This window comes from Rhipicephalus microplus, unplaced genomic scaffold (assembly GCF_043290135.1).
Source record: "Rhipicephalus microplus isolate Deutch F79 unplaced genomic scaffold, USDA_Rmic scaffold_81, whole genome shotgun sequence".
NCBI lineage: Eukaryota > Metazoa > Arthropoda > Arachnida > Ixodida > Ixodidae > Rhipicephalus > Rhipicephalus microplus.
Window position 1 is genome coordinate 436,853 of NW_027464653.1, and position 144,179 is coordinate 581,031.

Genomic DNA, 144,179 nt, shown 5'->3' on the forward strand with positions numbered 1-144,179 from the left:
ACAACTAGATACTTCACAACTGGAAACTCCACAACTAGATACTCCACAACTGGAAACTCCACAACTAGAATTTCCACAACTAGAGACTCCACAACTCGAAACTCCACAACTAGAAACTCCACGACTAGAAACTCCACAACCAGAAACTCCGCAACTCCACAACTAGAAACTCCACAACTGGATACTCCACAACTGGAAACTCCACAACTAGATACTTCACAACTGGAAACTCCACAACTAGATACTCCACAACTGGAAACTCCACAACTAGAAACTCCACAACTAGAGACTCCACAACTCGAAACTCCACAACTAGAAACTCCACAACTAGAAACTCCACAACTGGAAACTCCACAACTAGATACTCCGCAACTAGAAACTCCACAACTAGAGACTCCACAACTTGAAACTCCACAACTAGAAACTCCACAACTAGAAACTCTGCAACTAGAGACTCCACAACTAGAAACTCCACAACTAGAAACTCTACAACTAGAAACTCCACAACTAGAAACTCCACAACTAGAAATTCCACAACTAGAAACTCCACAACTAGAGATTCCGCAACTAGAAACTCCACAACCAGAGACTCCGCAACTAGAAACTCCGCAGCTAGAAACTCCACAAATAGAAACTCCGCAACTAGAAACTCCGCAGCTAGAAACTACACAACTAGAGACTCCACAAATAGAAACTCCACAACTAGAAACTCCACAACTGGAAACTCTCCAACTAGAAACTCCGCAACTAGAAACTCCGCAACAGGAGACTCTACAACTAGAAACTCCACAACTAGAAACTCCAAAACTAGAAACTCCACAACTCGAAACTCCACAACTGGAAACTCCACAACTAGACACTCCACAACTAAAAACTCTTCAACTTGAAACTCCTCAACTAGAAACTCCACAACTAGAAACTCCACAAAAGAGACTCCGCGACTTCACAATTAGAAACTCCACAACTGGAAACTCCACAAATAGATACTCTGCAACTAGAAACTCCACAACTAGAGACTCCACAACTTGAAACTCCACAACTTTAAACTCCATAACTTGAGACTCCACACCTAGAAACTCCACAACTTGAAACTTCGCAACTAGAAACTCCACAACTAGAAACTCCACAACTGGAAACTCCACTACTAGATACTCCACAACTGGAAACTCGGCAACTAGAAACTCCACAACTAGAGACTCTGCAACTAGAAACTCCACAACTCGAAACTCCACAACTGGAAACTCCACAACTAGAAACTCCACAGCTTGAGACTCCGCAACTTGAAACTCCACAACTTGAAACTTCGCAACTAGAAACTCCGCAACTAGGGACTCCACAACTAGAAACTCCACAACTAGAAACTCCACAACTCGAAACTCCACTACTAGATACTCCATAACAGGAAACTCGACAACTAGAAACTCCACATCTAGAGACTCCACAATTTGAAACTCCACAACTAGAGACTCTGCAACTAGAAACTCAACAACTAGATACTCCGCAACGGAACAACTAGAAAATCCACAACTGGAAAATCCACAACTAGATACTCCACAACTAGAAAATCTACAACTAGAAACTCCACAACTATAGACTCCACAACTTGAAACTCCACAAGTTTAAACTCCACAACTTGAGACTCCACAAGTAGAAACTCCACAACTAGAAACTCCACAACTGGAAACTCCCCAACTAGAAACTCCGCAACTAGAAACTCCGCAACAGGAGACTCTACAACTAGAAACTCCACAACTAGAAACTTCAAAACTAGAAACTCCACAACTAGAAACTTCACAACTAGAAACTCCGCAACTAGAGACTCCACAACAAGAAACTCCACAACTTGAAACTCCACAACTAGAAACTCCGCAACTAGAAACTCCACAAATAGAGACTCGGCAACTAGAAATTTCATATCTAGAAACTCCACAACAAGAAACTGTAAAACTAGACTTCACAACTAGAAACTCAACAACTAGAAACTCCACAACTAAAAACTCCACACCTGGAAACTCCACAACTTGAGACTCCGCAACTTGAAACTCCACAACAATAAACACCGCTATTAAAAACTCCGCAACTAGAAACTCCGCAACTAGAAACTCCACAACTTGAAACTCCACAACTAGATACTCCACAACTGGAAACTTCACAACTAGATACTTCACAAATGGAAACTCCACAACTAGATACTCCACAACTGGAAACTCCACAACTAGAAACTCCACAACTAGAGACTCCACAACTCGAAACTCCACAACTAGAAACTCCACAACTAGAAACTCCACAACTGGAAACTCCACAACTAGATACTCCGCAACTAGAAACTCCACAACTAGATACTTCACAAATGGAAACTCCACAACTAGATACTCCACAACTGGAAACTCCACAACTAGAAACTCCACAACTAGAGACTCCACAACTAGAAACTCCACAACTAGAAACTCCACAACTAGAAACTCCACAACTAAAAACTCTTCAACTTGAAACTCCTCAACTAGAAACTCCACAACTAGAAACTCCACAACTGGAAACTCCACAACTAGATGCTCCGCAACTAGAAACTCCACAACTAGAGACTCCACAACTTGAAACTCCACAACTAGAAACTCCACAACTAGAAACTCTGCAACTAGAGACTCCACAACTAGAAACTCCACAACTAGAAACTCCACAACTAGAAACTCCACAACTAGAAACTCCACAACTAGAAACTCCACAACTAGAAACTCCACAACTAGAGATTCCGCAACTAGAAACTCCACAACCAGAGACTCCGCAACTAGAAACTCCGCAGCTAGAAACTCCACAAATAGAAACTCCGCAACTAGAAACTCCGCAGCTAGAAACTACACAACTAGACTCCACAAATAGAAACTCCACAACTAGAAACTCCACAACTGGAAACTCTCCAACTAGAAACTCCACAACTAGATACTCCGCAACTAGAAACTCCACAACTAAAGACTCCACAACTTGAAACTCCACAACTAGAAACTCCACAACTAGAAACTCTGCAACTAGAGACTCCACAACTAGAAACTCCACAACTACAAACTCCACAAATAGAGACTCGGCAACTAGAAATTCCATATCTAGAAACTCCACAACTACAAACTCCACAAATAGAGACTCGGCAACTAGAAATTCCACAACAAGAAACTCCACAACTCGAAACTCCACTACTAGATACTCCACAACTGGAAACTCGACAACTAGAAACTCCACATCTAGAGACTCCACAACTTTAAACTCCACAACTAGAGACTCTGCAACTAGAAACTCAACAACTAGAGACTCCGCAACTCAACAATTAGAAACTCCACAACTGGAAAATCCACAACTAGATACTCCACAACTAGAAAATCTACAACTAGAAACTCCACAACTATAGACTCCACAACTTGAAACTCCACAAGTTTAAACTCCACAACTTGAGACTCCACAACTAGAAACTCCACAACTAGAAACTCCACAACTGGGAACTCCCCAACTAGAAACACCGCAACTAGAAACTCCGCAACAGGAGACTCTACAACTAGAAACTCCACAACTAGAAACTCGAAAACTAGAAACTCCACAACTAGAAACTCCGCAACTAGAGACTCCACAACTGGAAACTCCACAACTAGATACTCCGCAACTAGAAACTCCACAACTAGAGACTCCACAACTTGAAACTCCACAACTAGAAACTCCACAACTAGAAACTCTGCAACTAGAGACTCCACAACTAGAAACTCCACAACTAGAAACTCCACAACTAGAAACTCCACAACTAGAAACTCCACAACTAGAAACTCCACAACTAGAAACTCCACAACTAGAGATTCCGCAACTAGAAACTCCACAACCAGAGACTCCGCAACTAGAAACTCCGCAGCTAGAAACTCCACAAATAGAAACTCCGCAACTAGAAACTCCGCAGCTAGAAACTACACAACTAGAGACTCCACAAATAGAAACTCCACAACTAGAAACTCCACAACTGGAAACTCTCCAACTAGAAACTCCTCAACTAGAAACTCCACAACTAGAAACTCCACAAAAGAGACTCCGCGACTTCACAATTAGAAACTCCACAACTGGAAACTCCACAAATAGATACTCTGCAACTAGAAACTCCACAACTAGAGACTCCACAACTTGAAACTCCACAACTTTAAACTCCATAACTTGAGACTCCACACCTAAAAACTCCACAACTTGAAACTCCACAGCTTGAGACTCCGCAACTAGAAACTCCACAACTAGGGACTCCACAACTGGAAACTCCACTACTAGATACTCCACAACTGAAAACTCGGCAACTAGAAACTCCACAACTAGAGACTCCACAACTTGAAACTCCACAACTAGAGACTCTGCAACTAGAAACTCCACAACTCGAAACTCCACAACTCGAAACTCCACAACGAGACACTCCACAACAAAAAACTCTTCAACTAGAAACTCCTAAACTTGAGACTCCACAACTAGAGAATCTACAACTAGAGACTTCAAACTAGAAACTCAACAACTAGAAACTCCACAACTAAAAACTCAACAACTAGAAACTCCCCAGCTTGAGACTCCGCAACTTGAAACTCCACAACTAGAAACTCCGCAACTAGAAACTCCACAACAAGGGACTCCACAACTAGAAACTCCACAACTAGAAACTTCACAACTCGAAACTCCACTACTAGATACTCCACAACTGGAAACTCGACAACTAGAAACTCCACATCTAGAGACTCCACAACTTGAAACTCCACAACTAGAGACTCTGCAACTAGAAACTCAACAACTAGAGACTCCGCAACTCAACAATTAGAAACTCCACAACTGGAAAATCCACAACTAGATACTCCACAACTAGAAAATCTACAACTAGAAACTCCACAACTATAGACTCCACAACTTGAAACTCCACAAGTTTAAACTCCACAACTTGAGACTCCACAACTAGAAACTCCACAACTGGGAACTCCCCAACTAGAAACTCCGCAACTAGAAACTCCGAAACAGGAGACTCTACAACTAGAAACTCCACAACTAGAAACTCGAAAACTAGAAACTCCACAACTAGAAACTTCACAACTAGAAACTCCGCAACTAGAGACTCCACAACTAGAAACTTCACAACTTGAAACTCCTCAAATAGAAACTCCACAACCAGAAACTCCACAACTAGAAACTCCGCAACTAGAAACTCCGCAACTAGACACTGCACAACTAGAAACTCCACAACTAGAAACTCCACAACTTCAAACTCCATTAAAACAGACTCGGCAACTAGAAATTCCATATCTAGAAACTCCACAACTAGAAACTGCAAAACTAGAGACTTCACAACTAGAAACTCAACAACTAGAAACTCCACAACTAAAATCTCCACAACTGGAAACTCCACAACTTGAGACTCCGCAACTTGAAACTTCACAACTAGAAACTTCGCAACTAGAAACTCCGCAACTAGAAACTCCGCAACTAAAAACTCCACAACTTAAAATTCCACAACTAGATACTCCACAACTGGAAACTCCACAACTAGATACTTCACAACTGGAAACTCCACAACTAGATACTCCACAACTGGAAACTCCACAACTAGAATTTCCACAACTAGAGACTCCACAACTCGAAACTCCACAACTAGAAACTCCACGACTAGAAACTCCACAACCAGAAACTCCGCAACTCCACAACTAGAAACTCCACAACTGGAAACTCCACAACTAGATACTCTGCAACTAGAAACTCCACAACTAGAGACTCCACAACTTGAAACTCCACAACTTTAAGCTCCACAACTTGAGACTCCACAACTAGAAACTGCGCAACTTGAAACTCCGCAGCTTGAGACTCCGCAACTGGAAATTCCACAACTATGGACTCCGCCACTAGAAACTCCACAGCTAGAAACTCCACAACTGGAAACTCCACTACTAGATACTCCACAACTGGAAACTCGGCAACTAGAAACTCCACAACTAGAGACTCCACAACTTGAAACTCCACAACTAGAGACTCTGCAACTAGAAACTCCACAACTCGAAACTCCACAACTGGAAACTCCACAACTAGAAACTCCACAGCTTGAGACTCCGCAACTTGAAACTCCACAACTTGAAACTTCGCAACTAGAAACTCCGCAACTAGGGACTCCACAACTAGAAACTCCACAACTAGAAACTCCACAACTCAAAACTCCACTACTAGATACTCCATAACAGGAAACTCGACAACTAGAAACTCCACATCTAGAGACTCCACAATTTGAAACTCCACAACTAGAGACTCTGCAACTAGAAACTCAACAACTAGATACTCCGCAACGGAACAACTAGAAACTCCACAACTGGAAAATCCACAACTAGATACTCCACAACTAGAAAATCTACAACTAGAAACTCCGCAACAGGAGACTCTACAACTAGAAACTCCACAACTAGAAACTTCAAAACTAGAAACTCCACAAATAGAGAATCGGCAACTAGAAATTCCACAACAAGAAACTCCACAACTCGAAACTCCACTACTAGATACTCCACAACTGGAAACTCGACAACTAGAAACTCCACATCTAGAGACTCCACAAATTCAAACTCCACAACTAGAGACTCTGCAACTAGAAACTCCACAACTGAAAACTCCACAACTGGAAACTCCACAACGAGACACTCCACAACAAAAAACTCTTCAACTAGAAACTCCTAAACTAGAGACTCCACAACTAGAGAATCTACAACTAGAGACTTCAAACTAGAAACTCAACAACTAGAAACTCCACAACTAAAAACTCAACAACTAGAAACTCCCCAGCTTGAGACTCCGCAACTTGAAACTCCACAACTAGAAACTCCGCAACTAGAAACTCCACAACAAGGGACTCCACAACTAGAACCTCCACAACTAGAAACTTCACAACTCGAAACTCCACTACTAGATACTCCACAACTGGAAACTCGACAACTAGAAACTCCACATCTAGAGACTCCACAACTTGAAACTCCACAACTAGAGACTCTGCAACTAGAAACTCAACAACTAGAGACTCCGCAACTCAACAATTAGAAACTCCACAACTGGAAAATCCACAACTAGATACTCCACAACTAGAAAATCTACAACTAGAAACTCCACAACTATAGACTCCACAACTTGAAACTCCACAAGTTTAAACTCCACAACTTGAGACTCCACAACTAGAAACTCCACAACTAGAAACTCCACAACTGGGAACTCCCCAACTAGAAACACCGCAACTAGAAACTCCGCAACAGGAGACTCTACAACTAGAAACTCCACAACTAGAAACTCGAAAACTAGAAACTCCACAACTAGAAACTCCGCAACTAGAGACTCCACAACTGGAAACTCCACAACTAGATACTCCGCAACTAGAAACTCCACAACTAGAGACTCCACAACTTGAAACTCCACAACTAGAAACTCCACAACTAGAAACTCTGCAACTAGAGACTCCACAACTAGAAACTCCACAACTAGAAACTCCACAACTAGAAACTCCACAACTAGAAACTCCACAACTAGAAACTCCACAACTAGAAACTCCACAACTAGAGATTCCGCAACTAGAAACTCCACAACCAGAGACTCCGCAACTAGAAACTCCGCAGCTAGAAACTCCACAAATAGAAACTCCGCAACTAGAAACTCCGCAGCTAGAAACTACACAACTAGAGACTCCACAAATAGAAACTCCACAACTAGAAACTCCACAACTGGAAACTCTCCAACTAGAAACTCCGCAACAAGAAACTCCGCAACAGGAGACTCTACAACTAGAAACTCCACAACTAGAAACTCCAAAACTAGAAACTCCACAACTCGAAACTCCACAACTGAAAACTCTACAACTAGACACTCCACAACTAAAAACTCTTCAACCTGAAACTCCTCAACTAGAAACTCCACAACTAGAAACTCCACAAAAGAGACTCCGCGACTTCACAATTAGAAACTCGACAACTGGAAACTCCACAAATAGATACTCTGCAACTAGAAACTCCACAACTAGAGACTCCACAACTTGAAACTCCACAACTTTAAACTCCATAACTTGAGACTCCACACCTAAAAACTCCACAACTTGAAACTCCACAGCTTGAGACTCCGCAACTAGAAACTCCACAACTAGGGACTCCACAACTGGAAACTCCACTACTAGATACTCCACAACTGAAAACTCGGCAACTAGAAACTCCACAACTAGAGACTCCACAACTTGAAACTCCACAACTAGAGACTCTGCAACTAGAAACTCCACAACTCGAAACTCCACAACTCGAAACTCCACAACGAGACACTCCACAACAAAAAACTCTTCAACTAGAAACTCCTAAACTTGAGACTCCACAACTAGAGAATCTACAACTAGAGACTTCAAACTAGAAACTCAACAACTAGAAACTCCACAACTAAAAACTCAACAACTAGAAACTCCCCAGCTTGAGACTCCGCAACTTGAAACTCCACAACTAGAAACTCCGCAACTAGAAACTCCACAACAAGGGACTCCACAACTAGAAACTCCACAACTAGAAACTTCACAACTCGAAACTCCACTACTAGATACTCCACAACTGGAAACTCGACAACTAGAAACTCCACATCTAGAGACTCCACAACTTGAAACTCCACAACTAGAGACTCTGCAACTAGAAACTCAACAACTTGAGACTCCGCAACTCAACAATTAGAAACTCCACAACTGGAAAATCCACAACTAGATACTCCACAACTAGAAAATCTACAACTAGAAACTCCACAACTATAGACTCCACAACTTGAAACTCCACAAGTTTAAACTCCACAACTTGAGACTCCACAACTAGAAACTCCACAACTGGGAACTCCCCAACTAGAAACTCCGCAACTAGAAACTCCGCAACAGGAGACTCTACAACTAGAAACTCCACAACTAGAAACTCGAAAACTAGAAACTCCACAACTAGAAACTTCACAACTAGAAACTCCGCAACTAGAGACTCCACAACTAGAAACTTCACAACTTGAAACTCCTCAAATAGAAACTCCACAACCAGAAACTCCACAACTAGAAACTCCGCAACTAGAAACTCCGCAACTAGACACTCCACAACTAGAAACTCCACAACTAGAAACTCCACAACTTAAAATTCCACAACTAGATACTCCACAACTGGAAACTCCACAACTAGATACTTCACAACTGGAAACTCCACAACTAGATACTCCACAACTGCAAACTCCACAACTAGAATTTCCACAACTAGAGACTCCACAACTCGAAACTCCACAACTAGAAACTCCACGACTAGAAACTCCACAACCAGAAACTCCGCAACTCCACAACTAGAAACTCCACAACTGGAAACTCCACAACTAGATACTCTGCAACTAGAAACTCCACAACTAGAGACTCCACAACTTGAAACTCCACAACTTTAAGCTCCACAACTTGAGACTCCACAACTAGAAACTGCGCAACTTGAAACTCCGCAGCTTGAGACTCCGCAACTGGAAATTCCACAACTATGGACTCCGCCACTAGAAACTCCACAGCTAGAAACTCCACAACTGGAAACTCCACTACTAGATACTCCACAACTGGAAACTCGGCAACTAGAAACTCTACGACTAGAGACTCCACAACTTGAAACTCCACAACTAGAAACTCCACAACTCGAAACTCCACTACTAGATACTCCATTACTGGAAACTCGACAACTAGAAACTCCACATCTAGAGACTCCACAACTTGAAACTCCACAACTAGAGACTCTGCAACTAGAAACTCAACAATAGAGACTGCGCAACTCAACAACTAGAAACTCCGCAACTGGAAAATCCACAACTAGATACTCCACAACTAGAAAATATACAACCATAAACTCCACAACTATAGACTCCCCAACTTGAAACTCCACAGGTGTAAACTTCACAACTTGAGACTCCACAACTAGAAACTCCACAACTGAAAACTCCCCAACTAGAAACTCCGCAACTAGAAACTCCGCAACAGGAGACTCTACAACTAGAAACTCCACAACTAGAAACTCCACAAGTTTAAAGTCCACAACTTGAGACTCCACCACTAGAAACTCCACAACTTGAAACTCCTCAACTAGAAACTCCACAACCAGAAACTCCACAACTAGAAACTCCGCAACTAGAAACTCCGCAACTAGAGACTCCACAACTAGAAACTCCACAACTACAAACTCCACAACTACAAACTCCACAAATACAGACTCGGCAACTAGAAATTCCATATCTAGAAACTCCACAACTAGTAACTGCAAAACTAGAGACTTCACAACTAGAAACTCAACAACTAGAAACTCCACAACTAAAAACTCCACAACTGGAAACTCCACAACTTGAGACTCCGCAACTGGAAACTCCACAAATAGATACTTCACAACTGGAAACTCCACAACTAGATACTCCACAACTGGAAACTCCACAACTAGAATTTCCACAACTAGAGACTCCACAACTAGAAACTCCACAACTAAAAACTCCACAACCAGAGACTCCACAGCTTCACAACTAGAAACTCCACAACTGGAAACTCCACAACTAGATACTCTGCAACTAGAAACTCCACAACTAGAGACTCCACAACTTGAAACTCCACAACTTGAAACTCCACAACTTGAGACTCCACAACTAGAAACTCCACAACTTGAAACTCCGCAGCTTGAGACTCCGCAACTAGAAACTCCACAACTAGGGACTCCGCAACTAGAAACTCCACAACTAGAAACTCCACAACTGGAAACTCCACTACTAGATACTCCACAACTGAAAACTCGGCAACTAGAAACTCCACAACTAGAGACTCCACAACTTGAAACTCCACAACTAGAGACTCTGCAACTAGAAACTCCACAACTCGAAACTCCACAACTGGAAACTCAACAACTAGAAACTCCACAGATGAGACTCCGCAACTTGAAACTCCACAACTTGAAACTTCGCAACTAGAAACTCCGCAACTAGGGACTCCAACTAGAAACTCCACAACTAAAAACTCCACAACTCGAAACTCCACTACTAGATACTCCACAACTGGAAACTCGACAACTAGAAACTCCACATCTAGAGACTCCACAATTTGAAACTCCACAACTAGAGACTCTGCAACTAGAAACTCAACAACTAGATACTCCAACACTGAACAACTAGAAACTCCACAACTGGAAAATCCACAACTAGATACTCCACAACTAGAAAATCTACAACTAGAAACTCCACAACTATAGACACCACAACTTGAAACTCCACAAGTTTAAACTCCACAACTTGAGACTCCACAAGTAGAAACTCCACAACTAGAAACTCCACAACTGGAAACTCCCCAACTAGAAACTCCGCAACTAGAAACTCCGCAACTAGAAACTTCACAACTAGAAACTCCGCAACTAGAGACTCCACAACTAGAAACTCCACAACTTGAAACTCCACAACTAGAAACTCCACAACCAGAAACTCCACAACTAGAAACTCCGCAACTAGAAACTCCACAAATAGAGACTCGGCAACTAGAAATTTCATATCTAGAAACTCCACAACGAGAAACTGTAAAACTAGACTTCACAACTAGAAACTCAACAACTAGAAACTCCACAACTAAAAACTCCACAACTGGAAACTCCACAACTTGAGACTCCGCAACTTGAAACTCCACAACAATAAACTCCGCTATTAAAAACTCCGCAACTAGAAACTCCGCAACTAGAAACTCCACAACTTGAAACTTCACAACTAGATACTCCACAACTGGAAACTCCACAACTTGAGACTCCACAACTAGAAACTCCACAACTTGAAACTCCGCAGCTTGAGACTCCGCAACTAGAAACTCCACAACTAGAAACTCCGCAACTAGAAACTCCACAACTAGAAACTCCACAACTAGAAACTCCACAACTAGAAACTCCACAACTAGAGATTCCGCAACTAGAAACTCCACAACCAGAGACTCCGCAACTAGAAACTCCGCAGCTAGAAACTCCACAAATAGAAACTCCGCAACTAGAAACTCCGCAGCTAGAAACTACACAACTAGAGACTCCACAAATAGAAACTCCACAACTAGAAACTCCACAACTGGAAACTCCCCAACTAGAAACTCCGCAACAGGAGACTCTACAACTAGAAATTCCACGACTAGAAACTCCAAAACTAGAAACTCCACAACTCGAAACTCCACAACTGGAAACTCCACAACTAGACACTCCACAACTAAAAACTCTTCAACTTGAAACTCCTCAACTAGAAACTCCACAACCAGAAACTTCACAACTAGAAACTCCGCAACTAGAAACTCCGCAACAGGAGACTCCACAACTAGAAACTCCACAACAAGAAACTCCACAACTCGAAACTCCACTACTAGATACTCCACTACTGGAAACTCCACAACTAGAAACTCCACATCTAGAGACTCCACAATTTGAAACTACACAACTAGAGACTCTGCAACTAGAAACTCCACAACTGAAAACTCCACAACTGGAAACTCCACAACGAGACACTCCACAACAAAAAACTCTTCAACTAGAAACTCCTAAACTAGAGACTCCACAACTAGAGAATCTAAACCTAGAGACTTCAAACTAGAAACTCAACAACTAGAAACTCCACAACTAAAAACTCAACAACTAGAAACTCCCCAGCTTGAGACTCCGCAACTTGAAACTCCACAACTAGAAACTCCGCAACTAGAAACTCCACAACAAGGGACTCCACAACTAGAACCTCCACAACTAGAAACTTCACAACTCGAAACTCCACTACTAGATACTCCACAACTGGAAACTCGACAACTAGAAACTCCACATCTAGAGACTCCACAACTTGAAACTCCACAACTAGAGACTCTGCAACTAGAAACTCAACAACTAGAGACTCCGCAACTCAACAATTAGAAACTCCACAACTGGAAAATCCACAACTAGATACTCCACAACTAGAAAATCTACAACTAGAAACTCCACAACTATAGACTCCACAACTTGAAACTCCACAAGTTTAAACTCCACAACTTGAGACTCCACAACTAGAAACTCCACAACTAGAAACTCCACAACTGGGAACTCCCCAACTAGAAACACCGCAACTAGAAACTCCGCAACAGGAGAATCTACAACTAGAAACTCCACAACTAGAAACTCGAAAACTAGAAACTCCACAACTAGAAACTCCGCAACTAGAGACTCCACAACTGGAAACTCCACAACTAGATACTCCGCAACTAGAAACTCCACAACTAGAGACTCCACAACTTGAAACTCCACAACTAGAAACTCCACAACTAGAAACTCTGCAACTAGAGACTCCACAACTAGAAACTTCACAACTAGAAACTCCACAACTAGAAACTCCACAACTAGAAACTCCACAACCAGAAACTCCACAACTAGAAACTCCACAACTAGAGATTCCGCAACTAGAAACTCCACAACCAGAGACTCCGCAACTAGAAACTCCGCAGCTAGAAACTCCACAAATAGAAACTCCGCAACTAGAAACTCCGCAGCTAGAAACTACACAACTAGAGACTCCACAAATAGAAACTCCACAACTGGAAACTCCACAACTGGAAACTCTCCAACTAGAAACTCCGCAACTAGAAACTCCGCAACAGGAGACTCTACAACTAGAAACTCAACAACTAGAAACTCCACAACTAAAAACTCCACAACTGGAAACTCCACAACTTGAGACTCCGCAACTTGAAACTCCACAACAATAAACTCCGCTATTAAAAACTCCGCAACTAGAAACTCCACAACTTGAAACTTCACAACTAGATACTCCACAACTGGAAACTCCACAACTTGAGACTCCACAACTAGAAACTCCACAACTTGAAACTCCGCAGCTTGAGACTCCGCAACTAGAAACTCCACAACTAGAAACTCCGCAACTAGAAACTCCACAACTAGAAACTCCACAACTAGAAACTCCACAACTAGAAACTCCACAACTAGAGATTCCGCAACTAGAAACTCCACAACCAGAGACTCCGCAACTAGAAACTCCGCAGCTAGAAACTCCACAAATAGAAACTCCGCAACTAGAAACTCCGCAGCTAGAAACTACACAACTACAGACTCCACAAATAGAAACTCCACAACTAGAAACTCCACAACTGGAAACTCCCCAACTAGAAACTCCGCAACAGGAGACTCTACAACTAGAAATTCCACGACTAGAAACTCCAAAACTAGAAACTCCACAACTCGAAACTCCACAACTGGAAACTCCACAACTAGACACTCCACAACTAAAAACTCTTCAACTTGAAACTCCTCAACTAGAAACTCCACAACCAGAAACTTCACAACTAGAAACTCCGCAACTAGAAACTCCGCAACAGGAGACTCCACAACGTGAAACTCCACAACTAGAAACTCTGCAACTAGAAACTCCACTACTAGATACTCCATTACTGGAAACTCGACAACTAGAAACTCCACATCTAGAGACTCCACAACTTGAAACTCCACAACTAGAGACTCTGCAACTAGAAACTCAACAACTAGAGACTGCGCAACTCAACAACTAGAAACTCCGCAACTGGAAAATCCACAACTAGATACTCCACAACTAGAAATTATACAACCAGAAACTCCACAACTATAGACTCCCCAACTTGAAACTCCACAGGTGTAAACTTCACAACTTGAGACTCCACAACTAGAAACTCCACAACTGAAAACTCCCCAACTAGAAACTCCGCAACTAGAAACTCCGCAACAGGAGACTCTACAACTAGAAACTCCACAACTAGAAACTCCAAAACGAGAAACTCCACAACTAGAAACTCCACAAGTTTAAAGTCCACAACTTGAGACTCCACAACTAGAAACTCCACAACTTGAAACTCCTCAACTAGAAACTCCACAACCAGAAACTCCACAACTAGAAACTCCGCAACTAGAAACTCCGCAACTAGAGACTCCACAACTAGAAACTCCACAACTACAAACTCCACAACTACAAACTCCACAAATACAGACTCGGCAACTAGAAATTCCATATCTAGAAACTCCACAACTAGTAACTGCAAAACTAGAGACTTCACAACTAGAAACTCAACAACTAGAAACTCCACAACTAAAAACTCCACAACTGGAAACTCCACAACTTGAGACTCCGCAACTGGAAACTCCACAAATAGATACTTCACAACTGGAAACTCCACAACTAGATACTCCACAACTGGAAACTCCACAACTAGAATTTCCACAACTAGAGACTCCACAACTAGAAACTCCACAACTAAAAACTCCACAACCAGAGACTCCACAGCTTCACAACTAGAAACTCCACAACTGGAAACTCCACAACTAGATACTCTGCAACTAGAAACTCCACAACTAGAGACTCCACAACTTGAAACTCCACAACTTGAAACTCCACAACTTGAGACTCCACAACTAGAAACTCCACAACTTGAAACTCCGCAGCTTGAGACTCCGCAACTAGAAACTCCACAACTAGGGACTCCGCAACTAGAAACTCCACAACTAGAAACTCCACAACTGGAAACTCCACTACTAGATACTCCACAACTGAAAACTCGGCAACTAGAAACTCCACAACTAGAGACTCCACAACTTGAAACTCCACAACTAGAGACTCTGCAACTAGAAACTCCACAACTCGAAACTCCACAACTGGAAACTCAACAACTAGAAACTCCACAGCTTGAGACTCCGCAACTTGAAACTCCACAACTTGAAACTTCGCAACTAGAAACTCCGCAACTAGGGACTCCACAACTAGAAACTCCACAACTAAAAACTCCACAACTCGAAACTCCACTACTAGATACTCCACAACTGGAAACTCGACAACTAGAAACTCCACATCTAGAGACTCCACAATTTGAAACTCCACAACTAGAGACTCTGCAACTAGAAACTCAACAACTAGATACTCCACAACTGAACAACTAGAAACTCCACAACTGGAAAATCCACAACTAGATACTCCACAACTAGAAAATCTACAACTAGAAACTCCACAACTATAGACACCACAACTTGAAACTCCACAAGTTTAAACTCCACAACTTGAGACTCCACAAGTAGAAACTCCACAACTAGAAACTCCACAACTGGAAACTCCCCAACTAGAAACTCCGCAACTAGAAACTCCGCAACTAGAAACTTCACAACTAGAAATTCCGCAACTAGAGACTCCACAACTAGAAACTCCACAACTTGAAACTCCACAACTAGAAACTCCACAACCAGAAACTCCACAACTAGAAACTCCGCAACTAGAAACTCCACAAATAGAGACTCGGCAACTAGAAATTTCATATCTAGAAACTCCACAACGAGAAACTGTAAAACTAGACTTCACAACTAGAAACTCAACAACTAGAAACTCCACAACTAAAAACTCCACAACTGGAAACTCCACAACTTGAGACTCCGCAACTTGAAACTCCACAACAATAAGCTCCGCTATTAAAAACTCCGCAACTAGAAACTCCGCAACTAGAAACTCCACAACTTGAAACTTCACAACTAGATACTCCACAACTGGAAACTCCACAACTTGAGACTCCACAACTAGAAACTCCACAACTTGAAACTCCGCAGCTTGAGACTCCGCAACTAGAAACTCCACAACTAGAAACTCCGCAACTAGAAACTCCACAACTAGAAACTCCACAACTAGAAACTCCACAACTAGAAACTCCACAACTAGAGATTCCGCAACTAGAAACTCCACAACCAGAGACTCCGCAACTAGAAACTCCGCAGCTAGAAACTCCACAAATAGAAACTCCGCAACTAGAAACTCCGCAGCTAGAAACTACACAACTAGAGACTCCACAAATAGAAACTCCACAACTAGAAACTCCACAACTGGAAACTCCCCAACTAGAAACTCCGCAACAGGAGACTCTACAACTAGAAATTCCACGACTAGAAACTCCAAAACTAGAAACTCCACAACTCGAAACTCCACAACTGGAAACTCCACAACTAGACACTCCACAACTAAAAACTCTTCAACTTGAAACTCCTCAACTAGAAACTCCACAACCAGAAACTTCACAACTAGAAACTCCGCAACTAGAAACTCCGCAACAGGAGACTCCACAACTTGAAACTCCACAACTAGAGACTCTGCAACTAGAAACTCCACAACTCGAAACTCCACAACTAGACACTCCACAACTAAAAACTCTTCAACTTGAAACTCCTCAACTAGAAACTCCACAACCAGAAACTTCACAACTAGAAACTCCGCAACTAGAAACTCCGCAACAGGAGACTCCACAACTTGAAACTCCTCAAATAGAAACTCCACAACCAGAAACTCCACAACTAGAAACTCCGCAACTAGAAACTCCACAACTAGAAACTTCACAACTTGAAACTCCACAACTAGAAACTCCACAACTTCAAACTCCATTAAAACAGACTCGGCAACTAGAAATTCCATATCTAGAAACTCCACAACTAGAAACTGCAAAACTAGAGACTTCACAACTAGAAACTCAACAACTAGAAACTCCACAACTGGAAACTCCACAACTTGAGACTCCGCAACTTGAAACTTGACAACTAGAAACTTCGCAACTAGAAACTCCGCAACTAGAAACTCAGCAACTAAAAACTCCACAACTTAAAATTCCACAACTAGATACTCCACAACTGGAAACTCCACAACTAGATACTTCACAACTGGAAACTCCACAACTAGATACTCCACAACTGGAAACTCCACAACTAGAATTTCCACAACTAGAGACTCCACAACTCGAAACTCCACAACTAGAAACTCCACGACTAGAAACTCCACAACCAGAAACTCCGCAACTCCACAACTAGAAACTCCACAACTGGATACTCCACAACTGGAAACTCCACAACTAGATACTTCACAACTGGAAACTCCACAACTAGATACTCCACAACTGGAAACTCCACAACTAGAAACTCCACAACTAGAGACTCCACAACTCGAAACTCCACAACTAGAAACTCCACAACTAGAAACTCCACAACTGGAAACTCCACAACTAGATACTCCGCAACTAGAAACTCCACAACTAGAGACTCCACAACTTGAAACTCCACAACTAGAAACTCCACAACTAGAAACTCTGCAACTAGAGACTCCACAACTAGAAACTCCACAACTAGAAACTCTACAACTAGAAACTCCACAACTAGAAACTCCACAACTAGAAATTCCACAACTAGAAACTCCACAACTAGAGATTCCGCAACTAGAAACTCCACAACCAGAGACTCCGCAACTAGAAACTCCGCAGCTAGAAACTCCACAAATAGAAACTCCGCAACTAGAAACTCCGCAGCTAGAAACTACACAACTAGAGACTCCACAAATAGAAACTCCACAACTAGAAACTCCACAACTGGAAACTCTCCAACTAGAAACTCCGCAACTAGAAACTCCGCAACAGGAGACTCTACAACTAGAAACTCCACAACTAGAAACTCCACAACTAGAAACTCCAAAACTAGAAACTCCACAACTCGAAACTCCACAACTGGAAACTCCACAACTAGACACTCCACAACTAAAAACTCTTCAACTTGAAACTCCTCAACTAGAAACTCCACAACTAGAAACTCCACAAAAGAGACTCCGCGACTTCACAATTAGAAACTCCACAACTGGAAACTCCACAAATAGATACTCTGCAACTAGAAACTCCACAACTAGAGACTCCACAACTTGAAACTCCACAACTTTAAACTCCATAACTTGAGACTCCACACCTAGAAACTCCACAACTTGAAACTTCGCAACTAGAAACTCCACAACTAGAAACTCCACAACTGGAAACTCCACTACTAGATACTCCACAACTGGAAACTCGGCAACTAGAAACTCCACAACTAGAGACTCCACAACTTGAAACTCCACAACTAGAGACTCTGCAACTAGAAACTCCACAACTCGAAACTCCACAACTGGAAACTCCACAACTAGAAACTCCACAGCTTGAGACTCCGCAACTTGAAACTCCACAACTTGAAACTTCGCAACTAGAAACTCCGCAACTAGGGACTCCACAACTAGAAACTCCACAACTAGAAACTCCACAACTCGAAACTCCACTACTAGATACTCCATAACAGGAAACTCGACAACTAGAAACTCCACATCTAGAGACTCCACAATTTGAAACTCCACAACTAGAGACTCTGCAACTAGAAACTCAACAACTAGATACTCCGCAACGGAACAACTAGAAACTCCACAACTGGAAAATCCACAACTAGATACTCCACAACTAGAAAATCTACAACTAGAAACTCCACAACTATAGACTCCACAACTTGAAACTCCACAAGTTTAAACTCCACAACTTGAGACTCCACAAGTAGAAACTCCACAACTAGAAACTCCACAACTGGAAACTCCCCAACTAGAAACTCCGCAACTAGAAACTCCGCAACAGGAGACTCTACAACTAGAAACTCCACAACTAGAAACTTCAAAACTAGAAACTCCACAACTAGAAACTTCACAACTAGAAACTCCGCAACTAGAGACTCCACAACAAGAAACTCCACAACTTGAAACTCCACAACTAGAAACTCCGCAACTAGAAACTCCACAAATAGAGACTCGGCAACTAGAAATTTCATATCTAGAAACTCCACAACAAGAAACTGTAAAACTAGACTTCACAACTAGAAACTCAACAACTAGAAACTCCACAACTAAAAACTCCACACCTGGAAACTCCACAACTTGAGACTCCGCAACTTGAAACTCCACAACAATAAACTCCGCTATTAAAAACTCCGCAACTAGAAACTCCGCAACTAGAAACTCCGCAACTAGAAACTCCACAACTAGATACTCCACAACTGGAAACTTCACAACTAGATACTTCACAAATGGAAACTCCACAACTAGATACTCCACAACTGGAAACTCCACAACTAGAAACTCCACAACTAGAGACTCCACAACTCGAAACTCCACAACTAGAAACTCCACAACTAGAAACTCCACAACTAGAGATTCCGCAACTAGAAACTCCACAACCAGAGACTCCGCAACTAGAAACTCCGCAGCTAGAAACTCCACAAATAGAAACTCCGCAACTAGAAACTCCGCAGCTAGAAACTACACAACTAGAGACTCCACAAATAGAAACTCCACAACTGGAAACTCCACAACTGGAAACTCTCCAACTAGAAACTCCGCAACTAGAAACTCCGCAACAGGAGACTCTACAACTAGAAACTCAACAACTAGAAACTCCACAACTAAAAACTCCACAACTGGAAACTCCACAACTTGAGACTCCGCAACTTGAAACTCCACAACAATAAACTCCGCTATTAAAAACTCCGCAACTAGAAACTCCACAACTTGAAACTTCACAACTAGATACTCCACAACTGGAAACTCCACAACTTGAGACTCCACAACTAGAAACTCCACAACTTGAAACTCCGCAGCTTGAGACTCCGCAACTAGAAACTCCACAACTAGAAACTCCGCAACTAGAAACTCCACAACTAGAAACTCCACAACTAGAAACTCCACAACTAGAAACTCCACAACTAGAGATTCCGCAACTAGAAACTCCACAACCAGAGACTCCGCAACTAGAAACTCCGCAGCTAGAAACTCCACAAATAGAAACTCCGCAACTAGAAACTCCGCAGCTAGAAACTACACAACTACAGACTCCACAAATAGAAACTCCACAACTAGAAACTCCACAACTGGAAACTCCCCAACTAGAAACTCCGCAACAGGAGACTCTACAACTAGAAATTCCACGACTAGAAACTCCAAAACTAGAAACTCCACAACTCGAAACTCCACAACTGGAAACTCCACAACTAGACACTCCACAACTAAAAACTCTTCAACTTGAAACTCCTCAACTAGAAACTCCACAACCAGAAACTTCACAACTAGAAACTCCGCAACTAGAAACTCCGCAACAGGAGACTCCACAACGTGAAACTCCACAACTAGAGACTCTGCAACTAGAAACTCCACTACTAGATACTCCATTACTGGAAACTCGACAACTAGAAACTCCACATCTAGAGACTCCACAACTTGAAACTCCACAACTAGAGACTCTGCAACTAGAAACTCAACAACTAGAGACTGCGCAACTCAACAACTAGAAACTCCGCAACTGGAAAATCCACAACTAGATACTCCACAACTAGAAATTATACAACCAGAAACTCCACAACTATAGACTCCCCAACTTGAAACTCCACAGGTGTAAACTTCACAACTTGAGACTCCACAACTAGAAACTCCACCACTGAAAACTCCCCAACTAGAAACTCCGCAACTAGAAACTCCGCAACAGGAGACCCTACAACTAGAAACTCCACAACTAGAAACTCCAAAACGAGAAACTCCACAACTAGAAACTCCACAAGTTTAAAGTCCACAACTTGAGACTCCACAACTAGAAACTCCACAACTTGAAACTCCTCAACTAGAAACTCCACAACCAGAAACTCCACAACTAGAAACTCCGCAACTAGAAACTCCGCAACTAGAGACTCCACAACTAGAAACTCCACAACTACAAACTCCACAACTACAAACTCCACAAATACAGACTCGGCAACTAGAAATTCCATATCTAGAAACTCCACAACTAGTAACTGCAAAACTAGAGACTTCACAACTAGAAACTCAACAACTAGAAACTCCACAACTAAAAACTCCACAACTGGAAACTCCACAACTTGAGACTCCGCAACTGGAAACTCCACAAATAGATACTTCACAACTGGAAACTCCACAACTAGATACTCCACAACTGGAAACTCCACAACTAGAATTTCCACAACTAGAGACTCCACAACTAGAAACTCCACAACTAAAAACTCCACAACCAGAGACTCCACAGCTTCACAACTAGAAACTCCACAACTGGAAACTCCACAACTAGATACTCTGCAACTAGAAACTCCACAACTAGAGACTCCACAACTTGAAACTCCACAACTTGAAACTCCACAACTTGAGACTCCACAACTAGAAACTCCACAACTTGAAACTCCGCAGCTTGAGACTCCGCAACTAGAAACTCCACAACTAGGGACTCCGCAACTAGAAACTCCACAACTAGAAACTCCACAACTGGAAACTCCACTACTAGATACTCCACAACTGAAAACTCGGCAACTAGAAACTCCACAACTAGAGACTCCACAACTTGAAACTCCACAACTAGAGACTCTGCAACTAGAAACTCCACAACTCGAAACTCCACAACTGGAAACTCAACAACTAGAAACTCCACAGCTTGAGACTCCGCAACTTGAAACTCCACAACTTGAAACTTCGCAACTAGAAACTCCGCAACTAGGGACTCCACAACTAGAAACTCCACAACTAAAAACTCCACAACTCGAAACTCCACTACTAGATACTCCACAACTGGAAACTCGACAACTAGAAACTCCACATCTAGAGACTCCACAATTTGAAACTCCACAACTAGAGACTCTGCAACTAGAAACTCAACAACTAGATACTCCACAACTGAACAACTAGAAACTCCACAACTGGAAAATCCACAACTAGATACTCCACAACTAGAAAATCTACAACTAGAAACTCCACAACTATAGACACCACAACTTGAAACTCCACAAGTTTAAACTCCACAACTTGAGACTCCACAAGTAGAAACTCCACAACTAGAAACTCCACAACTGGAAACTCCCCAACTAGAAACTCCGCAACTAGAAACTCCGCAACTAGAAACTTCACAACTAGAAATTCCGCAACTAGAGACTCCACAACTAGAAACTCCACAACTTGAAACTCCACAACTAGAAACTCCACAACCAGAAACTCCACAACTAGAAACTCCGCAACTAGAAACTCCACAAATAGAGACTCGGCAACTAGAAATTTCATATCTAGAAACTCCACAACGAGAAACTGTAAAACTAGACTTCACAACTAGAAACTCAACAACTAGAAACTCCACAACTAAAAACTCCACAACTGGAAACTCCACAACTTGAGACTCCGCAACTTGAAACTCCACAACAATAAGCTCCGCTATTAAAAACTCCGCAACTAGAAACTCCGCAACTAGAAACTCCACAACTTGAAACTTCACAACTAGATACTCCACAACTGGAAACTCCACAACTTGAGACTCCACAACTAGAAACTCCACAACTTGAAACTCCGCAGCTTGAGACTCCGCAACTAGAAACTCCACAACTAGAAACTCCGCAACTAGAAACTCCACAACTAGAAACTCCACAACTAGAAACTCCACAACTAGAAACTCCACAACTAGAGATTCCGCAACTAGAAACTCCACAACCAGAGACTCCGCAACTAGAAACTCCGCAGCTAGAAACTCCACAAATAGAAACTCCGCAACTAGAAACTCCGCAGCTAGAAACTACACAACTAGAGACTCCACAAATAGAAACTCCACAACTAGAAACTCCACAACTGGAAACTCCCCAACTAGAAACTCCGCAACAGGAGACTCTACAACTAGAAATTCCACGACTAGAAACTCCAAAACTAGAAACTCCACAACTCGAAACTCCACAACTGGAAACTCCACAACTAGACACTCCACAACTAAAAACTCTTCAACTTGAAACTCCTCAACTAGAAACTCCACAACCAGAAACTTCACAACTAGAAACTCCGCAACTAGAAACTCCGCAACAGGAGACTCCACAACTTGAAACTCCACAACTAGAGACTCTGCAACTAGAAACTCCACAACTCGAAACTCCACAACTAGACACTTCACAACTAAAAACTCTTCAACTTGAAACTCCTCAACTAGAAACTCCACAACCAGAAACTTCACAACTAGAAACTCCGCAACTAGAAACTCCGCAACAGGAGACTCCACAACTTGAAACTCCTCAAATAGAAACTCCACAACCAGAAACTCCACAACTAGAAACTCCACAACTAGAAACTGCAAAACTAGAGACTTCACAACTAGAAACTCAACAACTAGAAACTCCACAACTGGAAACTCCACAACTTGAGACTCCGCAACTTGAAACTTGACAGCTAGAAACTTCGCAACTAGAAACTCCGCAACTAGAAACTCAGCAACTAAAAACTCCACAACTTAAAATTCCACAACTAGATACTCCACAACTGGAAACTCCACAACTAGATACTTCACAACTGGAAACTCCACAACTAGATACTCCACAACTGGAAACTCCACAACTAGAATTTCCACAACTAGAGACTCCACAACTCGAAACTCCACAACTAGAAACTCCACGACTAGAAACTCCACAACCAGAAACTCCGCAACTCCACAACTAGAAACTCCACAACTGGATACTCCACAACTGGAAACTCCACAACTAGATACTTCACAACTGGAAACTCCACAACTAGATACTCCACAACTGGAAACTCCACAACTAGAAACTCCACAACTAGAGACTCCACAACTCGAAACTCCACAACTAGAAACTCCACAACTAGAAACTCCACAACTGGAAACTCCACAACTAGATACTCCGCAACTAGAAACTCCACAACTAGAGACTCCACAACTTGAAACTCCACAACTAGAAACTCCACAACTAGAAACTCTGCAACTAGAGACTCCACAACTAGAAACTCCACAACTAGAAACTCTACAACTAGAAACTCCACAACTAGAAACTCCACAACTAGAAATTCCACAACTAGAAACTCCACAACTAGAGATTCCGCAACTAGAAACTCCACAACCAGAGACTCCGCAACTAGAAACTCCGCAGCTAGAAACTCCACAAATAGAAACTCCGCAACTAGAAACTCCGCAGCTAGAAACTACACAACTAGAGACTCCACAAATAGAAACTCCACAACTAGAAACTCCACAACTGGAAACTCTCCAACTAGAAACTCCGCAACTAGAAACTCCGCAACAGGAGACTCTACAACTAGAAACTCCACAACTAGAAACTCCAAAACTAGAAACTCCACAACTCGAAACTCCACAACTGGAAACTCCACAACTAGACACTCCACAACTAAAAACTCTTCAACTTGAAACTCCTCAACTAGAAACTCCACAACTAGAAACTCCACAAAAGAGACTCCGCGACTTCACAATTAGAAACTCCACAACTGGAAACTCCACAAATAGATACTCTGCAACTAGAAACTCCACAACTAGAGACTCCACAACTTGAAACTCCACAACTTTAAACTCCATAACTTGAGACTCCACACCTAGAAACTCCACAACTTGAAACTTCGCAACTAGAAACTCCACAACTAGAAACTCCACCACTGGAAACTCCACTACTAGATACTCCACAACTGGAAACTCGGCAACTAGAAACTCCACAACTAGAGACTCCACAACTTGAAACTCCACAACTAGAGACTCTGCAACTAGAAACTCCACAACTCGAAACTCCACAACTGGAAACTCCACAACTAGAAACTCCACAGCTTGAGACTCCGCAACTTGAAACTCCACAACTTGAAACTTCGCAACTAGAAACTCCGCAACTAGGGACTCCACAACTAGAAACTCCACAACTAGAAACTCCACAACTCGAAACTCCACTACTAGATACTCCATAACAGGAAACTCGACAACTAGAAACTCCACATCTAGAGACTCCACAATTTGAAACTCCACAACTAGAGACTCTGCAACTAGAAACTCAACAACTAGATACTCCGCAACGGAACAACTAGAAACTCCACAACTGGAAAATCCACAACTAGATACTCCACAACTAGAAAATCTACAACTAGAAACTCCACAACTATAGACTCCACAACTTGAAACTCCATAAGTTTAAACTCCACAACTTGAGACTCCACAAGTAGAAACTCCACAACTAGAAACTCCACAACTGGAAACTCCCCAACTAGAAACTCCGCAACTAGAAACTCCGCAACAGGAGACTCTACAACTAGAAACTCCACAACTAGAAACTTCAAAACTAGAAACTCCACAACTAGAAACTTCACAACTAGAAACTCCGCAACTAGAGACTCCACAACAAGAAACTCCACAACTTGAAACTCCACAACTAGAAACTCCGCAACTAGAAACTCCACAAATAGAGACTCGGCAACTAGAAATTTCATATCTAGAAACTCCACAACAAGAAACTGTAAAACTAGACTTCACAACTAGAAACTCAACAACTAGAAACTCCACAACTAAAAACTCCACACCTGGAAACTCCACAACTTGAGACTCCGCAACTTGAAACTCCACAACAATAAACTCCGCTATTAAAAACTCCGCAACTAGAAACTCCGCAACTAGAAACTCCACAACTTGAAACTCCACAACTAGATACTCCACAACTGGAAACTTCACAACTAGATACTTCACAAATGGAAACTCCACAACTAGATACTCCACAACTGGAAACTCCACAACTAGAAACTCCACAACTAGAGACTCCACAACTCGAAACTCCACAACTAGAAACTCCACAACTAGAAACTCCACAACTGGAAACTCCACAACTAGATACTCCGCAACTAGAAACTCCACAACTAGATACTTCACAAATGGAAACTCCACAACTAGATACTCCACAACTGGAAACTCCACAACTAGAAACTCCACAACTAGAGACTCCACAACTAGAAACTCCACAACTAGAAACTCCACAACTAGAAACTCCACAACTAAAAACTCTTCAACTTGAAACTCCTCAACTAGAAACTCCACAACTAGAAACTCCACAACTGGAAACTCCACAACTAGATGCTCCGCAACTAGAAACTCCACAACTAGAGACTCCACAACTTGAAACTCCACAACTAGAAACTCCACAACTAGAAACTCTGCAACTAGAGACTCCACAACTAGAAACTCCACAACTAGAAACTCCACAACTAGAAACTCCACAACTAGAAACTCCACAACTAGAAACTCCACAACTAGAAACTCCACAACTAGAGATTCCGCAACTAGAAACTCCACAACCAGAGACTCCGCAACTAGAAACTCCGCAGCTAGAAACTCCACAAATAGAAACTCCGCAACTAGAAACTCCGCAGCTAGAAACTACACAACTAGACTCCACAAATAGAAACTCCACAACTAGAAACTCCACAACTGGAAACTCTCCAACTAGAAACTCCACAACTAGATACTCCGCAACTAGAAACTCCACAACTAAAGACTCCACAACTTGAAACTCCACAACTAGAAACTCCACAACTAGAAACTCTGCAACTAGAGACTCCACAACTAGAAACTCCACAACTACAAACTCCACAAATAGAGACTCGGCAACTAGAAATTCCATATCTAGAAACTCCACAACTACAAACTCCACAAATAGAGACTCGGCAACTAGAAATTCCACAACAAGAAACTCCACAACTCGAAACTCCACTACTAGATACTCCACAACTGGAAACTCGACAACTAGACACTCCACATCTAGAGACTCCACAACTTTAAACTCCACAACTAGAGACTCTGCAACTAGAAACTCAACAACTAGAGACTCCGCAACTCAACAATTAGAAACTCCACAACTGGAAAATCCACAACTAGATACTCCACAACTAGAAAATCTACAACTAGAAACTCCACAACTATAGACTCCACAACTTGAAACTCCACAAGTTTAAACTCCACAACTTGAGACTCCACAACTAGAAACTCCACAACTAGAAACTCCACAACTGGGAACTCCCGAACTAGAAACACCGCAACTAGAAACTCCGCAACAGGAGACTCTACAACTAGAAACTCCACAACTAGAAACTCGAAAACTAGAAACTCCACAACTAGAAACTCCGCAACTAGAGACTCCACAACTGGAAACTCCACAACTAGATACTCCGCAACTAGAAACTCCACAACTAGAGACTCCACAACTTGAAACTCCACAACTAGAAACTCCACAACTAGAAACTCTGCAACTAGAGACTCCACAACTAGAAACTCCACAACTAGAAACTCCACAACTAGAAACTCCACAACTAGAAACTCCACAACTAGAAACTCCACAACTAGAAACTCCACAACTAGAGATTCCGCAACTAGAAACTCCACAACCAGAGACTCCGCAACTAGAAACTCCGCAGCTAGAAACTCCACAAATAGAAACTCCGCAACTAGAAACTCCGCAGCTAGAAACTACACAACTAGAGACTCCACAAATAGAAACTCCACAACTAGAAACTCCACAACTGGAAACTCTCCAACTAGAAACTCCTCAACTAGAAACTCCACAACTAGAAACTCCACAAAAGAGACTCCGCGACTTCACAATTAGAAACTCCACAACTGGAAACTCCACAAATAGATACTCTGCAACTAGAAACTCCACAACTAGAGACTCCACAACTTGAAACTCCACAACTTTAAACTCCATAACTTGAGACTCCACACCTAAAAACTCCACAACTTGAAACTCCACAGCTTGAGACTCCGCAACTAGAAACTCCACAACTAGGGACTCCACAACTGGAAACTCCACTACTAGATACTCCACAACTGAAAACTCGGCAACTAGAAACTCCACAACTAGAGACTCCACAACTTGAAACTCCACAACTAGAGACTCTGCAACTAGAAACTCCACAACTCGAAACTCCACAACTCGAAACTCCACAACGAGACACTCCACAACAAAAAACTCTTCAACTAGAAACTCCTAAACTTGAGACTCCACAACTAGAGAATCTACAACTAGAGACTTCAAACTAGAAACTCAACAACTAGAAACTCCACAACTAAAAACTCAACAACTAGAAACTCCCCAGCTTGAGACTCCGCAACTTGATACTCCACAACTAGAAACTCCGCAACTAGAAACTCCACAACAAGGGACTCCACAACTAGAAACTCCACAACTAGAAACTTCACAACTCGAAACTCCACTACTAGATACTCCACAACTGGAAACTCGACAACTAGAAACTCCACATCTAGAGACTCCACAACTTGAAACTCCACAACTAGAGACTCTGCAACTAGAAACTCAACAACTAGAGACTCCGCAACTCAACAATTAGAAACTCCACAACTGGAAAATCCACAACTAGATACTCCACAACTAGAAAATCTACAACTAGAAACTCCACAACTATAGACTCCACAACTTGAAACTCCACAAGTTTAAACTCCACAACTTGAGACTCCACAACTAGAAACTCCACAACTGGGAACTCCCCAACTAGAAACTCCGCAACTAGAAACTCCGAAACAGGAGACTCTACAACTAGAAACTCCACAACTAGAAACTCGAAAACTAGAAACTCCACAACTAGAAACTTCACAACTAGAAACTCCGCAACTAGAGACTCCACAACTAGAAACTTCACAACTTGAAACTCCTCAAATCGAAACTCCACAACCAGAAACTCCACAACTAGAAACTCCGCAACTAGAAACTCCGCAACTAGACACTGCACAACTAGAAACTCCACAACTAGAAACTCCACAACTTCAAACTCCATTAAAACAGACTCGGCAACTAGAAATTCCATATCTAGAAACTCCACAACTAGAAACTGCAAAACTAGAGACTTCACAACTAGAAACTCAACAACTAGAAACTCCACAACTAAAATCTCCACAACTGGAAACTCCACAACTTGAGACTCCGCAACTTGAAACTTCACAACTAGAAACTTCGCAACTAGAAACTCCGCAACTAGAAACTCCGCAACTAAAAACTCCACAACTTAAAATTCCACAACTAGATACTCCACAACTGGAAACTCCACAACTAGATACTTCACAACTGGAAACTCCACAACTAGATACTCCACAACTGGAAACTCCACAACTAGAATTTCCACAACTAGAGACTCCACAACTCGAAACTCCACAACTAGAAACTCCACGACTAGAAACTCCTAAACCAGAAACTCCGCAACTCCACAACTAGAAACTCCACAACTGGAAACTCCACAACTAGATACTCTGCAACTAGAAACTCCACAACTAGAGACTCCACAACTTGAAACTCCACAACTTTAAGCTCCACAACTTGAGACTCCACAACTAGAAACTGCGCAACTTGAAACTCCGCAGCTTGAGACTCCGCAACTGGAAATTCCACAACTATGGACTCCGCCACTAGAAACTCCACAGCTAGAAACTCCACAACTGGAAACTCCACTACTAGATACTCCACAACTGGAAACTCGGCAACTAGAAACTCCACAACTAGAGACTCCACAACTTGAAACTCCACAACTAGAGACTCTGCAACTAGAAACTCCACAACTCGAAACTCCACAACTGGAAACTCCACAACTAGAAACTCCACAGCTTGAGACTCCGCAACTTGAAACTCCACAACTTGAAACTTCGCAACTAGAAACTCCGCAACTAGGGACTCCACAACTAGAAACTCCACAACTAGAAACTCCACAACTCAAAACTCCACTACTAGATACTCCATAACAGGAAACTCGACAACTAGAAACTCCACATCTAGAGACTCCACAATTTGAAACTCCACAACTAGAGACTCTGCAACTAGAAACTCAACAACTAGATACTCCGCAACGGAACAACTAGAAACTCCACAACTGGAAAATCCACAACTAGATACTCCACAACTAGAAAATCTACAACTAGAAACTCCGCAACAGGAGACTCTACAACTAGAAACTCCACAACTAGAAACTTCAAAACTAGAAACTCCACAAATAGAGAATCGGCAACTAGAAATTCCACAACAAGAAACTCCACAACTCGAAACTCCACTACTAGATACTCCACAACTGGAAACTCGACAACTAGAAACTCCACATCTAGAGACTCCACAAATTCAAACTCCACAACTAGAGACTCTGCAACTAGAAACTCCACAACTGAAAACTCCACAACTGGAAACTCCACAACGAGACACTCCACAACAAAAAACTCTTCAACTAGAAACTCCTAAACTAGAGACTCCACAACTAGAGAATCTACAACTAGAGACTTCAAACTAGAAACTCAACAACTAGAAACTCCACAACTAAAAACTCAACAACTAGAAACTCCCCAGCTTGAGACTCCGCAACTTGAAACTCCACAACTAGAAACTCCGCAACTAGAAACTCCACAACAAGGGACTCCACAACTAGAACCTCCACAACTAGAAACTTCACAACTCGAAACTCCACTACTAGATACTCCACAACTGGAAACTCGACAACTAGAAACTCCACATCTAGAGACTCCACAACTTGAAGCTCCACAACTAGAGACTCTGCAACTAGAAACTCAACAACTAGAGACTCCGCAACTCAACAATTAGAAACTCCACAACTGGAAAATCCACAACTAGATACTCCACAACTAGAAAATCTACAACTAGAAACTCCACAACTATAGACTCCACAACTTGAAACTCCACAAGTTTAAACTCCACAACTTGAGACTCCACAACTAGAAACTCCACAACTAGAAACTCCACAACTGGGAACTCCCCAACTAGAAACACCGCAACTAGAAACTCCGCAACAGGAGACTCTACAACTAGAAACTCCACAACTAGAAACTCGAAAACTAGAAACTCCACAACTAGAAACTCCGCAACTAGAGACTCCACAACTGGAAACTCCACAACTAGATACTCCGCAACTAGAAACTCCACAACTAGAGACTCCACAACTTGAAACTCCACAACTAGAAACTCCACAACTAGAAACTCTGCAACTAGAGACTCCACAACTAGAAACTCCACAACTAGAAACTCCACAACTAGAAACTCCACAACTAGAAACTCCACAACTAGAAACTCCACAACTAGAAACTCCACAACTAGAGATTCCGCAACTAGAAACTCCACAACCAGAGACTCCGCAACTAGAAACTCCGCAGCTAGAAACTCCACAAATAGAAACTCCGCAACTAGAAACTCCGCAGCTAGAAACTACACAACTAGAGACTCCACAAATAGAAACTCCACAACTAGAAACTCCACAACTGGAAACTCTCCAACTAGAAACTCCGCAACTAGAAACTCCGCAACAGGAGACTCTACAACTAGAAACTCCACAACTAGAAACTCCAAAACTAGAAACTCCACAACTCGAAACTCCACAACTGAAAACTCTACAACTAGACACTCCACAACTAAAAACTCTTCAACCTGAAACTCCTCAACTAGAAACTCCACAACTAGAAACTCCACAAAAGAGACTCCGCGACTTCACAATTAGAAACTCCACAACTGGAAACTCCACAAATAGATACTCTGCAACTAGAAACTCCACAACTAGAGACTCCACAACTTGAAACTCCACAACTTTAAACTCCATAACTTGAGACTCCACACCTAAAAACTCCACAACTTGAAACTCCACAGCTTGAGACTCCGCAACTAGAAACTCCACAACTAGGGACTCCACAACTGGAAACTCCACTACTAGATACTCCACAACTGAAAACTCGGCAACTAGAAACTCCACAACTAGAGACTCCACAACTTGAAACTCCACAACTAGAGACTCTGCAACTAGAAACTCCACAACTCGAAACTCCACAACTCGAAACTCCACAACGAGACACTCCACAACAAAAAACTCTTCAACTAGAAACTCCTAAACTTGAGACTCCACAACTAGAGAATCTACAACTAGAGACTTCAAACTAGAAACTCAACAACTAGAAACTCCACAACTAAAAACTCAACAACTAGAAACTCCCCAGCTTGAGACTCCGCAACTTGAAACTCCACAACTAGAAACTCCGCAACTAGAAACTCCACAACAAGGGACTCCACAACTAGAAACTCCACAACTAGAAACTTCACAACTCGAAACTCCACTACTAGATACTCCACAACTGGAAACTCGACAACTAGAAACTCCACATCTAGAGACTCCACAACTTGAAACTCCACAACTAGAGACTCTGCAACTAGAAACTCAACAACTTGAGACTCCGCAACTCAACAATTAGAAACTCCACAACTGGAAAATCCACAACTAGATACTCCACAACTAGAAAATCTACAACTAGAAACTCCACAACTATAGACTCCACAACTTGAAACTCCACAAGTTTAAACTCCACAACTTGAGACTCCACAACTAGAAACTCCACAACTGGGAACTCCCCAACTAGAAACTCCGCAACTAGAAACTCCGCAACAGGAGACTCTACAACTAGAAACTCCACAACTAGAAACTCGAAAACTAGAAACTCCACAACTAGAAACTTCACAACTAGAAACTCCGCAACTAGAGACTCCACAACTAGAAACTTCACAACTTGAAACTCCTCAAATAGAAACTCCACAACCAGAAACTCCACAACTAGAAACTCCGCAACTAGAAACTCCGCAACTAGACACTCCACAACTAGAAACTCCACAACTAGAAACTCCACAACTTCAAACTCCATTAAAACAGACTCGGCAACTAGAAATTCCATATCTAGAAACTCCACAACTAGAAACTGCAAAACTAGAGACTTCACAACTAGAAACTCAACAACTAGAAACTCCACAACTAAAATCTCCACAACTGGAAACTCCACAACTTGAGACTCCGCAACTTGAAACTTCACAACTAGAAACTTCGCAACTAGAAACTCCGCAACTAGAAACTCCGCAACTAAAAACTCCACAACTTAAAATTCCACAACTAGATACTCCACAACTGGAAACTCCACAACTAGATACTTCACAACTGGAAACTCCACAACTAGATACTCCACAACTGCAAACTCCACAACTAGAATTTCCACAACTAGAGACTCCACAACTCGAAACTCCACAACTAGAAACTCCACGACTAGAAACTCCACAACCAGAAACTCCGCAACTCCACAACTAGAAACTCCACAACTGGAAACTCCACAACTAGATACTCTGCAACTAGAAACTCCACAACTAGAGACTCCACAACTTGAAACTCCACAACTTTAAGCTCCACAACTTGAGACTCCACAACTAGAAACTGCGCAACTTGAAACTCCGCAGCTTGAGACTCCGCAACTGGAAATTCCACAACTATGGACTCCGCCACTAGAAACTCCACAGCTAGAAACTCCACAACTGGAAACTCCACTACTAGATACTCCACAACTGGAAACTCGGCAACTAGAAACTCTACGACTAGAGACTCCACAACTTGAAACTCCACAACTAGAAACTCCACAACTCGAAACTCCACTACTAGATACTCCATTACTGGAAACTCGACAACTAGAAACTCCACATCTAGAGACTCCACAACTTGAAACTCCACAACTAGAGACTCTGCAACTAGAAACTCAACAATAGAGACTGCGCAACTCAACAACTAGAAACTCCGCAACTGGAAAATCCACAACTAGATACTCCACAACTAGAAAATATACAACCATAAACTCCACAACTATAGACTCCCCAACTTGAAACTCCACAGGTGTAAACTTCACAACTTGAGACTCCACAACTAGAAACTCCACAACTGAAAACTCCCCAACTAGAAACTCCGCAACTAGAAACTCCGCAACAGGAGACTCTACAACTAGAAACTCCACAACTAGAAACTCCAAAACGAGAAACTCCACAACTAGAAACTCCACAAGTTTAAAGTCCACAACTTGAGACTCCACCACTAGAAACTCCACAACTTGAAACTCCTCAACTAGAAACTCCACAACCAGAAACTCCACAACTAGAAACTCCGCAACTAGAAACTCCGCAACTAGAGACTCCACAACTAGAAACTCCACAACTACAAACTCCACAACTACAAACTCCACAAATACAGACTCGGCAACTAGAAATTCCATATCTAGAAACTCCACAACTAGTAACTGCAAAACTAGAGACTTCACAACTAGAAACTCAACAACTAGAAACTCCACAACTAAAAACTCCACAACTGGAAACTCCACAACTTGAGACTCCGCAACTGGAAACTCCACAAATAGATACTTCACAACTGGAAACTCCACAACTAGATACTCCACAACTGGAAACTCCACAACTAGAATTTCCACAACTAGAGACTCCACAACTAGAAACTCCACAACTAAAAACTCCACAACCAGAGACTCCACAGCTTCACAACTAGAAACTCCACAACTGGAAACTCCACAACTAGATACTCTGCAACTAGAAACTCCACAACTAGAGACTCCACAACTTGAAACTCCACAACTTGAAACTCCACAACTTGAGACTCCACAACTAGAAACTCCACAACTTGAAACTCCGCAGCTTGAGACTCCGCAACTAGAAACTCCACAACTAGGGACTCCGCAACTAGAAACTCCACAACTAGAAACTCCACAACTGGAAACTCCACTACTAGATACTCCACAACTGAAAACTCGGCAACTAGAAACTCCACAACTAGAGACTCCACAACTTGAAACTCCACAACTAGAGACTCTGCAACTAGAAACTCCACAACTCGAAACTCCACAACTGGAAACTCAACAACTAGAAACTCCACAGCTTGAGACTCCGCAACTTGAAACTCCACAACTTGAAACTTCGCAACTAGAAACTCCGCAACTAGGGACTCCAACTAGAAACTCCACAACTAAAAACTCCACAACTCGAAACTCCACTACTAGATACTCCACAACTGGAAACTCGACAACTAGAAACTCCACATCTAGAGACTCCACAATTTGAAACTCCACAACTAGAGACTCTGCAACTAGAAACTCAACAACTAGATACTCCAACACTGAACAACTAGAAACTCCACAACTGGAAAATCCACAACTAGATACTCCACAACTAGAAAATCTACAACTAGAAACTCCACAACTATAGACACCACAACTTGAAACTCCACAAGTTTAAACTCCACAACTTGAGACTCCACAAGTAGAAACTCCACAACTAGAAACTCCACAACTGGAAACTCCCCAACTAGAAACTCCGCAACTAGAAACTCCGCAACTAGAAACTTCACAACTAGAAACTCCGCAACTAGAGACTCCACAACTAGAAACTCCACAACTTGAAACTCCACAACTAGAAACTCCACAACCAGAAACTCCACAACTAGAAACTCCGCAACTAGAAACTCCACAAATAGAGACTCGGCAACTAGAAATTTCATATCTAGAAACTCCACAACGAGAAACTGTAAAACTAGACTTCACAACTAGAAACTCAACAACTAGAAACTCCACAACTAAAAACTCCACAACTTGAGACTCCGCAACTTGAAACTCCACAACAATAAACTCCGCTATTAAAAACTCCGCAACTAGAAACTCCGCAACTAGAAACTCCACAACTTGAAACTTCACAACTAGATACTCCACAACTGGAAACTCCACAACTTGAGACTCCACAACTAGAAACTCCACAACTTGAAACTCCGCAGCTTGAGACTCCGCAACTAGAAACTCCACAACTAGAAACTCCGCAACTAGAAACTCCACAACTAGAAACTCCACAACTAGAAACTCCACAACTAGAAACTCCACAACTAGAGATTCCGCAACTAGAAACTCCACAACCAGAGACTCCGCAACTAGAAACTCCGCAGCTAGAAACTCCACAAATAGAAACTCCGCAACTAGAAACTCCGCAGCTAGAAACTACACAACTAGAGACTCCACAAATAGAAACTCCACAACTAGAAACTCCACAACTGGAAACTCCCCAACTAGAAACTCCGCAACAGGAGACTCTACAACTAGAAATTCCACGACTAGAAACTCCAAAACTAGAAACTCCACAACTCGAAACTCCACAACTGGAAACTCCACAACTAGACACTCCACAACTAAAAACTCTTCAACTTGAAACTCCTCAACTAGAAACTCCACAACCAGAAACTTCACAACTAGAAACTCCGCAACTAGAAACTCCGCAACAGGAGACTCCACAACTAGAAACTCCACAACAAGAAACTCCACAACTCGAAACTCCACTACTAGATACTCCACTACTGGAAACTCCACAACTAGAAACTCCACATCTAGAGACTCCACAATTTGAAACTACACAACTAGAGACTCTGCAACTAGAAACTCCACAACTGAAAACTCCACAACTGGAAACTCCACAACGAGACACTCCACAACAAAAAACTCTTCAACTAGAAACTCCTAAACTAGAGACTCCACAACTAGAGAATCTAAACCTAGAGACTTCAAACTAGAAACTCAACAACTAGAAACTCCACAACTAAAAACTCAACAACTAGAAACTCCCCAGCTTGAGACTCCGCAACTTGAAACTCCACAACTAGAAACTCCGCAACTAGAAACTCCACAACAAGGGACTCCACAACTAGAACCTCCACAACTAGAAACTTCACAACTCGAAACTCCACTACTAGATACTCCACAACTGGAAACTCGACAACTAGAAACTCCACATCTAGAGACTCCACAACTTGAAACTCCACAACTAGAGACTCTGCAACTAGAAACTCAACAACTAGAGACTCCGCAACTCAACAATTAGAAACTCCACAACTGGAAAATCCACAACTAGATACTCCACAACTAGAAAATCTACAACTAGAAACTCCACAACTATAGACTCCACAACTTGAAACTCCACAAGTTTAAACTCCACAACTTGAGACTCCACAACTAGAAACTCCACAACTAGAAACTCCACAACTGGGAACTCCCCAACTAGAAACACCGCAACTAGAAACTCCGCAACAGGAGACTCTACAACTAGAAACTCCACAACTAGAAACTCGAAAACTAGAAACTCCACAACTAGAAACTCCGCAACTAGAGACTCCACAACTGGAAACTCCACAACTAGATACTCCGCTACTAGAAACTCCACAACTAGAGACTCCACAACTTGAAACTCCACAACTAGAAACTCCACAACTAGAAACTCTGCAACTAGAGACTCCACAACTAGAAACTTCACAACTAGAAACTCCACAACTAGAAACTCCACAACTAGAAACTCCACAACCAGAAACTCCACAACTAGAAACTCCACAACTAGAGATTCCGCAACTAGAAACTCCACAACCAGAGACTCCGCAACTAGAAACTCCGCAGCTAGAAACTCCACAAATAGAAACTCCGCAACTAGAAACTCCGCAGCTAGAAACTACACAACTAGAGACTCCACAAATAGAAACTCCACAACTGGAAACTCCACAACTGGAAACTCTCCAACTAGAAACTCCGCAACTAGAAACTCCGCAACAGGAGACTCTACAACTAGAAACTCAACAACTAGAAACTCCACAACTAAAAACTCCACAACTGGAAACTCCACAACTTGAGACTCCGCAACTTGAAACTCCACAACAATAAACTCCGCTATTAAAAACTCCGCAACTAGAAACTCCACAACTTGAAACTTCACAACTAGATACTCCACAACTGGAAACTCCACAACTTGAGACTCCACAACTAGAAACTCCACAACTTGAAACTCCGCAGCTTGAGACTCCGCAACTAGAAACTCCACAACTAGAAACTCCGCAACTAGAAACTCCACAACTAGAAACTCCACAACTAGAAACTCCACAACTAGAAACTCCACAACTAGAGATTCCGCAACTAGAAACTCCACAACCAGAGACTCCGCAACTAGAAACTCCGCAGCTAGAAACTCCACAAATAGAAACTCCGCAACTAGAAACTCCGCAGCTAGAAACTACACAACTACAGACTCCACAAATAGAAACTCCACAACTAGAAACTCCACAACTGGAAACTCCCCAACTAGAAACTCCGCAACAGGAGACTCTACAACTAGAAATTCCACGACTAGAAACTCCAAAACTAGAAACTCCACAACTCGAAACTCCACAACTGGAAACTCCACAACTAGACACTCCACAACTAAAAACTCTTCAACTTGAAACTCCTCAACTAGAAACTCCACAACCAGAAACTTCACAACTAGAAACTCCGCAACTAGAAACTCCGCAACAGGAGACTCCACAACGTGAAACTCCACAACTAGAGACTCTGCAACTAGAAACTCCACTACTAGATACTCCATTACTGGAAACTCGACAACTAGAAACTCCACATCTAGAGACTCCACAACTTGAAACTCCACAACTAGAGACTCTGCAACTAGAAACTCAACAACTAGAGACTGCGCAACTCAACAACTAGAAACTCCGCAACTGGAAAATCCACAACTAGATACTCCACAACTAGAAATTATACAACCAGAAACTCCACAACTATAGACTCCCCAACTTGAAACTCCACAGGTGTAAACTTCACAACTTGAGACTCCACAACTAGAAACTCCACAACTGAAAACTCCCCAACTAGAAACTCCGCAACTAGAAACTCCGCAACAGGAGACTCTACAACTAGAAACTCCACAACTAGAAACTCCAAAACGAGAAACTCCACAACTAGAAACTCCACAAGTTTAAAGTCCACAACTTGAGACTCCACAACTAGAAACTCCACAACTTGAAACTCCTCAACTAGAAACTCCACAACCAGAAACTCCACAACTAGAAACTCCGCAACTAGAAACTCCGCAACTAGAGACTCCACAACTAGAAACTCCACAACTACAAACTCCACAACTACAAACTCCACAAATACAGACTCGGCAACTAGAAATTCCATATCTAGAAACTCCACAACTAGTAACTGCAAAACTAGAGACTTCACAACTAGAAACTCAACAACTAGAAACTCCACAACTAAAAACTCCACAACTGGAAACTCCACAACTTGAGACTCCGCAACTGGAAACTCCACAAATAGATACTTCACAACTGGAAACTCCACAACTAGATACTCCACAACTGGAAACTCCACAACTAGAATTTCCACAACTAGAGACTCCACAACTAGAAACTCCACAACTAAAAACTCCACAACCAGAGACTCCACAGCTTCACAACTAGAAACTCCACAACTGGAAACTCCACAACTAGATACTCTGCAACTAGAAACTCCACAACTAGAGACTCCACAACTTGAAACTCCACAACTTGAAACTCCACAACTTGAGACTCCACAACTAGAAACTCCACAACTTGAAACTCCGCAGCTTGAGACTCCGCAACTAGAAACTCCACAACTAGGGACTCCGCAACTAGAAACTCCACAACTAGAAACTCCACAACTGGAAACTCCACTACTAGATACTCCACAACTGAAAACTCGGCAACTAGAAACTCCACAACTAGAGACTCCACAACTTGAAACTCCACAACTAGAGACTCTGCAACTAGAAACTCCACAACTCGAAACTCCACAACTGGAAACTCAACAACTAGAAACTCCACAGCTTGAGACTCCGCAACTTGAAACTCCACAACTTGAAACTTCGCAACTAGAAACTCCGCAACTAGGGACTCCACAACTAGAAACTCCACAACTAAAAACTCCACAACTCGAAACTCCACTACTAGATACTCCACAACTGGAAACTCGACAACTAGAAACTCCACATCTAGAGACTCCACAATTTGAAACTCCACAACTAGAGACTCTGCAACTAGAAACTCAACAACTAGATACTCCACAACTGAACAACTAGAAACTCCACAACTGGAAAATCCACAACTAGATACTCCACAACTAGAAAATCTACAACTAGAAACTCCACAACTATAGACACCACAACTTGAAACTCCACAAGTTTAAACTCCACAACTTGAGACTCCACAAGTAGAAACTCCACAACTAGAAACTCCACAACTGGAAACTCCCCAACTAGAAACTCCGCAACTAGAAACTCCGCAACTAGAAACTTCACAACTAGAAATTCCGCAACTAGAGACTCCACAACTAGAAACTCCACAACTTGAAACTCCACAACTAGAAACTCCACAACCAGAAACTCCACAACTAGAAACTCCGCAACTAGAAACTCCACAAATAGAGACTCGGCAACTAGAAATTTCATATCTAGAAACTCCACAACGAGAAACTGTAAAACTAGACTTCACAACTAGAAACTCAACAACTAGAAACTCCACAACTAAAAACTCCACAACTGGAAACTCCACAACTTGAGACTCCGCAACTTGAAACTCCACAACAATAAGCTCCGCTATTAAAAACTCCGCAACTAGAAACTCCGCAACTAGAAACTCCACAACTTGAAACTTCACAACTAGATACTCCACAACTGGAAACTCCACAACTTGAGACTCCACAACTAGAAACTCCACAACTTGAAACTCCGCAGCTTGAGACTCCGCAACTAGAAACTCCACAACTAGAAACTCCGCAACTAGAAACTCCACAACTAGAAACTCCACAACTAGAAACTCCACAACTAGAAACTCCACAACTAGAGATTCCGCAACTAGAAACTCCACAACCAGAGACTCCGCAACTAGAAACTCCGCAGCTAGAAACTCCACAAATAGAAACTCCGCAACTAGAAACTCCGCAGCTAGAAACTACACAACTAGAGACTCCACAAATAGAAACTCCACAACTAGAAACTCCACAACTGGAAACTCCCCAACTAGAAACTCCGCAACAGGAGACTCTACAACTAGAAATTCCACGACTAGAAACTCCAAAACTAGAAACTCCACAACTCGAAACTCCACAACTGGAAACTCCACAACTAGACACTCCACAACTAAAAACTCTTCAACTTGAAACTCCTCAACTAGAAACTCCACAACCAGAAACTTCACAACTAGAAACTCCGCAACTAGAAACTCCGCAACAGGAGACTCCACAACTTGAAACTCCACAACTAGAGACTCTGCAACTAGAAACTCCACAACTCGAAACTCCACAACTGGAAACTCCACAACTAGAAACTCCACAGCTTGAGACTCCGCAACTTGAAACTCCACAACTTGAAACTTCGACACTAGAAACTCCGCAACTAGGGACTCCCCAACTAGAAACTCCACAACAAGAAACTCCACAACTCGAAACTCCACTACTAGATACTCTACAACTGGAAACTCGACAACTAGAAACTCCACATCTAGAGACTCCACAATTTGAAACTCCACAACTAGAGACTCTGCAACTAGAAACTCCACAACTGAAAACTCCACAACTGGAAACTCCACAACGAGACACTCCACAACAAAAAACTCTTCAACTAGAAACTCCTAAACTAGAGACTCCACAACTAGAGAATCTAAACCTAGAGACTTCAAACTAGAAACTCAACAACTAGAAACTCCACAACTAAAAACTCAACAACTAGAAACTCCCCAGCTTGAGACTCCGCAACTTGAAACTCCACAACTAGAAACTCCGCAACTAGAAACTCCACAACAAGGGACTCCACAACTAGAACCTCCACAACTAGAAACTTCACAACTCGAAACTCCACTACTAGATACTCCACAACTGGAAACTCGACAACTAGAAACTCCACATCTAGAGACTCCACAACTTGAAACTCCACAACTAGAGACTCTGCAACTAGAAACTCAACAACTAGAGACTCCGCAACTCAACAATTAGAAACTCCACAACTGGAAAATCCACAACTAGATACTCCACAACTAGAAAATCTACAACTAGAAACTCCACAACTATAGACTCCACAACTTGAAACTCCACAAGTTTAAACTCCACAACTTGAGACTCCACAACTAGAAACTCCACAACTAGAAACTCCACAACTGGGAACTCCCCAACTAGAAACACCGCAACTAGAAACTCCGCAACAGGAGACTCTACAACTAGAAACTCCACAACTAGAAACTCGAAAACTAGAAACTCCACAACTAGAAACTCCGCAACTAGAGACTCCACAACTGGAAACTCCACAACTAGATACTCCGCAACTAGAAACTCCACAACTAGAGACTCCACAACTTGAAACTCCACAACTAGAAACTCCACAACTAGAAACTCTGCAACTAGAGACTCCACAACTAGAAACTTCACAACTAGAAACTCCACAACTAGAAACTCCACAACTAGAAACTCCACAACCAGAAACTCCACAACTAGAAACTCCACAACTAGAGATTCCGCAACTAGAAACTCCACAACCAGAGACTCCGCAACTAGAAACTCCGCAGCTAGAAACTCCACAAATAGAAACTCCGCAACTAGAAACTCCGCAGCTAGAAACTACACAACTAGAGACTCCACAAATAGAAACTCCACAACTAGAAACTCCACAACTGGAAACTCTCCAACTAGAAACTCCGCAACTAGAAACTCCGCAACAGGAGACTCTACAACTAGAAACTCAACAACTAGAAACTCCACAACTAAAAACTCCACAACTGGAAACTCCACAACTTGAGACTCCGCCACTTGAAACTCCACAACAATAAACTCCGCTATTAAAAACTCCGCAACTAGAAACTCCGCAACTAGAAACTCCACAACTTGAAACTTCACAACTAGATACTCCACAACTGGAAACTCCACAACTTGAGACTCCACAACTAGAAACTCCACAACTTGAAACTCCGCAGCTTGAGACTCCGCAACTAGAAACTCCACAACTAGAAACTCCGCAACTAGAAACTCCACAACTAGAAACTCCACAACTAGAAACTCCACAACTAGAAACTCCACAACTAGAGATTCCGCAACTAGAAACTCCACAACCAGAGACTCCGCAACTAGAAACTCCGCAGCTAGAAACTCCACAAATAGAAACTCCGCAACTAGAAACTCCGCAGCTAGAAACTACACAACTAGAGACTCCACAAATAGAAACTCCACAACTAGAAACTCCACAACTGGAAACTCCCCAACTAGAAACTCCGCATAAGGAGACTCTACAACTAGAAATTCCACGACTAGAAACTCCAAAACTAGAAACTCCACAACTCGAAACTCCACAACTGGAAACTCCACAACTAGACACTCCACAACTAAAAACTCTTCAACTTGAAACTCCTTAACTAGAAACTCCACAACCAGAAACTTCACAACTAGAAACTCCGCAACTAGAAACTCCGCAACAGGAGACTCCACAACTTGAAACTCCACAACTAGAGACTCTGCAACTAGAAACTCCACAACTCGAAACTCCACAACTGGAAACTCCACAACTAGAAACTCCACAGCTTGAGACTCCGCAACTTGAAACTCCACAACTTGAAACTTCGACACTAGAAACTCCGCAACTAGGGACTCCCCAACTAGAAACTCCACAACAAGAAACTCCACAACTCGAAACTCCACTACTAGATACTCCACAACTGGAAACTCGACAACTAGAAACTCCACATCTAGAGACTCCACAATTTGAAACTCCACAACTAGAGACTCTGCAACTAGAAACTCCACAACTGAAAACTCCACAACTGGAAACTCCACAACGAGACACTCCACAACAAAAAACTCTTCAACTAGAAACTCCTAAACTAGAGACTCCACAACTAGAGAATCTAAACCCCTAGACTTCAAACTAGAAACTCAACAACTAGAAACTCCACAACTAAAAACTCAACAACTAGAAACTCCCCAGCTTGAGACTCCGCAACTTGAAACTCCACAACTAGAAACTCCGCAACTAGAAACTCCACAACAAGGGACTCCACAACTAGAACCTCCACAACTAGAAACTTCACAACTCGAAACTCCACTACTAGATACTCCACAACTGGAAACTCGACAACTAGAAACTCCACATCTAGAGACTCCACAACTTGAAACTCCACAACTAGAGACTCTGCAACTAGAAACTCAACAACTAGAGACTCCGCAACTCAACAATTAGAAACTCCACAACTGGAAAATCCACAACTAGATACTCCACAACTAGAAAATCTACAACTAGAAACTCCACAACTATAGACTCCACAACTTGAAACTCCACAAGTTTAAACTCCACAACTTGAGACTCCACAACTAGAAACTCCACAACTAGAAACTCCACAACTGGGAACTCCCCAACTAGAAACACCGCAACTAGAAACTCCGCAACAGGAGACTCTACAACTAGAAACTCCACAACTAGAAACTTGAAAACTAGAAACTCCACAACTAGAAACTCCGCAACTAGAGACTCCACAACTGGAAACTCCACAACTAGATACTCCGCAACTAGAAACTCCACAACTAGAGACTCCACAACTTGAAACTCCACAACTAGAAACTCCACAACTAGAAACTCTGCAACTAGAGACTCCACAACTAGAAACTCCACAACTAGAAACTCCAAAACTAGAAACTCCACAACTAGAAACTCCACAACCAGAAACTCCACAACTAGAAACTCCACAACTAGAGATTCCGCAACTAGAAACTCCACAACCAGAGACTCCGCAACTAGAAACTCCGCAGCTAGAAACTCCACAAATAGAAACTCCGCAACTAGAAACTCCGCAGCTAGAAACTACACAACTAGAGACTCCACAAATAGAAACTCCACAACTAGAAACTCCACAACTGGAAACTCTCCAACTAGAAACTCCGCAACTAGAAACTCCGCAACAGGAGACTCTACAACTAGAAACTCCACAACTAGAAACTCCAAAACTAGAAACTCCACAACTCGAAACTCCACAACTGAAAACTCTACAACTAGACACTCCACAACTAAAAACTCTTCAACCTGAAACTCCTCAACTAGAAACTCCACAACTAGAAACTCCACAAAAGAGACTCCGCGACTTCACAATTAGAAACTCCACAACTGGAAACTCCACAAATAGATACTCTGCAACTAGAAACTCCACAACTAGAGACTCCACAACTTGAAACTCCACAACTTTAAACTCCATAACTTGAGACTCCACACCTAAAAACTCCACAACTTGAAACTCCACAGCTTGAGACTCCGCAACTAGAAACTCCACAACTAGGGACTCCACAACTGGAAACTCCACTACTAGATACTCCACAACTGAAAACTCGGCAACTAGAAACTCCACAACTAGAGACTCCACAACTTGAAACTCTACAACTAGAGACTCTGCAACTAGAAACTCCACAACTCGAAACTCCACAACTCGAAACTCCACAACGAGACACTCCACAACAAAAAACTCTTCAACTAGAAACTCCTAAACTTGAGACTCCACAACTAGAGAATCTACAACTAGAGACTTCAAACTAGAAACTCAACAACTAGAAACTCCACAACTAAAAACTCAACAACTAGAAACTCCCCAGCTTGAGACTCCGCAACTTGGAACTCCACAACTAGAAACTCCGCAACTAGAAACTCCACAACAAGGGACTCCACAACTAGAAACTCCACAACTAGAAACTTCACAACTCGAAACTCCACTACTAGATACTCCACAACTGGAAACTCGACAACTAGAAACTCCACATCTAGAGACTCCACAACTTGAAACTCCACAACTAGAGAATCTGCAACTAGAAACTCAACAACTAGAGACTCCGCAACTCAACAATTAGAAACTCCACAACTGGAAAATCCACAACTAGATACTCCACAACTAGAAAATCTACAACTAGAAACTCCACAACTATAGACTCCACAACTTGAAACTCCACAAGTTTAAACTCCACAACTTGAGACTCCACAACTAGAAACTCCACAACTGGGAACTCCCCAACTAGAAACTCCGCAACTAGAAACTCCGCAACAGGAGACTCTACAACTAGAAACTCCACAACTAGAAACTCGAAAACTAGAAACTCCACAACTAGAAACTTCACAACTAGAAACTCCGCAACTAGAGACTCCACAACTAGAAACTTCAAAACTTGAAACTCCTCAAATAGAAACTCCACAACCAGAAACTCCACAACTAGAAACTCCGCAACTAGAAACTCCGCAACTAGACACTCCACAACTAGAAACTCCACAACTAGAAACTCCACAACTTCAAACTCCATTAAAACAGACTCGGCAACTAGAAATTCCATATCTAGAAACTCCACAACTAGAAACTGCAAAACTAGAGACTTCACAACTTGAAACTCAACAACTAGAAACTCCACAACTAAAATCTCCACAACTGGAAACTCCACAACTTGAGACTCCGCAACTTGAAACTTCACAACTAGAAACTTCGCAACTAGAAACTCCGCAACTAGAAACTCCGCAACTAAAAACTCCACAACTTAAAATTCCACAACTAGATACTCCACAACTGGAAACTCCACAACTAGATACTTCACAACTGGAAACTCCACAACTAGATACTCCACAACTGGAAACTCCACAACTAGAATTTCCACAACTAGAGACTCCACAACTCGAAACTCCACAACTAGAAACTCCACGACTAGAAACTCCACAACCAGAAACTCCGCAACTCCACAACTAGAAACTCCACAACTGGAAACTCCACAACTAGATACTCTGCAACTAGAAACTCCACAACTAGAGACTCCACAACTTGAAACTCCACAACTTTAAGCTCCACAACTTGAGACTCCACAACTAGAAACTGCGCAACTTGAAACTCCGCAGCTTGAGACTCCGCAACTGGAAATTCCACAACTATGGACTCCGCCACTAGAAACTCCACAGCTAGAAACTCCACAACTGGAAACTCCACTACTAGATACTCCACAACTGGAAACTCGGCAACTAGAAACTCTACGACTAGAGACTCCACAACTTGAAACTCCACAACTAGAAACTCCACAACTCGAAACTCCACTACTAGATACTCCATTACTGGAAACTCGACAACTAGAAACTCCACATCTAGAGACTCCACAACTTGAAACTCCACAACTAGAGACTCTGCAACTAGAAACTCAACAACTAGAGACTGCGCAACTCAACAACTAGAAACTCCACAACTGGAAAATCCACAACTAGATACTCCACAACTAGAAAATATACAACCAGAAACTCCACAACTATAGACTCCCCAACTTGAAACTCCACAGGTGTAAACTTCACAACTTGAGACTCCACAACTAGAAACTCCACAACTGAAAACTCCCCAACTAGAAACTCCGCAACTAGAAACTCCGCAACAGGAGACTCTACAACTAGAAACTCCACAACTAGAAACTCCAAAACGAGAAACTCCACAACTAGAAACTCCACAAGTTTAAAGTCCACAACTTGAGACTCCACAACTAGAAACTCCACAACTTGAAACTCCTCAACTAGAAACTCCACAACCAGAAACTCCACAACTAGAAACTCCGCAACTAGAAACTCCGCAACTAGAGACTCCACAACTAGAAACTCCACAACTACAAACTCCACGACTACAAACTCCACAAATACAGACTCGGCAACTAGAAATTCCATATCTAGAAACTCCACAACTAGTAACTGCAAAACTAGAGACTTCACAACTAGAAACTCAACAACTAGAAACTCCACAACTAAAAACTCCACAACTGGAAACTCCACAACTTGAGACTCCGCAACTTGAAACTTCACAACTAGAAACTCCGCTATTAAAAACTCCGCAACTAGAAACTCCGCAACTAGAAACTTCACAACTTAAAGCTCCACAACTAGATACTCCACAACTGGAAACTCCACAACTAGATACTTCACAACTGGAAACTCCACAACTAGATACTCCACAACTGGAAACTCCACAACTAGAGACTCCACAACTCGAAACTCCACAACTAGAAACTCCACAACTAAAAACTCCACAACCAGAGACTCCACAGCTTCACAACTAGAAACTCCACAACTGGAAACTCCACAACTAGATACTCTGCAACTAGAAACTCCACAACTAGAGACTCCACAACTTGAAACTCCACAACTTGAAACTCCACAACTTGAGACTCCACAACTAGAAACTCCACAACTTGAAACTCCGCAGCTTGAGACTCCACAACTAGAAACTCCACAACTAGGGACTCCGCAACTAGAAACTCCACAACTAGAAACTCCACAACTGGAAACTCCACTACTAGATACTCCACAACTGGAAACTCGGCAACTAGAAACTCCACAACTAGAGACTCCACAACTTGAAACTCCACAACTAGAGACTCTGCAACTAGAAACTCCGCAACTAGAAACTCCACAACTTGAAACTCCACAACTAGATACTCCACAACTGGAAACTCCACAACTTGAGACTCCACAACTAGAAACTCCACAACTTGAAACTCCGCAGCTTGAGACTCCGCAACTAGAAACTCCACAACTAGAAACTCCGCAACTAGAAACTCCACAACTAGAAACTCCACAACTAGAAACTCCACAACTAGAAACTCCACAACTAGAGATTCCGCAACTAGAAACTCCACAACCAGAGACTCCGCAACTAGAAACTCCGCCGCTAGAAACTCCACAAATAGAAACTCCGCAACTAGAAACTCCGCAGCTAGAAACTACACAACTAGAGACTCCACAAATAGAAACTCCACAACTAGAAACTCCACAACTGGAAACTCCCCAACTAGAAACTCCGCAACAGGAGACTCTACAACTAGAAATTCCACGACTAGAAACTCCAACACTAGAAACTCCACAACTCGAAACTCCACAACTGGAAACTCCACAACTAGACACTCCACAACTAAAAACTCTTCAACTTGAAACTCCTCAACTAGAAACTCCACAACCAGAAACTTCACAACTAGAAACTCCGCAACTAGAAACTCCGCAACAGGAGACTCCACAACTTGAAACTCCACAACTAGAGACTCTGCAACTAGAAACTCCACAACTCGAAACTCCACAACTGGAAACTCCACAACTAGAAACTCCACAGCTTGAGACTCCGCAACTTGAAACTCCACAACTTGAAACTTCGACACTAGAAACTCCGCAACTAGGGACTCCCCAACTAGAAACTCCACAACAAGAAACTCCACAACTCGAAACTCCACTACTAGATACTCCACAACTGGAAACTCGACAACTAGAAACTCCACATCTAGAGACTCCACAATTTGAAACTCCACAACTAGAGACTCTGCAACTAGAAACTCCACAACTGAAAACTCCACAACTGGAAACTCCACAACGAGACACTCCACAACAAAAAACTCTTCAACTAGAAACTCCTAAACTAGAGACTCCACAACTAGAGAATCTACAACTAGAGACTTCAAACTAGAAACTCAACAACTAGAAACTCCACAACTAAAAACTCAACAACTAGAAACTCCCCAGCTTGAGACTCCGCAACTTGAAACTCCACAACTAGAAACTCCGCAACTAGAAACTCCACAACAAGGGACTCCACAACTAGAACCTCCACAACTAGAAACTTCACAACTCGAAACTCCACTACTAGATACTCCACAACTGGAAACTCGACAACTAGAAACTCCACATCTAGAGACTCCACAACTTGAAACTCCACAACTAGAGACTCTGCAACTAGAAACTCAACAACTAGAGACTCCGCAACTCAACAATTAGAAACTCCACAACTGGAAAATCCACAACTAGATACTCCACAACTAGAAAATCTACAACTAGAAACTCCACAACTATAGACTCCACAACTTGAAACTCCACAAGTTTAAACTCCACAACTTGAGACTCCACAACTAGAAACTCCACAACTAGAAACTCCACAACTGGGAACTCCCAACTAGAAACACCGCAACTAGAAACTCCGCAACAGGAGACTCTACAACTAGAAACTCCACAACTAGAAACTCGAAAACTAGAAACTCCACAACTAGAAACTCCGCAACTAGAGACTCCACAACTGGAAACTCCACAACTAGATACTCCGCAACTAGAAACTCCACAACTAGAGACTCCACAACTTGAAACTCCACAACTAGAAACTCCACAACTAGAAACTCTGCAACTAGAGACTCCACAACTAGAAACTCCACAACTAGAAACTCCACAACTAGAAACTCCACAACTAGAAACTCCACAACTAGAAACTCCACAACTAGAGATTCCGCAACTAGAAACTCCACAACCAGAGACTCCGCAACTAGAAACTCCGCAGCTAGAAACTCCACAAATAGAAACTCCGCAACTAGAAACTCCGCAGCTAGAAACTACACAACTAGAGACTCCACAAATAGAAACTCCACAACTAGAAACTCCACAACTGGAAACTCCCCAACTAGAAACTCCGCAACAGGAGACTCTACAACTAGAAATTCCACGACTAGAAACTCCAAAACTAGAAACTCCACAACTAGACACTCCACAACTAAAAACTCTTCAACTTGAAACTCCTCAACTAGAAACTCCACAACCAGAAACTTCACAACTAGAAACTCCGCAACTAGAAACTCCGCAACAGGAGACTCTACAACTAGAAACTCCACAACTAGAAACTCGAAAACGAGAAACTCCACAACTAGAAACTCCACAAGTTTAAAGTCCACAACTTGAGACTCCACAACTAGAAACTCCACAACTTGAAACTCCTCAACTAGAAGCTCCACAACCAGAAACTCCACAACTAGAAACTCCGCAACTAGAAACACTGCAACTAGAGACTCCACAACTAGAAACTCCACAACTAGAAACTCCACAACTACAAACTCCACAAATACAGACTCGGCAACAAGAAATTCCATATCTAGAAACTCCACAACTAGTAACTGCAAAACTAGAGACTTCACAACTAGAAACTCAACAACTAGAAACTCCACAACTAAAAACTCCACAACTGGAAACTCCACAACTTGAGACTCCGCAACTTGAAACTTCACAACTAGAAACTCCGCTATTAAAAACTCCGCAACTAGAAACTCCGCAACTAGAAACTTCACAACTTAAAACTCCACAACTAGATACTCCAAAACTGAAAACTCCACAACTAGATACTTCACAACTGGAAACTCCACAACTAGATACTCCACAACTGGAAACTCCACAACTAGAGACTCCACAACTAGAAACTCCACAACTAAAAACTCCACAACCAGAGACTCCACAGCTTCACAACTAGAAACTCCACAACTGGAAACTCCACAACTAGATACTCTGCAACTAGAGACTCTGCAACTAGAAACTCCACAACTCGAAACTCCACAACGAGACACTCCACAACAAAAAACTCTTCAACTAGAAACTCCTAAACTAGAGACTCCACAACTAGAGAATCTACAACTAGAGACTTCAAACTAGAAACTCAACAACTAGAAACTCCACAACTAAAAACTCAACAACTATTAACTCCTCAGCTTGAGACTCCGCAACTTGAAACTCCACAACTAGAAACTCCGCAACTAGAAACTCCACAACTAGAGACTCTGCAACTAGAAACTCAACAACTAGAAACTTCACAACTCGAAACTCCACTACTAGATACTCCACAACTGGAAACTCGACAACTAGAAACTCCACATCTAGAGACTCCACAACTTGAAACTCCACAACTAGAGACTCTGCAACTAGAAACTCAACAAATAGAGACTCCGCAACTCAACAATTAGAAACTCCACAACTGGAAAATCTACAACTAGATACTCCACAACTAGAAAATCTACAACTAGAAACTCCACAACTATAGACTCCACAACTTGAAACTCCACAAGTTTAAACTCCACAACTTGAGACTCCACAACTAGAAACTCCACAACTAGAAACTCCACAACTGGGAACTCCCCAACTAGAAACTCCGCAACTAGAAACTCCGCAACAGGAGACTCTACAACTAGAAACTCCACAACTAGAAACTCGAAAAATAGAAACTCCACAACTAGAAACTTCACAACTAGAAACTCCGCAACTAGAGACTCCACAACTAGAAACTTCACAACTTGAAACTCCTCAAATAGAAACTCCACAACCAGAAACTCCACAACTAGAAACTCTGCAACTAGAAACTCCGCAACTAGAGACTCCACAACTAGAAACCCCACAACTAGAAACTCCACAACTTCAAACTCTATTAAAACAGACTCGGCAACTAGAAATTCCATATCTAGAAACTCCACAACTAGAAACTGCAAAACTAGAGACTTCACAACTAGAAACTCAACAACTAGAAACTCCACAACTAAAAACTCCACAACTGGAAACTCCACAAATTGAGACTCCGCAACTTGAAACTCCACAACAATAAACTCCGCTATTAAAAACTCCGCAACTAGAAACTCCGCAACTAGAAACTCCACAACTTGAAACTCCACAACTAGATACTCCACAACTGGAAACTCCACATTAGATACTTCACAAATTGAAACTCCACAATTAGATACTCCACAACTGGAAACTCCACAACTAGAAACTCCACAACTAGAGACTCCACAACTCGAAACTCCACAACTAGAAACTCCACAACTAGAAACTCCACAACTGGAAACTCCACAACTAGATACTCCGCAACTAGAAACTCCACAACTAGAGACTCCACAACTGGAAACTCCCCAACTAGAAACTCCGCAACTAGAAACTCCGCAACAGGAGACTCTACAACTAGAAACTCCACAACTAGAAACTCCAAAACTAGAAACTCCACAACTCGAAACTCCACAACTGGAAACTCCACAACTAGACACTCCACAACTAAAAACTCTTCAACTTGAAACTCCTCAACTAGAAACTCCACAACTAGAAACTCCACAAAAGAGACTCCGCGACTTCACAATTAGAAACTCCACAACTGGAAACTCCACAAATAGATACTCTGCAACTAGAAACTCCACAACTAGAGACTCCACAACTTGAAACTCCACAACTTTAAACTCCATAACTTGAGACTCCACACCTAGAAACTCCACAACTTGAAACTCCACAGCTTGAGACTCCGCAACTAGAAACTCCACAACTAGGGACTCCACAACTGGAAACTCCACTACTAGATACTCCACAACTGAAAACTCGGCAACTAGAAACTCCACAACTAGAGACTCCACAACTTGAAACTCCACAACTAGAGACTCTGCAACTAGAAACTCCACAACTCGAAACTCCACAACTGGAAACTCCACAACGAGACACTCCACAACAAAAAACTCTTCAACTAGAAACTCCTAAACTAGAGACTCCACAACAAGAGAATCTACAACTAGAGACTTCAAACTAGAAACTCAACAACTAGAAACTCCACAACTAAAAACTCAACAACTAGAAACTCCCCAGCTTGAGACTCCGCAACTTGAAACTCCACAACTAGAAACTCCACAACTAGAAACTCCACAACTAGAAACTCCACAACTAGAAACTCCACAACTAAAAACTCCACAACCAGAGACTCCACAGCTTCACAACTAGAAACTCCACAACTGGAAACTCCACAACTAGATACTCTGCAACTAGAAACTCCACAACTAGAGACTCCACAAGTTGAAACTCCACAACTTGAAACTCCACAACCTGAGACTCCACAACTAGAAACTCCACAACTTGAAACTCCGCAGCTTGAGACTCCGCAACTAGAAACTCCACAACTAGGGACTCCGCAACTAGAAACTCCACAACTAGAAACTCCACAACTGGAAACTCCACAACTAGAAACTCCACAGCTTGAGACTCCGCAACTTGAAACTCCACAACTTGAAACTTCGCAACTAGAAACTCCGCAACTAGGGACTCCACAACTAGAAACTCCACAACTAGAAACTCCACAACTCGAAACTCCACTACTAGATACTCCACAACTGGAAACTCGACAACTAGATACTCCACAACTAGAAAATCTACAACTAGAAACTCCACAACTATAGACTCCACAACTTGAAACTCCACAAGTTTAAACTCCACAACTTGAGACTCCACAAGTAGAAACTCCACAACTAGAAACTCCACAACTGGAAACTCCCCAACTAGAAACTCCGCAAGTAGAAACTCCGCAACAGGAGACTCTACAACTAGAAACTCCACAACTAGAAACTTCAAAACTAGAAACTCCACAACTAGAAACTTCACAACTAGAAACTCCACAACTAGAAACTCCACAACTGGAAACTCCCCAACTAGAAACTCCGCAACTAGAAACTCCGCAACAGGAGACTCTACAACTAGAAACTCCACAACTAGAAACTCCAAAACTAGAAACTCCACAACTCGAAACTCCACAACTGGAAACTCCACAACTAGACACTCCACAACTAAAAACTCTTCAACTTGAAACTCCTCAACTAGAAACTCCACAACTAGAAACTCCACAAAAGAGACTCCGCGACTTCACAATTAGAAACTCCACAACTGGAAACTCCACAAATAGATACTTTGCAACTAGAAACTCCACAACTCGAGAGTCCACAACTTGAAACTCCACAACTTTAAACTCCATAACTTGAGACTCCACACCTAGAAACTCCACAACTTGAAACTCCACAGCTTGAGACTCCGCAACTAGAAACTCCACAACTAGGGACTCCACAACTGGAAATTCCACTACTAGATACTCCACAACTGAAAACTCGGCAACTAGAAACTCCACAACTAGAGACTCCACAACTTGAAACTCCACAACTAGAGACTCTGCAACTAGAAACTCCACAACTCGAAACTCCACAACTGGAAACTCCACAACGAGACACTCCACAACAAAAAACTCTTCAACTAGAAACTCCTAAACTAGAGACTCCACAACTAGAGAATCTACTACTAGAGACTTCAAACTAGAAACTCAACAACTAGAAACTCCACAACTAAAAACTCAACAACTAGAAACTCCCCAGCTTGAGACTCCGCAACTTCAAACTCCACAACTAGAAACTCCGCAACTAGAAACTCCACAACAAGGGACTCCACAACTAGAAACTCCACAACTAGAAACTTCACAACTCGAAACTCCACTACTAGATACTCCACAACTGGAAACTCGACAACTAGAAACTCCACATCTAGAGACTCCACAACTTGAAACTCCACAACTAGAGACTCTGCAACTAGAAACTCAACAACTAGAGTCTCCGCAACTCAACAATTAGAAACTCCACAACTGGAAAATCCACAACTAGATACTCCACAACTAGAAAATCTACAACTAGAAACTCCACAACTATAGACTCCACAACTTGAAACTCCACAAGTTTAAACTCCACAACTTGAGACTCCACAACTAGAAACTCCACAACTAGAAACTCCACAACTGGGAACTCCCCAACTAGAAACTCCGCAACTAGAAACTCCGCAACAGGAGACTCTACAACTAGAAACTCCACAACTAGAAACTCGAAAACTAGAAACTCCACAACTAGAAACTTCACAACTTAAACTCCGCAACTAGAGACTCCACAACTAGAAACTTCACAACTTGAAACTCCTCAAATAGAAACTCCACAACCAGAAACTCCACAACTAGAAACTCCGCAACTAGAAACTCCGCAACTAGAGACTCCACAACTAGAAACCCCACAACTAGAAACTCCACAACTTCAAACTCTATTAAAACAGACTCGGCAACTAGAAATTCCATATCTAGAAACTCCACAACTAGAAACTGCAAAACTAGAGACTTCACAACTAGAAACTCAACAACTAGAAACTCCACAACTAGATACTCTGCAACTAGAAACTCCGCAACTAGAAACTCCACAACTTGAAACTCCACAACTAGATACTCCACAACTGGAAACTCCACAACTTGAGACTCCACAACTAGAAACTCCACAACTTGAAACTCCGCAGCTTGAGACTCCGCAACTAGAAACTCCACAACTAGAAACTCCGCAACTAGAAACTCCACAACTAGAAACTCCACAACTAGAAACTCCACAACTAGAAACTCCACAACTAGAGATTCCGCAACTAGAAACTCCACAACCAGAGACTCCGCAACTAGAAACTCCGCAGCTAGAAACTCCACAAATAGAAACTCCGCAACTAGAAACTCCGCAGCTAGAAACTACACAACTAGAGACTCCACAAATAGAAACTCCACAACTAGAAACTCCACAACTGGAAACTCCCCAACTAGAAACTCCGCAACAGGAGACTCTACAACTAGAAATTCCACGACTAGAAACTCCAACACTAGAAACTCCACAACTCGAAACTCCACAACTGGAAACTCCACAACTAGACACTCCACAACTAAAAACTCTTCAACTTGAAACTCCTCAACTAGAAACTCCACAACCAGAAACTTCACAACTAGAAACTCCGCAACTAGAAACTCCGCAACAGGAGACTCCACAACTTGAAACTCCACAACTAGAGACTCTGCAACTAGAAACTCCACAACTCGAAACTCCACAACTGGAAACTCCACAACTAGAAACTCCACAGCTTGAGACTCCGCAACTTGAAACTCCACAACTTGAAACTTCGACACTAGAAACTCCGCAACTAGGGACTCCCCAACTAGAAACTCCACAACAAGAAACTCCACAACTCGAAACTCCACTACTAGATACTCCACAACTGGAAACTCGACAACTAGAAACTCCACATCTAGAGACTCCACAATTTGAAACTCCACAACTAGAGACTCTGCAACTAGAAACTCCACAACTGAAAACTCCACAACTGGAAACTCCACAACGAGACACTCCACAACAAAAAACTCTTCAACTAGAAACTCCTAAACTAGAGACTCCACAACTAGAGAATCTACAACTAGAGACTTCAAACTAGAAACTCAACAACTAGAAACTCCACAACTAAAAACTCAACAACTAGAAACTCCCCAGCTTGAGACTCCGCAACTTGAAACTCCACAACTAGAAACTCCGCAACTAGAAACTCCACAACAAGGGACTCCACAACTAGAACCTCCACAACTAGAAACTTCACAACTCGAAACTCCACTACTAGATACTCCACAACTGGAAACTCGACAACTAGAAACTCCACATCTAGAGACTCCACAACTTGAAACTCCACAACTAGAGACTCTGCAACTAGAAACTCAACAACTAGAGACTCCGCAACTCAACAATTAGAAACTCCACAACTGGAAAATCCACAACTAGATACTCCACAACTAGAAAATCTACAACTAGAAACTCCACAACTATAGACTCCACAACTTGAAACTCCACAAGTTTAAACTCCACAACTTGAGACTCCACAACTAGAAACTCCACAACTAGAAACTCCACAACTGGGAACTCCCAACTAGAAACACCGCAACTAGAAACTCCGCAACAGGAGACTCTACAACTAGAAACTCCACAACTAGAAACTCGAAAACTAGAAACTCCACAACTAGAAACTCCGCAACTAGAGACTCCACAACTGGAAACTCCACAACTAGATACTCCGCAACTAGAAACTCCACAACTAGAGACTCCACAACTTGAAACTCCACAACTAGAAACTCCACAACTAGAAACTCTGCAACTAGAGACTCCACAACTAGAAACTCCACAACTAGAAACTCCACAACTAGAAACTCCACAACTAGAAACTCCACAACTAGAAACTCCACAACTAGAGATTCCGCAACTAGAAACTCCACAACCAGAGACTCCGCAACTAGAAACTCCGCAGCTAGAAACTCCACAAATAGAAACTCCGCAACTAGAAACTCCGCAGCTAGAAACTACACAACTAGAGACTCCACAAATAGAAACTCCACAACTAGAAACTCCACAACTGGAAACTCCCCAACTAGAAACTCCGCAACAGGAGACTCTACAACTAGAAATTCCACGACTAGAAACTCCAAAACTAGAAACTCCACAACTAGACACTCCACAACTAAAAACTCTTCAACTTGAAACTCCTCAACTAGAAACTCCACAACCAGAAACTTCACAACTAGAAACTCCGCAACTAGAAACTCCGCAACAGGAGACTCTACAACTAGAAACTCCACAACTAGAAACTCGAAAACGAGAAACTCCACAACTAGAAACTCCACAAGTTTAAAGTCCACAACTTGAGACTCCACAACTAGAAACTCCACAACTTGAAACTCCTCAACTAGAAGCTCCACAACCAGAAACTCCACAACTAGAAACTCCGCAACTAGAAACACTGCAACTAGAGACTCCACAACTAGAAACTCCACAACTAGAAACTCCACAACTACAAACTCCACAAATACAGACTCGGCAACAAGAAATTCCATATCTAGAAACTCCACAACTAGTAACTGCAAAACTAGAGACTTCACAACTAGAAACTCAACAACTAGAAACTCCACAACTAAAAACTCCACAACTGGAAACTCCACAACTTGAGACTCCGCAACTTGAAACTTCACAACTAGAAACTCCGCTATTAAAAACTCCGCAACTAGAAACTCCGCAACTAGAAACTTCACAACTTAAAACTCCACAACTAGATACTCCAAAACTGAAAACTCCACAACTAGATACTTCACAACTGGAAACTCCACAACTAGATACTCCACAACTGGAAACTCCACAACTAGAGACTCCACAACTCGAAACTCCACAACTAGAAACTCCACAACTAAAAACTCCACAACCAGAGACTCCACAGCTTCACAACTAGAAACTCCACAACTGGAAACTCCACAACTAGATACTCTGCAACTAGAGACTCTGCAACTAGAAACTCCACAACTCGAAACTCCACAACGAGACACTCCACAACAAAAAACTCTTCAACTAGAAACTCCTAAACTAGAGACTCCACAACTAGAGAATCTACAACTAGAGACTTCAAACTAGAAACTCAACAACTAGAAACTCCACAACTAAAAACTCAACAACTATAAACTCCCCAGCTTGAGACTCCGCAACTTGAAACTCCACAACTAGAAACTCCGCAACTAGAAACTCCACAACTAGAGACTCTGCAACTAGAAACTCAACAACTAGAAACTTCACAACTCGAAACTCCACTACTAGATACTCCACAACTGGAAACTCGACAACTAGAAACTCCACATCTAGAGACTCCACAACTTGAAACTCCACAACTAGAGACTCTGCAACTAGAAACTCAACAAATAGAGACTCCGCAACTCAACAATTAGAAACTCCACAACTGGAAAATCCACAACTAGATACTCCACAACTAGAAAATCTACAACTAGAAACTCCACAACTATAGACTCCACAACTTGAAACTCCACAAGTTTAAACTCCACAACTTGAGACTCCACAACTAGAAACTCCACAACTAGAAACTCCACAACTGGGAACTCCCCAACTAGAAACTCCGCAACTAGAAACTCCGCAACAGGAGACTCTACAACTAGAAACTCCACAACTAGAAACTCGAAAAATAGAAACTCCACAACTAGAAACTTCACAACTAGAAACTCCGCAACTAGAGACTCCACAACTAGAAACTTCACAACTTGAAACTCCTCAAATAGAAACTCCACAACCAGAAACTCCACAACTAGAAACTCTGCAACTAGAAACTCCGCAACTAGAGACTCCACAACTAGAAACCCCACAACTAGAAACTCCACAACTTCAAACTCTATTAAAACAGACTCGGCAACTAGAAATTCCATATCTAGAAACTCCACAACTAGAAACTGCAAAACTAGAGACTTCACAACTAGAAACTCAACAACTAGAAACTCCACAACTAAAAACTCCACAACTGGAAACTCCACAAATTGAGACTCCGCAACTTGAAACTCCACAACAATAAACTCCGCTATTAAAAACTCCGCAACTAGAAACTCCGCAACTAGAAACTCCACAACTTGAAACTCCACAACTAGATACTCCACAACTGGAAACTCCACATTAGATACTTCACAAATTGAAACTCCACAATTAGATACTCCACAACTGGAAACTCCACAACTAGAAACTCCACAACTAGAGACTCCACAACTCGAAACTCCACAACTAGAAACTCCACAACTAGAAACTCCACAACTGGAAACTCCACAACTAGATACTCCGCAACTAGAAACTCCACAACTAGAGACTCCACAACTGGAAACTCCCCAACTAGAAACTCCGCAACTAGAAACTCCGCAACAGGAGACTCTACAACTAGAAACTCCACAACTAGAAACTCCAAAACTAGAAACTCCACAACTCGAAACTCCACAACTGGAAACTCCACAACTAGACACTCCACAACTAAAAACTCTTCAACTTGAAACTCCTCAACTAGAAACTCCACAACTAGAAACTCCACAAAAGAGACTCCGCGACTTCACAATTAGAAACTCCACAACTGGAAACTCCACAAATAGATACTCTGCAACTAGAAACTCCACAACTAGAGACTCCACAACTTGAAACTCCACAACTTTAAACTCCATAACTTGAGACTCCACACCTAGAAACTCCACAACTTGAAACTCCACAGCTTGAGACTCCGCAACTAGAAACTCCACAACTAGGGACTCCACAACTGGAAACTCCACTACTAGATACTCCACAACTGAAAACTCGGCAACTAGAAACTCCACAACTAGAGACTCCACAACTTGAAACTCCACAACTAGAGACTCTGCAACTAGAAACTCCACAACTCGAAACTCCACAACTGGAAACTCCACAACGAGACACTCCACAACAAAAAACTCTTCAACTAGAAACTCCTAAACTAGAGACTCCACAACAAGAGAATCTACAACTAGAGACTTCAAACTAGAAACTCAACAACTAGAAACTCCACAACTAAAAACTCAACAACTAGAAACTCCCCAGCTTGAGACTCCGCAACTTGAAACTCCACAACTAGAAACTCCACAACTAGAAACTCCACAACTAGAAACTCCACAACTAGAAACTCCACAACTAAAAACTCCACAACCAGAGACTCCACAGCTTCACAACTAGAAACTCCACAACTGGAAACTCCACAACTAGATACTCTGCAACTAGAAACTCCACAACTAGAGACTCCACAACTTGAAACTCCACAACTTGAAACTCCACAACCTGAGACTCCACAACTAGAAACTCCACAACTTGAAACTCTGCAGCTTGAGACTCCGCAACTAGAAACTCCACAACTAGGGACTCCGCAACTAGAAACTCCACAACTAGAAACTCCACAACTGGAAACTCCACAACTAGAAACTCCACAGCTTGAGACTCCGCAACTTGAAACTCCACAACTTGAAACTTCGCAACTAGAAACTCCGCAACTAGGGACTCCACAACTAGAAACTCCACAACTAGAAACTCCACAACTCGAAACTCCACTACTAGATACTCCACAACTGGAAACTCGACAACTAGATACTCCACAACTAGAAAATCTACAACTAGAAACTCCACAACTATAGACTCCACAACTTGAAACTCCACAAGTTTAAACTCCACAACTTGAGACTCCACAAGTAGAAACTCCACAACTAGAAACTCCACAACTGGAAACTCCCCAACTAGAAACTCCGCAAGTAGAAACTCCGCAACAGGAGACTCTACAACTAGAAACTCCACAACTAGAAACTTCAAAACTAGAAACTCCACAACTAGAAACTTCACAACTAGAAACTCCACAACTAGAAACTCCACAACTGGAAACTCCCCAGCTAGAAACTCCGCAACTAGAAACTCCGCAACAGGAGACTCTACAACTAGAAACTCCACAACTAGAAACTCCAAAACTAGAAACTCCACAACTCGAAACTCCACAACTAGACACTCCACAACTAAAAACTCTTCAACTTGAAACTCCTCAACTAGAAACTCCACAACTAGAAACTCCACAAAAGAGACTCCGCGACTTCACAATTAGAAACTCCACAACTGGAAACTCCACAAATAGATACTTTGCAACTAGAAACTCCACAACTCGAGAGTCCACAACTTGAAACTCCACAACTTTAAACTCCATAACTTGAGACTCCACACCTAGAAACTCCACAACTTGAAACTCCACAGCTTGAGACTCCGCAACTAGAAACTCCACAACTAGGGACTCCACAACTGGAAACTCCACTACTAGATACTCCACAACTGAAAACTCGGCAACTAGAAACTCCACAACTAGAGACTCCACAACTTGAAACTCCACAACTAGAGACTCTGCAACTAGAAACTCCACAACTCGAAACTCCACAACTGGAAACTCCACAACGAGACACTCCACAACAAAAAACTCTTCAACTAGAAACTCCTAAACTAGAGACTCCACAACTAGAGAATCTACTACTAGAGACTTCAAACTAGAAACTCAACAACTAGAAACTCCACAACTAAAAACTCAACAACTAGAAACTCCCCAGCTTGAGACTCCGCAACTTCAAACTCCACAACTAGAAACTCCGCAACTAGAAACTCCACAACAAGGGACTCCACAACTAGAAACTCCACAACTAGAAACTTCACAACTCGAAACTCCACTACTAGATACTCCACAACTGGAAACTCGACAACTAGAAACTCCACATCTAGAGACTCCACAACTTGAAACTCCACAACTAGAGACTCTGCAACTAGAAACTCAACAACTAGAGTCTCCGCAACTCAACAATTAGAAACTCCACAACTGGAAAATCCACAACTAGATACTCCACAACTAGAAAATCTACAACTAGAAACTCCACAACTATAGACTCCACAACTTGAAACTCCACAAGTTTAAACTCCACAACTTGAGACTCCACAACTAGAAACTCCACAACTAGAAACTCCACAACTGGGAACTCCCCAACTAGAAACTCCGCAACTAGAAACTCCGCAACAGGAGACTCTACAACTAGAAACTCCACAACTAGAAAGCCGAAAACTAGAAACTCCACAACTAGAAACTTCACAACTTAAACTCCGCAACTAGAGACTCCACAACTAGAAACTTCACAACTTGAAACTCCTCAAATAGAAACTCCACAACCAGAAACTCCACAACTAGAAACTCCGCAACTAGAAACTCCGCAACTAGAGACTCCACAACTAGAAACCCCACAACTAGAAACTCCACAACTTCAAACTCTATTAAAACAGACTCGGCAACTAGAAATTCCATATCTAGAAACTCCACAACTAGAAACTGCAAAACTAGAGACTTCACAACTAGAAACTCAACAACTAGAAACTCCACAACTAAAAACTCCACAACTGGCAACTCCACAACTTGAGACTCCGCAACTTGAAAATTCACAACTAGAAACTTCGCTATTAAAAACTGCGCAACTAGAAACTCCGCAACTAAAAACTCCACAACTTAAAACTCCACAACTAGATACTCCACAACTGGAAACTCCACAACTAGATACTTCACAACGGGAAACTCAACAACTAGATACTCCACAATTGGAAACTCCACAACTAGAAACTCCACAACTAGCGACTCCACAACTCGAAACTCCTCAACTAGAAACTCCACGACTAGAAACTCCACAACCAGAAACTCCGCAACTCCACAACTAGAAACTCCACAACTGGAAACTCCACAACTAGATACTCTGCAACTAGAAACTCCACAACTAGAGACTCCACAACTTGAAACTCCACAACTTTAAGCTCCACAACTTGAGACTCCACAACTAGAAACTGCGCAACTTGAAACTCCGCAGCTTGACACTCCGCAACTGGAAATTCCACAACTATAGACTCCGCCACTAGAAACTCCACAGCTAGAAACTCCACAACTGGAAACTCCACTACAAGATACTCCACAACTGGAAACTCGGCAACTAGAAACTCTACGACTAGAGACTCCACAACTTGAAACTCCACAACTAGAAACTCCACAACCAGAGACTCCACAGCTTCACAACTAGAAACTCCACAACTGGAAACTCCACAACTAGATACTCTGCAACTAGAAACTCCACAACTAGAGACTCCACAACTTGAAACTCCACAACTTGAAACTCCACAACTTGAGACTCCACAACTAGAAACTCCACAACTTGAAACTCCGCAGCTTGAGACTCCGCAACTAGAAACTCCACAACTAGGGACTCCGCAACTAGAAACTCCACAACTAGAAACTCCACAACTGGAAACTCCACAACTAGAAACTCCACAGCTTGAGACTCCGCAACTTGAAACTCCACAACTTGAAACTTCGCAACTAGAAACTCCGCAACTAGGGACTCCACAACTAGAAACTCCACATCTAGAGACTCCACAATTTGAAACTCCACAACTAGAGACTCTGCAACTAGAAACTCAACAACTAGATACTCCGCAACTGAACAACTAGAAACTCCACAACTGGAAAATCCACAACTAGATACTCCACAACTAGAAAATCTACAACTAGAAACTCCACAACTATAGACTCCACAACTTGAAACTCCACAAGTTTAAACTCCACAACTTGAGACTCCACAAGTAGAAACTCCACAACTAGAAACTCCACAACTGGAAACTCCCCAACTAGAAACTCCGCAAGTAGAAACTCCGCAACAGGAGACTCTACAACTAGAAACTCCACAACTAGAAACTTCAAAACTAGAAACTCCACAACTAGAAACTTCACAACTAGAAACTCCGCAACTAGAGACTCCACAACTAGAAACTCCACAACTTGAAACTCCACAACTAGAAACTCCACAACCAGAAACTCCACAACTAGAAACTCCGCAACTAGAAACTCCACAAATAGAGACTCGGCAACTAGAAATTTCATATCTAGAAACTCCACAACAAGAAACTGTAAAACTAGACTTCACAACTAGGGACTCCGCAACTAGAAACTCCACAACTAGAAACTCCACAACTGGAAACTCCACAACTAGAAACTCCACAGCTTGAGACTCCGCAACTTGAAACTCCACAACTTGAAACTTCGCAACTAGAAACTCCGCAACTAGGGACTCCACAACTAGAAACTCCACAACTAGAAACTCCACAACTCGAAACTCCACTACTAGATACTCCACAACTGGAAACTCGACAACTAGATACTCCACAACTAGAAAATCTACAACTAGAAACTCCACAACTATAGACTCCACAACTTGAAACTCCACAAGTTTAAACTCCACAACTTGAGACTCCACAAGTAGAAACTCCACAACTAGAAACTCCACAACTGGAAACTCCCCAACTAGAAACTCCGCAAGTAGAAACTCCGCAACAGGAGACTCTACAACTAGAAACTCCACAACTAGAAACTTCAAAACTAGAAACTCCACAACTAGAAACTTCACAACTAGAAACTCCACAACTAGAAACTCCACAACTGGAAACTCCCCAACTAGAAACTCCGCAACTAGAAACTCCGCAACAGGAGACTCTACAACTAGAAACTCCACAACTAGAAACTCCAAAACTAGAAACTCCACAACTCGAAACTCCACAACTAGACACTCCACAACTAAAAACTCTTCAACTTGAAACTCCTCAACTAGAAACTCCACAACTAGAAACTCCACAAAAGAGACTCCGCGACTTCACAATTAGAAACTCCACAACTGGAAACTCCACAAATAGATACTTTGCAACTAGAAACTCCACAACTCGAGAGTCCACAACTTGAAACTCCACAACTTTAAACTCCATAACTTGAGACTCCACACCTAGAAACTCCACAACTTGAAACTCCACAGCTTGAGACTCCGCAACTAGAAACTCCACAACTAGGGACTCCACAACTGGAAACTCCACTACTAGATACTCCACAACTGAAAACTCGGCAACTAGAAACTCCACAACTAGAGACTCCACAACTTGAAACTCCACAACTAGAGACTCTGCAACTAGAAACTCCACAACTCGAAACTCCACAACTGGAAACTCCACAACGAGACACTCCACAACAAAAAACTCTTCAACTAGAAACTCCTAAACTAGAGACTCCACAACTAGAGAATCTACTACTAGAGACTTCAAACTAGAAACTCAACAACTAGAAACTCCACAACTAAAAACTCAACAACTAGAAACTCCCCAGCTTGAGACTCCGCAACTTCAAACTCCACAACTAGAAACTCCGCAACTAGAAACTCCACAACAAGGGACTCCACAACTAGAAACTCCACAACTAGAAACTTCACAACTCGAAACTCCACTACTAGATACTCCACAACTGGAAACTCGACAACTAGAAACTCCACATCTAGAGACTCCACAACTTGAAACTCCACAACTAGAGACTCTGCAACTAGAAACTCAACAACTAGAGTCTCCGCAACTCAACAATTAGAAACTCCACAACTGGAAAATCCACAACTAGATACTCCACAACTAGAAAATCTACAACTAGAAACTCCACAACTATAGACTCCACAACTTGAAACTCCACAAGTTTAAACTCCACAACTTGAGACTCCACAACTAGAAACTCCACAACTAGAAACTCCACAACTGGGAACTCCCCAACTAGAAACTCCGCAACTAGAAACTCCGCAACAGGAGACTCTACAACTAGAAACTCCACAACTAGAAAGCCGAAAACTAGAAACTCCACAACTAGAAACTTCACAACTTAAACTCCGCAACTAGAGACTCCACAACTAGAAACTTCACAACTTGAAACTCCTCAAATAGAAACTCCACAACCAGAAACTCCACAACTAGAAACTCCGCAACTAGAAACTCCGCAACTAGAGACTCCACAACTAGAAACCCCACAACTAGAAACTCCACAACTTCAAACTCTATTAAAACAGACTCGGCAACTAGAAATTCCATATCTAGAAACTCCACAACTAGAAACTGCAAAACTAGAGACTTCACAACTAGAAACTCAACAACTAGAAACTCCACAACTAAAAACTCCACAACTGGCAACTCCACAACTTGAGACTCCGCAACTTGAAAATTCACAACTAGAAACTTCGCTATTAAAAACTCCGCAACTAGAAACTCCGCAACTAAAAACTCCACAACTTAAAACTCCACAACTAGATACTCCACAACTGGAAACTCCACAACTAGATACTTCACAACGGGAAACTCAACAACTAGATACTCCACAATTGGAAACTCCACAACTAGAAACTCCACAACTAGCGACTCCACAACTCGAAACTCCTCAACTAGAAACTCCACGACTAGAAACTCCACAACCAGAAACTCCGCAACTCCACAACTAGAAACTCCACAACTGGAAACTCCACAACTAGATACTCTGCAACTAGAAACTCCACAACTAGAGACTCCACAACTTGAAACTCCACAACTTTAAGCTCCACAACTTGAGACTCCACAACTAGAAACTGCGCAACTTGAAACTCCGCAGCTTGACACTCCGCAACTGGAAATTCCACAACTATAGACTCCGCCACTAGAAACTCCACAGCTAGAAACTCCACAACTGGAAACTCCACTACAAGATACTCCACAACTGGAAACTCGGCAACTAGAAACTCTACGACTAGAGACTCCACAACTTGAAACTCCACAACTAGAAACTCCACAACCAGAGACTCCACAGCTTCACAACTAGAAACTCCACAACTGGAAACTCCACAACTAGATACTCTGCAACTAGAAACTCCACAACTAGAGACTCCACAACTTGAAACTCCACAACTTGAAACTCCACAACTTGAGACTCCACAACTAGAAACTCCACAACTTGAAACTCCGCAGCTTGAGACTCCGCAACTAGAAACTCCACAACTAGGGACTCCGCAACTAGAAACTCCACAACTAGAAACTCCACAACTGGAAACTCCACAACTAGAAACTCCACAGCTTGAGACTCCGCAACTTGAAACTCCACAACTTGAAACTTCGCAACTAGAAACTCCGCAACTAGGGACTCCACAACTAGAAACTCCACATCTAGAGACTCCACAATTTGAAACTCCACAACTAGAGACTCTGCAACTAGAAACTCAACAACTAGATACTCCGCAACTGAACAACTAGAAACTCCACAACTGGAAAATCCACAACTAGATACTCCACAACTAGAAAATCTACAACTAGAAACTCCACAACTATAGACTCCACAACTTGAAACTCCACAAGTTTAAACTCCACAACTTGAGACTCCACAAGTAGAAACTCCACAACTAGAAACTCCACAACTGGAAACTCCCCAACTAGAAACTCCGCAAGTAGAAACTCCGCAACAGGAGACTCTACAACTAGAAACTCCACAACTAGAAACTTCAAAACTAGAAACTCCACAACTAGAAACTTCACAACTAGAAACTCCGCAACTAGAGACTCCACAACTAGAAACTCCACAACTTGAAACTCCACAACTAGAAACTCCACAACCAGAAACTCCACAACTAGAAACTCCGCAACTAGAAACTCCCCAAATAGAGACTCGGCAACTAGAAATTTCATATCTAGAAACTCCACAACAAGAAACTGTAAAACTAGACTTCACAACTAGAAACTCAACAACTAGAAACTCCACAACTAAAAACTCCACAACTGGAAACTCCACAACTTGAGACTCCGCAACTTGAAACTCCACAACAATAAACTCCGCTATTAAAAACTCCGCAACTAGAAACTCCGCAACTAGAAACTCCACAATTGAAACTCCACAACTAGATACTCCACAACTGGAAACTCCACAACTAGATACTTCACAAATGGAAACTCCACAACTAGATACTCCACAACTGGAAACTCCACAACTAGAAACTCCACAACTAGAGACTCCACAACTCAAAACTCCACAACTAGAAACTCCACAACTAGAAACTGCGCAACTTGAAACTCCGCAGCTTGACACTCCGCAACTGGAAATTCCACAACTATGGACTCCGCCACTAGAAACTCCACAGCTAGAAACTCCACAACTGGAAACTCCACTACAAGATACTCCACAACTGGAAACTCGGCAACTAGAAACTCTACGACTAGAGACTCCACAACTTGAAACTCCACAACTAGAAACTCCACAACCAGAGACTCCACAGCTTCACAACTAGAAACTCCACAACTGGAAACTCCACAACTAGATACTCTGCAACTAGAAACTCCACAACTAGAGACTCCACAACTTGAAACTCCACAACTTGAAACTCCACAACTTGAGACTCCACAACTAGAAACTCCACAACTTGAAACTCCGCAGCTTGAGACTCCGCAACTAGAAACTCCACAACTAGGGACTCCGCAACTAGAAACTCCACAACTAGAAACTCCACAACTGGAAACTCCACAACTAGAAACTCCACAGCTTGAGACTCCGCAACTTGAAACTCCACAACTTGAAACTTCGCAACTAGAAACTCCGCAACTAGGGACTCCACAACTAGAAACTCCACAACTAGAAACTCCACAACTCGAAACTCCACTACTAAATACTCCACAACTGGAAACTCGACAACTAGAAACTCCACATCTAGAGACTCCACAATTTGAAACTCCACAACTAGAGACTCTGCAACTAGAAACTCAACAACTAGATACTCCGCAACTGAACAACTAGAAACTCCACAACTGGAAAATCCACAACTAGATACTCCACAACTAGAAAATCTACAACTAGAAACTCCACAACTATAGACTCCACAACTTGAAACTCCACAAGTTTAAACTCCACAACTTGAGACTCCACAAGTAGAAACTCCACAACTAGAAACTCCACAACTGGAAACTCCCCAACTAGAAACTCCGCAAGTAGAAACTCCGCAACAGGAGACTCCACAAATAGAGACTCGGCAACTAGAAATTTCATATCTAGAAACTCCACAACAAGAAACTGTAAAACTAGACTTCACAACTAGAAACTCAACAACTAGAAACTCCACAACTAAAAACTCCACAACTGGAAACTCCACAACTTGAGACTCCGCAACTTGAAACTCCACAACAGTAAACTCCGCTATTAAAAACTCCGCAACTAGAAACTCCGCAACTAGAAACTCCACAATTGAAACTCCACAACTAAATACTCCACAACTGGAAACTCCACAACTAGATACTTCACAAATGGAAACTCCACAACTAGATACTCCACAACTGGAAACTCCACAACTAGAAACTCCACAACTAGAGACTCCACAACTCGAAACTCCACAACTAGAAACTCCACAACTAGAAACTCCACAACTGGAAACTCCACAACTAGATACTCCGCAACTAGAAACTCCACAACTAGAGACTCCACAACTTGAAACTCCACAACTAGAAACTCCACAACTAGAAACTCTGCAACTAGAGACTCCACAACTAGAAACTCCACAACTAGAAACTCCACAACTAGAAACTCCACAACTAGAAACTCCACAACTAGAAACTCCACAACTAGAGATTCCGCAACTAGAAACTCCACAACCAGAGACTCCGCAACTAGAAACTCCGCAGCTAGAAACTCCACAAATAGAAACTCCGCAACTAGAAACTCCGCTGCTAGAAACTACACAACTGGAAACTCCCCAACTAGAAACTCCGCAACTACAAACTCCGCAACAGGAGACTCTACAACTAGAAACTCCACAACTAGAAACTCCAAAACTCGAAACTCCACAACTCGAAACTCCACAACTAGACACTCCACAACTAAAAACTCTTCAACTTGAAACTCCTCAACTAGAAACTCCACAACTAGAAACTCCACAAAAGAGACTCCGCGACTTCACAATTAGAAACTCCACAACTGGAAACTCCACAAATAGATACTCTGCAACTAGAAACTCCACAACTAGAGGCTCCACAACTTGAAACTCCACAACTTTAAACTCCATAACTTGAGACTCCACACCTAGAAACTCCACAACTTGAAACTCCACAGCTTGAGACTCCGCAACTAGAAACTCCACAACTAGGGACTCCACAACTGGAAACTCCACTACTAGATACTCCACAACTGAAAACTCGGCAACTAGAAACTCCACAACTAGAGACTCCACAACTTGAAACTCCACAACTAGAGACTCTGCAACTAGAAACTCCACAACTCGAAACTCCACAACTGGAAACTCCACAACGAGACACTCCACAACAAAAAACTCTTCAACTAGAAACTCCTAAACTAGAGACTCCACAACTAGAGAATCTACAACTAGAGACTTCAAACTAGAAACTCAACAACTAGAAACTCCACAACTAAAAACTCAACAACTAGAAACTCCCCAGCTTGAGACTCCGCAACTTGAAACTCCACAACTAGAAACTCCGCAACTAGAAACTCCACAACAACGGACTCCACAACTAGAAACTCCACAACTAGAAACTTCACAACTCGAAACTCCACTACTAGATACTCCACAACTGGAAACTCGACAACTAGAAACTCCACATCTAGAGACTCCACAACTTGAAACTCCACAACTAGAGACTCTGCAACTAGAAACTCAACAACTAGAGTCTCCGCAACTCAACAATTAGAAACTCCACAACTGGAAAATCCACAACTAGATACTCCACAACTAGAAAATCTAAAACTAGAAACTCCACAACTATAGACTCCACAACTTGAAACTCCACAAGTTTAAACTCCACAACTTGAGCCTCCACAACTAGAAACTCCACAACTAGAAACTCCACAACTGGGAACTCCCCAACTAGAAACTCCGCAACTAGAAACTCCGCAACAGGAGACTCTACAACTAGAAACTCCACAACTAGAAACTCGAAAACTAGAAACTCCACAACTAGAAACTTCACAACTAGAAACTCCGCAACTAGGGACTCCACAACTAGAAACTTCACAACTTGAAACTCCTCAAATAGAAACTCCACAACCAGAAACTCCACAACTAGAAACTCCGCAACTAGAAACTCCGCAACTAGAGACTCCACAACTACAAACCCCACAACTAGAAACTCCACAACTTCAAACTCTATTAAAACAGACTCGGCAACTAGAAATTCCATATCTAGAAACTCCACAACTAGAAACTGCAAAACTAGAGACTTCACAACTAGAAACTCAACAACTAGAAACTCCACAACTAAAAACTCCACAACTGGAAACTCCACAACTTGAGACTCCGCAACTTGAAAATTCACAACTAGAAACTCCGCTATTAAAAACTCCGCAACTAGAAACTCCGCAACTAAAAACTCCACAACTTAAAACTCCACAACTAGATACTCCACAACTGGAAACTCCACAAGTAGATACTTCACAACGGGAAACTCAACAACTAGATACTCCACAATTGGAAACTCCACAACTAGAAACTCCACAACTAGCGACTCCACAACTCGAAACTCCTCAACTAGAAACTCCACGACTAGAAACTCCACAACCAGAAACTCCGCAACTCCACAACTAGAAACTCCACAACTGGAAACTCCACAACTAGATACTCTGCAACTAGAAACTCCACAACTAGAGACTCCACAACTTGAAACTCCACAACTTTAAGCTCCACAACTTGAGACTCCACAACTAGAAACTGCGCAACTTGAAACTCCGCAGCTTGACACTCCGCAACTGGAAATTCCACAACTATGGACTCCGCCACTAGAAACTCCACAGCTAGAAACTCCACAACTGGAAACTCCACTACAAGATACTCCACAACTGGAAACTCGGCAACTAGAAACTCTACGACTAGAGACTCCACAACTTGAAACTCCACAACTAGAAACTCCACAACCAGAGACTCCACAGCTTCACAACTAGAAACTCCACAACTGGAAACTCCACAACTAGATACTCTGCAACTAGAAACTCCACAACTAGAGACTCCACAACTTGAAACTCCACAACTTGAAACTCCACAACTTGAGACTCCACAACTAGAAACTCCACAACTTGAAACTCCGCAGCTTGAGACTCCGCAACTAGAAACTCCACAACTAGGGACTCCGCAACTAGAAACTCCACAACTAGAAACTCCACAACTGGAAACTCCACAACTAGAAACTCCACAGCTTGAGACTCCGCAACTTGAAACTCCACAACTTGAAACTTCGCAACTAGAAACTCCGCAACTAGGGACTCCACAACTAGAAACTCCACATCTAGAGACTCCACAATTTGAAACTCCACAACTAGAGACTCTGCAACTAGAAACTCAACAACTAGATACTCCGCAACTGAACAACTAGAAACTCCACAACTGGAAAATCCACAACTAGATACTCCACAACTAGAAAATCTACAACTAGAAACTCCACAACTATAGACTCCACAACTTGAAACTCCACAAGTTTAAACTCCACAACTTGAGACTCCACAAGTAGAAACTCCACAACTAGAAACTCCACAACTGGAAACTCCCCAACTAGAAACTCCGCAAGTAGAAACTCCGCAACAGGAGACTCTACAACTAGAAACTCCACAACTAGAAACTTCAAAACTAGAAACTCCACAACTAGAAACTTCACAACTAGAAACTCCGCAACTAGAGACTCCACAACTAGAAACTCCACAACTTGAAACTCCACAACTAGAAACTCCACAACCAGAAACTCCACAACTAGAAACTCCGCAACTAGAAACTCCACAAATAGAGACTCGGCAACTAGAAATTTCATATCTAGAAACTCCACAACAAGAAACTGTAAAACTAGACTTCACAACTAGAAACTCAACAACTAGAAACTCCACAACTAAAAACTCCACAACTGGAAACTCCACAACTTGAGACTCCGCAACTTGAAACTCCACAACAATAAACTCCGCTATTAAAAACTCCGCAACTAGAAACTCCGCAACTAGAAACTCCACAATTGAAACTCCACAACTAGATACTCCACAACTGGAAACTCCACAACTAGATACTTCACAAATGGAAACTCCACAACTAGATACTCCACAACTGGAAACTCCACAACTAGAAACTCCACAACTAGAGACTCCACAACTCAAAACTCCACAACTAGAAACTCCACAACTAGAAACTGCGCAACTTGAAACTCCGCAGCTTGACACTCCGCAACTGGAAATTCCACAACTATGGACTCCGCCACTAGAAACTCCACAGCTAGAAACTCCACAACTGGAAACTCCACTACAAGATACTCCACAACTGGAAACTCGGCAACTAGAAACTCTACGACTAGAGACTCCACAACTTGAAACTCCACAACTAGAAACTCCACAACCAGAGACTCCACAGCTCCACAACCAGAGACTCCACAACTGGAAACTCCACAACTAGATACTCTGCAACTAGAAACTCCACAACTAGAGATCCACAACTTGAAACTCCACAACTTGAAACTCCACAACTTGAGACTCCACAACTAGAAACTCCACAACTTGAAACTCCGCAGCTTGAGACTCCGCAACTAGAAACTCCACAACTAGGGACTCCGCAACTAGAAACTCCACAACTAGAAACTCCACAACTGGAAACTCCACAACTAGAAACTCCACAGCTTGAGACTCCGCAACTTGAAACTCCACAACTTGAAACTTCGCAACTAGAAACTCCGCAACTAGGGACTCCACAACTAGAAACTCCACAACTAGAAACTCCACAACTCGAAACTCCACTACTAGATACTCCACAACTGGAAACTCGACAACTAGAAACTCCACATCTAGAGACTCCACAATTTGAAACTCCACAACTAGAGACTCTGCAACTAGAAACTCAACAACTAGATACTCCGCAACTGAACAACTAGAAACTCCACAACTGGAAAATCCACAACTAGATACTCCACAACTAGAAAATCTACAACTAGAAACTCCACAACTATAGACTCCACAACTTGAAACTCCACAAGTTTAAACTCCACAACTTGAGACTCCACAAGTAGAAACTCCACAACTAGAAACTCCACAACTGGAAACTCCCCAACTAGAAACTCCGCAAGTAGAAACTCCGCAACAGGAGACTCTACAACTAGAAACTCCACAACTAGAAACTTCAAAACTAGAAACTCCACAACTAGAAACTTCACAACTAGAAACTCCGCAACTAGAGACTCCACAACTAGAAACTCCACAACTTGAAACTCCACAACTAGAAACTCCACAACCAGAAACTCCACAACTAGAAACTCCGCAACTAGAAACTCCACAAATAGAGACTCGGCAACTAGAAATTTCATATCTAGAAACTCCACAACAAGAAACTGTAAAACTAGACTTCACAACTAGAAACTCAACAACTAGAAACTCCACAAATAGAAACTCCGCAACTAGAAACTCCGCAGCTAGAAACTACACAACTGGAAACTCCCCAACTAGAAACTCCGCAACTAGAAACTCCGCAACAGGAGACTCTACAACTAGAAACTCCACAACTAGAAACTCCAAAACTAGAAACTCCACAACTCGAAACTCCACAACTAGACACTCCACAACTAAAAACTCTTCAACTTGAAACTCCTCAACTAGAAACTCCACAACTAGAAACTCCACAAAAGAGACTCCGCGACTTCACAATTAGAAACTCCACAACTGGAAACTCCACAAATAGATACTCTGCAACTAGAAACTCCACAACTAGAGACTCCACAACTTGAAACTCCACAACTTTAAACTCCATAACTTGAGACTCCACACCTAGAAACTCCACAACTTGAAACTCCACAGCTTGAGACTCCGCAACTAGAAACTCCACAACTAGGGACTCCACAACTGGAAACTCCACTACTAGATACTCCACAACTGAAAACTCGGCAACTAGAAACTCCACAACTAGAGACTCCACAACTTGAAACTCCACAACTAGAGACTCTGCAACTAGAAACTCCACAACTCGAAACTCCACAACTGGAAACTCCACAACGAGACACTCCACAACAAAAAACTCTTCAACTAGAAACTCCTAAACTAGAGACTCCACAACTAGAGAATCTACAACTAGAGACTTCAAACTAGAAACTCAACAACTAGAAACTCCACAACTAAAAACTCAACAACTAGAAACTCCCCAGCTTGAGACTCCGCAACTTGAAACTCCACAACTAGAAACTCCGCAACTAGAAACTCCACAACAAGGGACTCCACAACTAGAAACTCCACAACTAGAAACTTCACAACTCGAAACTCCACTACTAGATACTCCACAACTGGAAACTCGACAACTAGAAACTCCACATCTAGAGACTCCACAACTTGAAACTCCACAACTAGAGACTCTGCAACTAGAAACTCAACAAATAGAGACTCCGCAACTCAACAATTAGAAACTCCACAACTGGAAAATCCACAACTAGATACTCCACAACTAGAAAATCTACAACTAGAAACTCCACAACTATAGACTCCACAACTTGAAACTCCACAAGTTTAAACTCCACAACTTGAGACTCCACAACTAGAAACTCCACAACTAGAAACTCCACAACTGGGAACTCCCCAACTAGAAACTCCGCAACTAGAAACTCCGCAACAGGAGACTCTACAACTAGAAACTCCACAACTAGAAACTCGAAAACTAGAAACTCCACAACTAGAAACTTCACAACTAGAAACTCCGCAACTAGAGACTCCACAACTAGAAACTTCACAACTTGAAACTCCTCAAATAGAAACTCCACAACCAGAAACTCCACAACTAGAAATTCTGCAACTAGAAACTCCGCAACTAGAGACTCCACAACTAGAAACCCCACAACTAGAAACTCCACAACTTCAAACTCTATTAAAACAGACTCGGCAACTAGAAATTCCATATCTAGAAACTCCACAACTAGAAACTGCAAAACTAGAGACTTCACAACTAGAAACTCAACAACTAGAAACTCCACAACTAAAAACTCCACAACTGGAAACTCCACAAATTGAGACTCCGCAACTTGAAACTCCACAACAATAAACTCCGCTATTAAAAACTCCGCAACTAGAAACTCCACAACTTGAAACTCCACAACTAGATACTCCACAACTGGAAACTCCACATTAGATACTTCACAAATTGAAACTCCACAATTAGATACTCCACAACTGGAAACTCCACAACTAGAAACTCCACAACTAGAGACTCCACAACTCGAAACTCCACAACTAGAAACTCCACAACTAGAAACTCCACAACTGGAAACTCCACAACTAGATACTCCGCAACTAGAAACTCCACAACTAGAGACTCCACAACTGGAAACTCCCCAACTAGAAACTCCGCAACTAGAAACTCCGCAACAGGAGACTCTACAACTAGAAACTCCACAACTAGAAACTCCAAAACTAGAAACTCCACAACTCGAAACTCCACAACTGGAAACTCCACAACTAGACACTCCACAACTAAAAACTCTTCAACTTGAAACTCCTCAACTAGAAACTCCACAACTAGAAACTCCACAAAAGAGACTCCGCGACTTCACAATTAGAAACTCCACAACTGGAAACTCCACAAATAGATACTCTGCAACTAGAAACTCCACAACTAGAGACTCCACAACTTGAAACTCCACAACTTTAAACTCCATAACTTGAGACTCCACACCTAGAAACTCCACAACTTGAAACTCCACAGCTTGAGACTCCGCAACTAGAAACTCCACAACTAGGGACTCCACAACTGGAAACTCCACTACTAGATACTCCCCAACTGAAAACTCGGCAACTAGAAACTCCACAACTAGAGACTCCACAACTTGAAACTCCACAACTAGAGACTCTGCAACTAGAAACTCCACAACTCGAAACTCCACAACTGGAAACTCCACAACGAGACACTCCACAACAAAAAACTCTTCAACTAGAAACTCCTAAACTAGAGACTCCACAACTAGAGAATCTACAACTAGAGACTTCAAACTAGAAACTCAACAACTAGAAACTCCACAACTAAAAACTCAACAACTAGAAACTCCCCAGCTTGAGACTCCGCAACTTGAAACTCCACAACTAGAAACTCCACAACTAGAAACTCCACAACTAGAAACTCCACAACTAGAAACTCCACAACTAAAAACTCCACAACCAGAGACTCCACAGCTTCACAACTAGAAACTCCACAACTGGAAACTCCACAACTAGATACTCTGCAACTAGAAACTCCACAACTAGAGACTCCACAACTTGAAACTCCACAACTTGAAACTCCACAACCTGAGACTCCACAACTAGAAACTCCACAACTTGAAACTCCGCAGCTTGAGACTCCGCAACTAGAAACTCCACAACTAGGGACTCCGCAACTAGAAACTCCACAACTAGAAACTCCACAACTGGAAACTCCACAACTAGAAACTCCACAGCTTGAGACTCCGCAACTTGAAACTCCACAACTTGAAACTTCGCAACTAGAAACTCCGCAACTAGGGACTCCACAACTAGAAACTCCACAACTAGAAACTCCACAACTCGAAACTCCACTACTAGATACTCCACAACTGGAAACTCGACAACTAGATACTCCACAACTAGAAAATCTACAACTAGAAACTCCACAACTATAGACTCCACAACTTGAAACTCCACAAGTTTAAACTCCACAACTTGAGACTCCACAAGTAGAAACTCCACAACTAGAAACTCCACAACTGGAAACTCCCCAACTAGAAACTCCGCAAGTAGAAACTCCGCAACAGGAGACTCTACAACTAGAAACTCCACAACTAGAAACTTCAAAACTAGAAACTCCACAACTAGAAACTTCACAACTAGAAACTCCACAACTAGAAACTCCACAACTGGAAACTCCCCAACTAGAAACTCCGCAACTAGAAACTCCGCAACAGGAGACTCTACAACTAGAAACTCCACAACTAGAAACTCCAAAACTAGAAACTCCACAACTCGAAACTCCACAACTGGAAACTCCACAACTAGACACTCCACAACTAAAAACTCTTCAACTTGAAACTCCTCAACTAGAAACTCCACAACTAGAAACTCCACAAAAGAGACTCCGCGACTTCACAATTAGAAACTCCACAACTGGAAACTCCACAAATAGATACTTTGCAACTAGAAACTCCACAACTCGAGAGTCCACAACTTGAAACTCCACAACTTTAAACTCCATAACTTGAGACTCCACACCTAGAAACTCCACAACTTGAAACTCCACAGCTTGAGACTCCGCAACTAGAAACTCCACAACTAGGGACTCCACAACTGGAAACTCCACTACTAGATACTCCACAACTGAAAACTCGGCAACTAGAAACTCCACAACTAGAGACTCCACAACTTGAAACTCCACAACTAGAGACTCCACAAGTAGAAACTCCACAACTAGAAACTCCACAACTGGAAACTCCCCAACTAGAAACTCCGCAAGTAGAAACTCCGCAACAGGAGACTCTACAACTAGAAACTCCACAACTAGAAACTTCAAAACTAGAAACTCCACAACAAGAAACTTCACAACTAGAAACTCCGCAACTAGAGACTCCACAACTAGAAACTCCACAACTTGAAACTCCACAACTAGAAACTCCACAACCAGAAACTCCACAACTAGAAACTCCGCAACTAGAAACTCCACAAATAGAGACTCGGCAACTAGAAATTTCATATCTAGAAACTCCACAACAAGAAACTGTAAAACTAGACTTCACAACTAGAAACTCAACAACTAGAAACTCCACAACTAAAAACTCCACAACTGGAAACTCCACAACTTGAGACTCCGCAACTTGAAACTCCACAACAGTAAACTCCGCTATTAAAAACTCCGCAACTAGAAACTCCGCAACTAGAAACTCCACAATTGAAACTCCACAACTAGATACTCCACAACTGGAAACTCCACAACTAGATACTTCACAAATGGAAACTCCACAACTAGATACTCCACAACTGGAAACTCCACAACTAGAAACTCCACAACTAGAGACTCCACAACTCGAAACTCCACAACTAGAAACTCCACAACTAGAAACTCCACAACTGGAAACTCCACAACTAGATACTCCGCAACTAGAAACTCCACAACTAGAGACTCCACAACTTAAAACTCCACAACTAGAAACTCCACAACTAGAAACTCTGCAACTAGAGACTCCACAACTAGAAACTCCACAACTAGAAACTCCACAACTAGAAACTCCACAACTAGAAACTCCACAACTAGAAACTCCACAACTAGAGATTCCGCAACTAGAAACTCCACAACCAGAGACTCCGCAACTAGAAACTCCGCAGCTAGAAACTCCACAAATAGAAACTCCGCAACTAGAAACTCTGCAGCTAGAAACTACACAACTGGAAACTCCCCAACTAGAAACTCCGCAACTACAAACTCCGCAACAGGAGACTCTACAACTAGAAACTCCACAACTAGAAACTCCAAAACTCGAAACTCCACAACTCGAAACTCCACAACTAGACACTCCACAACTAAAAACTCTTCAACTTGAAACTCCTCAACTAGAAACTCCACAACTAGAAACTCCACAAAAGAGACTCCGCGACTTCACAATTAGAAACTCCACAACTGGAAACTCCACAAATAGATACTCTGCAACTAGAAACTCCACAACTAGAGACTCCACAACTTGAAACTCCACAACTTTAAACTCCATAACTTGAGACTCCACACCTAGAAACTCCACAACTTGAAACTCCACAGCTTGAGACTCCGCAACTAGAAACTCCACAACTAGGGACTCCACAACTGGAAACTCCACTACTAGATACTCCACAACTGAAAACTCGGCAACTAGAAACTCCACAACTAGAGACTCCACAACTTGAAACTCCACAACTAGAGACTCTGCAACTAGAAACTCCACAACTCGAAACTCCACAACTGGAAACTCCACAACGAGACACTCCACAACAAAAAACTCTTCAACTAGAAACTCCTAAACTAGAGACTCCACAACTAGAGAATCTACAACTAGAGACTTCAAACTAGAAACTCAACAACTAGAAACTCCACAACTAAAAACTCAACAACTAGAAACTCCCCAGCTTGAGACTCCGCAACTTGAAACTCCACAACTAGAAACTCCGCAACTAGAAACTCCACAACAAGGGACTCCACAACTAGAAACTCCACAACTAGAAACTTCACAACTCGAAACTCCACTACTAGATACTCCACAACTGGAAACTCGACAACTAGAAACTCCACATCTAGAGACTCCACAACTTGAAACTCCACAACTAGAGACTCTGCAACTAGAAACTCAACAACTAGAGTCTCCGCAACTCAACAATTAGAAACTCCACAACTGGAAAATCCACAACTAGATACTCCACAACTAGAAAATCTAAAACTAGAAACTCCACAACTATAGACTCCACAACTTGAAACTCCACAAGTTTAAACTCCACAACTTGAGCCTCCACAACTAGAAACTCCACAACTAGAAACTCCACAACTGGGAACTCCCCAACTAGAAACTCCGCAACTAGAAACTCCGCAACAGGAGACTCTACAACTAGAAACTCCACAACTAGAAACTCGAAAACTAGAAACTCCACAACTAGAAACTTCACAACTAGAAACTCCGCAACTAGGGACTCCACAACTAGAAACTTCACAACTTGAAACTCCTCAAATAGAAACTCCACAACCAGAAACTCCACAACTAGAAACTCCGCAACTAGAAACTCCGCAACTAGAGACTCCACAACTACAAACCCCACAACTAGAAACTCCACAACTTCAAACTCTATTAAAACAGACTCGGCAACTAGAAATTCCATATCTAGAAACTCCACAACTAGAAACTGCAAAACTAGAGACTTCACAACTAGAAACTCAACAACTAGAAACTCCACAACTAAAAACTCCACAACTGGAAACTCCACAACTTGAGACTCCGCAACTTGAAAATTCACAACTAGAAACTCCGCTATTAAAAACTCCGCAACTAGAAACTCCGCAACTAAAAACTCCACAACTTAAAACTCCACAACTAGATACTCCACAACTGGAAACTCCACAAGTAGATACTTCACAACGGGAAACTCAACAACTAGATACTCCACAATTGGAAACTCCACAACTAGAAACTCCACAACTAGCGACTCCACAACTCGAAACTCCTCAACTAGAAACTCCACGACTAGAAACTCCACAACCAGAAACTCCGCAACTCCACAACTAGAAACTCCACAACTGGAAACTCCACAACTAGATACTCTGCAACTAGAAACTCCACAACTAGAGACTCCACAACTTGAAACTCCACAACTTTAAGCTCCACAACTTGAGACTCCACAACTAGAAACTGCGCAACTTGAAACTCCGCAGCTTGACACTCCGCAACTGGAAATTCTACAACTATGGACTCCGCCACTAGAAACTCCACAGCTAGAAACTCCACAACTGGAAACTCCACTACAAGATACTCCACAACTGGAAACTCGGCAACTAGAAACTCTACGACTAGAGACTCCACAACTTGAAACTCCACAACTAGAAACTCCACAACCAGAGACTCCACAGCTTCACAACTAGAAACTCCACAACTGGAAACTCCACAACTAGATACTCTGCAACTAGAAACTCCACAACTAGAGACTCCACAACTTGAAACTCCACAACTTGAAACTCCACAACTTGAGACTCCACAACTAGAAACTCCACAACTTGAAACTCCGCAGCTTGAGACTCCGCAACTAGAAACTCCACAACTAGGGACTCCGCAACTAGAAACTCCACAACTAGAAACTCCACAACTGGAAACTCCACAACTAGAAACTCCACAGCTTGAGACTCCGCAACTTGAAACTCCACAACTTGAAACTTCGCAACTAGAAACTCCGCAACTAGGGACTCCACAACTAGAAACTCCACATCTAGAGACTCCACAATTTGAAACTCCACAACTAGAGACTCTGCAACTAGAAACTCAACAACTAGATACTCCGCAACTGAACAACTAGAAACTCCACAACTGGAAAATCCACAACTAGATACTCCACAACTAGAAAATCTACAACTAGAAACTCCACAACTATAGACTCCACAACTTGAAACTCCACAAGTTTAAACTCCACAACTTGAGACTCCACAAGTAGAAACTCCACAACTAGAAACTCCACAACTGGAAACTCCCCAACTAGAAACTCCGCAAGTAGAAACTCCGCAACAGGAGACTCTACAACTAGAAACTCCACAACTAGAAACTTCAAAACTAGAAACTCCACAACTAGAAACTTCACAACTAGAAACTCCGCAACTAGAGACTCCACAACTAGAAACTCCACAACTTGAAACTCCACAACTAGAAACTCCACAACCAGAAACTCCACAACTAGAAACTCCGCAACTAGAAACTCCACAAATAGAGACTCGGCAACTAGAAATTTCATATCTAGAAACTCCACAACAAGAAACTGTAAAACTAGACTTCACAACTAGAAACTCAACAACTAGAAACTCCACAACTAAAAACTCCACAACTGGAAACTCCACAACTTGAGACTCCGCAACTTGAAACTCCACAACAATAAACTCCGCTATTAAAAACTCCGCAACTAGAAACTCCGCAACTAGAAACTCCACAATTGAAACTCCACAACTAGATACTCCACAACTGGAAACTCCACAACTAGATACTTCACAAATGGAAACTCCACAACTAGATACTCCACAACTGGAAACTCCACAACTAGAAACTCCACAACTAGAGACTCCACAACTCAAAACTCCACAACTAGAAACTCCACAACTAGAAACTGCGCAACTTGAAACTCCGCAGCTTGACACTCCGCAACTGGAAATTCCACAACTATGGACTCCGCCACTAGAAACTCCACAGCTAGAAACTCCACAACTGGAAACTCCACTACAAGATACTCCACAACTGGAAACTCGGCAACTAGAAACTCTACGACTAGAGACTCCACAACTTGAAACTCCACAACTAGAAACTCCACAACCAGAGACTCCACAGCTTCACAACTAGAAACTCCACAACTGGAAACTCCACAACTAGATACTCTGCAACTAGAAACTCCACAACTAGAGATCCACAACTTGAAACTCCACAACTTGAAACTCCACAACTTGAGACTCCACAACTAGAAACTCCACAACTTGAAACTCCGCAGCTTGAGACTCCGCAACTAGAAACTCCACAACTAGGGACTCCGCAACTAGAAACTCCACAACTAGAAACTCCACAACTGGAAACTCCACAACTAGAAACTCCACAGCTTGAGACTCCGCAACTTGAAACTCCACAACTTGAAACTTCGCAACTAGAAACTCCGCAACTAGGGACTCCACAACTAGAAACTCCACAACTAGAAACTCCACAACTCGAAACTCCACTACTAGATACTCCACAACTGGAAACTCGACAACTAGAAACTCCACATCTAGAGACTCCACAATTTGAAACTCCACAACTAGAGACTCTGCAACTAGAAACTCAACAACTAGATACTCCGCAACTGAACAACTAGAAACTCCACAACTGGAAAATCCACAACTAGATACTCCACAACTAGAAAATCTACAACTAGAAACTCCACAACTATAGACTCCACAACTTGAAACTCCACAAGTTTAAACTCCACAACTTGAGACTCCACAAGTAGAAACTCCACAACTAGAAACTCCACAACTGGAAACTCCCCAACTAGAAACTCCGCAAGTAGAAACTCCGCAACAGGAGACTCTACAACTAGAAACTCCACAACTAGAAACTTCAAAACTAGAAACTCCACAACTAGAAACTTCACAACTAGAAACTCCGCAACTAGAGACTCCACAACTAGAAACTCCACAACTTGAAACTCCACAACTAGAAACTCCACAACCAGAAACTCCACAACTAGAAACTCCGCAACTAGAAACTCCACAAATAGAGACTCGGCAACTAGAAATTTCATATCTAGAAACTCCACAACAAGAAACTGTAAAACTAGACTTCACAACTAGAAACTCAACAACTAGAAACTCCACAAATAGAAACTCCGCAACTAGAAACTCCGCAGCTAGAAACTACACAACTGGAAACTCCCCAACTAGAAACTCCGCAACTAGAAACTCCGCAACAGGAGACTCTACAACTAGAAACTCCACAACTAGAAACTCCAAAACTAGAAACTCCACAACTCGAAACTCCACAACTAGACACTCCACAACTAAAAACTCTTCAACTTGAAACTCCTCAACTAGAAACTCCACAACTAGAAACTCCACAAAAGAGACTCCGCGACTTCACAATTAGAAACTCCACAACTGGAAACTCCACAAATAGATACTCTGCAACTAGAAACTCCACAACTAGAGACTCCACAACTTGAAACTCCACAACTTTAAACTCCATAACTTGAGACTCCACACCTAGAAACTCCACAACTTGAAACTCCACAGCTTGAGACTCCGCAACTAGAAACTCCACAACTAGGGACTCCACAACTGGAAACTCCACTACTAGATACTCCACAACTGAAAACTCGGCAACTAGAAACTCCACAACTAGAGACTCCACAACTTGAAACTCCACAACTAGAGACTCTGCAACTAGAAACTCCACAACTCGAAACTCCACAACTGGAAACTCCACAACGAGACACTCCACAACAAAAAACTCTTCAACTAGAAACTCCTAAACTAGAGACTCCACAACTAGAGAATCTACAACTAGAGACTTCAAACTAGAAACTCAACAACTAGAAACTCCACAACTAAAAACTCAACAACTAGAAACTCCCCAGCTTGAGACTCCGCAACTTGAAACTCCACAACTAGAAACTCCGCAACTAGAAACTCCACAACAAGGGACTCCACAACTAGAAACTCCACAACTAGAAACTTCACAACTCGAAACTCCACTACTAGATACTCCACAACTGGAAACTCGACAACTAGAAACTCCACATCTAGAGACTCCACAACTTGAAACTCCACAACTAGAGACTCTGCAACTAGAAACTCAACAAATAGAGACTCCGCAACTCAACAATTAGAAACTCCACAACTGGAAAATCCACAACTAGATACTCCACAACTAGAAAATCTACAACTAGAAACTCCACAACTATAGACTCCACAACTTGAAACTCCACAAGTTTAAACTCCACAACTTGAGACTCCACAACTAGAAACTCCACAACTAGAAACTCCACAACTGGGAACTCCCCAACTAGAAACTCCGCAACTAGAAACTCCGCAACAGGAGACTCTACAACTAGAAACTCCACAACTAGAAACTCGAAAACTAGAAACTCCACAACTAGAAACTTCACAACTAGAAACTCCGCAACTAGAGACTCCACAACTAGAAACTTCACAACTTGAAACTCCTCAAATAGAAACTCCACAACCAGAAACTCCACAACTAGAAACTCTGCAACTAGAAACTCCGCAACTAGAGACTCCACAACTAGAAACCCCACAACTAGAAACTCCACAACTTCAAACTCTATTAAAACAGACTCGGCAACTAGAAATTCCATATCTAGAAACTCCACAACTAGAAACTGCAAAACTAGAGACTTCACAACTAGAAACTCAACAACTAGAAACTCCACAACTAAAAACTCCACAACTGGAAACTCCACAAATTGAGACTCCGCAACTTGAAACTCCACAACAATAAACTCCGCTATTAAAAACTCCGCAACTAGAAACTCCACAACTTGAAACTCCACAACTAGATACTCCACAACTGGAAACTCCACATTAGATACTTCACAAATTGAAACTCCACAATTAGATACTCCACAACTGGAAACTCCACAACTAGAAACTCCACAACTAGAGACTCCACAACTCGAAACTCCACAACTAGAAACTCCACAACTAGAAACTCCACAACTGGAAACTCCACAACTAGATACTCCGCAACTAGAAACTCCACAACTAGAGACTCCACAACTGGAAACTCCCCAACTAGAAACTCCGCAACTAGAAACTCCGCAACAGGAGACTCTACAACTAGAAACTCCACAACTAGAAACTCCAAAACTAGAAACTCCACAACTCGAAACTCCACAACTGGAAACTCCACAACTAGACACTCCACAACTAAAAACTCTTCAACTTGAAACTCCTCAACTAGAAACTCCACAACTAGAAACTCCACAAAAGAGACTCCGCGACTTCACAATTAGAAACTCCACAACTGGAAACTCCACAAATAGATACTCTGCAACTAGAAACTCCACAACTAGAGACTCCACAACTTGAAACTCCACAACTTTAAACTCCATAACTTGAGACTCCACACCTAGAAACTCCACAACTTGAAACTCCACAGCTTGAGACTCCGCAACTAGAAACTCCACAACTAGGGACTCCACAACTGGAAACTCCACTACTAGATACTCCACAACTGAAAACTCGGCAACTAGAAACTCCACAACTAGAGACTCCACAACTTGAAACTCCACAACTAGAGACTCTGCAACTAGAAACTCCACAACTCGAAACTCCACAACTGGAAACTCCACAACGAGACACTCCACAACAAAAAACTCTTCAACTAGAAACTCCTAAACTAGAGACTCCACAACTAGAGAATCTACAACTAGAGACTTCAAACTAGAAACTCAACAACTAGAAACTCCACAACTAAAAACTCAACAACTAGAAACTCCCCAGCTTGAGACTCCGCAACTTGAAACTCCACAACTAGAAACTCCACAACTAGAAACTCCACAACTAGAAACTCCACAACTAGAAACTCCACAACTAAAAACTCCACAACCAGAGACTCCACAGCTTCACAACTAGAAACTCCACAACTGGAAACTCCACAACTAGATACTCTGCAACTAGAAACTCCACAACTAGAGACTCCACAACTTGAAACTCCACAACTTGAAACTCCACAACCTGAGACTCCACAACTAGAAACTCCACAACTTGAAACTCCGCAGCTTGAGACTCCGCAACTAGAAACTCCACAACTAGGGACTCCGCAACTAGAAACTCCACAACTAGAAACTCCACAACTGGAAACTCCACAACTAGAAACTCCACAGCTTGAGACTCCGCAACTTGAAACTCCACAACTTGAAACTTCGCAACTAGAAACTCCGCAACTAGGGACTCCACAACTAGAAACTCCACAACTAGAAACTCCACAACTCGAAACTCCACTACTAGATACTCCACAACTGGAAACTCGACAACTAGATACTCCACAACTAGAAAATCTACAACTAGAAACTCCACAACTATAGACTCCACAACTTGAAACTCCACAAGTTTAAACTCCACAACTTGAGACTCCACAAGTAGAAACTCCACAACTAGAAACTCCACAACTGGAAACTCCCCAACTAGAAACTCCGCAAGTAGAAACTCCGCAACAGGAGACTCTACAACTAGAAACTCCACAACTAGAAACTTCAAAACTAGAAACTCCACAACTAGAAACTTCACAACTAGAAACTCCACAACTAGAAACTCCACAACTGGAAACTCCCCAACTAGAAACTCCGCAACTAGAAACTCCGCAACAGGAGACTCTACAACTAGAAACTCCACAACTAGAAACTCCAAAACTAGAAACTCCACAACTCGAAACTCCACAACTGGAAACTCCACAACTAGACACTCCACAACTAAAAACTCTTCAACTTGAAACTCCTCAACTAGAAACTCCACAACTAGAAACTCCACAAAAGAGACTCCGCGACTTCACAATTAGAAACTCCACAACTGGAAACTCCACAAATAGATACTTTGCAACTAGAAACTCCACAACTCGAGAGTCCACAACTTGAAACTCCACAACTGTAAACTCCATAACTTGAGACTCCACACCTAGAAACTCCACAACTTGAAACTCCACAGCTTGAGACTCCGCAACTAGAAACTCCACAACTAGGGACTCCACAACTGGAAACTCCACTACTAGATACTCCACAACTGAAAACTCGGCAACTAGAAACTCCACAACTAGAGACTCCACAACTTGAAACTCCACAACTAGAGACTCTGCAACTAGAAACTCCACAACTCGAAACTCCACAACTGGAAACTCCACAACGAGACACTCCACAACAAAAACTCTTCAACTAGAAACTCCTAAACTAGAGACTCCACAACTAGAGAATCTACTACTAGAGACTTCAAACTAGAAACTCAACAACTAGAAACTCCACAACTAAAAACTCAACAACTAGAAACTCCCCAGCTTGAGACTCCGCAACTTCAAACTCCACAACTAGAAACTCCGCAACTAGAAACTCCACAACAAGGGACTCCACAACTAGAAACTCCACAACTAGAAACTTCACAACTCGAAACTCCACTACTAGATACTCCACAACTGGAAACTCGACAACTAGAAACTCCACATCTAGAGACTCCACAACTTGAAACTCCACAACTAGAGACTCTGCAACTAGAAACTCAACAACTAGAGTCTCCGCAACTCAACAATTAGAAACTCCACAACTGGAAAATCCACAACTAGATACTCCACAACTAGAAAATCTACAACTAGAAACTCCACAACTATAGACTCCACAACTTGAAACTCCACAAGTTTAAACTCCACAACTTGAGACTCCACAACTAGAAACTCCACAACTAGAAACTCCACAACTGGGAACTCCCCAACTAGAAACTCCGCAACTAGAAACTCCGCAACAGGAGACTCTACAACTAGAAACTCCACAACTAGAAACTCGAAAACTAGAAACTCCACAACTAGAAACTTCACAACTTAAACTCCGCAACTAGAGACTCCACAACTAGAAACTTCACAACTTGAAACTCCTCAAATAGAAACTCCACAACCAGAAACTCCACAACTAGAAACTCCGCAACTAGAAACTCCGCAACTAGAGACTCCACAACTAGAAACCCCACAACTAGAAACTCCACAACTTCAAACTCTATTAAAACAGACTCGGCAACTAGAAATTCCATATCTAGAAACTCCACAACTAGAAACTGCAAAACTAGAGACTTCACAACTAGAAACTCAACAACTAGAAACTCCACAACTAAAAACTCCACAACTGGCAACTCCACAACTTGAGACTCCGCAACTTGAAAATTCACAACTAGAAACTCCGCTATTAAAAACTCCGCAACTAGAAACTCCGCAACTAAAAACTCCACAACTTAAAACTCCACAACTAGATACTCCACAACTGGAAACTCCACAACTAGATACTTCACAACGGGAAACTCAACAACTAGATACTCCACAATTGGAAACTCCACAACTAGAAACTCCACAACTAGCGACTCCACAACTCGAAACTCCTCAACTAGAAACTCCACGACTAGAAACTCCACAACCAGAAACTCCGCAACTCCACAACTAGAAACTCCACAACTGGAAACTCCACAACTAGATACTCTGCAACTAGAAACTCCACAACTAGAGACTCCACAACTTGAAACTCCACAACTTTAAGCTCCACAACTTGAGACTCCACAACTAGAAACTGCGCAACTTGAAACTCCGCAGCTTGACACTCCGCAACTGGAAATTCCACAACTATGGACTCCGCCACTAGAAACTCCACAGCTAGAAACTCCACAACTGGAAACTCCACTACAAGATACTCCACAACTGGAAACTCGGCAACTAGAAACTCTACGACTAGAGACTCCACAACTTGAAACTCCACAACTAGAAACTCCACAACCAGAGACTCCACAGCTTCACAACTAGAAACTCCACAACTGGAAACTCCACAACTAGATACTCTGCAACTAGAAACTCCACAACTAGAGACTCCACAACTTGAAACTCCACAACTTGAAACTCCACAACTTGAGACTCCACAACTAGAAACTCCACAACTTGAAACTCCGCAGCTTGAGACTCCGCGACTAGAAACTCCACAAATAGGGACTCCGCAACTAGAAACTCCACAACTAGAAACTCCACAACTGGAAACTCCACAACTAGAAACTCCACAGCTTGAGACTCCGCAACTTGAAACTCCACAACTTGAAACTTCGCAACTAGAAACTCCGCAACTAGGGACTCCACAACTAGAAACTCCACAACTAGAAACTCCACAACTCGAAACTCCACTACTAGATACTCCACAACTGGAAACTCGACAACTAGAAACTCCACATCTAGAGACTCCACAATTTGAAACTCCACAACTAGAGACTCTGCAACTAGAAACTCAACAACTAGATACTCCGCAACTGAACAACTAGAAACTCCACAACTGGAAAATCCACAACTAGATACTCCACAACTAGAAAATCTACAACTAGAAACTCCACAACTATAGACTCCACAACTTGAAACTCCACAAGTTTAAACTCCACAACTTGAGACTCCACAAGTAGAAACTCCACAACTAGAAACTCCACAACTGGAAACTCCCCAACTAGAGACTCCGCAAGTAGAAACTCCGCAACAGGAGACTCTACAACTAGAAACTCCACAACTAGAAACTTCAAAACTAGAAACTCCACAACTAGAAACTTCACAACTAGAAACTCCGCAACTAGAGACTCCACAACTAGAAACTCCACAACTTGAAACTCCACAACTATAAACTCCACAACCAGAAACTCCACAACTAGAAACTCCGCAACTAGAAACCCCACAAATAGAGACTCGGCAACTAGAAATTTCATATCTAGAAACTCCACAACAAGAAACTGTAAAACTAGACTTCACAACTAGAAACTCAACAACTAGAAACTCCACAACTAAAAACTCCACAACTGGAAACTCCACAACTTGAGACTCCGCAACTTGAAACTCCACAACAATAAACTCCGCTATTAAAAACTCCGCAACTAGAAACTCCGCAACTAGAAACTCCACAATTGAAACTCCACAACTAGATACTCCACAACTGGAAACTCCACAACTAGATACTTCACAAATGGAAACTCCACAACTAGATACTCCACAACTGGAAACTCCACAACTAGAAACTCCACAACTAGAGACTCCACAACTCAAAACTCCACAACTAGAAACTCCACAACTAGAAACTGCGCAACTTGAAACTCCGCAGCTTGACACTCCGCAACTGGAAATTCCACAACTATGGACTCCGCCACTAGAAACTCCACAGCTAGAAACTCCACAACTGGAAACTCCACTACAAGATACTCCACAACTGGAAACTCGGCAACTAGAAACTCTACGACTAGAGACTCCACAACTTGAAACTCCACAACTAGAAACTCCACAACCAGAGACTCCACAGCTTCACAACTAGAAACTCCACAACTGGAAACTCCACAACTAGATACTCTGCAACTAGAAACTCCACAACTAGAGACTCCACAACTAGAAACTCCACAACTTGAAACTCCGCAGCTTGAGACTCCGCAACTAGAAACTCCACAACTAGGGACTCCGCAACTAGAAACTCCACAACTAGAAACTCCACAACTGGAAACTCCACAACTAGAAACTCCACAGCTTGAGACTCCGCAACTTGAAACTCCACAACTTGAAACTCCACAAGTTTAAACTCCACAACTTGAGACTCCACAAGTAGAAACTCCACAACTAGAAACTCCACAACTGGAAACTCCCCAACTAGAAACTCCGCAAGTAGAAACTCCGCAACAGGAGACTCTACAACTAGAAACTCCACAACTAGAAACTTCAAAACTAGAAACTCCACAACTAGAAACTTCACAACTAGAAACTCCGCAACTAGAGACTCCACAACTAGAAACTCCACAACTTGAAACTCCACAACTAGAAACTCCACAACCAGAAACTCCACAACTAGAAACTCCGCAACTAGAAACTCCACAAATAGAGACTCGGCAACTAGAAATTTCATATCTAGAAACTCCACAACAAGAAACTGTAAAACTAGACTTCACAACTAGAAACTCAACAACTAGAAACTCCACAACTAAAAACTCCACAACTGGAAACTCCACAAGTTTAAACTCCACAACTTGAGACTCCACAATTGAAACTCCACAACTAGATACTCCACAACTGGAAACTCCACAACTAGATACTTCACAAATGGAAACTCCACAACTAGATACTCCACAACTGGAAACTCCACAACTAGAAACTCCACAACTAGAGACTCCACAACTAGAAACTCCACAACTAGAAACTCCACAACTAGAAACTCCACAACTAGAAACTCCACAACTAGAAACTCCACAACTAGAGATTCCGCAACTAGAAACTCCACAACCAGAGACTCCGCAACTAGAAACTCCGCAGCTAGAAACTCCACAAATAGAAACTCCGCAACTAGAAACTCCGCAGCTAGAAACTACACAACTGGAAACTCCCCAACTAGAAACTCCGCAACTAGAAACTCCGCAACAGGAGACTCTACAACTAGAAACTCCACAACTAGAAACTCCAAAACTAGAAACTCCACAACTCGAAACTCCCCAACTAGACACTCCACAACTAAAAACTCTTCAACTTGAAACTCCTCAACTAGAAACTCCACAACTAGAAACTCCACAAAAGAGACTCCGCGACTTCACAATTAGAAACTCCACAACTGGAAACTCCACAAATAGATACTCTGCAACTAGAAACTCCACAACTAGAGACTCCACAACTTGAAACTCCACAACTTTAAACTCCATAACTTGAGACTCCACACCTAGAAACTCCACAACTTGAAACTCCACAGCTTGAGACTCCGCAACTAGAAACTCCACAACTAGGGACTCCACAACTGGAAACTCCACTACTAGATACTCCACAACTGAAAACTCGGCAACTAGAAACTCCACAACTAGAGACTCCACAACTTGAAACTCCACAACTAGAGACTCTGCAACTAGAAACTCCACAACTCGAAACTCCACAACTGGAAACTCCACAACGAGACACTCCACAACAAAAAACTCTTCAACTAGAAACTCCTAAACTAGAGACTCCACAACTAGAGAATCTACAACTAGAGACTTCAAACTAGAAACTCAACAACTAGAAACTCCACAACTAAAAACTCAACAACTAGAAACTCCCCAGCTTGAGACTCCGCAACTTCAAACTCCACAACTAGAAACTCCGCAACTAGAAACTCCACAACAAGGGACTCCACAACTAGAAACTCCACAACTAGAAACTTCACAACTCGAAACTCCACTACTAGATACTCCACAACTGGAAACTCGACAACTAGAAACTCCACATCTAGAGACTCCACAACTTGAAACTCCACAACTAGAGACTCTGCAACTAGAAACTCAACAACTAGAGTCTCCGCAACTCAACAATTAGAAACTCCACAACTGGAAAATCCACAACTAGATACTCCACAACTAGAAAATCTACAACTAGAAACTCCACAACTATAGACTCCACAACTTGAAACTCCACAAGTTTAAACTCCACAAATTGAGACTCCACAACTAGAAACTCCACAACTAGAAACTCCACAACTGGGAACTCCCCAACTAGAAACTCCGCAACTAGAAACTCCGCAACAGGAGACTCTACAACTAGAAACTCCACAACTAGAAACTCAAAAACTAGAAACTCCACAACTAGAAACTTCACAACTAGAAACTCCGCAACTAGGGACTCCACAACTAGAAACTTCACAACTTGAAACTCCTCAAATAGAAACTCCACAACCAGAAACTCCACAACTAGAAACTCCGCAACTAGAAACTCCGCAACTAGAGACTCCACAACTAGAAACCCCACAACTAGAAACTCCACAACTTCAAACTCTATTAAAACAGACTCGGCAACTAGAAATTCCATATCTAGAAACTCCACAACTAGAAACTGCAAAACTAGAGACTTCACAACTAGAAACTCAACAACTAGAAACTCCACAACTAAAAACTCCACAACTGGAAACTCCACAACTTGAGACTCCGCAACTTGAAAATTCACAACTAGAAACTCCGCTATTAAAAACTCCGCAACTAGAAACTCCGCAACTAAAAACTCCACAACTTAAAACTCCACAACTAGATACTCCACAACTGGAAACTCCACAAGTAGATACTTCACAACGGGAAACTCAACAACTAGATACTCCACAATTGGAAACTCCACAACTAGAAACTCCACAACTAGCGACTCCACAACTCGAAACTCCTCAACTAGAAACTCCACGACTAGAAACTCCACAACCAGAAACTCCGCAACTCCACAACTAGAAACTCCACAACTGGAAACTCCACAACTAGATACTCTGCAACTAGAAACTCCACAACTAGAGACTCCACAACTTGAAACTCCACAACTTTAAGCTCCACAACTTGAGACTCCACAACTAGAAACTGCGCAACTTGAAACTCCGCAGCTTGACACTCCGCAACTGGAAATTCCACAACTATGGACTCCGCCACTAGAAACTCCACAGCTAGAAACTCCACAACTGGAAACTCCACTACAAGATACTCCACAACTGGAAACTCGGCAACTAGAAACTCTACGACTAGAGACTCCACAACTTGAAACTCCACAACTAGAAACTCCACAACCAGAGACTCCACAGCTTCACAACTAGAAACTCCACAACTGGAAACTCCACAACTAGATACTCTGCAACTAGAAACTCCACAACTAGAGACTCCACAACTTGAAACTCCACAACTTGAAACTCCACAACTTGAGACTCCACAACTAGAAACTCCACAACTTGAAACTCCGCAGCTTGAGACTCCGCAACTAGAAACTCCACAACTAGGGACTCCGCAACTAGAAACTCCACAACTAGAAACTCCACAACTGGAAACTCCACAACTAGAAACTCCACAGCTTGAGACTCCGCAACTTGAAACTCCACAACTTGAAACTTCGCAACTAGAAACTCCGCAACTAGGGACTCCACAACTAGAAACTCCACAACTAGAAACTCCACAACTCGAAACTCCACTACTAGATACTCCACAACTGGAAACTCGACAACTAGAAACTCCACATCTAGAGACTCCACAATTTGAAACTCCACAACTAGAGACTCTGCAACTAGAAACTCAACAACTAGATACTCCGCAACTGAACAACTAGAAACTCCACAACTGGAAAATCCACAACTAGATACTCCACAACTAGAAAATCTACAACTAGAAACTCCACAACTATAGACTCCACAACTTGAAACTGCACAAGTTTAAACTCCACAACTCGAGACTCCACAAGTAGAAACTCCACAACTAGAAACTCCACAACTGGAAACTCCCCAACTAGAAACTCCACAAGTAGAAACTCCGCAACAGGAGACTCTACAACTAGAAACTCCACAACTAGAAACTTCAAAACTAGAAACTCCACAACTAGAAACTTCACAACTAGAAACTCCGCAACTAGAGACTCCACAACTAGAAACTCCACAACTTGAAACTCCACAACTAGAAACTCCACAACCAGAAACTCCACAACTAGAAACTCCGCAACTAGAAACTCCACAAATAGAGACTCGGCAAACTAGAAATTTCATATCTAGAAACTCCACAACAAGAAACTGTAAAACTAGACTTCACAACTAGAAACTCAACAACTAGAAACTCCACAACTAAAAACTCCACAACTGGAAACTCCACAACTTGAGACTCCGCAACTTGAAACTCCACAACAGTAAACTCCGCTATTAAAAACTCCGCAACTAGAAACTCCGCAACTAGAAACTCCACAATTGAAACTCCACAACTAGATACTCCACAACTGGAAACTCCACAACTAGATACTTCACAAATGGAAACTCCACAACTAGATACTCCACAACTGGAAACTCCACAACTAGAAACTCCACAACTAGAGACTCCACAACTCGAAACTCCACAACTAGAAACTCCACAACTAGAAACTCCACAACTGGAAACTCCACAACTAGATACTCCGCAACTAGAAACTCCACAACTAGAGACTCCACAACTTGAAACTCCACAACTAGAAACTCCACAACTAGAAACTCTGCAACTAGAGACTCCACAACTAGAAACTCCACAACTAGAAACTCCACAACTAGAAACTCCACAACTAGAAACTCCACAACTAGAGATTCCGCAACTAGAAACTCCACAACCAGAGACTCCGCAACTAGAAACTCCGCAGCTAGAAACTCCACAAATAGAAACTCCGCAGCTAGAAACTACACAACTGGAAACTCCCCAACTAGAAACTCCGCAACTAGAAACTCCGCAACAGGAGACTCTACAACTAGAAACTCCACAACTAGAAACTCCAAAACTAGAAACTCCACAACTCGAAACTCCACAACTAGACACTCCACAACTAAAAACTCTTCAACTTGAAACTCCTCAACTAGAAACTCCACAACTAGAAACTCCACAAAAGAGACTCCGCGACTTCACAATTAGAAACTCCACAACTGGAAACTCCACAAATAGATACTGTGCAACTAGAAACTCCACAACTAGAGACTCCACAACTTGAAACTCCACAACTTTAAACTCCATAACTTGAGACTCCACACCTAGAAACTCCACAACTTGAAACTCCACAGCTTGAGACTCCGCAACTAGAAACTCCACAACTAGGGACTCCACAACTGGAAACTCCACTACTAGATACTCCACAACTGAAAACTCGGCAACTAGAAACTCCACAACTAGAGACTCCACAACTTGAAACTCCACAACTAGAGACTCTGCAACTAGAAACTCCACAACTCGAAACTCCACAACTGGAAACTCCACAACGAGACACTCCACAACAAAAAACTCTTCAACTAGAAACTCCTAAACTAGAGACTCCACAACTAGAGAATCTACAACTAGAGACTTCAAACTAGAAACTCAACAACTAGAAACTCCACAACTAAAAACTCAACAACTAGAAACTCCCCAGCTTGAGACTCCGCAACTTGAAACTCCACAACTAGAAACTCCGCAACTAGAAACTCCACAACAAGGGACTCCACAACTAGAAACTCCACAACTAGAAACTTCACAACTCGAAACTCCACAACTAGAGACTCTGCAACTAGAAACTCAACAACTAGAGTCTCCGCAACTCAACAATTAGAAACTCCACAACTGGAAAATCCACAACTAGATACTCCACAACTAGAAAATCTAAAACTAGAAACTCCACAACTATAGACTCCACAACTTGAAACTCCACAAGTTTAAACTCCACAACTTGAGCCTCCACAACTAGAAACTCCACAACTAGAAACTCCACAACTGGGAACTCCCCAACTAGAAACTCCGCAACTAGAAACTCCGCAACAGGAGACTCTACAACTAGAAACTCCACAACTAGAAACTCGAAAACTAGAAACTCCACAACTAGAAACTTCACAACTAGAAACTCCGCAACTAGGGACTCCACAACTAGAAACTTCACAACTTGAAACTCCTCAAATAGAAACTCCACAACCAGAAACTCCACAACTAGAAACTCCGCAACTAGAAACTCCGCAACTAGAGACTCCACAACTAGAAACCCCACAACTAGAAACTCCACAACTTCAAACTCTATTAAAACAGACTCGGCAACTAGAAATTCCATATCTAGAAACTCCACAACTAGAAACTGCAAAACTAGAGACTTCACAACTAGAAACTCAACAACTAGAAACTCCACAACTAAAAACTCCACAACTGGAAACTCCACAACTTGAGACTCCGCAACTTGAAAATTCACAACTAGAAACTCCGCTATTAAAAACTCCGCAACTAGAAACTCCGCAACTAAAAACTCCACAACTTAAAACTCCACAACTAGATACTCCACAACTGGAAACTCCACAAGTAGATACTTCACAACGGAAAACTCAACAACTAGATACTCCACAATTGGAAACTCCACAACTAGAAACTCCACAACTAGCGACTCCACAACTCGAAACTCCTCAACTAGAAACTCCACGACTAGAAACTCCACAACCAGAAACTCCGCAACTCCACAACCAGAAACTCCACAACTGGAAACTCCACAACTAGATACTCTGCAACTAGAAACTCCACAACTAGAGACTCCACAACTTGAAACTCCACAACTTTAAGCTCCACAACTTGAGACTCCACAACTAGAAACTGCGCAACTTGAAACTCCGCAGCTTGACACTCCGCAACTGGAAATTCCACAACTATGGACTCCGCCACTAGAAACTCCACAGCTAGAAACTCCACAACTGGAAACTCCACTACAAGATACTCCACAACTGGAAACTCGGCAACTAGAAACTCTACGACTAGAGACTCCACAACTTGAAACTCCACAACTAGAAACTCCACAACCAGAGACTCCACAGCTTCACAACTAGAAACTCCACAACTGGAAACTCCACAACTAGATACTCTGCAACTAGAAACTCCACAACTAGAGACTCCACAACTTGAAACTCCACAACTTGAAACTCCACAACTTGAGACTCCACAACTAGAAACTCCACAACTTGAAACTCCGCAGCTTGAGACTCCGCAACTAGAAACTCCACAACTAGGGACTCCGCAACTAGAAACTCCACAACTAGAAACTCCACAACTGGAAACTCCACAACTAGAAACTCCACAGCTTGAGACTCCGCAACTTGAAACTCCACAACTTGAAACTTCGCAACTAGAAACTCCGCAACTAGGGACTCCACAACTAGAAACTCCACATCTAGAGACTCCACAATTTGAAACTCCACAACTAGAGACTCTGCAACTAGAAACTCAACAACTAGATACTCCGCAACTGAACAACTAGAAACTCCACAACTGGAAAATCCACAACTAGATACTCCACAACTAGAAAATCTACAACTAGAAACTCCACAACTATAGACTCCACAACTTGAAACTCCACAAGTTTAAACTCCACAACTTGAGACTCCACAAGTAGAAACTCCACAACTAGAAACTCCACAACTGGAAACTCCCCAACTAGAAACTCCGCAAGTAGAAACTCCGCAACAGGAGACTCTACAACTAGAAACTCCACAACTAGAAACTTCAAAACTAGAAACTCCACAACTAGAAACTTCACAACTAGAAACTCCGCAACTAGAGACTCCACAACTAGAAACTCCACAACTTGAAACTCCACAACTAGAAACTCCACAACCAGAAACTCCACAACTAGAAACTCCGCAACTAGAAACTCCACAAATAGAGACTCGGCAACTAGAAATTTCATATCTAGAAACTCCACAACAAGAAACTGTAAAACTAGACTTCACAACTAGAAACTCAACAACTAGAAACTCCACAACTAAAAACTCCACAACTGGAAACTCCACAACTTGAGACTCCGCAACTTGAAACTCCACAACAATAAACTCCGCTATTAAAAACTCCGCAACTAGAAACTCCGCAACTAGAAACTCCACAATTGAAACTCCACAACTAGATACTCCACAACTGGAAACTCCACAACTAGATACTTCACAAATGGAAACTCCACAACTAGATACTCCACAACTGGAAACTCCACAACTAGAAACTCCACAACTAGAGACTCCACAACTCAAAACTCCACAACTAGAAACTCCACAACTAGAAACTGCGCAACTTGAAACTCCGCAGCTTGACACTCCGCAACTGGAAATTCCACAACTATGGACTCCGCCACTAGAAACTCCACAGCTAGAAACTCCACAACTGGAAACTCCACTACAAGATACTCCACAACTGGAAACTCGGCAACTAGAAACTCTACGACTAGAGACTCCACAACTTGAAACTCCACAACTAGAAACTCCACAACCAGAGACTCCACAGCTTCACAACTAGAAACTCCACAACTGGAAACTCCACAACTAGATACTCTGCAACTAGAAACTCCACAACTAGAGACTCCACAACTTGAAACTCCACAACTTGAAACTCCACAACTTGAGACTCCACAACTAGAAACTCCACAACTTGAAACTCCGCAGCTTGAGACTCCGCAACTAGAAACTCCACAACTAGGGACTCCGCAACTAGAAACTCCACAACTAGAAACTCCACAACTGGAAACTCCACAACTAGAAACTCCACAGCTTGAGACTCCGCAACTTGAAACTCCACAACTTGAAACTTCGCAACTAGAAACTCCGCAACTAGGGACTCCACAACTAGAAACTCCACAACTAGAAACTCCACAACTCGAAACTCCACTACTAGATACTCCACAACTGGAAACTCGACAACTAGAAACTCCACATCTAGAGACTCCACAATTTGAAACTCCACAACTAGAGACTCTGCAACTAGAAACTCAACAACTAGATACTCCGCAACTGAACAACTAGAAACTCCACAACTGGAAAATCCACAACGAGAAACTCCACAACTAGAAACTCCACAACTAGAAACTCCGCAACTAGAGACTCCACAACTAGAAACTCCACAACTTGAAACTCCACAACTAGAAACTCCACAACCAGGAACTCCACAACTAGAAACTCCGCAACTAGAAACTCCACAAATAGAGACTTGGCAACTAGAAACTCTGCAGCTAGAAACTTCACAACTCGAAACTCCACTACTAGATACTCCACAACTGGAAACTCGACAACTAGAAACTCCACATCTGGAGACTCCACAACTTGAAACTCCACAACTAGAGACTCTGCAACTAGAAACTCAACAACTAGAGACTCTGCAACTCAACAATTAGAATTTCCACAACTGGAAAATCCGCAACTAGAAACTCCACAACTAGGGACTCCACAACTGGAAACTCCACTACTAGATACTCCACAACTGAATACTCGGCAACTAGAAACTCCACAACTAGAGACTCCACAACTCGGAACTCCACAACTAGAAACTCCACAACTAGAAACTCCACAACTATAGACTCCACAACTTGAAACTCCACAAGTTTAAACTCCACAACTTGAGACACCACAAGTAGAAACTCCACAACTAGAAACTCCACAACTGGAAACTCCCCAACTAGAAACTCCGCAACTAGAAACTCCGCAACAGGAGACTCTAACACTAGAAACTCCACAACTAGAAACTTCAAAACTAGAAACTCCACAACTAGAAACTTCACAACTAGAAACTCCGCAACTAGAGACTCCACAACTAGAAACTCCACAACTTGAAACTCCACAACTAGAAACTCCACAACCAGGAACTCCACAACTAGAAACTCCGCAACTAGAAACTCCACAAATAGAGACTTGGCAACTAGAAATTTCATATCTAGAAACTCCACAACGAGAAACTGTAAAACTAGACTTCACAACTAGAAACTCAACAACTAGAAACTCCACAACTAAAAACTCCACAACTGGAAACTCCACAACTTGAGACTTCGCAACTTGAAACTCCACAACAATAAACTCCGCTATTAAAAACTCCGCAACTAGAAACTCCGCAACTAGAAACTCCACAACTTGAAACTCCACAACTAGATACTCCACAACTGGAAACTCCACAACTAGATACTTCACAAATGGAAACTCCACAACTAGATACTCCACAACTGGAAACTCCACAACTAGAAACTCCACAACTAGAAACTCTGCAACTAGAGACTCCACAACTAGAAACTCCACAACTAGAAACTCCGCAACTAGAAACTCCACAACTAGAAACTCCACAACTAGAAACTCCACAACTAGAGATTCCGCCACTAGAAACTCCACAACCAGAGACTCCGCAACTAGAAACTCCGCAGCTAGAAACTTCACAACTCGAAACTCCACTACTAGATACTCCACAACTGGAAACTCGACAACTAGAAACTCCACATCTAGAGACTCCACAACTTGAAACTCTACAACTAGAGACTCTGCAACTAGAAACTCAACAACTAGAGACTCTGCAACTCAACAATTAGAATTTCCACAACTGGAAAATCCGCAACTAGAAACTCCACAACTAGGGACTCCACAACTGGAAACTCCACTACTAGATACTCCACAACTGAAAACTCGGCAACTAGAAACTCCACAACTAGAGACTCCACAACTCGGAACTCCACAACTAGAAACTCCACAACTAGAAACTCCACAACTGGAAACTCCACAACTAGATACTCCGCAACTCGAAACTCCACAACTAGAGACTCCACAACTTGAAACTCCACAACTAGAAACTCCACAACTAGAAACTCCCCAGCTTGAGACTCCGCAACTTGAAACTCCACAACTAGAAACTCCGCAACTAGAAACTCCACAACAAGGGACTCCACAACTAGAAACTCCACAACTAGAAACTTCACAACTCGAAACTCCACTACTAGATACTCCACAACTGGAAACTCGACAACTAGAAACTCCACATCTAGAGACTCCACAACTTGAAACTCCACAACTAGAGACTCTGCAACTAGAAACTCAACAACTAGAGACTCTGCAACTCAACAATTAGAAACTCCACAACTGGAAAATCCACAACTAGATACTCCACAACTAGAAAATCTACAACTAGAAACTCCACAACTAAAGACTCCACAACTTGAAACTCCACAAGTTTAAACTCCACAACTTGAGACTCCACAACTAGAAACTCCACAACTAGAAACTCCACAACTGGGAACTCCCCAACTAGAAACTCCGCAACTAGAAACTCCGCAACAGGAGACTCTACAACTAGAAACTCCACAACTAGAAACTCGAAAACTAGAAACTCCACAACTAGAAACTTCACAACTAGAAACTCCGCAACTAGAGACTCCACAACTAGAAACTTCACAACTTGAAACTCCTCAAATAGAAACTCCACAACCAGAAACTCCACAACTAGAAACTCCGCAACTAGAAACTCCGCAACTAGAGACTCCACAACTAGAAACCCCACAACTAGAAACTCCACAACTTCAAACTCTATTAAAACAGACTCGGCAACTAGAAATTCCATATCTAGAAACTCCACAACTAGAAACTGCAAAACTAGAGACTTCACAACTAGAAACTCAACAACTAGAAACTCCACAACTAAAAACTCCACAACTGGATACTCCACAACTTGAGACTCCGCAACTTGAAAATTCACAACTAGAAACTCCGCTATTAAAAACTCCGCAACTAGAAACTCCGCAACTAAAAACTCCACAACTTAAAACTCCACAACTAGATACTCCACAACTGGAAACTCCACAACTAGATACTTCACAACGGGAAACTCAACAACTAGATACTCCACAACTGGAAACTCCACAACTAGAAACTCCACAACTAGAGACTCCACAACTCGAAACTCCACAACTAGAAACTCCACGACTAGAAACTGCACAACCAGAAACTCCGCAACTCCACAACTAGAAACTCCACAACTGGAAACTCCACAACTAGATACTCTGCAACTAGAAACTCCACAACTAGAGACTCCACAACTTGAAACTCCACAACTTTAAGCTCCACAACTTGAGACTCCACAACTAGAAACTGCGCAACTTGAAACTCCGCAGCTTGAGACTCCGCAACTGGAAATTCCACAACTATGGACTTCGCCACTAGAAACTCCACAGCTAGAAACTCCACAACTGGAAACTCCACTACAAGATACTCCACAACTGGAAACTCGGCAACTAGAAACTCTACGACTAGTGACTCCACAACTTGAAACTCCACAACTAGAAACTCCACAACTCGAAACTCCACTACTAGATACTCCACAACTGGAAACTCGACAACTAGAAACTCCACATCTAGAGACTCCACAACTTGAAACTCCACAACTAGAGACTCTGCAACTAGAAACTCAACAACTAGAGACTGCGCAACTCAACAACTATAAACTCCACAACTGGAAAATCCACAACTAGATACTCCACAACTAGAAAATATACAACTAGAAACTCCACAACTATAGACTCCCCAACTTGAAACTCCACAAGTGTAAACTTCACAACTTGAGACTCCACAACTAGAAACTCCACAACTGAAAACTCCCCAACTAGAAACTCCGCAACTAGAAACTCCGCAACAGGAGACTCTACAACTAGAAACTCCACAACTAGAAACTCCAAAACGAGAAACTCCACAACTAGAAACTCCACAAGTTTAAAGTCCACAACTTGAGACTCCGCAACTTGAAACTTCACAACTAGAAACTCCGCTATTAAAAACTCCGCAACTAGAAACTCCGCAACTAGAAACTTCACAACTTAAAACTCCACAACTAGATACTCCACAACTGGAAACTCCACAACTAGATACTTCACAACTGGAAACTCCACAACTAGATACTCCACAACTGGAAACTCCACAACTAGAGACTCCACAACTCGAAACTCCACAACTAGAAACTCCACAACTAAAAACTTCACAACCAGAGACTCCACAGCTTCACAACTAGAAACTCCACAACTGGAAACTCCACAACTAGATACTCTTCAACTAGAAACTCCAAAACTAGAGACTCCACAACTTGAAACTCCACAACTTGAAACTCCACAACTTGAGACTCCACAACTAGAAACTCCACAACTTGAAACTCCGCAGCTTGAGACTCCGCAACTAGAAACTCCACAACTAGGGACTCCGCAACTAGAAACTCCTCAACTAGAAACTCCACAACTGGAAACTCCACTAGTAGATACTCCACAACTGGAAACTCGGCAACTAGAAACTCCACAACTAGAAACTCCACAGCTTGAGACTCCGCAACTTGAAACTCCACAACTTGAAACTTCGCAACTAGAAACTCCGCAACTAGGGACTCCACAACTTGAAACTCCACAACTAGAAACTCCACAACTAGAAACCCTGCAACTAGAGACTCCACAACTAGAAACTCCACAACTAGAAACTCCGCAACTAGAAACTCCACAACTAGAAACTCCACAACTAGAAACTCCACAACTAGAGATTCCGCAACTAGAAACTCCACAACCAGAGACTCCGCAACTAGAAACTCCGCAGCTAGAAACTTCACAACTCGAAACTCCACTACTAGATACTCCACAACTGGAAACTCGACAACTAGAAACTCCACATCTAGAGACTCCACAACTTGAAACTCCACAACTAGAGACTCTGCAACTAGAAACTCAACAACTAGAGACTCTGCAACTCAACAATTAGAATTTCCACAACTGGAAAATCCGCAACTAGAAACTCCACAACTAGGGACTCCACAACTGGAAACTCCACTACTAGATACTCCACAACTGAAAACTCGGCAACTAGAAACTCCACAACTAGAGACTCCACAACTCGGAACTCCACAACTAGAAACTCCACAACTAGAAACTCCACAACTGGAAACTCCACAACTAGATACTCCGCAACTAGAAACTCCACAACTAGAGACTCCACAACTTGAAACTCCACAACTAGAAACTCCACAACTAGAAACTCCCCAGCTTGAGACTCCGCAACTTGAAACTCCACAACTAGAAACTCCGCAACTAGAAACTCCACAACAAGGGACTCCACAACTAGAAACTCCACAACTAGAAACTTCACAACTCGAAACTCCACTACTAGATACTCCACAACTGGAAACTCGACAACTAGAAACTCCACATCTAGAGACTCCACAACTTGAAACTCCACAACTAGAGACTCTGCAACTAGAAACTCAACAACTAGAGACTGCGCAACTCAACAACTATAAACTCCACAACTGGAAAATCCACAACTAGATACTCCACAACTAGAAAATATACAACTAGAAACTCCACAACTATAGACTCCCCAACTTGAAACTCCACAAGTGTAAACTCCACAACATGAGACTCCACAACTAGAAACTCCACAACTAGAAACTCCACAACTGGGAACTCCCCAACTAGAAACTCCGCAACTAGAAACTCCGCAACAGGAGACTCTACAACTAGAAACTCCACAACTAGAAACTCGAAAACTAGAAACTCCACAACTAGAAACTCCTCAAATAGAAACTCCACAACCAGAAACTCCACAACTAGAAACTCCGCAACTAGAAACTCCGCAACTAGAGACTCCACAACTAGAAACACCACAACTAGAAACTCCACAAATAGAGACTTGGCAACTAGAAACTCTGCAGCTAGAAACTTCACAACTCGAAACTCCACTACTAGATACTCCACAACTGGAAACTCGACAACTAGAAACTCCACATCTAGAGACTCCACAACTTGAAACTCCACAACTAGAGACTCTGCAACTAGAAACTCAACAACTAGAGACTCTGCAACTCAACAATTAGAATTTCCACAACTGGAAAATCCGCAACTAGAAACTCCACAACTAGGGACTCCACAACTGGAAACTCCACTACTAGATACTCCACAACTGAATACTCGGCAACTAGAAACTCCACAACTAGAGAGTCCACAACTCGGAACTCCACAACTAGAAACTCCACAACTAGAAACTCCACAACTATAGACTCCACAACTTGAAACTCCACAAGTTTAAACTCCACAACTTGAGACACCACAAGTAGAAACTCCACAACTAGAAACTCCACAACTGGAAACTCCCCAACTAGAAACTCCGCAACTAGAAACTCCGCAACAGGAGACTCTAACACTAGAAACTCCACAACTAGAAACTTCAAAACTAGAAACTCCACAACTAGAAACTTCACAACTAGAAACTCCGCAACTAGAGACTCCACAACTAGAAACTCCACAACTTGAAACTCCACAACTAGAAACTCCACAACCAGGAACTCCACAACTAGAAACTCCGCAACTAGAAACTCCACAAATAGAGACTTGGCAACTAGAAATTTCATATCTAGAAACTCCACAACGAGAAACTGTAAAACTAGACTTCACAACTAGAAACTCAACAACTAGAAACTCCACAACTAAAAACTCCACAACTGGAAACTCCACAACTTGAGACTTCGCAACTTGAAACTCCACAACAATAAACTCCGCTATTAAAAACTCCGCAACTAGAAACTCCGCAACTAGAAACTCCACAACTTGAAACTCCACAACTAGATACTCCACAACTGGAAACTCCACAACTAGATACTTCACAAATGGAAACTCCACAACTAGATACTCCACAACTGGAAACTCCACAACTAGAAACTCCACAACTAGAGACTCCACAACTCGGAACTCCACAACTAGAAACTCCACAACTAGAAACTCCACAACTGGAAACTCCACAACTAGATACTCCGCAACTAGAAACTCCACAACTAGAGACTCCACAACTTCAAACTGCACAACTAGAAACTCCACAACTAGAAACTCTGCAACTAGAGACTCCACAACTAGAAACTCCACAACTAGAAACTCCGCAACTAGAAACTCCACAACTAGAAACTCCACAACTAGAAACTCCACAACTAGAGATTCCGCAACTAGAAACTCCACAACCAGAGACTCCGCAACTAGAAACTCCGCAGCTAGAAACTTCACAACTCGAAACTCCACTACTAGATACTCCACAACTGGAAACTCGACAACTAGAAACTCCACATCTAGAGACTCCACAACTTGAAACTCTACAACTAGAGACTCTGCAACTAGAAACTCAACAACTAGAAACTCTGCAACTCAACAATTAGAATTTCCACAACTGGAAAATCCGCAACTAGAAACTCCACAACTAGGGACTCCACAACTGGAAACTCCACTACTAGATACTCCACAACTGAAAACTCGGCAACTAGAAACTCCACAACTAGAGACTCCACAACTCGGAACTCCACAACTAGAAACTCCACAACTAGAAACTCCACAACTGGAAACTCCACAACTAGATACTCCGCAACTCGAAACTCCACAACTAGAGACTCCACAACTTGAAACTCCACAACTAGAAACTCCACAACTAGAAACTCCCCAGCTTGAGACTCCGCAACTTGAAACTCCAACTCTAGAAACTCCGCAACTAGAAACTCCACAACAAGGGACTCCACAACTAGAAACTCCACAACTAGAAACTTCACAACTCGAAACTCCACTACTAGATACTCCACAACTGGAAACTCGACAACTAGAAACTCCACATCTAGAGACTCCACAACTTGAAACTCCACAACTAGAGACTCTGCAACTAGAAACTCAACAACTAGAGACTCTGCAACTCAACAATTAGAAACTCCACAACTGGAAAATCCACAACTAGATACTCCACAACTAGAAAATCTACAACTAGAAACTCCACAACTAAAGACTCCACAACTTGAAACTCCACAAGTTTAAACTCCACAACTTGAGACTCCACAACTAGAAACTCCACAACTAGAAACTCCACAACTGGGAACTCCCCAACTAGAAACTCCGCAACTAGAAACTCCGCAACAGGAGACTCTACAACTAGAAACTCCACAACTAGAAACTCGAAAACTAGAAACTCGAAAACTAGAAACTCCACAACTAGAAATTTCACAACTAGAAACTCCGCAACTAGAGACTCCACAACTAGAAACTTCACAACTTGAAACTCCTCAAATAGAAACTCCACAACCAGAAACTCCACAACTAGAAACTCCGCAACTAGAAACTCCGCAACTAGAGACTCCACAACTAGAAACCCCACAACTAGAAACTCCACAACTTCAAACTCTATTAAAACAGACTCGGCAACTAGAAATTCCATATCTAGAAACTCCACAACTAGAAACTCCACAACTAGAAACTCCCCAGCTTGAGACTCCGCAACTTGAAACTCCACAACTAGAAACTCCGCAACTAGAAACTCCACAACAAGGGACTCCACAACTAGAAACTCCACAACTAGAAACTTCACAACTCGAAACTCCACTACTAGATACTCCACAACTGGAAACTCGACAACTAGAAACTCCACATCTAGAGACTCCACAACTTGAAACTCCACAACTAGAGACTCTGCAACTAGAAACTCAACAACTAGAGACTCCAACTCAACAATTAGAAACTCCACAACTGGAAAATCCACAACTAGATACTCCACAACTAGAAAATCTACAACTAGAAACTCCACAACTATAGACTCCACAACTTGAAACTCCACAAGTTTAAACTCCACAACTTGAGACTCCACAACTAGAAACTCCACAACTAGAAACTCCACAACTGGGAACTCCCCAACTAGAAACTCCGCAACTAGAAACTCCGCAACAGGAGACTCTACAACTAGAAACTCCACAACTAGAAACTCGAAAACTAGAAACTCCACAACTAGAAACTCCACAACTAGAAACTCCGCAACTAGAGACTCCACAACTAGAAACTTCACAACTTGAAACTCCTCAAATAGAAACTCCACAACCAGAAACTCCACAACTAGAAACTCCGCAACTAGAAACTCCGCAACTAGAGACTCCACAACTAGAAACCCCACAACTAGAAACTCCACAACTTCAAACTCTATTAAAACAGACTCGGCAACTAGAAATTCCATATCTAGAAACTCCACAACTAGAAACTGCAAAACTAGAGACTTCACAACTAGAAACTCAACAACTAGAAACTCCACAACTAAAAACTCCACAACTGGAAACTCCACAACTTGAGACTCCGCAACTTGAAAATTCACAACTAGAAACTCCGCTATTAAAAACTCCGCAACTAGAAACTCCGCAACTAAAAACTCCACAACTTAAAACTCCACAACTAGATACTCCACAACTGGAAACTCCACAACTAGATACTTCACAACGGGAAACTCAACAACTAGATACTCCACAACTGGAAACTCCACAACTAGAAACTCCACAACTAGAGACTCCACAACTCGAAACTCCACAACTAGAAACTCCACGACTAGAAACTGCACAACCAGAAACTCCGCAACTCCACAACTAGAAACTCCACAACTGGAAACTCCACAACTAGATACTCTGCAACTAGAAACTCCACAACTAGAGACTCCACAACTTGAAACTCCACAACTTTAAGCTCCACAACTTGAGACTCCACAACTAAAAACTGCGCAACTTGAAACTCCGCAGCTTGAGACTCCGCAACTGGAAATTCCACAACTATGGACTCCGCCACTAGAAACTCCACAGCTAGAAACTCCACAACTGGAAACTCCACTACAAGATACTCCACAACTGGAAACTCGGCAACTAGAAACTCTACGACTAGTGGCTCCACAACTTGAAACTCCACAACTAGAAACTCCACAACTCGAAACTCCACTACTAGAGACTCCACAACTGGAAACTCGACAACTAGAAACTCCACATCTAGAGACTCCACAACTTGAAACTCCACAACTAGAGACTCTGCAACTAGAAACTCAACAACTAGAGACTGCGCAACTCAACAACTATAAACTCCACAAATGGAAAATCCACAACTAGATACTCCACAACTAGAAAATATACAACTAGAAACTCCACAACTATAGACTCCCCAACTTGAAACTCCACAAGTGTAAACTTCACAACTTGAGACTCCACAACTAGAAACTCCACAACTGAAAACTCCCCAACTAGAAACTCCGCAACAGGAGACTCTACAACTAGAAACTCCACAACTAGAAACTCCAAAACGAGAAACTCCACAACTAGAAACTCCACAACTAGAAACTCCGCAACTAGAGACTCCACAACTAGAAACTCCACAACTTGAAACTCCACAACTAGAAACTCCACAACCAGGAACTCCACAACTAGAAACTCCGCAACTAGAAACTCCACAAATAGAGACTTGGCAACTAGAAACTCTGCAGCTAGAAACTTCACAACTCGAAACTCCACTACTAGATACTCCACAACTGGAAACTCGACAACTAGAAACTCCACATCTGGAGACTCCACAACTTGAAACTCCACAACTAGAGACTCTGCAACTAGAAACTCAACAACTAGAGACTCTGCAACTCAACAATTAGAATTTCCACAACTGGAAAATCCGCAACTAGAAACTCCACAACTAGGGACTCCACAACTGGAAACTCCACTACTAGATACTCCACAACTGAATACTCGGCAACTAGAAACTCCACAACTAGAAACTCCACAACTGGAAACTCCCCAACTAGAAACTCCGCAACTAGAAACTCCGCAACAGGAGACTCTAACACTAGAAACTCCACAACTAGAAACTTCAAAACTAGAAACTCCACAACTAGAAACTTCACAACTAGAAACTCCGCAACTAGAGACTCCACAACTAGAAACTCCACAACTTGAAACTCCACAACTAGAAACTCCACAACCAGGAACTCCACAACTAGAAACTCCGCAACTAGAAACTCCACAAATAGAGACTTGGCAACTAGAAATTTCATATCTAGAAACTCCACAACGAGAAACTGTAAAACTAGACTTCACAACTAGAAACTCAACAACTAGAAACTCCACAACTAAAAACTCCACAACTGGAAACTCCACAACTTGAGACTTCGCAACTTGAAACTCCACAACAATAAACTCCGCTATTAAAAACTCCGCAACTAGAAACTCCGCAACTAGAAACTCCACAACTTGAAACTCCACAACTAGATACTCCACAACTGGAAACTCCACAACTAGATACTTCACAAATGGAAACTCCACAACTAGATACTCCACAACTGGAAACTCCACAACTAGAAACTCCACAACTAGAGATTCCGCAACTAGAAACTCCACAACCAGAGACTCCGCAACTAGAAACTCCGCAGCTAGAAACTTCACAACTCGAAACTCCACTACTAGATACTCCACAACTGGAAACTCGACAACTAGAAACTCCACATCTAGAGACTCCACAACTTGAAACTCTACAACTAGAGACTCTGCAACTAGAAACTCAACAACTAGAGACTCTGCAACTCAACAATTAGAATTTCCACAACTGGAAAATCCGCAACTAGAAACTCCACAACTAGGGACTCCACAACTGGAAACTCCACTACTAGATACTCCACAACTGAAAACTCGGCAACTAGAAACTCCACAACTAGAGACTCCACAACTCGGAACTCCACAACTAGAAACTCCACAACTAGAAACTCCACAACTGGAAACTCCACAACTAGATACTCCGCAACTCGAAACTCCACAACTAGAGACTCCACAACTTGAAACTCCACAACTAGAAACTCCACAACTAGAAACTCCCCAGCTTGAGACTCCGCAACTTGAAACTCCACAACTAGAAACTCCGCAACTAGAAACTCCACAACAAGGGACTCCACAACTAGAAACTCCACAACTAGAAACTTCACAACTCGAAACTCCACTACTAGATACTCCACAACTGGAAACTCGACAACTAGAAACTCCACATCTAGAGACTCCACAACTTGAAACTCCACAACTAGAGACTCTGCAACTAGAAACTCAACAACTAGAGACTCTGCAACTCAACAATTAGAAACTCCACAACTGGAAAATCCACAACTAGATACTCCACAACTAGAAAATCTACAACTAGAAACTCCACAACTAAAGACTCCACAACTTGAAACTCCACAAGTTTAAACTCCACAACTTGAGACTCCACAACTAGAAACTCCACAACTGGGAACTCCCCAACTAGAAACTCCGCAACTAGAAACTCCGCAACAGGAGACTCTACAACTAGAAACTCCACAACTAGAAACTCGAAAACTAGAAACTCCACAACTAGAAACTTCACAACTAGAAACTCCGCAACTAGAGACTCCACAACTAGAAACTTCACAACTTGAAACTCCTCAAATAGAAACTCCACAACCAGAAACTCCACAACTAGAAACTCCGCAACTAGAAACTCCGCAACTAGAGACTCCACAACTAGAAACCCCACAACTAGAAACTCCACAACTTCAAACTCTATTAAAACAGACTCGGCAACTAGAAATTCCATATCTAGAAACTCCACAACTAGAAACTGCAAAACTAGAGACTTCACAACTAGAAACTCAACAACTAGAAACTCCACAACTAAAAACTCCACAACTGGATACTCCACAACTTGAGACTCCGCAACTTGAAAATTCACAACTAGAAACTCCGCTATTAAAAACTCCGCAACTAGAAACTCCGCAACTAAAAACTCCACAACTTAAAACTCCACAACTAGATACTCCACAACTGGAAACTCCACAACTAGATACTTCACAACGGGAAACTCAACAACTAGATACTCCACAACTGGAAACTCCACAACTAGAAACTCCACAACTAGAGACTCCACAACTCGAAACTCCACAACTAGAAACTCCACGACTAGAAACTGCACAACCAGAAACTCCGCAACTCCACAACTAGAAACTCCACAACTGGAAACTCCACAACTAGATACTCTGCAACTAGAAACTCCACAACTAGAGACTCCACAACTTGAAACTCCACAACTTTAAGCTCCACAACTTGAGACTCCACAACTAGAAACTGCGCAACTTGAAACTCCGCAGCTTGAGACTCCGCAACTGGAAATTCCACAACTATGGACTTCGCCACTAGAAACTCCACAGCTAGAAACTCCACAACTGGAAACTCCACTACAAGATACTCCACAACTGGAAACTCGGCAACTAGAAACTCTACGACTAGTGACTCCACAACTTGAAACTCCACAACTAGAAACTCCACAACTCGAAACTCCACTACTAGATACTCCACAACTGGAAACTCGACAACTAGAAACTCCACATCTAGAGACTCCACAACTTGAAACTCCACAACTAGAGACTCTGCAACTAGAAACTCAACAACTAGAGACTGCGCAACTCAACAACTATAAACTCCACAACTGGAAAATCCACAACTAGATACTCCACAACTAGAAAATATACAACTAGAAACTCCACAACTATAGACTCCCCAACTTGAAACTCCACAAGTGTAAACTTCACAACTTGAGACTCCACAACTAGAAACTCCACAACTGAAAACTCCCCAACTAGAAACTCCGCAACTAGAAACTCCGCAACAGGAGACTCTACAACTAGAAACTCCACAACTAGAAACTCCAAAACGAGAAACTCCACAACTAGAAACTCCACAAGTTTAAAGTCCACAAGTTGAGACTCCACAACTAGAAACTCTACAACTTGAAACTCCTCAACTAGAAACTCCACAACCAGAAACTCCACAACTAGAAACTCCGCAACTAGAAACTCCGCAACTAGAGACTCCACAACTAGAAACTCCACAACTAGAAACTCCACAACTACAAACTCCACAAATACAGACTCGGCAACTAGAAATTCCATATCTAGAAACTCCACAACTAGTAACTGCAAGACTAGAGACTTCACAACTAGAAACTCAACAACTAGAAACTCCACAACTAAAAACTCCACAACTGGAAACTCCACAACTTGAGACTCCGCAACTTGAAACTTCACAACTAGAAACTCCGCTATTAAAAACTCCGCAACTAGAAACTCCGCAACTAGAAACTTCACAACTTAAAACTCCACAACTAGATACTCCACAACTGGAAACTCCACAACTAGATACTTCACAACTGGAAACTCCACAACTAGATACTCCACAACTGGAAACTCCACAACTAGAGACTCCACAACTCGAAACTCCACAACTAGAAACTCCACAACTAAAAACTTCACAACCAGAGACTCCACAGCTTCACAACTAGAAACTCCACAACTGGAAACTCCACAACTAGATACTCTTCAACTAGAAACTCCACAACTAGAGACTCCACAACTTGAAACTCCACAACTTGAAACTCCACAACTTGAGACTCCACAACTAGAAACTCCACAACTTGAAACTCCGCAGCTTGAGACTCCGCAACTAGAAACTCCACAACTAGGGACTCCGCAACTAGAAACTCCTCAACTAGAAACTCCACAACTGGAAACTCCACTAGTAGATACTCCACAACTGGAAACTCGGCAACTAGAAACTCCACAACTAGAAACTCCACAGCTTGAGACTCCGCAACTTGAAACTCCACAACTTGAAACTTCGCAACTAGAAACTCCGCAACTAGGGACTCCACAACTAGAAACTCCACAACTAGAAACTCCACAACTCGAAACTCCACTACTAGATACTCCACAACTGGAAACTCGACAACTAGAAACTCCACATCTAGAGACTCCACAACTTGAAACTCCACAACTAGAGACTCTGCAACTAGAAACTCAACAACTAGAGACTCTGCAACTCAACAATTAGAAACTCCACAACTGGAAAATCCACAACTAGATACTCCACAACTAGAAAATCTACAACTAGAAACTCCACAACTAAAGACTCCACAACTTGAAACTCCACAAGTTTAAACTCCACAACTTGAGACTCCACAACTAGAAACTCCACAACTGGGAACTCCCCAACTAGAAACTCCGCAACTAGAAACTCCGCAACAGGAGACTCTACAACTAGAAACTCCACAACTAGAAACTCGAAAACTAGAAACTCCACAACTAGAAACTTCACAACTAGAAACTCCGCAACTAGAGACTCCACAACTAGAAACTTCACAACTTGAAACTCCTCAAATAGAAACTCCACAACCAGAAACTCCACAACTAGAAACTCCGCAACTAGAAACTCCGCAACTAGAGACTCCACAACTAGAAACCCCACAACTAGAAACTCCACAACTTCAAACTCTATTAAAACAGACTCGGCAACTAGAAATTCCATATCTAGAAACTCCACAACTAGAAACTGCAAAACTAGAGACTTCACAACTAGAAACTCAACAACTAGAAACTCCACAACTAAAAACTCCACAACTGGATACTCCACAACTTGAGACTCCGCAACTTGAAAATTCACAACTAGAAACTCCGCTATTAAAAACTCCGCAACTAGAAACTCCGCAACTAAAAACTCCACAACTTAAAACTCCACAACTAGATACTCCACAACTGGAAACTCCACAACTAGATACTTCACAACGGGAAACTCAACAACTAGATACTCCACAACTGGAAACTCCACAACTAGAAACTCCACAACTAGAGACTCCACAACTCGAAACTCCACAACTAGAAACTCCACGACTAGAAACTGCACAACCAGAAACTCCGCAACTCCACAACTAGAAACTCCACAACTGGAAACTCCACAACTAGATACTCTGCAACTAGAAACTCCACAACTAGAGACTCCACAACTTGAAACTCCACAACTTTAAGCTCCACAACTTGAGACTCCACAACTAGAAACTGCGCAACTTGAAACTCCGCAGCTTGAGACTCCGAAACTGGAAATTCCACAACTATGGACTTCGCCACTAGAAACTCCACAGCTAGAAACTCCACAACTGGAAACTCCACTACAAGATACTCCACAACTGGAAACTCGGCAACTAGAAACTCTACGACTAGTGACTCCACAACTTGAAACTCCACAACTAGAAACTCCACAACTCGAAACTCCACTACTAGATACTCCACAACTGGAAACTCGACAACTAGAAACTCCACATCTAGAGACTCCACAACTTGAAACTCCACAACTAGAGACTCTGCAACTAGAAACTCAACAACTAGAGACTGCGCAACTCAACAACTATAAACTCCACAACTGGAAAATCCCCAACTAGATACTCCACAACTAGAAAATATACAACTAGAAACTCCACAACTATAGACTCCCCAACTTGAAACTCCACAAGTGTAAACTTCACAACTTGAGACTCCACAACTAGAAACTCCACAACTGAAAACTCCCCAACTAGAAACTCCGCAACTAGAAACTCCGCAACAGGAGACTCTACAACTAGAAACTCCACAACTAGAAACTCCAAAACGAGAAACTCCACAACTAGAAACTCCACAAGTTTAAAGTCCACAAGTTGAGACTCCACAACTAGAAACTCTACAACTTGAAACTCCTCAACTAGAAACTCCACAACCAGAAACTCCACAACTAGAAACTCCGCAACTAGAAACTCCGCAACTAGAGACTCCACAACTAGAAACTCCACAGCTAGAAACTCCACAACTACAAACTCCACAAATACAGACTCGGCAACTAGAAATTCCATATCTAGAAACTCCACAACTAGTAACTGCAAAACTAGAGACTTCACAACTAGAAACTCAACAACTAGAAACTCCACAACTAAAAACTCCACAACTGGAAACTCCACAACTTGAGACTCCGCAACTTGAAACTTCACAACTAGAAACTCCGCTATTAAAAACTCCGCAACTAGAAACTCCGCAACTAGAAACTTCACAACTTAAAACTCCACAACTAGATACTCCACAACTGGAAACTCCACAACTAGATACTTCACAACTGGAAACTCCACAACTAGATACTCCACAACTGGAAACTCCACAACTAGAGACTCCACAACTCGAAACTCCACAACTAGAAACTCCACAACTAAAAACTTCACAACCAGAGACTCCACAGCTTCACAACTAGAAACTCCACAACTGGAAACTCCACAACTAGATACTCTTCAACTAGAAACTCCACAACTAGAGACTCCACAACTTGAAACTCCACAACTTGAAACTCCACAACTTGAGACTCCACAACTAGAAACTCCACAACTTGAAACTCCGCAGCTTGAGACTGCGCAACTAGAAACTCCACAACTAGGGACTCCGCAACTAGAAACTCCTCAACTAGAAACTCCACAACTGGAAACTCCACTAGTAGATACTCCACAACTGGAAACTCGGCAACTAGAAACTCCACAACTAGAAACTCCACAGCTTGAGACTCCGCAACTTGAAACTCCACAACTTGAAACTTCGCAACTAGAAACTCCGCAACTAGGGACTCCACAACTAGAAACTCCACAACTAGAAACTCCACAACTCGAAACTCCACTACTAGATACTCCACAACTGGAAACTCGACAACTAGAAACTCCACATCTAGAGACTCCACAACTTGAAACTCCACAACTAGAGACTCTGCAACTAGAAACTCAACAACTAGAGACTCTGCAACTCAACAATTAGAAACTCCACAACTGGAAAATCCACAACTAGATACTCCACAACTAGAAAATCTACAACTAGAAACTCCACAACTAAAGACTCCACAACTTGAAACTCCACAAGTTTAAACTCCACAACTTGAGACTCCACAACTAGAAACTCCACAACTGGGAACTCCCCAACTAGAAACTCCGAGACTAGAAACTCCGCAACAGGAGACTCTACAACTAGAAACTCCACAACTAGAAACTCGAAAACTAGAAACTCCACAACTAGAAACTTCACAACTAGAAACTCCGCAACTAGAGACTCCAAAACTAGAAACTTCACAACTTGAAACTCCTCAAATAGAAACTCCACAACCAGAAACTCCACAACTAGAAACTCCGCAACTAGAAACTCCGCAACTAGAGACTCCACAACTAGAAACCCCACAACTAGAAACTCCACAACTTCAAACTCTATTAAAACAGACTCGGCAACTAGAAATTCCATATCTAGAAACTCCACAACTAGAAACTGCAATACTAGAGACTTCACAACTAGAAACTCAACAACTAGAAACTCCACAACTAAAAACTCCACAACTGGATACTCCACAACTTGAGACTCCGCAACTTGAAAATTCACAACTAGAAACTCCGCTATTAAAAACTCCGCAACTAGAAACTCCGCAACTAAAAACTCCACAACTTAAAACTCCACAACTAGATACTCCACAACTGGAAACTCCACAACTAGATACTTCACAACGGGAAACTCAACAACTAGATACTCCACAACTGGAAACTCCACAACTAGAAACTCCACAACTAGAGACTCCACAACTCGAAACTCCACAACTAGAAACTCCACGACTAGAAACTGCACAACCAGAAACTCCGCAACTCCACAACTAGAAACTCCACAACTGGAAACTCCACAACTAGATACTCTGCAACTAGAAACTCCACAACTAGAGACTCCACAACTTGAAACTCCACAAGTTTAAGCTCCACAACTTGAGACTCCACAACTAGAAACTGCGCAACTTGAAACTCCGCAGCTTGAGACTCCGCAACTGGAAATTCCACAACTATGGACTTCGCCACTAGAAACTCCACAGCTAGAAACTCCACAACTGGAAACTCCACTACAAGATACTCCACAACTGGAAACTCGGCAACTAGAAACTCTACGACTAGTGACTCCACAACTTGAAACTCCACAACTAGAAACTCCACAACTCGAAACTCCACTACTAGATACTCCACAACTGAAAACTCGACAACTAGAAACTCCACATCTAGAGACTCCACAACTTGAAACTCCACAACTAGAGACTCTGCAACTAGAAACTCAACAACTAGAGACTGCGCAACTCAACAACTATAAACTCCACAACTGGAAAATCCACAACTAGATACTCCACAACTAGAAAATATACAACTAGAAACTCCACAACTATAGACTCCCCAACTTGAAACTCCACAAGTGTAAACTTCACAACTTGAGACTCCACAACTAGAAACTCCACAACTGAAAACTCCCCAACTAGAAACTCCGCAACTAGAAACTCCGCAACAGGAGACTCTACAACTAGAAACTCCACAACTAGAAACTCCAAAACGAGAAACTCCACAACTAGAAACTCCACAAGTTTAAAGTCCACAAGTTGAGACTCCACAACTAGAAACTCTACAACTTGAAACTCCTCAACTAGAAACTCCACAACCAGAAACTCCACAACCAGAGACTCCACAGCTTCACAACTAGAAACTCCACAACTGGAAACTCCACAACTAGATACTCTTCAACTAGAAACTCCACAACTAGAGACTCCACAACTTGAAACTCCACAACTTGAAACTCCACAACTTGAGACTCCACAACTAGAAACTCCACAACTTGAAACTCCGCAGCTTGAGACTCCGCAACTAGAAACTCCACAACTAGGGACTCCGCAACTAGAAACTCCTCAACTAGAAACTCCACAACTGGAAACTCCACTAGTAGATACTCCACAACTGGAAACTCGGCAACTAGAAACTCCACAACTAGAAACTCCACAGCTTGAGACTCCGCAACTTGAAACTCCACAACTTGAAACTTCGCAACTAGAAACTCCGCAACTAGGGACTCCACAACTAGAAACTCCACAACTAGAAACTCCACAACTCGAAACTCCACTACTAGATACTCCACAACTGGAAACTCGACAACTAGAAACTCCACATCTAGAGACTCCACAATTTGAAACTCCACAACTAGAGACTCTGCAACTAGAAACTCAACAACTAGAGACTCTGCAACTCAACAATTAGAATTTCCACAACTGGAAAATCCGCAACTAGAAACTCCACAACTAGGGACTCCACAACTGGAAACTCCACTACTAGATACTCCACAACTGAAAACTCGGCAACTAGAAACTCCACAACTAGAGACTCCACAACTCGGAACTCCACAACTAGAAACTCCACAACTAGAAACTCCACAACTGGAAACTCCACAACTAGATACTCCGCAACTAGAAACTCCACAACTAGAGACTCCACAACTTGAAACTCCACAACTAGAAACTCCACAACTAGAAACTCCCCAGCTTGAGACTCCGCAACTTGAAACTCCACAACTAGAAACTCCGCAACTAGAAACTCCACAACAAGGGACTCCACAACTAGAAACTCCACAACTAGAAACTTCACAACTCGAAACTCCACTACTAGATACTCCACAACTGGAAACTCGACAACTAGAAACTCCACATCTAGAGACTCCACAACTTGAAACTCCACAACTAGAGACTCTGCAACTAGAAACTCAACAACTAGAGACTCTGCAACTCAACAATTAGAAACTCCACAACTGGAAAATCCACAACTAGATACTCCACAACTAGAAAATCTACAACTAGAAACTCCACAACTATAGACTCCACAACTTGAAACTCCACAAGTTTAAACTCCACAACTTGAGACTCCACAAATAGAAACTCCACAACTAGAAACTCCACAACTGGGAACTCCCCAACTAGAAACTCCGCAACTAGAAACTCCGCAACAGGAGACTCTACAACTAGAAACTCCACAACTAGAAACTCGAAAACTAGAAACTCCACAACTAGAAACTTCACAACTAGAAACTCCGCAACTAGAGACTCCACAACTAGAAACTTCACAACTTGAAACTCCTCAAATAGAAACTCCACAACCAGAAACTCCACAACTAGAAACTCCGCAACTAGAAACTCCGCAACTAGAGACTCCACAACTAGAAACCCCACAACTAGAAACTCCACAACTTCAAACTCTATTAAAACAGACTCGGCAACTAGAAATTCCATATCTAGAAACTCCACAACTAGAAACTGCAAAACTAGAGACTTCACAACTAGAAACTCAACAACTAGAAACTCCACAACTAAAAACTCCACAACTGGAAACTCCACAACTTGAGACTCCGCAACTTGAAAATTCACAACTAGAAACTCCGCTATTAAAAACTCCGCAACTAGAAACTCCGCAACTAAAAACTCCACAACTTAAAACTCCACAACTAGATACTCCACAACTGGAAACTCCACAACTAGATACTTCACAACGGGAAACTCAACAACTAGATACTCCACAACTGGAAACTCCACAACTAGAAACTCCACAACTAGAGACTCCACAACTCGAAACTCCACAACTAGAAACTCCACGACTAGAAACTGCACAACCAGAAACTCCGCAACTCCACAACTAGAAACTCCACAACTGGAAACTCCACAACTAGATACTCTGCAACTAGAAACTCCACAACTAGAGGCTCCACAACTTGAAACTCCACAACTTTAAGCTCCACAACTTGAGACTCCACAACTAGAAACTGCGCAACTTGAAACTCCGCAGCTTGAGACTCCGCAACTGGAAATTCCACAACTATGGACTCCGCCACTAGAAACTCCACAGCTAGAAACTCCACAACTGGAAACTCCACTACAAGATACTCCACAACTGGAAACTCGGCAACTAGAAACTCTACGACTAGTGGCTCCACAACTTGAAACTCCACAACTAGAAACTCCACAACTCGAAACTCCACTACTAGATACTCCACAACTGGAAACTCGACAACTAGAAACTCCACATCTAGAGACTCCACAACTTGAAACTCCACAACTAGAGACTCTGCAACTAGAAACTCAACAACTAGAGACTGCGCAACTCAACAACTATAAACTCCACAACTGGAAAATCCACAACTAGATACTCCACAACTAGAAAATATACAACTAGAAACTCCACAATTATAGACTCCCCAACTTGAAACTCCACAAGTGTAAACTTCACAACTTGAGACTCCACAACTAGAAACTCCACAACTGAAAACTCCCCAACTAGAAACTCCGCAACTAGAAACTCCGCAACAGGAGACTCTACAACTTGAAACTCCACAACTAGAAACTCCAAAACGAGAAACTCCACAACTAGAAACTCCACAAGTTTAAAGTCCACAAGTTGAGACTCCACAACTAGAAACTCTACAACTTGAAACTCCTCAACTAGAAACTCCACAACCAGAAACTCCACAACTAGAAACTCCGCAACTAGAAACTCCGCAACTAGAGACTCCACAACTAGAAACTCCACAACTAGAAACTCCACAACTACAAACTCCACAAATACAGACTCGGCAACTAGAAATTCCATATCTAGAAACTCCACAACTAGTAACTGCAAAACTAGAGACTTCACAACTAGAAACTCAACAACTAGAAACTCCACAACTAAAAACTCCACAACTGGAAACTCCACAACTTGAGACTCCGCAACTTGAAACTTCACAACTAGAAACTCCGCTATTAAAAACTCCGCAACTAGAAACTCCGCAACTAGAAACTTCACAACTTAAAACTCCACAACTAGATACTCCACAACTGGAAACTCCACAACTAGATACTTCACAACTGGAAACTCCACAACTAGATACTCCACAACTGGAAACTCCACAACTAGAGACTCCACAACTCGAAACTCCACAACTAGAAACTCCACAACTAAAAACTTCACAACCAGAGACTCCACAGCTTCACAACTAGAAACTCCACAACTGGAAACTCCACAACTAGATACTCTTCAACTAGAAACTCCACAACTAGAGACTCCACAACTTGAAACTCCACAACTTGAAACTCCACAACTTGAGACTCCACAACTAGAAACTCCACAACTTGAAACTCCGCAGCTTGAGACTGCGCAACTAGAAACTCCACAACTAGGGACTCCGCAACTAGAAACTCCTCAACTAGAAACTCCACAACTGGAAACTCCACTAGTAGATACTCCACAACTGGAAACTCGGCAACTAGAAACTCCACAACTAGAAACTCCACAGCTTGAGACTCCGCAACTTGAAACTCCACAACTTGAAACTTCGCAACTAGAAACTCCGCAACTAGGGACTCCACAACTAGAAACTCCACAACTAGAAACTCCACAACTCGAAACTCCACTACTAGATACTCCACAACTGGAAACTCGACAACTAGAAACTCCACATCTAGAGACTCCACAACTTGAAACTCCACAACTAGAGACTCTGCAACTAGAAACTCAACAACTAGAGACTCTGCAACTCAACAATTAGAAACTCCACAACTGGAAAATCCACAACTAGATACTCCACAACTAGAAAATCTACAACTAGAAACTCCACAACTAAAGACTCCACAACTTGAAACTCCACAAGTTTAAACTCCACAACTTGAGACTCCACAACTAGAAACTCCACAACTGGGAACTCCCCAACTAGAAACTCCGCAACTAGAAACTCCGCAACAGGAGACTCTACAACTAGAAACTCCACAACTAGAAACTCGAAAACTAGAAACTCCACAACTAGAAACTTCACAACTAGAAACTCCGCAACTAGAGACTCCACAACTAGAAACTTCACAACTTGAAACTCCTCAAATAGAAACTCCACAACCAGAAACTCCACAACTAGAAACTCCGCAACTAGAAACTCCGCAACTAGAGACTCCACAACTAGAAACCCCACAACTAGAAACTCCACAACTTCAAACTCTATTAAAACAGACTCGGCAACTAGAAATTCCATATCTAGAAACTCCACAACTAGAAACTGCAAAACTAGAGACTTCACAACTAGAAACTCAACAACTAGAAACTCCACAACTAAAAACTCCACAACTGGATACTCCACAACTTGAGACTCCGCAACTTGAAAATTCACAACTAGAAACTCCGCTATTAAAAACTCCGCAACTAGAAACTCCGCAACTAAAAACTCCACAACTTAAAACTCCACAACTAGATACTCCACAACTGGAAACTCCACAACTAGATACTTCACAACGGGAAACTCAACAACTAGATACTCCACAACTGGAAACTCCACAACTAGAAACTCCACAACTAGAGACTCCACAACTCGAAACTCCACAACTAGAAACTCCACGACTAGAAACTGCACAACCAGAAACTCCGCAACTCCACAACTAGAAACTCCACAACTGGAAACTCCACAACTAGATACTCTGCAACTAGAAACTCCACAACTAGAGACTCCACAACTTGAAACTCCACAAGTTTAAGCTCCACAACTTGAGACTCCACAACTAGAAACTGCGCAACTTGAAACTCCGCAGCTTGAGACTCCGCAACTGGAAATTCCACAACTATGGACTTCGCCACTAAAAACTCCACAGCTAGAAACTCCACAACTGGAAACTCCACTACAAGATACTCCACAACTGGAAACTCGGCAACTAGAAACTCTACGACTAGTGACTCCACAACTTGAAACTCCACAACTAGAAACTCCACAACTCGAAACTCCACTACTAGATACTCCACAACTGAAAACTCGACAACTAGAAACTCCACATCTAGAGACTCCACAACTTGAAACTCCACAACTAGAGACTCTGCAACTAGAAACTCAACAACTAGAGACTGCGCAACTCAACAACTATAAACTCCACAACTGGAAAATCCACAACTAGATACTCCACAACTAGAAAATATACAACTAGAAACTCCACAACTATAGACTCCCCAACTTGAAACTCCACAAGTGTAAACTTCACAACTTGAGACTCCACAACTAGAAACTCCACAACTGAAAACTCCCCAACTAGAAACTCCGCAACTAGAAACTCCGCAACAGGAGACTCTACAACTAGAAACTCCACAACTAGAAACTCCAAAACGAGAAACTCCACAACTAGAAACTCCACAAGTTTAAAGTCCACAAGTTGAGACTCCACAACTAGAAACTCTACAACTTGAAACTCCTCAACTAGAAACTCCACAACCAGAAACTCCACAACTAGAAACTCCGCAACTAGAAACTCCGCAACTAGAGACTCCACAACTAGAAACTCCACAACTAGAAACTCCACAACTACAAACTCCACAAATACAGACTCGGCAACTAGAAATTCCATATCTAGAAACTCCACAACTAGTAACTGCAAAACTAGAGACTTCACAACTAGAAACTCAACAACTAGAAACTCCACAACTAAAAACTCCACAACTGGAAACTCCACAACTTGAGACTCCGCAACTTGAAACTTCACAACTAGAAACTCCGCTATTAAAAACTCCGCAACTAGAAACTCCGCAACTAGAAACTTCACAACTTAAAACTCCACAACTAGATACTCCACAACTGGAAACTCCACAACTAGATACTTCACAACTGGAAACTCCACAACTAGATACTCCACAACTGGAAACTCCACAACTAGAGACTCCACAACTCGAAACTCCACAACTAGAAACTCCACAACTAAAAACTTCACAACCAGAGACTCCACAGCTTCACAACTAGAAACTCCACAACTGGAAACTCCACAACTAGATACTCTTCAACTAGAAACTCCACAACTAGAGACTCCACAACTTGAAACTCCACAACTTGAAACTCCACAACTTGAGACTCCACAACTAGAAACTCCACAACTTGAAACTCCGCAGCTTGAGACTCCGCAACTAGAAACTCCACAACTAGGGACTCCGCAACTAGAAACTCCTCAACTAGAAACTCCACAACTGGAAACTCCACTAGTAGATACTCCACAACTGGAAACTCGGCAACTAGAAACTCCACAACTAGAAACTCCACAGCTTGAGACTCCGCAACTTGAAACTCCACAACTTGAAACTTCGCAACTAGAAACTCCGCAACTAGGGACTCCACAACTAGAAACTCCACAACTAGAAACTCCACAACTCGAAACTCCACTACTAGATACTCCACAACTGGAAACTCGACAACTAGAAACTCCACATCTAGAGACTCCACAATTTGAAACTCCACAACTAGAGACTCTGCAACTAGAAACTCAACAACTAGAGACTCTGCAACTCAACAATTAGAATTTCCACAACTGGAAAATCCGCAACTAGAAACTCCACAACTAGGGACTCCACAACTGGAAACTCCACTACTAGATACTCCACAACTGAAAACTCGGCAACTAGAAACTCCACAACTAGAGACTCCACAACTCGGAACTCCACAACTAGAAACTCCACAACTAGAAACTCCACAACTGGAAACTCCACAGCTAGATACTCCGCAACTAGAAACTCCACAACTAGAGACTCCACAACTTGAAACTCCACAACTAGAAACTCCACAACTAGAAACTCCCCAGCTCGAGACTCCGCAACTTGAAACTCCACAACTAGAAACTCCGCAACTAGAAACTCCACAACAAGGGACTCCACAACTAGAAACTCCACAACTAGAAACTTCACAACTCGAAACTCCACTACTAGATACTCCACAACTGGAAACTCGACAACTAGAAACTCCACATCTAGAGACTCCACAACTTGAAACTCCACAACTAGAGACTCTGCAACTAGAAACTCAACAACTAGAGACTCTGCAACTCAACAATTAGAAACTCCACAACTGGAAAATCCACAACTAGATACTCCACAACTAGAAAATCTACAACTAGAAACTCCACAACTATAGACTCCACAACTTGAAACTCCACAAGTTTAAACTCCACAACTTGAGACTCCACAAATAGAAACTCCACAACTAGAAACTCCACAACTGGGAACTCCCCAACTAGAAACTCCGCAACTAGAAACTCCGCAACAGGAGACTCTACAACTAGAAACTCCACAACTAGAAACTCGAAAACTAGAAACTCCACAACTAGAAACTTCACAACTAGAAACTCCGCAACTAGAGACTCCACAACTAGAAACTTCACAACTTGAAACTCCTCAAATAGAAACTCCACAACCAGAAACTCCACAACTAGAAACTCCGCAACTAGAAACTCCGCAACTAGAGACTCCACAACTAGAAACCCCACAACTAGAAACTCCACAACTTCAAACTCTATTAAAACAGACTCGGCAACTAGAAATTCCATATCTAGAAACTCCACAACTAGAAACTGCAAAACTAGAGACTTCACAACTAGAAACTCAACAACTAGAAACTCCACAACTAAAAACTCCACAACTGGAAACTCCACAACTTGAGACTCCGCAACTTGAAAATTCACAACTAGAAACTCCGCTATTAAAAACTCCGCAACTAGAAACTCCGCAACTAAAAACTCCACAACTTAAAACTCCACAACTAGATACTCCACAACTGGAAACTCCACAACTAGATACTTCACAACGGGAAACTCAACAACTAGATACTCCACAACTGGAAACTCCACAACTAGAAACTCCACAACTAGAGACTCCACAACTCGAAACTCCACAACTAGAAACTCCACGACTAGAAACTGCACAACCAGAAACTCCGCAACTCCACAACTAGAAACTCCACAACTGGAAACTCCACAACTAGATACTCTGCAACTAGAAACTCCACAACTAGAGACTCCACAACTTGAAACTCCACAACTTTAAGCTCCACAACTTGAGACTCCACAACTAGAAACTGCGCAACTTGAAACTCCGCAGCTTGAGACTCCGCAACTGGAAATTCCACAACTATGGACTCCGCCACTAGAAACTCCACAGCTAGAAACTCCACAACTGGAAACTCCACTACAAGATACTCCACAACTGGAAACTCGGCAACTAGAAACTCTACGACTAGTGGCTCCACAACTTGAAACTCCACAACTAGAAACTCCACAACTCGAAACTCCACTACTAGATACTCCACAACTGGAAACTCGACAACTAGAAACTCCACATCTAGAGACTCCACAACTTGAAACTCCACAACTAGAGACTCTGCAACTAGAAACTCAACAACTAGAGACTGCGCAACTCAACAACTATAAACTCCACAACTGGAAAATCCACAACTAGATACTCCACAACTAGAAAATATACAACTAGAAACTCCACAATTATAGACTCCCCAACTTGAAACTCCACAAGTGTAAACTTCACAACTTGAGACTCCACAACTAGAAACTCCACAACTGAAAACTCCCCAACTAGAAACTCCGCAACTAGAAACTCCGCAACAGGAGACTCTACAACTTGAAACTCCACAACTAGAAACTCCAAAACGAGAAACTCCACAACTAGAAACTCCACAAGTTTAAAGTCCACAAGTTGAGACTCCACAACTAGAAACTCTACAACTTGAAACTCCTCAACTAGAAACTCCACAACCAGAAACTCCACAACTAGAAACTCCGCAACTAGAAACTCCGCAACTAGAGACTCCACAACTAGAAACTCCACAACTAGAAACTCCACAACTACAAACTCCACAAATACAGACTCGGCAACTAGAAATTCCATATCTAGAAACTCCACAACTAGTAACTGCAAAACTAGAGACTTCACAACTAGAAACTCAACAACTAGAAACTCCACAACTAAAAACTCCACAACTGGAAACTCCACAACTTGAGACTCCGCAACTTGAAACTTCACAACTAGAAACTCCGCTATTAAAAACTCCGCAACTAGAAACTCCGCAACTAGAAACTTCACAACTTAAAACTCCACAACTAGATACTCCACAACTGGAAACTCCACAACTAGATACTTCACAACTGGAAACTCCACAACTAGATACTCCACAACTGGAAACTCCACAACTAGAGACTCCACAACTCGAAACTCCACAACTAGAAACTCCACAACTAAAAACTTCACAACCAGAGACTCCACAGCTTCACAACTAGAAACTCCACAACTGGAAACTCCACAACTAGATACTCTTCAACTAGAAACTCCACAACTAGAGACTCCACAACTTGAAACTCCACAACTTGAAACTCCACAACTTGAGACTCCACAACTAGAAACTCCACAACTTGAAACTCCGCAGCTTGAGACTGCGCAACTAGAAACTCCACAACTAGGGACTCCGCAACTAGAAACTCCTCAACTAGAAACTCCACAACTGGAAACTCCACTAGTAGATACTCCACAACTGGAAACTCGGCAACTAGAAACTCCACAACTAGAAACTCCACAGCTTGAGACTCCGCAACTTGAAACTCCACAACTTGAAACTTCGCAACTAGAAACTCCGCAACTAGGGACTCCACAACTAGAAACTCCACAACTAGAAACTCCACAACTCGAAACTCCACTACTAGATACTCCACAACTGGAAACTCGACAACTAGAAACTCCACATCTAGAGACTCCACAACTTGAAACTCCACAACTAGAGACTCTGCAACTAGAAACTCAACAACTAGAGACTCTGCAACTCAACAATTAGAAACTCCACAACTGGAAAATCCACAACTAGATACTCCACAACTAGAAAATCTACAACTAGAAACTCCACAACTAAAGACTCCACAACTTGAAACTCCACAAGTTTAAACTCCACAACTTGAGACTCCACAACTAGAAACTCCACAACTGGGAACTCCCCAACTAGAAACTCCGCAACTAGAAACTCCGCAACAGGAGACTCTACAACTAGAAACTCCACAACTAGAAACTCGAAAACTAGAAACTCCACAACTAGAAACTTCACAACTAGAAACTCCGCAACTAGAGACTCCACAACTAGAAACTTCACAACTTGAAACTCCTCAAATAGAAACTCCACAACCAGAAACTCCACAACTAGAAACTCCGCAACTAGAAACTCCGCAACTAGAGACTCCACAACTAGAAACCCCACAACTAGAAACTCCACAACTTCAAACTCTATTAAAACAGACTCGGCAACTAGAAATTCCATATCTAGAAACTCCACAACTAGAAACTGCAAAACTAGAGACTTCACAACTAGAAACTCAACAACTAGAAACTCCACAACTAAAAACTCCACAACTGGATACTCCACAACTTGAGACTCCGCAACTTGAAAATTCACAACTAGAAACTCCGCTATTAAAAACTCCGCAACTAGAAACTCCGCAACTAAAAACTCCACAACTTAAAACTCCACAACTAGATACTCCACAACTGGAAACTCTACAACTAGATACTTCACAACGGGAAACTCAACAACTAGATACTCCACAACTGGAAACTCCACAACTAGAAACTCCACAACTAGAGACTCCACAACTCGAAACTCCACAACTAGAAACTCCACGACTAGAAACTGCACAACCAGAAACTCCGCAACTCCACAACTAGAAACTCCACAACTGGAAACTCCACAACTAGATACTCTGCAACTAGAAACTCCACAACTAGAGACTCCACAACTTGAAACTCCACAAGTTTAAGCTCCACAACTTGAGACTCCACAACTAGAAACTGCGCAACTTGAAACTCCGCAGCTTGAGACTCCGCAACTGGAAATTCCACAACTATGGACTTCGCCACTAGAAACTCCACAGCTAGAAACTCCACAACTGGAAACTCCACTACAAGATACTCCACAACTGGAAACTCGGCAACTAGAAACTCTACGACTAGTGACTCCACAACTTGAAACTCCACAACTAGAAACTCCACAACTCGAAACTCCACTACTAGATACTCCACAACTGAAAACTCGACAACTAGAAACTCCACATCTAGAGACTCCACAACTTGAAACTCCACAACTAGAGACTCTGCAACTAGAAACTCAACAACTAGAGACTGCGCAACTCAACAACTATAAACTCCACAACTGGAAAATCCACAACTAGATACTCCACAACTAGAAAATATACAACTAGAAACTCCACAACTATAGACTCCCCAACTTGAAACTCCACAAGTGTAAACTTCACAACTTGAGACTCCACAACTAGAAACTCCACAACTGAAAACTCCCCAACTAGAAACTCCGCAACTAGAAACTCCGCAACAGGAGACTCTACAACTAGAAACTCCACAACTAGAAACTCCAAAACGAGAAACTCCACAACTAGAAACTCCACAAGTTTAAAGTCCACAAGTTGAGACTCCACAACTAGAAACTCTACAACTTGAAACTCCTCAACTAGAAACTCCACAACCAGAAACTCCACAACTAGAAACTCCGCAACTAGAAACTCCGCAACTAGAGACTCCACAACTAGAAACTCCACAACTAGAAACTCCACAACTACAAACTCCACAAATACAGACTCGGCAACTAGAAATTCCATATCTAGAAACTCCACAACTAGTAACTGCAAAACTAGAGACTTCACAACTAGAAACTCAACAACTAGAAACTCCACAACTAAAAACTCCACAACTGGAAACTCCACAACTTGAGACTCCGCAACTTGAAACTTCACAACTAGAAACTCCGCTATTAAAAACTCCGCAACTAGAAACTCCGCAACTAGAAACTTCACAACTTAAAACTCCACAACTAGATACTCCACAACTGGAAACTCCACAACTAGATACTTCACAACTGGAAACTCCACAACTAGATACTCCACAACTGGAAACTCCACAACTAGAGACTCCACAACTCGAAACTCCACAACTAGAAACTCCACAACTAAAAACTTCACAACCAGAGACTCCACAGCTTCACAACTAGAAACTCCACAACTGGAAACTCCACAACTAGATACTCTTCAACTAGAAACTCCACAACTAGAGACTCCACAACTTGAAACTCCACAACTTGAAACTCCACAACTTGAGACTCCACAACTAGAAACTCCACAACTTGAAACTCCGCAGCTTGAGACTCCGCAACTAGAAACTCCACAACTAGGGACTCCGCAACTAGAAACTCCTCAACTAGAAACTCCACAACTGGAAACTCCACTAGTAGATACTCCACAACTGGAAACTCGGCAACTAGAAACTCCACAACTAGAAACTCCACAGCTTGAGACTCCGCAACTTGAAACTCCACAACTTGAAACTTCGCAACTAGAAACTCCGCAACTAGGGACTCCACAACTAGAAACTCCACAACTAGAAACTCCACAACTCGAAACTCCACTACTAGATACTCCACAACTGGAAACTCGACAACTAGAAACTCCACATCTAGAGACTCCACAATTTGAAACTCCACAACTAGAGACTCTGCAACTAGAAACTCAACAACTAGAGACTCTGCAACTCAACAATTAGAATTTCCACAACTGGAAAATCCGCAACTAGAAACTCCACAACTAGGGACTCCACAACTGGAAACTCCACTACTAGATACTCCACAACTGAAAACTCGGCAACTAGAAACTCCACAACTAGAGACTCCACAACTCGGAACTCCACAACTAGAAACTCCACAACTAGAAACTCCACAACTGGAAACTCCACAGCTAGATACTCCGCAACTAGAAACTCCACAACTAGAGACTCCACAACTTGAAACTCCACAACTAGAAACTCCACAACTAGAAACTCCCCAGCTCGAGACTCCGCAACTTGAAACTCCACAACTAGAAACTCCGCAACTAGAAACTCCACAACAAGGGACTCCACAACTAGAAACTCCACAACTAGAAACTTCACAACTCGAAACTCCACTACTAGATACTCCACAACTGGAAACTCGACAACTAGAAACTCCACATCTAGAGACTCCACAACTTGAAACTCCACAACTAGAGACTCTGCAACTAGAAACTCAACAACTAGAGACTCTGCAACTCAACAATTAGAAACTCCACAACTGGAAAATCCACAACTAGATACTCCACAACTAGAAAATCTACAACTAGAAACTCCACAACTATAGACTCCACAACTTGAAACTCCACAAGTTTAAACTCCACAACTTGAGACTCCACAAATAGAAACTCCACAACTAGAAACTCCACAACTGGGAACTCCCCAACTAGAAACTCCGCAACTAGAAACTCCGCAACAGGAGACTCTACAACTAGAAACTCCACAACTAGAAACTCGAAAACTAGAAACTCCACAACTAGAAACTTCACAACTAGAAACTCCGCAACTAGAGACTCCACAACTAGAAACTTCACAACTTGAAACTCCTCAAATAGAAACTCCACAACCAGAAACTCCACAACTAGAAACTCCGCAACTAGAAACTCCGCAACTAGAGACTCCACAACTAGAAACCCCACAACTAGAAACTCCACAACTTCAAACTCTATTAAAACAGACTCGGCAACTAGAAATTCCATATCTAGAAACTCCACAACTAGAAACTGCAAAACTAGAGACTTCACAACTAGAAACTCAACAACTAGAAACTCCACAACTAAAAACTCCACAACTGGAAACTCCACAACTTGAGACTCCGCAACTTGAAAATTCACAACTAGAAACTCCGCTATTAAAAACTCCGCAACTAGAAACTCCGCAACTAAAAACTCCACAACTTAAAACTCCACAACTAGATACTCCACAACTGGAAACTCCACAACTAGATACTTCACAACGGGAAACTCAACAACTAGATACTCCACAACTGGAAACTCCACAACTAGAAACTCCACAACTAGAGACTCCACAACTCGAAACTCCACAACTAGAAACTCCACGACTAGAAACTGCACAACCAGAAACTCCGCAACTCCACAACTAGAAACTCCACAACTGGAAACTCCACAACTAGATACTCTGCAACTAGAAACTCCACAACTAGAGACTCCACAACTTGAAACTCCACAACTTTAAGCTCCACAACTTGAGACTCCACAACTAGAAACTGCGCAACTTGAAACTCCGCAGCTTGAGACTCCGCAACTGGAAATTCCACAACTATGGACTCCGCCACTAGAAACTCCACAGCTAGAAACTCCACAACTGGAAACTCCACTACAAGATACTCCACAACTGGAAACTCGGCAACTAGAAACTCTACGACTAGTGGCTCCACAACTTGAAACTCCACAACTAGAAACTCCACAACTCGAAACTCCACTACTAGATACTCCACAACTGGAAACTCGACAACTAGAAACTCCACATCTAGAGACTCCACAACTTGAAACTCCACAACTAGAGACTCTGCAACTAGAAACTCAACAACTAGAGACTGCGCAACTCAACAACTATAAACTCCACAACTGGAAAATCCACAACTAGATACTCCACAACTAGAAAATATACAACTAGAAACTCCACAATTATAGACTCCCCAACTTGAAACTCCACAAGTGTAAACTTCACAACTTGAGACTCCACAACTAGAAACTCCACAACTGAAAACTCCCCAACTAGAAACTCCGCAACTAGAAACTCCGCAACAGGAGACTCTACAACTTGAAACTCCACAACTAGAAACTCCAAAACGAGAAACTCCACAACTAGAAACTCCACAAGTTTAAAGTCCACAAGTTGAGACTCCACAACTAGAAACTCTACAACTTGAAACTCCTCAACTAGAAACTCCACAACCAGAAACTCCACAACTAGAAACTCCGCAACTAGAAACTCCGCAACTAGAGACTCCACAACTAGAAACTCCACAACTAGAAACTCCACAACTACAAACTCCACAAATACAGACTCGGCAACTAGAAATTCCATATCTAGAAACTCCACAACTAGTAACTGCAAAACTAGAGACTTCACAACTAGAAACTCAACAACTAGAAACTCCACAACTAAAAACTCCACAACTGGAAACTCCACAACTTGAGACTCCGCAACTTGAAACTTCACAACTAGAAACTCCGCTATTAAAAACTCCGCAACTAGAAACTCCGCAACTAGAAACTTCACAACTTAAAACTCCACAACTAGATACTCCACAACTGGAAACTCCACAACTAGATACTTCACAACTGGAAACTCCACAACTAGATACTCCACAACTGGAAACTCCACAACTAGAGACTCCACAACTCGAAACTCCACAACTAGAAACTCCACAACTAAAAACTTCACAACCAGAGACTCCACAGCTTCACAACTAGAAACTCCACAACTGGAAACTCCACAACTAGATACTCTTCAACTAGAAACTCCACAACTAGAGACTCCACAACTTGAAACTCCACAACTTGAAACTCCACAACTTGAGACTCCACAACTAGAAACTCCACAACTTGAAACTCCGCAGCTTGAGACTCCGCAACTAGAAACTCCACAACTAGGGACTCCGCAACTAGAAACTCCTCAACTAGAAACTCCACAACTGGAAACTCCACTAGTAGATACTCCACAACTGGAAACTCGGCAACTAGAAACTCCACAACTAGAAACTCCACAGCTTGAGACTCCGCAACTTGAAACTCCACAACTTGAAACTTCGCAACTAGAAACTCCGCAACTAGGGACTCCACAACTAGAAACTCCACAACTAGAAACTCCACAACTCGAAACTCCACTACTAGATACTCCACAACTGGAAACTCGACAACTAGAAACTCCACATCTAGAGACTCCACAATTTGAAACTCCACAACTAGAGACTCTGCAACTAGAAACTCAACAACTAGAGACTCTGCAACTCAACAATTAGAATTTCCACAACTGGAAAATCCGCAACTAGAAACTCCACAACTAGGGACTCCACAACTGGAAACTCCACTACTAGATACTCCACAACTGAAAACTCGGCAACTAGAAACTCCACAACTCGGAACTCCACAACTAGAAACTCCACAACTAGAAACTCCACAACTGGAAACTCCACAACTAGATACTCCGCAACTAGAAACTCCACAACTAGAGACTCCACAACTTGAAACTCCACAACTAGAAACTCCACAACTAGAAACTCCCCAGCTTGAGACTCCGCAACTTGAAACTCCACAACTAGAAACTCCGCAACTAGAAACTCCACAACAAGGGACTCCACAACTAGAAACTCCACAACTAGAAACTTCACAACTCGAAACTCCACTACTAGATACTCCACAACTGGAAACTCGACAACTAGAAACTCCACATCTAGAGACTCCACAACTTGAAACTCCACAACTAGAGACTCTGCAACTAGAAACTCAACAACTAGAGACTCTGCAACTCAACAATTAGAAACTCCACAACTGGAAAATCCACAACTAGATACTCCACAACTAGAAAATCTACAACTAGAAACTCCACAACTATAGACTCCACAACTTGAAACTCCACAAGTTTAAACTCCACAACTTGAGACTCCACAACTAGAAACTCCACAACTAGAAACTCCACAACTGGGAACTCCCCAACTAGAAACTCCGCAACTAGAAACTCCGCAACAGGAGACTCTACAACTAGAAACTCCACAACTAGAAACTCGAAAACTAGAAACTCCACAACTAGAAACTTCACAACTAGAAACTCCGCAACTAGAGACTCCACAACTAGAAACTTCACAACTTGAAACTCCTCAAATAGAAACTCCACAACCAGAAACTCCACAACTAGAAACTCCGCAACTAGAAACTCCGCAACTAGAGACTCCACAACTAGAAACCCCACAACTAGAAACTCCACAACTTCAAACTCTATTAAAACAGACTCGGCAACTAGAAATTCCATATCTAGAAACTCCACAACTAGAAACTGCAAAACTAGAGACTTCACAACTAGAAACTCAACAACTAGAAACTCCACAACTAAAAACTCCACAACTGGAAACTCCACAACTTGAGACTCCGCAACTTGAAAATTCACAACTAGAAACTCCGCTATTAAAAACTCCGCAACTAGAAACTCCGCAACTAAAAACTCCATAACTTAAAACTCCACAACTAGATACTCCACAACTGGAAACTCCACAACTAGATACTTCACAACGGGAAACTCAACAACTAGATACTCCACAACTGGAAACTCCACAACTAGAAACTCCACAACTAGAGACTCCACAACTCGAAACTCCACAACTAGAAACTCCACGACTAGAAACTGCACAACCAGAAACTCCGCAACTCCACAACTAGAAACTCCACAACTGGAAACTCCACAACTAGATACTCTGCAACTAGAAACTCCACAACTAGAGACTCCACAACTTGAAACTCCACAACTTTAAGCTCCACAACTTGAGACTCCACAACTAGAAACTGCGCAACTTGAAACTCCGCAGCTTGAGACTCCGCAACTGGAAATTCCACAACTATGGACTCCGCCACTAGAAACTCCACAGCTAGAAACTCCACAACTGGAAACTCCACTACAAGATACTCCACAACTGGAAACTCGGCAACTAGAAACTCTACGACTAGTGGCTCCACAACTTGAAACTCCACAACTAGAAACTCCACAACTCGAAACTCCACTACTAGATACTCCACAACTGGAAACTCGACAACTAGAAACTCCACATCTAGAGACTCCACAACTTGAAACTCCACAACTAGAGACTCTGCAACTAGAAACTCAACAACTAGAGACTGCGCAACTCAACAACTATAAACTCCACAACTGGAAAATCCACAACTAGATACTCCACAACTAGAAAATATACAACTAGAAACTCCACAACTATAGACTCCCCAACTTGAAACTCCACAAGTGTAAACTTCACAACTTGAGACTCCACAACTAGAAACTCCACAACTGAAAACTCCCCAACTAGAAACTCCGCAACTAGAAACTCCGCAACAGGAGACTCTACAACTTGAAACTCCACAACTAGAAACTCCAAAACGAGAAACTCCACAACTAGAAACTCCACAACTAGAAACTCCGCAACTAGAGACTCCACAACTAGAAACTCCACAACTTGAAACTCCACAACTAGAAACTCCACAACCAGGAACTCCACAACTAGAAACTCCGCAACTAGAAACTCCACAAATAGAGACTTGGCAACTAGAAACTCTGCAGCTAGAAACTTCACAACTCGAAACTCCACTACTAGATACTCCACAACTGGAAACTCGACAACTAGAAACTCCACATCTAGAGACTCCACAACTTGAAACTCCACAACTAGAGACTCTGCAACTAGAAACTCAACAACTAGAGACTATGCAACTCAACAATTAGAATTTCCACAACTGGAAAATCCGCAACTAGAAACTCCACAACTAGGGACTCCACAACTGGAAACTCCACTACTAGATACTCCACAACTGAAAACTCGGCAACTAGAAACTCCACAACTAGAGACTCCACAACTCGGAACTCCACAACTAGAAACTCCACAACTAGAAACTCCACAACTATAGACTCCACAACTTGAAACTCCACAAGTTTAAACTCCACAACTTGAGACACCACAAGTAGAAACTCCACAACTAGAAACTCCACAACTGGAAACTCCCCAACTAGAAACTCCGCAACTAGAAACTCCGCAACAGGAGACTCTAACACTAGAAACTCCACAACTAGAAACTTCAAAACTAGAAACTCCACAACTAGAAACTTCACAACTAGAAACTCCGCAACTAGAGACTCCACAACTAGAAACTCCACAACTTGAAACTCCACAACTAGAAACTCCACAACCAGGAACTCCACAACTAGAAACTCCGCAACTAGAAACTCCACAAATAGAGACTTGGCAACTAGAAATTTCATATCTAGAAACTCCACAACGAGAAACTGTAAAACTAGACTTCACAACTAGAAACTCAACAACTAGAAACTCCACAACTAAAAACTCCACAACTGGAAACTCCACAACTTGAGACTTCGCAACTTGAAACTCCATAACAATAAACTCCGCTATTAAAAACTCCGCAACTAGAAACTCCGCAACTAGAAACTCCACAACTTGAAACTCCACAACTAGATACTCCACAACTGGAAACTCCACAACTAGATACTTCACAAATGGAAACTCCACAACTAGATACTCCACAACTGGAAACTCCACAACTAGAAACTCCACAACAAGAGACTCCACAACTCGGAACTCCACAACTAGAAACTCCACAACTAGAAACTCCACAACTGGAAACTCCACAACTAGATACTCCGCAACTAGAAACTCCACAACTAGAGACTCCACAACTTGAAACTCCACAACTAGAAACTCCACAACTAGAAACTCTGCAACTAGAGACTCCACAACTAGAAACTCCACAACTAGAAACTCCGCAACTAGAAACTCCACAACTAGAAACTCCACAACTAGAAACTCCACAACTAGAGATTCCGCAACTAGAAACTCCACAACCAGAGACTCCGCAACTAGAAACTCCGCAGCTAGAAACTTCACAACTCGAAACTCCACTACTAGATACTCCACAACTGGAAACTCGACAACTAGAAACTCCACATCTAGAGACTCCACAACTTGAAACTCCACAACTAGAGACTCTGCAACTAGAAACTCAACAACTAGAGACTCTGCAACTCAACAATTAGAATTTCCACAACTGGAAAATCCGCAACTAGAAACTCCACAACCAGGGACTCCACAACTGGAAACTCCACTACTAGATACTCCACAACTGAAAACTCGGCAACTAGAAACTCCACAACTAGAGACTCCACAACTCGGAACTCCACAACTAGAAACTCCACAACTAGAAACTCCACAACTGGAAACTCCACAACTAGATACTCCGCAACTAGAAACTCCACAACTAGAGACTCCACAACTTGAAACTCCACAACTAGAAACTCCACAACTAGAAACTCCCCAGCTTGAGACTCCGCAACTTGAAACTCCACAACTAGAAACTCCGCAACTAGAAACTCCACAACAAGGGACTCCACAACTAGAAACTCCACAACTAGAAACTTCACAACTCGAAACTCCACTACTAGATACTCCACAACTGGAAACTCGACAACTAGAAACTCCACATCTAGAGACTCCACAACTTGAAACTCCACAACTAGAGACTCTGCAACTAGAAACTCAACAACTAGAGACTCTGCAACTCAACAATTAGAAACTCCACAACTGGAAAATCCACAACTAGATACTCCACAACTAGAAAATCTACAACTAGAAACTCCACAACTATAGACTCCACAACTTGAAACTCCACAAGTTTAAACTCCACAACTTGAGACTCCACAACTAGAAACTCCACAACTAGAAACTCCACAACTGGGAACTCCCCAACTAGAAACTCCGCAACTAGAAACTCCGCAACAGGAGACTCTACAACTAGAAACTCCACAACTAGAAACTCGAAAACTAGAAACTCCACAACTAGAAACTTCACAACTAGAAACTCCGCAACTAGAGACTCCACAACTAGAAACTTCACAACTTGAAACTCCTCAAATAGAAACTCCACAACCAGAAACTCCACAACTAGAAACTCCGCAACTAGAAACTCCGCAACTAGAGACTCCACAACTAGAAACCCCACAACTAGAAACTCCACAACTTCAAACTCTATTAAAACAGACTCGGCAACTAGAAATTCCATATCTAGAAACTCCACAACTAGAAACTGCAAAACTAGAGACTTCACAACTAGAAACTCAACAACTAGAAACTCCACAACTAAAAACTCCACAACTGGAAACTCCACAACTTGAGACTCCGCAACTTGAAAATTCACAACTAGAAACTCCGCTATTAAAAACTCCGCAACTAGAAACTCCGCAACTAAAAACTCCATAACTTAAAACTCCACAACTAGATACTCCACAACTGGAAACTCCACAACTAGATACTTCACAACGGGAAACTCAACAACTAGATACTCCACAACTGGAAACTCCACAACTAGAAACTCCACAACTAGAGACTCCACAACTCGAAACTCCACAACTAGAAACTCCACGACTAGAAACTGCACAACCAGAAACTCCGCAACTCCACAACTAGAAACTCCACAACTGGAAACTCCACAACTAGATACTCTGCAACTAGAAACTCCACAACTAGAGACTCCACAACTTGAAACTCCACAACTTTAAGCTCCACAACTTGAGACTCCACAACTAGAAACTGCGCAACTTGAAACTCCGCAGCTTGAGACTCCGCAACTGGAAATTCCACAACTATGGACTCCGCCACTAGAAACTCCACAGCTAGAAACTCCACAACTGGAAACTCCACTACAAGATACTCCACAACTGGAAACTCGGCAACTAGAAACTCTACGACTAGTGGCTCCACAACTTGAAACTCCACAACTAGAAACTCCACAACTCGAAACTCCACTACTAGATACTCCACAACTGGAAACTCGACAACTAGAAACTCCACATCTAGAGACTCCACAACTTGAAACTCCACAACTAGAGACTCTGCAACTAGAAACTCAACAACTAGAGACTGCGCAACTCAACAACTATAAACTCCACAACTGGAAAATCCACAACTAGATACTCCACAACTAGAAAATATACAACTAGAAACTCCACAACTATAGACTCCCCAACTTGAAACTCCACAAGTGTAAACTTCACAACTTGAGACTCCACAACTAGAAACTCCACAACTGAAAACTCCCCAACTAGAAACTCCGCAACTAGAAACTCCGCAACAGGAGACTCTACAACTTGAAACTCCACAACTAGAAACTCCAAAACGAGAAACTCCACAACTAGAAACTCCACAACTAGAAACTCCGCAACTAGAGACTCCACAACTAGAAACTCCACAACTTGAAACTCCACAACTAGAAACTCCACAACCAGGAACTCCACAACTAGAAACTCCGCAACTAGAAACTCCACAAATAGAGACTTGGCAACTAGAAACTCTGCAGCTAGAAACTTCACAACTCGAAACTCCACTACTAGATACTCCACAACTGGAAACTCGACAACTAGAAACTCCACATCTAGAGACTCCACAACTTGAAACTCCACAACTAGAGACTCTGCAACTAGAAACTCAACAACTAGAGACTCTGCAACTCAACAATTAGAATTTCCACAACTGGAAAATCCGCAACTAGAAACTCCACAACTAGGGACTCCACAACTGGAAACTCCACTACTAGATACTCCACAACTGAAAACTCGGCAACTAGAAACTCCACAACTAGAGACTCCACAACTCGGAACTCCACAACTAGAAACTCCACAACTAGAAACTCCACAACTATAGACTCCACAACTTGAAACTCCACAAGTTTAAACTCCACAACTTGAGACACCACAAGTAGAAACTCCACAACTAGAAACTCCACAACTGGAAACTCCCCAACTAGAAACTCCGCAACTAGAAACTCCGCAACAGGAGACTCTAACACTAGAAACTCCACAACTAGAAACTTCAAAACTAGAAACTCCACAACTAGAAACTTCACAACTAGAAACTCCGCAACTAGAGACTCCACAACTAGAAACTCCACAACTTGAAACTCCACAACTAGAAGCTCCACAACCAGGAACTCCACAACTAGAAACTCCGCAACTAGAAACTCCACAAATAGAGACTTGGCAACTAGAAATTTCATATCTAGAAACTCCACAACGAGAAACTGTAAAACTAGACTTCACAACTAGAAACTCAACAACTAGAAACTCCACAACTAAAAACTCCACAACTGGAAACTCCACAACTTGAGACTTCGCAACTTGAAACTCCATAACAATAAACTCCGCTATTAAAAACTCCGCAACTAGAAACTCCGCAACTAGAAACTCCACAACTTGAAACTCCACAACTAGATACTCCACAACTGGAAACTCCACAACTAGATACTTCACAAATGGAAACTCCACAACTAGATACTCCACAACTGGAAACTCCACAACTAGAAACTCCACAACAAGAGACTCCACAACTCGGAACTCCACAACTAGAAACTCCACAACTAGAAACTCCACAACTGGAAACTCCACAACTAGATACTCCGCAACTAGAAACTCCACAACTAGAGACTCCACAACTTGAAACTCCACAACTAGAAACTCCACAACTAGAAACTCTGCAACTAGAGACTCCACAACTAGAAACTCCACAACTAGAAACTCCGCAACTAGAAACTCCACAACTAGAAACTCCACAACTAGAAACTCCACAACTAGAGATTCCGCAACTAGAAACTCCACAACCAGAGACTCCGCAACTAGAAACTCCGCAGCTAGAAACTTCACAACTCGAAACTCCACTACTAGATACTCCACAACTGGAAACTCGACATCTAGAAACTCCACATCTAGAGACTCCACAACTTGAAACTCCACAACTAGAGACTCTGCAACTAGAAACTCAACAACTAGAGACTCTGCAACTCAACAATTAGAATTTCCACAACTGGAAAATCCGCAACTAGAAACTCCACAACCAGGGACTCCACAACTGGAAACTCCACTACTAGATACTCCACAACTGAAAACTCGGCAACTAGAAACTCCACAACTAGAGACTCCACAACTCGGAACTCCACAACTAGAAACTCCACAACTAGAAACTCCACAACTAGAGACTCCACAACTAGAAACCCCACAACTAGAAACTCCACAACTTCAAACTCTA